The 130424-nt window shown below is 39.6% G+C and overlaps 4 protein-coding genes and 1 long non-coding RNA gene across 8 annotated transcripts; 4 read left to right on the plus strand and 1 right to left on the minus strand.

Annotated features, from left to right (window-relative positions):
• Positions 1-25901: 25901 nt before the first annotated feature.
• Positions 25902-61120, plus strand: RAP1B (RAP1B, member of RAS oncogene family). The gene is made up of 8 exons (XM_039570231.1): positions 25902-25980; positions 44977-45061; positions 46430-46498; positions 49238-49294; positions 50573-50713; positions 52674-52817; positions 54576-54691; positions 56127-61120. Exons 2-7 carry the CDS (start codon positions 45005-45007, stop codon positions 54660-54662), a joined length of 555 nt encoding a protein of 184 aa, XP_039426165.1. The 5' UTR covers positions 25902-25980; positions 44977-45004; the 3' UTR covers positions 54663-54691; positions 56127-61120.
• Positions 50483-63571, minus strand: LOC120411851. Its single transcript, XR_005604403.1, has 2 exons — positions 63268-63571; positions 50483-52366 (listed from the first exon to the last, which is right to left on the minus strand). It is a non-coding gene; the product is annotated as an uncharacterized LOC120411851 (long non-coding RNA).
• A 12-nt stretch (positions 63572-63583) lies between these two features.
• Positions 63584-88334, plus strand: NUP107 (nucleoporin 107). Its single transcript, XM_039570232.1, is given in 29 exon segments — positions 63584-63665; positions 63668-63686; positions 64426-64511; positions 65520-65609; positions 66342-66457; positions 68371-68506; positions 69036-69139; positions 70990-71117; positions 71442-71490; positions 72708-72779; positions 73261-73349; positions 74111-74189; positions 75121-75234; positions 76155-76245; positions 77369-77445; positions 77968-78027; positions 78375-78520; positions 78622-78670; positions 80385-80454; positions 80893-81011; positions 82612-82650; positions 83086-83236; positions 84249-84355; positions 85293-85395; positions 85576-85736; positions 85923-86048; positions 86717-86830; positions 87110-87277; positions 87985-88334. Coding segments are annotated over 29 exon segments (2853 nt in total). The 3' UTR covers positions 88093-88334.
• Positions 88335-89384: 1050 nt separating this feature from the next.
• Positions 89385-95714, plus strand: SLC35E3 (solute carrier family 35 member E3). The gene is made up of 5 exons (XM_010413841.3): positions 89385-89830; positions 89918-90028; positions 91550-91708; positions 92639-92721; positions 93181-95714. The coding sequence occupies exons 1-5, from the start codon at positions 89441-89443 to the stop codon at positions 93365-93367; spliced, it is 930 nt and encodes a 309-aa protein (XP_010412143.2). The 5' UTR covers positions 89385-89440; the 3' UTR covers positions 93368-95714.
• Positions 95715-111400: 15686 nt separating this feature from the next.
• On the plus strand, positions 111401-129481 carry MDM2 (MDM2 proto-oncogene). 4 transcript variants are annotated; one of them, XM_039570931.1, is made up of 11 exons: positions 111401-111496; positions 112016-112088; positions 114728-114802; positions 115175-115308; positions 115468-115517; positions 116768-116835; positions 116983-117076; positions 119592-119752; positions 120741-120896; positions 122259-122336; positions 123854-129481. In XM_039570931.1, the coding sequence occupies exons 2-11, from the start codon at positions 112020-112022 to the stop codon at positions 124421-124423; spliced, it is 1455 nt and encodes a 484-aa protein (XP_039426865.1). In that variant the 5' UTR covers positions 111401-111496; positions 112016-112019; the 3' UTR covers positions 124424-129481. The 4 variants fall into 4 exon arrangements, with proteins under 4 accessions (XP_039426865.1, XP_039426866.1, XP_039426867.1 ...); XM_039570932.1 differs by lacking the exon at positions 111401-111496 and adding an exon at positions 111690-111712; XM_039570933.1 differs by lacking the exon at positions 111401-111496 and adding an exon at positions 111768-111923 and having other exon boundaries at positions 119595-119752.
• Positions 129482-130424: the final 943 nt, after the last annotated feature.

Consider the following 130424-nt stretch of genomic DNA (forward strand, 5'->3'; position numbering starts at 1 on the left):
CTCAGCTCCAGCTGGACTTAGTACCTCAAGCTTAGTGCCAGACTTGCTAAACTGAAGCTGGCTTTGTGCAAAGCTATGCTAGGTCATGGGGTGCTTGGACATACAAGTTGCCTCTGTTCAGAGCAAGCTTCATTCTGGTGGGATTAAGTAGTTCAGTTTATAGAATGTACAAAACTGGCTGAGCTTCTTCAGTGACACACTTACTTTAGATATGGTATAGCTATCTAACCAAACTACTACTGGCACTAACCAAACTACTGAGTCTGGTCAGATCCAAACTGCCTCTGTAATCATAATATGATTTCTCCTGCATGTCAGTAAGCAGTCAATAGCTGCCAGCTAACTCAACTGTTTCCCAAACTTTACGTCTTAGTCCGTGCTACTCTTGAAAACAAGGCTAGAGTTTCCATCCTTACTTTTGCCAATTGAGGGAACAGCGGGGTGAGGAACTCATAACTCATGAAATAGAGCTGAAAAAAATGATGGTTTAGCAGACAAAGAGCAGAAACAACAGGTCTGAGGTAACAGGGACCGAAATATTCAGCTTTCATGACCACACAGGTATACCACAAAAATAATCAAGAAAAGAAAGTTATTTGAAAGTTGGAAAGCAGGGGACAGGTACTCTATTCCTAAACGGATTAACTAAGGCATGACTGACTAGAATTACATGTGCCTTTTTAAATTGCCCATTTAGCAGCACTAGGGAATGGGAGAGAGCAAGAGAGATTGACCACATTGTTTTCTTTTGACTCTAAGGCAGACTGTTTGGACTGGAAGAGGATCAGAACTTGCAACAAGTTCTTCACTTTTCTAAAATTCATCAGGTTACACACAATGTATCCAAAAGTGGCATAGCCTCTCCCCACATCATAAATACGTTATAGAAGGAGAGTGGGAAAGTATGACAATATTTACAAGTTTCTTCTCTTTCAATTTTGTGACCTCTATTCACCTTGCTTTCTGAGTTGTCACTTGATTCCTCTCTTCTTCCCACCTTTCCTGTGAAGAAATGTGAAATAATCCACAGAAATATTTTGAAACATAGAAACAGGGACACCAATTCAAGGAACATCAGTGCAGCCCAGGCTCTAACAGTGGACAGCAGTAAATGCCTAGAAAAGAATTAGGAACAGAGCAAGTGCATCAGGTTGTTCCCAGAATATCTAGTGAGAACACGGCAATTTGTGGTTCAGAGGATTCCTGAACCAGACATGGTGATTTTGCATTTAATAGCCCCCAATGGATTAATCTTTCACTAAGTTGTCTAGTCACTCTGGAACCCATGCTAATTTTACTCATCTACAGCATTCTGGGGGGAGGGGTCACATCTTCAGCATTCTCTCTTCCATATTGTTACTTAAGGTTCTTGGCTTTAATACATGAAGAAGATATTTCAGGAAATATGTCAAGAATTGACAAATGAGGGTTGATCTTTGATCTTGAGGTGGAGACAGATATGACTCCCCTTCAGAAGATCAGACAAATGTACCTCTGCCTTTACACAGACAAAGGAACCCCATCATAACTAAACACAACAGTAGCAAGTCTTTAAACAGTGAAAGTACTTGAATCTGGTTTCAGGTGCAAACTTTTCATCATGAACAGTTGAATCCATTAGAAGAGTTATCAAGAAGTAATCTAAACTTGGCTGCATAGTGGGACTGTGCAGATGTATTGCTTTTTGATAAGTATTGAACTGAATTTATGCTGCAGTGTGGCTAGACAGACTCACTCCCATGGAGTTTCATAGTCAGCATCTTCTGTTTTCCACCATTCCTTCTTTCCAAAGGATACAGTTCCCTGTGCCATTCCTCATAATGTTCAAAGGAATTCACAACAGAAGCATAAATTCTATTGTATACTGAGAAAAACAAATCCTTTGTGCCATAAGGTAATGGAGCATATCTAAAATAATATAGCACAAGCTTTAAGCTCAGCAAGAACAATTCTGTTGCCACTAGCTTATTGACGGAAAATGAAGCTGAAAAATTTGGCGAAGCATACTTCTGTATTTTCTTCATGCCTGATTGTTGTGTTCAAACAAAGGCCTTCTCTTTTCTACTTAATATAAACGCTCCTTGTTTAAATCCAGAGTTCATAACTTAAGATTTTTTCCTAGGGAAATTGTTCTATTGGTGTTACTAATGCTGCTGAGAAGACCAAAAGAAAAAAAGTTTTCTAAAGCATTTAGGATTCTGTACTACATTAATACAGACTGAAACAGGGGAAACACTAAAGCACTGAGCTGGCTTTGGACAGCCTAACTGGCAAAGCCGCTGCACTCTGCTGGCATATCCAGTTTTACCTGACATCACCCAGGAATTGCTACAGAATGAGGTGCTGAGATTTGGACAGAAAGCTCCGGCAAAGAGGTGGAAGTCCAAGATACCCACAGGGATGTCACCTGATTTTATGTAGGTGGATGAGATTATGTTGGGTCAAAGGCAGACAGGAAGAAGGGAAGACCAGGGAGAATTTTCCCATGGAATCTGTACAGTAACCTGGAAGAGGGAAAGGAAGACCTTCAACAAAAATGCTAGAAGAGGAGCTGGAAGGAGCAGAAAGAGAAATTAGTACGATGGCAGACATTCAATATGATATGACCCAGGATGGGACTAGGAACAGAAAGTGGCTGGAAGCAATCCAAAATCCTTTATAAATTCCAAAATTATTTCTCTGAAGATCTGGGTCAATAAATAAAATAATAAATGAAAGGGTCAAGGACTCATACTTTTGACTTTCGACTAATATGTACAAGTATCTTCCCCTATACAAAAGTCCATCTCTCCAGTGTATTGCTGTTTGCTGCAGTGGTTAATAGATTCTGCTTTTGCAGTTCAAGAAGGGCGAGATCTGCTGTTTCCTTCCAAGGAATGAAGGCTTCAGAAGCAGTGGGACGGTGAACAGCACAGGTATAAGCAGGAGAGGGGACAGAATGGCTCCATACATTACTAGCCCAGCAAGCAGGATTTTGCAGAGGGGAAGAATGGGTGACTAGACCATGGGGCTGTTGTTCCGATGACTGACTGCTTCTTGGCAAGATGAGAGGTGGGAGCTGCAAGCAGGCGTGGGGCCACAGCTGTCCAGAGGGAGAACCAGAACATCCCATGTGTCTGTGACGAAGAGAAAATGCCTTCAATTGCCACACCCCCAAGTATCCTGCCTGGGTTCCTGAACCCTCAGATTGAGTGGTTAAAGATTTTGCACTGAACGGACACAGGTTGTTCTTCAGTCACTACGTCATGCTGTGCTGTTTGCTCTAAACTTACATTCAAAACAGAGCTGGACTTTTGAACTGCAGGCCCCCAGGGAGACAGAGCTATGTACCATTACTAAATTTAGACACTTCTGAAGTGGAAAATGGTACAATGTTTTGCAAATAGCAAACTTTTCAGGATGTAACACATAAGAGTTGTTCCATACAGCCTGGCTTTTACAAACAAATGATTGGAAAACAGGCAATCATTAATCTCTTTCTGTAAAGACATATAGATTCTTGAACTGTTCACAGATTACTTCAGATATATCCAGAAAGAAAGGCCTGATTTTTCTTGCTGGCCCCAGTCGCACTGAGTATTTCACACTGGCACTTCTGCCTAGGAATTGCTGTTCCCTGAGGAGGTATTCCAACCCTCTGCAGAAACAGATGAGTCTATGTAAACACTTCTTCATTTATTTACAATATTTTTGAAGGGGTTTCTTACACTATATTATGATCTTTTTTGTTTTTTAAAGCTATATAGGTATCATCAAAATTTATAATCTACTACGTCAGATAATTACGTTATTTATGGCCTTTAACACCTTCAGTTCAGTTCAGAGCATTTAATTATATTTTGAATATTACTTTTCTGTACAATCTTCAAAGTCATCATTCCAACAGCAATATAGTTATTATTTCTTAATATTGGGATACATAGGGTTAATTAGGATACCTTACTACTTTATGTGTCTTGTTGTGGCTTGTTTATAAAGATCTGTAAGAAATCTGACTTTGGATTTCTTGAGTTTTCTGTGAGAGCTCATCGACTGCATTACATCACAACATCTGCTTCATGTAAACTTCGTGAAGGTCACTGGGACCCAGCATAGCAAGCAGTAACTAGGGGTTAGCTTGGCGGGTGGAAGCAAGGTTCCTCTGCAGAAGCTTTCTGACAAGGACTGCAGTCACTACAAGTGATCTGTGTATTTCCATGGATATTCAAAACAGTAAATCCAAATGACTCTTGGGATGTACAAACTGGAATACATAAAGAAGAACAGAAAAAGCCCAGAGCTATGCTTCCTCCTTTCCTTTTCTTTCATTAACAATAGAGAAGTCAGACGCAATGAAATAAAGTGTGTGTACTTAGACCAGATTGCTTTACTATTTAGATAACAGAGTTATTTAATAACAAGAAGTAAAATCCTGTAAAAATTAGCATTTTGCCTCTCTGATGCAGATTGATGTTTCCGAGTAAAACTCAGATAATACAGCTGCATGAATTATGAGACAATATAATTTAAGACAAAATGTAATTATGTTGCAACACCATCTCTTGGTTTAAGTTGCACAGCAGGACAAGGGTTTCCTGAGACAAATTTGATAACCACCTTTTTCTTCTTTTTAGTTGCCTAGTTACAGAGTTTGTAAGTATCTATTACAAGGTTAGCCCATTTGTGAGGTCTCCTAAATATGTTACATCTGAAACTATAGCCTTGGCAATGTACCAGAGGCCCAAAGGTTTCTTACAGGAGTCTCTGATGTGCATCAGGTTCCAACAAAACCTACAGATTAAGGTAATTTTTGGCATACAAAAAGGTCCAGGCTAGGCCCAGACAGACAAAGACCCAGTGTTTCTCCACGAGTTAGCCATTAAGCTTCCTTGTGATTCAATCCCCTTGATATCTGTAATATGCAAAACAAAAGTACATTTCCTTCATTTCTATAAAGAATTTTAAAATCTACAAATAAAAGAGTTGTACAGCAGAGTTAAGTACTATTATCCTAAGTAACTCAACTGCTGTATCTCAGATCTATCTATCTATCTATCTATCTTCTATGATTCATAGATTTGCTCTCTTTTTACTAATACTTTATACAGGCTTCATGCTTTTTGAAAGCATTTTCAATATTTTTTGCTGTCATGCTCCAGAATTTGCAAGGATTCACTTTTGGGGACTTTGGTTTGGAGCCTGAATTGCCCTAATATCTGCTTCTCTCCTGGTGGTCACAAAGGTGACCTTGAAGCTGACGGCATCATCAACAGGTGCAGTAATGTCTTCCTGTGGCTGCAAATAGTCTGTGTTTAGCACAATGACCTGCCTGTTCATACAGGTGACCAGAAAGCCACATGTGCAGGAGACAGAACCAGGCAGACCAAGGGCCATCTGGGAAGCTGAAATCAAACCAGTCCCAGCACAGAGCTGTTGAAGCTGCCTAAAAGCGACCTCTTTCCTTTGAAAAAATTGAAGGGAAAGAAGGTGCTGAATAAACATCAGACAAGCCAAGTCCTGAGGAGCAGATCCTAACCAAACGAGAAGTGTAATGTAATAAACTCTTCCTCTAATATAGCCTTTGTTGAGAAAAATCACCAGTTACTTTCACTGTAAACTTCAGCAAGAGTCAGTTGGCCATCACTAATTATCATTATCCATCCTGTTCTTGGTAATTCCTAAGACAGCTCTGCACAAGCCAAGGTCAGGTCTAGAGGCAGTGTGGGCCCTTCAGGGGGAACTGTGCCCACCCGTAGACATAATGCTAGCTCGCAGTTTTCTCTTATTGTATGCCTTTAAACCATAATTTAGATACCATATTGCTCTTCTGTTTTTTCCTCAAGCCAAGCATTGACCTCTGTCTACCCTGCCTGCATTTTACTAGCTAATTAGCAGCTGCATGAACCATACTGATGGGATGAAGGTGGACATGGAGAACTGGGAGCAAAGATTAAGGCCCCATTCTTTCACCTTAGAAACACAGTTTGTTTCAAAAGGGCCCATAAGAGTTGCCATGGTACTCAGGGATTGGTTTTGTGTGTTGGGTTCTACTGTGTGGCGACTTACATAGAGCTTCTTTTAATTTCCTGACATTTTCAGTGATGGGGCTAAACTATGAATTCTTAGATCCCTGAACTTTGCTCCTATTTTGTGGTTTGAGGTCATTTTATTGACCGATAATGATTTTATAATAAGAGAATTGTTTCTCATTAGCAGTGAAGTGACTGCTGAAGGTCTGTGCCTAGTGTAGATTACTTACTCCAGCCTGGCCAGATACTTAAATCAACCGAACATTTTAGCTGTTTCAAATGAAGGCTGTTTTATTGAACTGGTTTCCATTAATTTCCACTGCTCTCTGACAGCTGCTGCATCAGAGTTTCCTTTCTGTAATTAGTTACTGCAAATTTGTATATATGAGCAGTCTTTAAATATGAAAGGTAGCTGACACTGGTGTCATACCAGTGCTGCCAATGTGATTAGCCCAGTAGGAAAATGAGCAGGGAGGAATATGGAAGACTCCTAGAAGTGAACTCCTGCAATATGAAACACCATTTGATGATTTTGATCAGAGCCATGCAGCAATCACACAGTGTGCAACACCCTGCGGTGAGTAAAGCCACGGTCCACCACAACCAACTGACACTCCTTGAGAGCAGCTCCCTCACACTCTCCTGGCCCCCTCTGCCACAAGGCTAACTTTGCTGCCATACACATAGCAGTCCAGATATACCATTAGTGCAATGAGTAATTGACCTAAAGTGCTAGTTGCAAGGAGTAAGGCCACAGAGAAGTGAGGCTGCCAGGCCAGGCTAGCCATTAGAGCTCTCCCTACTGACACTCCAGTGGATAAGTCACCATGGTCAGCAAGTGGCCAGCTTTTCCACTGGCAGTGACAACTTAACCAGGTCTCACCATTTCTTTTAGGCACTCATTTGTGGCTCCACAAGACTCTCCCGGCAGTTCAGTGAAACTCTGTGTGGCTGCTCTGTGACCACCACATTGAACAACCAACATGGACTAACAAGTTTCCTCCTTGATTTCCCAACATAATTCACTGTGTCCCTCCACAACAGCTTCACCAGCACCAGTCATGTAACAGTGCAGAGGAGGGAGAAGGCAGGAAGACAGAAGAGCTGCAATTTAATTAAAGCCATAGCTGACAGCAAAGAAAACATCTGTGGAGCCACCATGTCCACACTGACTGCAGAACGACTGAACCTCCCCTGGTACTTGTTTCTTTCTGCAAGCTACTGACAGAGCTTAGGAAACCTCCTCAAGCTGAACATTTAACTTTGAGATTGTTAAAGTCAGATTAAAAAACCCAATCCAAAACATCTCTTGAGACTTTGGTGTGAAGATACCACATCCTGGTTTCTTGTTTGGTAACCAGGTTATCAGACGCTTCATTTCTGATCATGCATCTCTCTTGGTGCCCCCTCACTACTTACTTTTTTTTCCTCTATCCTTTCAAATTGTATTTTGACCGTTTCATTTGCTCTTGCTTCTATTGTGCTTGCTTTGTCCTTTCTTTCATGTTTTTTATCTTCTCTTTTTTCCCCTCCCCTGGTTTCAGCTTTACATTTCCGTACTTTGTTTTCAATGTGCTGCTGCCTCGTGGGTTGTCACAGTAACACCTCATAATTAGCTCATGGGGTAGAGGTCTAACTGGCCTCTCAGTTTCCCTGCTACCACTCCATGGCCAGACGTAAGACAAAGCCTTGGCTGTTCTTCCCCTTCATGCTAGCAGTCACCATTGTCCTCCTAAACCTTTCTTCTCCCTTACATCCACATGTCTTCAATGAGGAAGGCTGGAAAGCAGCTGATGTAGCCTCAGAGCAAGCCAGCTTCCTGCTTTAGTAACTCATCAAAAATTTGCATTCCTCAAAACCTAATTTGAAGCTGGCAAGTCTGAAGCCAAGCTTCAGCAGTTGTGTGCGCTTGTGGTTTCATGCTGGTGTTGCTGACTTTGGGGACTTGCACGTACCAGAACCACCTTGGGCCCACAGGACCAAATCCTCTGAAAGATGGAAGTAGAAATAATTCTGAGAAGTGAAACAAGGGGTGGCTGGAAAGGAGGCAGTAGGAGAAACAGACATGCTCCTCAGTGTTTGCCAAGAGACAGCTTGCTGTTCAATCTGGTTTATAATCATTAGCCTATAAAGAGGTACTTCCCAGCTTTGCTATGCAGTAACACTGAGGAGCCAGTGCTCTCCAAGTTGCAAAGGGTCTATGCACAGCCTGTTGTAACCAAACTGTGTGTGGTTGATGATATGTTTCCTCCAGGTACTGCCTCACATAAAAAATACCCCAAATTATTTAGCCCCATTAAAGAAAGCAATTACTGTCTTCATTCAGCTGCATTGGCAGGCCAGAACCACCATAAAGGAAATTCATCTCCAGGATGTCCAAATGACAGAGCTGGCCCCTGTACAATACAGCTTACTGCAGCAGCATTAGCTGCAGCACCTTTCATTACATTCTGCTTACACTGTACAATATTGGGTAACTTGATATTCGTCCAAGTGACATTTAAATTTAAGTCCAGAAGAAAGCTGATTGTCATCTTTTGTGAAAACATTACATGAGAATTTTAGGCCCCTATGTCACTTGATGTAAATCAGCTTTGTATATAAAAATCCACTAAACTACCCTCAGACCTTGTAAGGGCTATGATTTTTGCATCTTTTTGGTGTGATTATTGTTCAGCCACTTATGTGTTCCTATGAAAAAAATACTCCTTTGGAATCAGTCCACTTAAAAACACATTTCCACGATCAGCTTGCCCTTCTTAGCCCTTCTCGACCCCCACTTGGTAATTTCTAAGTTATTTTATTAATGTTTATCATTACAAGGGTTCTTAGTAAAATGGTTTAGCTTTCCCTTCTCACTGCATGAAACACTGCTGCTGGAGTTTGATTTGCATGACCTAAATGATTTCTGCAATCACTGCTCTCCAGTTGTTTGTCCTGGAGGGACAGTGAAGGATTATACTCTTTTAAAAGCATTTCTATTTAGCAAATGCCTCATTTGCAATAAGACATCAGCATTTACCACATTCATAATGCAGATAATAAATTTCATTTCTGCTTCAATTTTTTTGCTTCACAGAGGACCAGAGAAAAAGACTGCATAATTGAGATCCAAGACCAGGTAATAATTCCTTACCATTAGTCCTCAAACTGCAGACCTGTAAGCCTGTTCAAAACAGTCAATCAGCAGCTTGCACTATCCATCCTAGCACAAGGACCCCACATGAGGACCTCCATATCCCTCTGCACAAAAAGGAAGGGAAGACCACTCTACTGAAGCCTTGAACTTCTGTCCCTAATGCTACTGTTCCTTTCTGCCTCTGTTTCCCTTCATTTAAAAATAAAATAAAAATCAAACCCAGGAATTTAGCACCACAAATTCTTTAAATTTGAAGATGATATTTCTTCTATTTGAGGGAGTGATCCAGTCAATAGGAATCCCATAACAGAATTAAATTTCTCCTAGTTCAAGCTCCTATTTTGGGAAAGGGGAACAGAAAAAGTGTGGAGTGAGGTGAAGGGGTGGTGTTCAAGCCTTTTCCAGTTGATCTCCCAGATGGACAATTCTCAGTACCACCAACTAATGGAGGTAATAGTCTCTGGGCCAGGAGCTATTAAGGCGCTGCACAGAGGCACTGAGGAAGAGTTTGCTGAGGGGAAGAAGGGTCTGAAGGTCCCCTGCAGCTATGTAATACAAGAGGCATGATTTTCCTCATAACAGTAAGCTAAACGAGACTTTAAGTTGATTAATGATCATGGCAGAAAAAGAACCAGCAGTGAAAGCATTTATAAGTCACTGTGTACCTTCCAGTCCGGCAAAGGATTCTGAAATAAACTACTTCATGCAGTGGTTGCTGTTAAAGGGAGGCATTCACATCACATTATTGACTGTTTATTCATGCAGGTCTTCACAATGACCACTAATGTCATGTCAAAAGCAGCAGTAATGGATTTCCATCTCTTCTTGAAACAGCCTGTCTTTCTCAAAGCAGAGTATGTCTCTGCCATGTTTCTCTAATACCTAGGACATTGATATTGGACCTATTAGACTTCATCATAGTAATTTTTTATAATCCTTATAAGTACAACTTAACTGTATAAAAATTATTTCCTAATCTCAGCTTCCATATCTAGTGATGCAACAGCATTCAGCTGCACAGTTCTTTCATAAAACAGATCTGTTTCTGGTGAAGAGAAGGAACTTATTCAGGAGAACATTTTTTTTTTCCATCTGTCATTGAATCCAAGAGAACCTCTCCCTCAATACCACCAGCAGTCTAGAATATTGCTCCTTGGAGCACAGCACACTTTCCTCTGCACTGCCAGCCTGCTTTTGTTGTGGATAAAAAAGCAGCTGAGCCAGCAGACACTTGTTGAATTCTGAGCATTCTCTGTCACCCACCACAAGCGGTGAGGGCAGCTTGGCTGCTGGCTGCAGCAGAAGCAACACAGAAGGCCTATTAACAGAACAGGCTGGAAGGTGTCTTATCAGTTACACGCTCACACACAAGTACACACGCACATGGGAAAAGTAATAGTGGCCCAAGAGAGATAAAAGTAATTTATAATGTTTCCACCTTGCAGTGTCACAGCAAATTCAAAGACAGACAGCTCCCTAAAATGTGGCAAATGGCCATAACTGGAAGTGTCACTATTAGCAGACTATTTCTTTGCTAAATTTGTATTAAAAAGGAAATCACAGAATCTGTTGTCGAAAAAAGAAGAATCCCCTACAGAGCCAGCACTCTCAGAGAAGGTGAGGTTCACAGTAAATTGATACAATTCATGCAACATCAGGCAATATGAGGTGTCATTTACAAAAAAAAAAAAAAAAATATATATATATATATATATATGTACATATATATATGTATATATATTTGGCAGATAACTTCAAGTCTGTTGGCTGAAGCAGAAAAAGCAATCAATACATGTTGGCAATATTTACCCACTTAGAGTGCTGCCAAATGTGAATTTGCAAGAATGCATCAGCTGCTTTGAACTGATCTTTGACTTTGTCTCTTCGTAGACAAATGTGAATTGAAACTAGAGTGATCCACATTACAGAGAAAGAGATATGGCAGGAATGCACAGGGTCATCCCTATTATTTGTTCTTGCCGTAAGAGTCACTGCAGAAATAATTAGGTCAGATACAGTTTCTAAAGGGATTAAGTGAGGTAAATCAAATTGATAACAGAATATGAGTCTCAAAAAACTCACTGTGTCAGACTTGTTCACCCTCTACCTGGAATAAAACATAGATTTTTGAAAAATTGGAAAAATTGGAATAGAAATTTTGGATTTTACAAGAAAGAGCCCACATCTGGTACATTATCTCTTTCCAGCTCGCTCACTCTCCCTCCTTCTCCATCAAGCAGTGGCTTTTAGATGCACAGCTCCCTCCCCGAAACACAGACTGAGGCTTCTAAAGTCATTATATGACACGCTGTAAATGAAGAGTAAAGAACACCTACAAGACCACCTACCACATCCTGTGGCAATAAAAACTAAGACAAACATGACTTTTGTTTATTTAGTTTGATTCTTGATTGTTATTACAATCCAAGTGCTATGAAAATTTCACTGAAAAACAATAATTGTTTCAAATATCTGGTCCTAATTAAAAGCAGCAGAAATGTCTCACTAAGTCAAACTAATGATACAACCCATTCAGTATTTTGTCTCCAGTGGAAGACTCCTTCAGTGGAAGATGTTCATGGCGAGCATGTGAGTCTAGACACTTTCTGCATTCCATTCTTCTACATCTCCCAACAAGCAGAATTGCTGTTGTTGTACTTCTGATGGTGCATTGCTACCTAGTGCTGTTAGCATGTTTCCTGACATTTTATCTGCAAATTTGCCTCATCTCTTTCTGTCCGGCTGATATATTCCACCTTCCCAAGCTCTCATACCCCTTGTGTAACACAACAAAGCCTTCCCACTCCATCATCTTTGCAAGGAAGGCCCAGCTGATTCAGAGACTGACCTTGGGCCATGAACGACAGCATGTGGGTCCCTGACTGGAACAATGTCTTCCTTCTTGTTCTGTAACATTTCTTCTTCCAAGGAATAGTTCGAAACTGAAGAACTGGTTTCTGTGGAAGAGCAAAGGCAGGAGAGGAAAATTAGCCATTTGCAAGTTGCCAACAGAAACAGGGCTCTCTTACGGTCATACAGAATTTTTTAAAAATTAGGCAACAAGCTTGAGACATGGAATAAATCAAAGGAAAAATGAACTTGTTCTAGGGCTTTTGCTAGCATTTCTAATTGTGGAAAGAAATGAGAAAACTGTCAAATGGAATCTCTTTGATACGACTGCATTAAAAGATAATTTCCATTCCCCAGATGCATGATCTAACTCCTAATGAAAGGTGTGTCCTGAAGGACAGAATTTGGCCTTATGTGAATCTAATGAACCCAACATCTTTAGTAGGCCTCTCAAATACTCCTTTGTTTTGCGAAGTGTTTTACTGTACTGTTTACATGAAAGAAGCTGTACAAAGAAAATGAGTCAGACTAAATGCTGTAGGGCCAGATTTGATCTGACCTTCCCGTGATACCCTAGTAAAAAATTAAAGGAAGGTCTTGTACAGGGAGTATTTCTTCTTACTGCATGAAGCAGCAGGTCTGCTCCCTCACTGGGGAGGTAACAAGGACTCAGGTCTAACTTCCCTCTGCAATGGAAGAGATACTGAATAGTTGAGACATTGGCATATTTCCCCCACATAGCAACACTAGGAAGAACACTGCCCAAGGTATAGGATTATCTTTCAGTAACATATAGCTTATAAAAGGATTGTGGCTTTCCCTGAAACTGCGCCTGCAGGGCAGAGCTGCTTGCAGAGTGTGGGGCTGAAAGGCTGATATAACTGTTGAAGTTAGAAACAAAATTCAAAATAAAATCAACCTTTTAAAAAATCACAAAGCTCTACTGTCCCATGCATGTGATGAATTCTAAACAATAAACAGCTTCATTTCTCTTACAATGCAGATTTTCTTTTTAATTTTTCCTGTAGTTGTACTGATATCACCTTTCTACTGCATTTACCTCTTAATGGCAAATCTGTTTATGTCCCTGGAACACTAAGTTCAAGACAAACAGAACAACAGGAGAACCTATAGATGTCATGTAGCATTCTGGAAGAACTGCTCCTAGGTATGAGCTCTGTTCAACAGAAGTGCAAAACAGATTGAGAGAATGACAGTAAGACAGACTTCGGAAGTGCTGTATGATCCCTGGGGAACAGAAAGTATTTTGGATGTGATTTTTTATTTGTTGCCAGAACACTTTAAATGTGGATGGTAGAGAAGGAGATATGTTTTCAGCAGCTCAGTAAATAAAATAATAAATAAAATAAAATAATGAAATAATATTAATAATATTAATAAATAATATTAATATTATTTAATATTAACAAAATACGGTTCAAATTTACATGAACATTAATTATGAAGGACTGTTAACCTGTAGATATGGCCAGACTCTACTTAGTGGAAAACCTGACAGAGACGGAAGTCGGAACTCTGTGGCCCCCCTCCTCCTGATCACTAACAGCCAGCTTTAAAGCAGTTTTAAAACTAGTGATTCTATCCCAGCAACAGAGCAGCACAGCCACAAGACCAGGCAGAAGGGACTGCTGTTGCACAGACACTGTAGCTGTTAGATCTGGTCTGGTTGGGCTATCCAAGCTAGCTTGCACCCTTGTGCCTGGCTTTGGGGTCCCGTGCTGGGAAACTCTGCTGTGCTTTTCGCTTCCATGGGCACGGAGGAAGGCAATCAGATGGACCTCACAGCAATGTCTCTGGACACACACTTCACACATTTCCCTGACCCTCCCTGGAGAGGTCCTGGTCTGATTTCTACCAGGACAGCAGGCACAAGGTCCCACAGTGAGCATAACTTTTTTACAAGTGAGGGATGAACAGATGGCACTAATGCTATAAACATACTGAGGGAATTCAGGAAAGCTTCTGTCACGCTTAGGCAAAAGATTTGCAGGATGACCATAACGGGCCATAGTGCCAAGTTGTCTTCTGGTCCAGAGGAATCCTTTCAGCAGATCGACATCTCTGATTTCAAGAGAAAACCTTATGGGCGCAATATAGAATACATGGATTGGAGAAACACAGAAAAGCTATTAGATTACTGTAACATGGCAGGAGAAAGGGATAAAGTTTTCAGTACTTAAAATCCAACAGCCAGTTTCTTGGACCCATTTTGACTGTCATTATAAGTAAGAATATTCCCGCTCTGCTCCAAAGAGTTGCTGGTTAATGTGTATGCAGTTTTCATATAGGGCTTTTTTCCTTAGCATTGCTGAGTATCTGTGATTCTCATACTTTATCAGCCAGTAGGAATGGAGCCAGCACCACTTTACACTTGGCCCACAGGTTCCTGTGAGTAAAGAGTACCCATCATCTGCTACCATTGCACCCAGTAATTATCTTCAGGATAATTAGCGTCTGTATCTTGGAGATCTCCATCAAGACTCTTCCTTCTATTGTAGACTATAACTATTAGGTTGGATCTCTGTCTGGTATGAACTGGCATAGCACCCTTAATTAATATCTTTTCCTCTCCATCTGAGCTGGGAGGAAGACTTAGGAAGACTTATGTTGTTAAGGGATACTCAAGGCAGCTGTGAGCTGTAGAATTGGGTCTCCAAAAATCTGATTATGTATTCCTTGTGCACTCTGAGCTCTGAAAGTTACAGCTTGGTCGTAAATATGTGATCAGACCCTTGACTTGTTTAAATAGAGGACTATGTGTTGCATAGAATGAAGGTATCATTAAACTGCTAAACCTTGCACTGATAGGAACCCTTTTTTAAAGAGAACAAATGATTTTCAAACCTTAAAACTTCACAGATAATATCTATGATGCAAGAGTGCGTGGTCTGCATCCTTCCCATTTTAATCAGTATAATTATAGGGGATTACTTTGTATAATTTAAACAAGTTCATGTATCATCATCTTGCAACCAAAATACCAGCGACACTTCATGGATCTGTGTCAGCTTGAGAACGGATGAGGTCATTATTATTATTATTCCCCTTTCTCTGTTTGTTGTAGCTATGGCCTGTTTTATGCTTGCTGCTGAAACATGACTACAGCCTATTGTAGCAGCAGATCTGTGTGCAGCCGGGGAGCTGGCAGTGGGAACAGGGAAATCAAGTCCCCACTTCCTTTCAGCGATAAAAGCCTCAGGATAAAATGTCTGTAAAGCCGAGTTCTACTGAATGAGCCGTTCGGAGGAGTGGAAGCAGGCTGGGATTGAAGTCTAGCTATTTATCTCTTCCTACAGCAGATTTGTGAGTGTTTGCCATGGAAAGAGGAGAGGCTTCAGAAGCCATCAGTGTTCACAAACTACAGTGTTAGAGCTGAAGTGTTAACGTCTTTCTGTGGTTTTGTGTTTCTTTGTAAAAAGTGCAGTAACTTCTGTCTGCAGATAAATGTTCACTACATGCATCTCTCAACTTGTGGGGAAGCTATTAGTAATAACAAGGAAGTTTCTGTACCTCGTAACATTTCTCTGGATTAAAGTAAGGTATGCCAGTTCCAGGACACCTACTTTTTCAGGCACATGTTTCAACACACTGCAGTTGTTTTAGTTAATTTTCTTCTAAATAAGTACCACTAGTAATAGCTAGTGTGCTGTTACAATCCTCTTATGATCTTTCTCATCACATACAATTTATACACAATTGTAATTATTATTATTACATAGTCCAGTATAATAATTGCAAACGGTATAGGTATGTGTTAGTATGTGTACGATGTTGTTACAATAATGCATTATGTAACAATGTATTAATGTATATAAAGAGTTGTATAAATAGTAAATATTAGTGGATATATATATTATTTGATACATATATGCACAAGGCAGTCATGGGTACTTTGGCACAGAGTATCAGTTTGAGGCACATAGGAATACAAATTTGAGAAACAAGAAAAAGGAGCTATGGTAAAGATATTCTATCAATATCCAAATTCTTAATGATAAAGTATTTTTGAGGACAGGTTAGGATAAAACTGCCCAAAAAAAGAAAATAGTAATCAACAATCAAGCTATATTTTCTTTTCTTTCCCCCTTAGAATGACTTTGATTTTTACTGTATTCAGATAGATTCCAACATATTCAGGAACTGTCATCAGACCACTTGGCACTCATGGGGAAATATAACAGAACTTGTATATCAGTAAATGAAACAGGAACATCTGATATTGCCAGTATAATATCAGCACCTTCTATTTAATTTTGATGCAATTAATCTGGAAGGACAGCAAGGTCCCAAGAAACCAAATTTCCCTAATTTTACACAGCAGAAATAGATGCAATTTATGGGAATAGTGGCCTCATTTATGTGGGCCAGACCTTCCAGTTGGAGTTTCCAAGCACCCCAACACTTTCATTTCACCAAGCTTCCTATAGGGTATATACATCCATTTTCGATGCTGGCAGTTACATGAGCTGCGAACTGCAGGTGTAGTGATACAGGGTGCACAGCCTCTGCACTGGAGCAAGGGGAATTGCGCGACATTTATAAGAAGATTGGGGTAACTGCGGAAGGTATCTTTTCGGCAACATATGGAGGAGGACAAGATGGTGGATGTGTAAAAAGGAACAAACAGACACTGAAGATATGAGAGGCAAAGAAGGACAACTTCAAAACACTGCTTGTCAACAACACAGAGAGGGCAACCACAAGGTCCCCAGCTCCAGTGGAGTTATTGTCCAGTTTTGAATCCATGTGGTGGCTCTGAATGGCTTAAAAGTTCCTCACTCTCTGGATCTGTTCGCTGTAATGACTGCAAGCACAGGGATGGTGTTTTTGAAAAGCTGCTCAACTGGGGAGTGAAGATACCTACTGGGATGCCTCTGCTAAGTGTTGCATCTTCCTAGTGCCACCCTCAGGTGCTGGCAGCTGTTGCTGGCACGAGCCAATACTCAGACATAAATGTGTTTTACTGTCTCTGCATGAGGTATTCAGACACAGAAAAGGGCAGGTAACTCCCTAGCCTATAAAGCTGCTATGAATATATTGACATTTAACTATTGTTACTTAATCAAGATTTGTAAATTCCTTAGAATGAGCAAGTGATAGAGTCAATTAAAACAAGAGGATGACACAGCACTGAGCTAATACTAGCCAAAGATATTTCTTGATGATCTGAGAACCACACCTATCTACTGCTGATGCTTGGGGCACATTATTTCCATAGGCTTGAACAATTAGAGATACCCTTCTGAATGATGTTTATCTAACGCTGCTTTCTTCACAGTAAAGACTGTTAATGCAGCAGTTGAGCAACTCCAGGAAGGCACAGTTATCCTGAGATAATCAGGAGCCTGAGGGCTCAGAGGCAGTCATCTGTGTTCTCTGCCCCAATTTCATCGGTATATTAAATTTAAAAAAACCCTCTATGTTAATACATCATGAAGGTCAAACATTTCATTGCAATGAAGTGTGGAAATTCAAAAATAGGATTCCGAGAGCAATTCTAACTAAATGTTTACATGTATATAGGTAGAGTGCATTATGCCAAATATGATTATATTGTCACTGAAAACCCATTAGACTGTAGAAAAATTATTAGGAAACTGATGTATCAAAATTGTGCATTTGTTTTTTTGTCTGCATGTATATGTTTATGAAGTGTGTAGGTAAGCAAATGACCAAATCGATTTCACTTGGGAGATATATTTAAAAAGATTCTTTGACTAATTTTGTGATTCATTTACATATTATGCTATCACTTATATGGGAGGGCAGAACTAAGGTTCATCTGTCCATCTTACAAATTCCATGTAACTACACGGAATCTGTTTTATGTGATAGTGGTACCAAACCACAGGACACCGAGTATATAATATGTTTTTAATTGTCTTTTAGGGAAATGATAGTTTCTATATAGGTTCAGCTATATAGCATTTTGCCACTGATATACTCTGAAAGAAAATGGGGCTGAGATTTATTAGTGTTTAGGATTCCTATTTATGAACTAAGCTGCCTTGGACGTATACTAGCAAACCTGGAACAAGCTGTAACAAGCTGACAGGAATCTATATGACAGAATGGCTCATGACTCTGTTGTGCACAGGTAACTTATTACAGAGCATTAAAAAATATATCTCCAGAGTGTACCTTGGACGAGTACACACTCAGCTTTTCATCGTGGGTGTCACGTATGTGGCAAGGAGTCATGACTGACTGCCCTTCCTACATTGTCATCTGAGAGAGCCATCTAATCACACTTTGGCTAGATGAGCAAAAATCCTGTGTATGGAAAATTCTGAGAATTACTGGCCCAGTGACTTGTTGACACTCGGTGTTCTCTGTACATTTAATACTGTGGGCAGTTGTGTTCGCTTTCTGGAGTCCACGTGCCTTCATCAACAGCCTAAACCGCACACAGAATGTTTTTGGGAACTAAAATACAATGTTATGCCTGGAACAGGGCAGATACAAGGAGAGTAGGAAATGGGCTAACCTGGGAAAGCCTGAAGCACCTCAGAATTTCTTCTATAAAAGGAAGGATTACCCCCTGAGGACTTTTCCTCCATTACTGAATGCCAGAGACAGAAAAAAAAAATCACTTGAATGATAAAAAGCTATTCGAAAGAAGTGGTTATAAAATGACTGTTATCTACAAGACACTGCTCTTTCTCTGAATCCACCATTATGTATCAGAATTGTTAAATAACAAGGTACTAATCTAAGAGTGTTTTCAGGCAAAAAAAGCTACAGTCCTCTCTTTATAACACTGAAGTAGCATAAGAAAATGCAGTAAGAGTAAATGCTGATCTCTGAGCATAAATTTCAGTATTGTAGTGATGAAAGGAAATTTAAATACCATTTTGAAGTTGATTATATCACACAACTCCACCCTAGAACTAACTTGCAGTCTTTAAACTACCGTGTTAAAGCAAAAAGGGAGAGAAGATAAAAGATAAAGAGAAAAAGGGGGAAGGGAAAAGTTGCTATTTTATAAAATAATGGGATTATGTAGAATAAAGGTTAGACAAAATTATAGGAGTTAGAGAAAGACAGCATGAAACCCATTACTTGAACTCATTGTGGCCTTACTGGGGTCTGAAACTCACATAATTTGATGTTTTTTTAAGGAAGAATGGAAAAGGAAAAAATGTAGAAAACATCAAAAATTAGGAAAAGCAGGGAGGAAAACTAACAATTCAGGTGGCAATACTGTTAAAACAAATTAGAATTTTTTTTTATGTCACATCATTAAAAACATAGCCCTGTGTCTTCTTTCATTTGAATTTAATTTGGAAATGCCACACAGACCACACAAACAGGCTGCACAACTAGCATAGCCCGTGGAGTATCACCTTAGCATGTGAAACACAGCACCAGGGCAACAGGAGTACCATTTTCACGGAAGGAAATGCAACACCAGGGCAACGGCTTCCATTGTGTCCCTATCTTTGGTAGTGATTCACAGGCCTCCTCTTCACCAGCCTTCTTTGAATGCCAAAATCCTGTCTAGAGTTCAAATTTTATGGTGCTTGAGGTTGAAACAGAAGATTCTGTGCAGTGCAGAGGGAATTAAAAGTCTTGGGACTTCTGAATTTCTAAGAAAGGAAGAGGACACCATTTTCATTTCAAATTGATGTTTTTATTGATAAAAAGTAAATATAACAACAAAGATATCTCATGTCAATAGGGTATTATGAAATCTTCAATTTGAAGTTCAACAGAACTGTATAGTACAGCAGAAGTAAAATCAGAGTATTCATAAAATAAATCTATTGCACAAATCATCTATTCATATTTTCAAGACAGTTAAGGAGCAAGAAGGGAATTGACCCCTGAGTCCTTCTAAAGGTGACAGCAGAAAGGGGTGAATAGATTGTAGGCCTACTAGCTGATAAACCCCCCTGAAAAGCAGGCTAAAGCGAAGCAAACAAGCAGCAGAGTATGATGAGAGGGAGTGAGCCAGAGGAGGCAGAGTGGGGCATCACCGAATCTCTGCACAGGTCTGATGCCACTGATCATAGTTGCACCCCTACGACCCAAAAAAACATCCAAACTTTTCCAGATCAGACTGTGAACCATGGCCTGTGCCAGATGTAACATCTTATTTGGAGATGGTTTGATCATATGCACTTACCCAAAATCAGCATTTTCCTGTTTTTACACTGGTTATTTAGAGGATACAAAATTTCACTAAAATATTTTCTTCTAAGTATAGTATATACAGTTGGATTAGTGGTAAACACTTTAACGAAATGACTATTTCAAGTGTTTGCAATTTATGGACTTCTTAAGAAAGAAATAAAAGAAAGAAATTTTTGTCAGCTAAAAAATCCGCAATGCACTCATTTTCCAAAAAAAGAAAAAGAAAAAAATAAGGAAAAAATTAACCTGCTTTTTGGCTAGCTTTAAAAGGCAAGGAATATGTTGAATATGTTTATTTCTCGGTGTAGACTTTAACTATACTCATTAAGACCTTTCTCATGATTGTAGTTTCAGCAACAGCTTCCATGGCCAGAGGAAAGATATAGCAGAACAAGGCCACATCTACAGAGAAAGCTAAGAAGAAAATGATCTAGCAAAGTTATGAAAGAAATTTTCCTTTCTGTGCTGTATATTTTGTTGTTCTAACCAAACTGAATACCAAAACTAATGAACTGCTAATGTAAATAATTATTTTCCTGTGAATGCTTTTGGCCCATTGTGTTAATTAAGGCTTGATTCTGAAGTGGACAGAAACAAAAAAGAAGCAAGGAAAAGTCACTTCCACATCTATATGTCAGTGTAAATTGCAGTATTAACTGGGATATAATTCTGCTGCTAGGCAAAGCAGGAGAAAAATACTGAGTATTTTTAGGCCCGTTGTTCCAGTCTTAATACTGTCATGAACCAGAAATGAATATATATTTTAAACACAAGTATAGCTAAATGTTGCACATCCCTCAAAGGCTGAATTTAGGTCCTAATATAAAGCTCATTAAAATCAACAGGAACCTTTCTTCTGCCTCCAGCAGAGTCACAACCTGGACATAAATGAGTATGCTAAAAACTAGTAACAATGAAAAAAAAATCAAAGAACAAAAGAAGGGTACAATAGTTAAAATGTTGTTACTGACATTCAGTTATAATTGTAAATACACTTTTACCAAGTAAAAATTCTGTACTCTCATGTTTCCATAAAGCAGAGTGAAAAGTACCCACTTTCTCTGTACTTGATAGCACTACCACTATGGACCCAGTGCTGTCTTTGATCAGGCTGTTCTATTTTGCTCAATGCATTATTCTAAAATAACTGGTAATGGAGTGAAGAAGGACATTCTCGAGAATAGTGCAGAATTATAAATGAGGAAATTGTTCGTTTACAACTTTATACTGACACATACAGTCATCATCATCAGTTAACTGCCATTGCACCCAGCCCTTTTATGGAAAACTTTGAAGAACTATCCAGGTATCACAGCAGCTGGTGATTCAGAAAGTAGTAACCTCCTTTCTGCATCATGCACTGCTGAAAGTGTCCTGGAAAAGCAGGGAAGTAAAACTTTTGAAGCTTTGAAACTGTAAAAATATGTGTGGCTTTCCAGTTTTTTTGAGAGAAACAGTCACCCATATCCTGGACAGATTTTCCTCCAGGTAATTACACTCCTTCTCTAGTTTCAAGCAGATACATTATTCTTCATTTACACTTTTAAAGCACTTATGTTGTGACAATCTTGTTCCTTATCTGATGAGCTGGTTGTCCAAAGCAATTTGAAAGATCTTTTCCACAGAGGATAAAATAAAGTAGGCTTTTCCTTTTACCAAATGAATCCTAATTTTTAAGAGTTTAAATTCCAGAGCTCAGGACATTTTCTTGAACCCATCTGCAATTCAGAGTACTCTGCTTTCACAACAGGTATGTTGTGAAACAGCTATTCCTTGCTTTATCTGAAGTAATCACAGTGATATAAAAGTAGTCTCTCAAAGACAGAAGAAAATAGATTAAAACATTAGACCCCTGTAAATAAATGCTGACATTTACAATTTAAATTGCAGTAGTGTCCATTGCCTGTTCTACCCCAGCTTAAAAAAAAACAAAGAGAAATTTTGCTCCTCAAAGCAGTTATCAGAGGGTACGGAAGGAGACAAATCACAAGATAAAGGGAGGACTATATTGTATGAACAAATAGGATTTTGGGCAAAGATAAGGAAAAGGGTTAGTTCAGTAAGAGATTTTGGCAGATAAATTGAAGAGTCATGGAGCATCCCTTAGAGATAAGAAAAAGCATTAATTCAAGATAGTTTGGAGGAGGAAGAGGAGCAAAGTGACAGAATTTTCCTCAACAATGAGGTAAACATATGGAAAGTGAAAAAAAAGTTGAGAAAAAAAATCTTCATGTTAAGTTTCAGTCAAGCTTGTGATTAAACCAATGTTTAAACAACTTTGATTAGCAAATAGCAATACATCAAGAAGATGCAGTGAAGAGATGTTAAGAAGCAGAACTGCATAATGGAAGCTATGTCTGAAGTGAAGACGACAAACGAGAAGAACTGATAATTATCAGGTGAAAAACCTCAGGCTGAAGCTGTATCAACAGATACGAAGACACAGAGAAATTGCACTGAATCTTGAGGGGAAGACGCATCCATGAAACATCTCAAGGTTCTATCCAGACAGACAGCTATTCCCACTCTAAATCTGAGTATGGAGAAATAACAAATGAAAATCATGTTTAAGGATAAAGAATGATAAAAATACCTCACATACCTATGTCTCAAAAATAACATTTTTCCTTAGTGTTGCAGAAGTTTTCTCTTTACTGCTCTCATGATCCAAAGCACATTCTCATCTAGTAACCATTCTCTTGCTGGAATAGCCAAGTCGTCGAGCTAAGAATTGATCCCTTTCAGTCCATTCACCTAAAAAGATGAGAACTTCACTTCCCCTCTGAAAGCAAAGCATCCTCTTAGGATTTACCAAATGGCATTTCTTTTCCCTTCAAGACAAGTTTCTAGAACAGCTCAAAGATAGTTGGCATGCAGCCAGCACTGTATTCCCTGGCACCACATACCCATTTAACTTTAGAGTTTGCTGGCACAAGCCAGCTCTGCATTCTGTCCCAGAGATGGCTGTGTTTCAGCAGTAATGAAACTGCAATATACATAGTGCCACATTCTTCACCCCAACACCCATGCAGTCCCAGTGAAAACAATGCAGGCAAAGTTAGAAAAATTACATGGAGGTGACCAAAGGCTGCCCTGCCAAGCTTTTATTAAAGAATCATTTTTAAAATATTACTTTGTTTTCTCCAAATAATCTGTCAGCCCCCACCTTACTCCCCCACTAATTCCACAGAACTTTTTAACAAGATTTGTCAGTATTTTCCTCCTCATCTTCCATCAGAGGGGATCTTCTATGTTCTCTTGTTCCTCACAAGAGCCATGAAATTATCAGATGGCTCACTGTGTTAGTGATGAGCAGACTGAACTACCTCCAGCTAACCTATGGTCATTGAAATAAAAGGGTTTTGAAGTACATGAAAGCAACTGGTAAATTGGGAGACAGAAATTACAGCTCAAAGGACATGTGCTACAGTGCTTTGGAAAGGTCTACTTGACATTAAGATTTATGTGCATAAGCAGGTCTCTTCTGCTTTTTGTTCAGTAAACAGGCGGCTGAGTATTTGACCACCTTCTTTTAAAAATTCCAGAGCAATGCTGGGCACAGGCAGGCCCACTAAAGCAAGCTGATGTATCTGTGTTGTTCCTATTCAACACAACAGCACTGTGGCCATATCCCCCTCATTTCACCCATATTCCTGGTTCTCTGGGGAGTTGCTCTATCACAGGGAAACCTCAGCACTTGTTCAGCTGCTTGAGTGACCGTCAGCGATTAGGCACCTATGAAACTCTGAGCAAGCTAGGTAGAACAAGCCCTGTGAAGTACCGGGTGAGTATGCTTAACAAGCACACCAGTTGCTATTTGCCAGTCACACTGATATGAATAAAGCTGGTTTAAGAATTGTGCTGAGGATTAGCTAGATGATTCATAGGAAAATCCAAAATTAAGGGCCCAATTTACATTCAACCTATGTGGCTGAGAAAGTTGGGAAAAGAGAACACCTGGGCTCTTGCTAGGATGAATCCTAATTGCCTGTTTCTTCTGGTTACAGTGATCAATCTCCAAACATGTCTATATTAAGCAAACCATATGTGTACATATGTCTATATACACGTCTTTTAAAATACTAAGTTCCAGATACCCCCGTATGAAACTCAAAACACCAGGATCTGCTCACAGAGTTTTACTCAAGATTCCCAAAGGCCACCTCCCTTTTTTCTTCTTGTATAGCAAAGAGGAAGATTTGCCCCATTGCCTATGAAACACAGAACAATTAAAGGCACACTGTAAAATACCATTACATTAATGACACATATCTGTTCCTGGAACACTGCAAGTTACTTGTGATTAGCCTAGTTCACTGAAGAAAGTTGTGACGGTTGAGGATATATATCTTTGTTCGTTCTTTTCCTCTGAATATTTCTGGGTGCTGATAATAATATCTAATGACATAAAAAATAAGAACACAAGTTATTTTTCTGTCTGGTGAGCAAACATGCTACACAGCCAATAATTGCATGAAATGCTCTTCTGATTTTCACTTGAAAGGCTGTATTTCACCTATTTTGACACCTCTCATTAATGATTTTTGTCCTGGATAGGATGCCTTGCTGAGAAAGGACTGGTTTCTATGGACTTGACTTCTCACAACCAGAGCTCTCTTGCATTACCCATCATTTACAGGGACTCATTATCAAAGGACTGCACAAGGGTTTAAGCTGTAAAACACCAAGAGATTTGTCTGGACTTTGGAAGAGATTTTATGACGTTCAGGATTTGGGAGCAACAATGTAGAAGAAAAATAAATTTTTAAGTGCGTCGCTTTCTAGATGCCCTGTATCTCGATGAAGTTCATTTCACTGGTCATCCTTTGACCCTGCTCTGAGCTCCAGCATCTCCTACAGATTCGCTCGAAGTCATATGATCTCTGTTTTCTATCTGCCCTACAAACAGACAGCCTCTGCTTCCTCCACACCCACTCGCCTCGCCAGAAGCCTCACTGCAACTTCCTGTCAGTTTTATATACTCTTGTGTAAGTGTGGAAGTGCCGTGGACTTCCTCAGAGCACAAGTTCTATCTGAAAGGACCACGTTAACCATTTGCTTACCAAGTGTTTCCTAGAAACATAAATGCTCATTTATTTTTAACTTTCATCAGCTAAACCCTTTGTAACTGGAAAGTATGAGTGACACTTGGGAGGAAAAAAAAGAGATTAACGTATTTTAGGACTAAAATAACAGAAAAGCTGGAAAATATCGTAATTATTTGCAGGCTTTGGGAATCCTGCTTTGTATCAGCACGACTAATGACAGACTGTTCACATCCAGAGGCATAATGATCCACATAAAACCAGTAGTATGCAGCATCTCTGAAACACCCTTCACCAGTGGATCTCAACACCCCATTAGAAACGCAGGAAATACTGCACTGGCATTTATATTTCCAGCTCTTTATGGTCTTCATTAACTTTAAGCAACCATAGTGTGCTTTTGGCGCACCTCTGAGCCGTAACCAAGCCACGGCTCCCACCCGGAGCGTACAAGAACTCGGGGACAGGGCCGGCGCTAAGCCAAGGCGCACTCGGCCCCCGGCGTCCCCGCGCCGCCGCCACACGCCCAGGGGCGGGGCGGCCGCGCGCGTGCGCAGGGGGCGGCGCGGAGGGGTCACCCCTCCCTGCGCCCGCCCCTCCCTCCGCCCCCGCCGCGCCAGAGCGAGGCTGGGCGTGCGGCGTCACGGCGACGGCCCCGAGCCGCGCCCCGGCACAGGCGGCGAGCGGAGCCGAGCGGAGCGTAGCGGGCGCAGCGCAGCGGGATCGGCCGGCGAGGCGGCGGCGGCGGCGCGCGGTCGGCGGGGAGCGGAGGCGCTGTCCGGTGGGTAGCGGCCGGCAGGGCGGGCCGGGCCGGGCCGCCGTGGCGGGGAGCGGCGCGGCGTCTCTGGTACAGGTGGCGGGGCGGGGTGGGGGCGGCGGCGAGAGGGGGGGCGGCGGCGGCGGCGGCGGCGGCGAGCGGCGCGCTCTGAGGGAAGGGGCACCAGCCTGGAACATGGCGGAAGAGGAACGGGGAGCCGCCGCCTCGTCCGGCCTCAGGCGTGGTGGGACCCCGAGGGGGTGGGGGGAGCGGGGCGCTGAGGGGCAGCCGTCGCGGCCGGGCCCAGGGCCCGGCCCTGCCCTTCGCCGCCGCCCCCCGCCCGCCGGTCCCCGGCGCAGAAGTTGGAGCGGAAGCGGAAAGTTGTAACCCCGCCGGTCGGGGCCGCGACGTGGGGCCCGGACGGCCGCGGGGAGGGGCGGGTGACGCCCGGCTCGGCCCCGCCGCGGGCGGGGAAGGCGACGGTGCCCGGCGGCCGCCGGCGTTGTCAGCGGGAAGTCCGAGCCGAGCCCCACCTAGTCCGGCCGCGGGAGAGGAGCCGCTCGCTCTTTCCGGCCGGTGTGTGGGGGCGAGGCGGGCGGGTCAGGCCGGGCGCGGCCGGCCGGGGCAGCCCGTCGGGGCTTGTGCCTGGGGTGGCCACGGAGTGGGACAAGTAGACAGCGCCGTGGCCTGTGAGTTCCCGTCCTGCTTACCACAGAATGAAATGGAAATGACAGGGATGTTCGTCTCGTCTAAACACCCCACCATCACCCGTGTCAAAGCAAATGGAAGAATTTGACTGACACTTCCTGCGCCAAACCCGTCTAATGAGCCTGAGATCCTTGTACCCTTCTGCGTGTGTTGATGAAGAAGCGGTTTAAGGAAAACAAAATTTGCAGAGGAGAAAATAAACCCAAATCTGACTGTTCTCGCATTGGCCCTAGATTACAAAAGAGAATGAGAAACCAAGGTTTTCTACGAAAAAAGAATAACGTGCTTTTACTCCAGTTTCCATCTTAAAAGCATGGGTTGTGTTGCTCAGGGTAAACGAAACAAAAAAAAAAGGAAAATCTTTTTCTATACTGTTTTGGGGTATGAGAGTAAGGTAGTACAGTTCCAAGGGAGAGGGTACGTCAGAGATGCCCAGCTTGAAAATAATACATGTTGTGTGTTCTTGCATTTACATGTTTTGATTAGTGTAGTTGTAATTTTCCGCATACAACGGCTACATCTTACCCCAGGATGAGATGTGTAGACAGTGTATGACAAAGACTTTTCAGTACTCCTTCACAGTGAAGTATATATTGAAATTACTGTTACAAGAAAAGGAGACAAGAAACACTCTTCCATGAATTATAATTAAAAGGCAATGGTGCAATTACATTGCCTTAAAGAATAACCATTCAAAAACAAGTGTATTTCCCTTTGGAAAGAATATCTTATCTCTATGAAAAACTTTGAACATTAAGCAAGTTACTACCTTTTGGATGACTTGCCTCTATATTAAAATCACAAGCTTTTGGGAGGAAAAAAACCCAACCAAACTTGGTACAGTTGAGTATTTTCATTTTTTTAATTCATTGCATCTTTTTTTACTCTTGCTCAAAGTCTATCCTGTAGACTTCATTCTAGGTAAAAATGAACTGAGTGAATAGTGGGGGTACTTGGACTATTCACATTAAAGGCTTTGCAAAAATAAACTTTTAACTAAGTAGATGTGGTGTTTTATTCCTTTGGTACCTGTATGTTTTCAGGGATGCTTGTTGTAGTGATATGGACTACTTCAGGTTTATCTTAGAGCTGTAGTCTAAAACTGTATTGTTATCTGTACCCAAGTAACTGAGTTTGGAATTACACTGTGCAATATAAGTGCTATGTGTCTTTTTTGCAGCCGATATCTTACTTGGAGCACCCGTCTGCCTGGGGGTGAAATAATCTGCAAAACAGAGTTGAAAGACCAAAAAAAAAAAAGTAAAATCAGAACTTTTATATGGGGGGGAAAACCCAGTAGTCTTTTTACTGTCTGTACCTGTGCTTTTATTACTATATATGTGCACCAGTTAAGTTTTCTGAGTGGAATTAAAATTGTGCTTTTTTGTTCCAAAGCTCTGCTGTAGGACAGTTCATCAGAAATAAATCTGAAGTGAGCCATGACAGTTCTTTTTGTGCTGTGCCAGTTTTGCAGAGTAAAACTGACTGTCTTTTTAATTGAGAGTCTTTCTGGAACAGAGGCAAACAGATGGGAATCTAGGTGAGGGCCTACAAAAGGAGAGAGAAATTGCTCGTATAGCTGAGGAAGGAAGTGTGTTGAAGGCTAGCTACACTGTAGCTTGTGATCTCACAGTTAGTAAATGTGACAGGGAACTAAAATAAACAGTTGTCCACCTATCATCTGGGATGTGGGAAGTGCAAGAGTCACAGAAGTACTTGAGTACTTGATGCTTACTGCTGCAGTGCCAATCCTGTCATCCACAGAGCTCTGCTAGCTGCTCAGGGTTAGGTACAAAGGGGTGCTCTTAAGGACAAGAATATCTTACCGATAAAAACAGGCACTCTTGTCCTTGGGTGTATGCTGAGAGGGTAGGCGGATCCTTTATGAATTGGCCTTTCCAAGTAATGCTGAGATGACTTTCGGATACCCAACTGACATTTGAGTGTTCGTCAGGTTAGGTTCAAGTTGTGAATTTTAATCAAAATTGCTCTCTTAGTAAAACAGATCACTCAGCATACGCTGTGCAACAGAAGTTCGTGTTTAGCTTGTGGTTGCAAATGCTGCCACTCCTTTACCTCAGAACAAATCCAAAAGCAGACCAAAGTGCACTGTGTGGTGTCAGTGTGCTGAATCCCAGCTGAGTTGGGGCAGGCTTCTGCTGTGTTCTGTTGCATCTAGGTCAGGTAGAGGGATATTTTAGACAGCCTCCTTGTTCAGAGAGATGAAAGAAGTATCTACAGTAACTACACTTTCATATTTCAAGACAAACTTTGTTTTCCTGCTCAGCCGTGGTTAAGATGGTCTGTTTCTATTCTTCTTGCATAAAGCAGGGGAAGAAAGAAGTGGTTTTGTACTTGAATGCCATTAATAGACCTGTTTTCAAGTTGACTGAATTTTCAAAGTTGTTTAACAGTTGAGTGTAGTAGATCTTTAGTACCTTAGAGCACCTAATGTATGGCTTTTTCCTTAAGGGCTGTCATCCATGAGGCAACTGGGTGAGACAGACATAGTAGAAGTAATATTTTGATGAAGTTATGGCAGTTTGCTTGTAGTAGGCAAATGCTATTTGGAGAAAGTCAAACACCTTGTCTGCTGGTACAAACTGTTTCTTCATGAAGCAGTTGAATGAGGTTACCTTCAAAAGCAGCAGTAGGTTTTGGCTTGAAACTCTCATCTCTCAAGCTTTAGAATGTGTAAAGAAACACTGGACAGCTAAAAGTGAAAAAGTTTTTTATTTTTGTGTGTGCCTGCTCATGCATGCTGTTGTGAGCTCCTGACATACTGCATGTTCCTCTCTTCTAGCAGCAAGAAAAGGGTGGAAGGCTGTAAACAGCAGGTTGGAAATCTGCCTACTAGGCAACTTTTGAAATATAAAATGATTTGGGGGCCCTCTAGCTACTCAGGATGCTTTATTTTCAAGAACAGTGATTTTAATGGTGATTTTTACTACTAAAGCAGTAAAGGCACTATTAAGACCATAGGGGAATGTGTGTTGTGGAATTACCAAAACTTTTTAGAAGTGAACCAGGAAGAAGAGGAGGCATTTGACAATATCTTGTACACTGTCCCAGTCAGCTCTCTATAGTTATTAATCTAAGGACTTGATATAATTTGAAGTAAATCCCTGCTATGCAGCTATGAAAAGAGACTGCCAAGTAAGTCCACAAGGTTAGTTGATTCCTGACCAAGGGAGGAAGGCTATACAGACCATAGTGCAGGAGCAGGACAGCCTAGCCCTTCTGATGGATTGGTGTTTGCATCCTGTGGCAGACAAGCAACATCTCATGTTTCTCCCCAGCTTGAAATTCTCTTCAGGAAATCTGTACTTTCTTAGATCACTTGGTATCATTCCTGCAGCTGTTGCAACACAGGAAGCTGGCCTAGATCTGAATGACTTGACCAGGTCTTCTGCAAAAAGGATATTGTGTGCCACTGTTACTCATTGATGAAATAATTTGCAGTGTAACCCTAATTGTAGAGCTGTGAGAAACCTTACATCATTAATTTTTTGGGCACTATTGAAGACCTGAAACAGTTTATTTTCATAACTGAAGACGAAGCAAGGCTCTATAGTTAAAACTCTTTTTCACAGAAACTCAGGAAAATGTGTTCTTTGCATCAAGATTTGACATTGAAGTGACTCTTACTTGCATTAATTATAGTGGTTATTACTACCTAATTTCAGTAGGTAATCTGGATTAAAGGAAAATAAGTACTTCAGCATGTCCATTAGTATGGCTTACTCTATAACTTTTTGTGACATTAGATGATGCAAGTTTTTTCTTAAATTAACTTATCTATTGCCCAGATAACGTATGCCTGTCTAACCTCGTCTTCAGTTAATCTGAAATGATTTGTGAACACAGATAGTCCCTGCAACTTTCTTTTTCTCTGCATTAGTTAGCTTTTGAAGTCTTGTCCTATTTTTCCCACTCATAGTCTGAACACTCTGTTTCTGAAAGCTAACAAATTGTGCCCTCACTTTGTTTTATGTCTGCAGTGAAGAAAAGTTTCTTAAAAGCATGCTTCATATATCAGGAAGAAGCAAAAAAAACAGTACCACCACGTCTCTGTCAAGGATGAGCTGCAGACATTTGTGTTATCTATGTGGAGTTCCAGAGAGGAGGTACAGGAGGACCTGTTACTGGGAGTGGCACTTCAGCACTACAGAAGTGAAAGTGGTTTTGGTAGTTGCAGAGTCAGACCAGCTACTTTGATTTTTTTTTTTTTTTTTTTTTTTTTTAAGTTTTCATGTATGGTCAGTATTTTTTTATTTGAGATTAAGCTATCATGCTGAACAGTAGTTGGATTGCATCAAAACCCAGATAAGGGTGATAGTTAAGTTGTGAAACTGTACAATCCTTGCTTGCAGTTAATCAAACTTCTATAACATCTGGTCTAATACTTCCCCTAGATTTGTTAGAAGACTAGTGGAAAGTTGCTAAGTGTTTCAGAAGGGTAAACTGGAATGTGGAGTGGAAGTAATCTCCATTGAAGTGGAAGTTACCTAAAAATCTTATTCTCTGCAGTACAGTGTTTAGGACTGGATTGATTTATTTATCAGGTGAGATTTACTGTTGATACTGAGTTGTGGATGTCTGATCACTGGAAATGTTCAAAGCCAGGCTGGATGGGGCCCTGAGCAACCTGATGTAGGGGGTGGTATCCCTGTCCGTGTCTGGTGGAACTACATCATCTTCTAGGTCCCTTCCTACCCAAGCTGTTCTGTGTGTGTGACTGTGTGTCCAGGTGTGTGGAGGGGCAGCCCAATGACATACTGTGCAGGAACCTGTTTTATTAATCTTTTAAATGTGAAGCAGTTATGGGGGATTGTTAGAGGTTGTAAGATGTTGTCAATAACCCTCCTGTGATCTTTCATTCTGAAGGTACCTGCAAGGTAACATTTTGAAAGCTTGATGTACCAGTTGACCCATAAACGTAGCCTACTTGTCTTCATGTGATTGCTTTTTGCATAAAATATTACTGAAAGGTTTTCTTTGGGTTGGGTAAGTGTATAAATTAACACAGCTTGCAAAATCTTGACTCTTGCACTTCTGGAGTTATATTTATATCATTAGTAAGAATAAGGATATATCATACTGTCTTTTTGTGGCTTCTGACTTGTTTAAAAATGGAGATTTGATGGGCAGTAGATAGTCCGTGAGTGTGGTGGTTTTATTCCCATTCAGGGAATGGTCCTTTTGTTATTTATTATCTGTATTGGTAGAAGCATACAGAAGATGGAATGTGTTTTCATGGGTTTTATGATGAGGAGCATCAAAAATAAGTTTGTGGCAAGTGTGAACTCACCTTCAGAATTCTTAAAAATATAATACCAATCCATAGATGAATTTCCAAGGTAGTTTTATATCAACAAGTATACAGTTCAAGATGCCTTGGACTTTTGTTCTTTGTGAGGTGTGAAATGTTACATTCAAAAATCCAACCTCTACCAAGATAAGTTCTTGAATGTGCCATACTTCTAGAAACTGATGCCAAATTGTCATCAAATTGTCACTTGGTGGAATCAAAGAGACTGTAGTAGTCCTGTGGCATTGAGGAGGACTGAAGAGGCAAGAATAGCTGACTGTCATGCTGGAGAGTATCAATCTTCTATTTTTCTGATACTTTTTTTTTTTTACTTAGTAGCAGGTTAGGTGGGATTTCACCAAAGAAGAGACACCCTGGCACTTAATCTCTGTGGGCACTGAGTAAGTTTGGAGACCAGTAGAGAGAATTTGTAATACTATAATAAGCAGACACTCATAACTAGTTTTTTATCTGGATGCTTGGTCTTCAAATGTTCTTACTTTTGGTGTACAATTTTCTACTTCCTTTTTGTATCTGAATATTAGAGAAGAAAGGAAGCATTTCTGAATTATAGCTATGTATACCTCTACTTATTGTATGTTCTTATTTTATTGTTACCTTTTCACCTTTCTTTATATTTGAACTTAAATTTTTATATTTGCTTATATTTTTAATGATCCTCTGGGTTTTTTTCCGATCTCCCTAAATCTTTTATTTCAGAAATTGCCCAAAGCCAATTTGAGGTTCAGCCAGAGATCTTGCATAGAAAACTTAAATGTGGTAGCTGAAACTCTGCAAAGACTGAGGAGTTGAAAATGAGGTTTTACAATTAAGTGCTTTAGGCCACTGTGTGAGCTTGTGTTTGGCATCCTTTTGATGTGTGTAGTATTCTGAAGAAGAGTGCTGTATTACTGTGAGTATGAATTAGAGTGAGAAAATAAGAATATTTCACGTGAAGCCTGGAAGAGAAAGATCTAGTAGGTTGTACAGTTTTATGCTTGAAGAACAAAGAAGTCCTGAAGTCCTCCTTTTCTGCTAGAAATCTGGGTGCTGTTTAGCCAGGAAACCAGTGAAGAAGCAACATTAAGTGCATGTTAGTTTGAACATAGTTTAACTGCAGTGACCAATATTTTGAACATATGCAGTCTTGCTAACTAGTTCTGCTTCTAGACAGAGGCAAGATCTTAAGATGCAGTTTGCAAAAACTTTTTTGGAAGACAAATAGATGAATTTGAAAATATTTGTATTTACGGGTAATGCAATTCTTTCATTACTTAATCTTATTGTGAGACTACTTTTTAAATGGAATTTGGTGCTATAAGTTTCACAGAGGAAAGCTGAAGCCTCTTTTCTGAGCTGAATGCGGAATCTGCTGTGGTAGTAGAAGTGAAAATAAGGAACCGTTCACAGACTTGCCTACAGAAGGTTGAAGTCACAGATCACAAGGACCTAAACAAAGTAAGCATTTGGTAAACTGCAGGCACCCCAAGCAATGTAGAAATAAAGGACTGGTTTCCTGAAGGATAAACTTGCTGTACTGGGTCAGTCAAGGTAGACTGAAAAGTCATTCTTCTGCTTGGGCTGTGCCTAAAATACAGATTGTTTTGAGATGCTTGTATTTAATTTGCTGAAAGTAAAACTCTTCAGTGAAAGATTAAGGATGTAATGATAATGCTCATTTAAATGCTGTAGTGATTGTGATTGTCATAGCCTAAATAATAGATGACTCTTAGATTGTGGATTTTATTTAGAGAGGTCTTTCCGAGCAAACCCTTAGAGTTGACTTTAAATTTCAGTAACCTTTGGACATCTTCTGTTTCCTTATCAGTGTGTTTGATCTGTTGTGGGTTGACCCTGGGTGGACATCAGGTGCCCACCAAAGCTGCTCTATCACTCCTCTCCTCAACTGTACGGGGTAGGGTATTGGGTTTGCATGGCCAAGCTTTGGTAGTGTGTAGGCTATAGGGGTGGCTTCTGTGAGAAACTGTTAGAAGCTTCTTCCATGTCTGGCAGAGCTAATCCTTGGTGGTTCCAAAGATGAACATGACACAGATCAGAGCTGGGCCAATTAGAAATGGTAGTAATGCCTCTGTGATAACAGATTCAGGAAGAAGAAGAAGAAGGAAAAAAGAAGTTATTGCGCAGTCATAATTGCAGCCAGAGAAGAGCAGGGTGAGAACGTGAGAGGAACAACCCTGCAGACACCAAGGTCAGTGGAGAAGGAGGGGTAGGAGGTGTTCCAAGTGCTGGAGCAGATTCCCCTGCAGCCCGTGGTGCAGACCATGGTGATACAGTTGTGCCCCAGCAGCCCATGGAGGACCATGAGGATGCAGAGATCCACCTGCAGCCTGTGGAGGAGACCCACACCAGAGCAGGATGCCTGAGAGGAGGCTGTGACCCCGTGGGAGGCCTTCACAGGAGCAGGCTCCTGGTAGGGACTTGCAGACTGATGGAGAGAGGAGCCCATGCTGGAGCGGTGTCCTTGTAGGACCTTTGACCCTGAGGGGGACCAATGCTGGAGCAGCCTGTCCTCGAAGGATTGAGGGGTTCTGTTGCCTGTGGGATGGACTCATATTGCAGCCATTCATGGAGAACTGTTGTTTGTGAAATGGACTGGGGAAGGACTCCTCTCCCTGAGCAATGGGAGAAACAGCATGTGATGAACTGACCGTAACCCCCATTCCCTACTCCCTGTGCTTCTGGGAAAGAGGTAGAACTTGGGAAGGAGGGATAGGTGGGGGGAAGGTGTTTTTAAGGTCTTTCTTTATTTCTCATTATCCTGCTCTGATTTTGTTAGTAATAAATTCAGTTAATATCTCTCATTCCAGCCTGTTTTGCCTCTGATTGGATTTGGTGAGTGATCTCCCCCAGTCCTTACCTCAACTCATGAACCTTCCATTATATTTTCTCTCCCTTATCCTGCTGTGGAGGGGAGTGATAAAGAGTCTTTGGTGGGTGCTTGGCATCCAGCCAGGGTTACTCACTACAGATAGAAAATATACAGCACAAGGCTTGTGGGTCAAGATAAGGATGGGGAAGAGCACTTGCTAGTTGTTGTCATGGGAATAAAATAGACTCAGTTTGGGGAAATCAGTTTAATTTATTGCAAGTCATATCTGAGTAGGATAATGAGAAATAAACCCAAATCTTAATAACACCTTCTTCCCAGGCTTAACTTTGCTCCTACATTCTCTACCACCTCTCCCTTAGCGGCACAGTGGGGTGGGGAATGGGTGCTACAGTCAGTAGCATGTACATGTTGTCTCTGCTGCTCCTTCTTCCTCAGTAGTAGGACTCCACACACTCTTCCCCTGCTCCAGTGCGGGGTCTCTTCCATAGAGATAGTCCACACAAACTTCTCCAGTGTGAGTCCCTTCTGGGGGTGCAGTCCTTCAGGAACAAACTGCTCCAGCATGTCATTACCATAATGTTACAGCCTCCTTTGGGCATTCATCTGCTCTGGCCTGGGGTCCTGCAAGGGCTACCAGTGGGTCTCTGCTTCGCTGTGCGCCTCCATGGGCTGCAGTGGGACAGCCTGTCTCACCATGGGCTGCAGGGGAATCTCTGCACTGGCACCTGCAGCACCTCCTCCCCCTCCTTCTTCACTCAAGTCGGTGTCTGCAGAGTTGTTGCTCTTGCATATTCTCACTCCTCTCTCTGCTGCTGTTGTTCTCCCAGCAGTTGACCCCTCTAACCCCCTTCTTAAATACCATTGTCCCAGAGGTGCTACTGTTGCTGATGGACTCAGCCTTGGCCTGCAGTGGGTCTGTCCTGGAGCCCATCTGGCAGGGGCTCTGTTGGACATGGGGGAAGCTTCTGCCAGCTTCTCACAGAAGCCACCTAGCTACCAAAATGTTGCCATGCAAACCCAATAAAATTTGACTTCTAGCAAAGTGAGTCTTGAGGTATGACAGGTTTCTCCAGAAAGTGACAAGCTTTGAAGATGCAGAGGAAACAAGAATTATGGTCTAAACATGAACTAGAGTGATCTTCTTAAGAAGATTCAAATAGAATCTTGTGAAGACTTGATTAAACAAGTTTAACCCTCATTAATTTGATAACTCTGTACTAAAGATCTAGTCCATATAATAGAAAGTGGTGTGGGGATGAGTGTGATTCAAATTCATTTGGTTAAAATTATTCCACTTTTTGCGTAGGTGTCCTCATGTCTATGAGCTCAGGCTTGCAAGTGTGAATTGCTTATCTTTGGAGTTGTGTTCCTAACTCGTAGGTTTTTCACCTCTTGGAAATTTGTGACCCATTAAATGAGAGTTCTGTGGGGGCTAAGGTGCATCAGCTGCTCACAGAGCAGATGCAGAGCTATGGCAGTTCACAGCTTTGCATGCAAATACTAGCTAGAATTTGTTTTTATGGGGATTGTTGGTTTGGGTTTTGGATTGGGGATTTTTTGTTGGTTGTTTTTTGGGGGGGGGCGGGGACATGGGGATGGGGAGCCATTTTAGTGGGTGGGATTTTTCTGTGAGGTTGAGTTTGTTTTGTGTTTGGGGTTTTCTTAAATACTGTCTTCTGAAGCTTGTGGCAACTTAACAGTTTCCTAAGGAACAACCAAGTTGTCTGTGCATCTCCATATGGGCAGAGGTGTGAAGATCAACTCCTGCAGTTGTCATCTTCTAGTTGAAGTTTGCTTGTGGGTTGGATATTGTCTGTGGAGCAGCCATCCCTAGGTTCAAAGTGCTACTGCCTTGCTGCCAGAAACAGAACAGGATGTTTTGCCCAAGTTTCACCCACTTCAGTTAAGCACGTCAGACCTTATAGAAACTCATGTTTATCAGTGGATTCAGCTAATGAAGTTAATTGTGAAAAGAAGCAGTTAAGGTTGCACCTCCATTATTGCACAAGTAGCAAAACCAAGTGGCAGAAAATAGTAGTTGTTGCTGGGTGTTAGTGTATGCCTTTTTCAGCTTGCTCTCAGGACAGATGTCTGAAGCTGTAACAAAAGAACTGTTAGGTAAAATTTGGGTGACTTTTAGTGAGGTTTGTTGCTCATGTTCAAATACCATGTTTCTATTAGGGAAGTATCGATTGAGAGGTCAAAACAGACATGAGTTACAATTACTTGGGACTTTGCTGGAATGGTTCTGTTATCATGAAAGAGCTAATTTTATTCCTGTTAATAAATGCTAGTAGTGAGTATTCTCAATTTGCATAGAATCAGTGTCTTTTCAACAGATAAAACTTCTAATCTTAATTAAAATGAGGTATGGGAATTTGTAAGACTTCTCTCTGGCTACCAACCTGATTTGTAATAGAATTACTGTAAATTGTACTATGGAAGGATACTTTGTACATAAAGGGCCTACACTAGCTGGGTTTAAATGGCCAATAACAAAAAATCATATAATTATGAAAGAAGTCTTTCTATCTGTGCCTTGGTGATGTGTTAGTAATCTAAACAAACCTGAATAAAACCCAAACTTCTTACAATGAAGACAGTACAAGTAATGATACCTTGGCATGCAAGCTCTGGTGTTGCCAGGGGTGTATATGATGTGTAGGTTATGGGGAAAAATGGAGACACAAAAGGTGATCCTGGAATTGCAGTTGAACCCAGCATTGGCTTCTGTCTGTAGAAGGAAACCCGATACAAGGCTTTACCAGTTCAGCAGCCAGTGTCACAATCAAAGTAGAGCTAGGTTTGCCAGATATTAAGCAAATACCAGATGGAATTTGAGGCTAGGTCTTTCTTCTGAAAGAGAAATTAAGATGCCTTTTTCCAAAGAAGAGTGTCTTAAGCCAACTGGCAAGCTTGTTCTTAAAGTAACTTTCAAACTGCCTGAGTGCATTTTACAGAAGGAGTATCTTAACTCAGAAAACTTCCATGCCTTACTTGTAGTCTTGCTGGGTTTTACCTTGTTTCATAGCTTGAAAGAGAAAATTTAGTGTAACAATTATGGGGACAAACAAATGCTTACATCTGCTTTTAATCAGAAGGATGTGTATCAGGTAAAGCATGTTGTGTATACTATGATGTGGCAATCCATTAACTTTTAGAAGTTGTAGAGCTAAGTACTGATCCTTCGCTGCAATGACAATAGAGCCAAATTCACAGCATCAAATTGCTGGCGCAGTTCTCAGAAGTGGCTTTATGGTTGAATATCTAGCTTATGCATAGCAAGATATTGTAACATGGTAATTATGCATTCTCTGAATTTAATGTACTTGTAATATTTTTTTAAATCTGTGTGTTTCTGTTTATTGCTTGCCTGGATTTTCTTTGCAAGCATAAAAACTATTTGCAATTCAGTTTCTTCAGGAATTCTGAGGTCATAATTTTAACTGTAAGTCTGACTGGTAGACATTCACAAACAACTTTCCTGGGGGATGGTGACTATTTAACAGAAATAATGCCAAATCATGGCAAACAGTCACCAAAAATGAGAATATATCTGAAAAGTGTTACAAATGCCATTTGGAGCTTAAATAGATTCTATAGGATAGGCTTTATAAGGTACTCCACATTTGAATTGACACTTTAGACTTTTTGCACAAAGTTGAAACTTGAACTCAGTAAGTGTTGAAGCATAGCATATTCTTAGCATAAGAATGTTCATTACATCACTTGCTTTGAAAATGCTTTTTATATTTTGTGTGAATCTACTGCAAGTTGCACGTGATTGTTAGTCTCTCACATCAGGAAGCTTTCATCTTGAGATATCAGTGACTTGAAGCAGGCAGTTTTTACCCTTAAAACATCCACTAAATTTGTGTTCAAATATAAGATCTAGCTGGGAGTTAACTTTGACTTAAGAAAAAAAAATCATATTTTATTCAGCTATACTAATTATAGACAGTAGAACTAGTCTCACAAGGTCAGATGCTGTTAGCTGCTTTGCAGAAATGGTCCCTGTGTGCAGTATTAATCAAGGAAGCTCCCTTCAATGGAAGGAAGAAAACTTGGTTACGCTTTCTCTGTGTAAGTGTCCCGGTGGGCTGTTCAAGGAGCAGCTTAAACCTTGGTGCCATGTTTGTGCTGCAGTAGCTTGTTCTCAGGTCTCTGGCTGTTTCTCAGGTGGTTAGTATGATTTCATGTCACTGAATAAGCTTAACCACCCAGACAGCTTTTTGAAAATCCTCTGAAGATTGTCTGACATCAGTTAAAATATTTGAACATAATTGAAGAGCTATTTTTGTCCAAGAAAAATGACAGTATTAGTGCCCAGAAGAACTAGCTGTTCAGCTGACGAAATACATGTTTGTCAAGACCAGAAACTATCAAAAGCAGGTAAAAACTAGAAATAAAAATTGCTTCTAGCTTTGTTTACTGAACAGTTGATTTGCTTCCAGAGAGTCTGCATTAGTAATGAAATACCTGTACTTCCAGGAGTCTTGAGTATGAAAGTCTTTAATTAGACCCCGATCAGCTTTTCAGAATTTATTTCTGAATAATGTTTTTTATAAATTTTTATAAATGTGTGAAAGTCAGCTCTGGAGTATTTTAATTTCTCTTTTATAAGAGGTACACTTACCCTGTTGAGTAAGGGTTATTGGAATTGCTTTAGTTCCTAAAGTCTCTAAAAGTTGGTGAAAATGAATGGGCTTTCACTTTGGGCTATGTTGTCAAAGTTCTGCTTATGCGCTGAAATTATTTGGAGGGGGGACTCTCCTTGGAGTTGAGAGATAAGAATTTAGGACTTTTCACATGTAAGGATTTGGGGAATATTAAGAACAGCACACATCATCTCCTAATTAGTTGTTTATCTAAAGAGGAGGTTCTAAACCAGGAGATTCCAAACTTAGTGGAGTCTGATGGTTTGGCCGTCTGAGGCTGCTCCAGTATCAGAAATGGGAAACATCTCTGGAAAGACATAATCCTCTGAGCTTGGCTGGTCCCGTGACTGAACTAGTGCTAGTCTTTCAAATGTCTGACCATTGTCATCTTGTTTCATCTCAGGGCTGGTATCCCCTTTCTGGGAAAAAAATTGGATTTTTTCCCTTGGTCTTTTTTCCCCTCTGCTGCTAAATGTAACCACCTAAACCGGTCAGTTCATTTGTTTCATCTGTCAATCTAGTGTTTGAATCTTTTTTTTCTCATGCAAATAGTTGAGATTAATTTAGGAGTGCTATTCTCAAGGTTGTTCTAACAAAGTCTCTCTTCCAGAGAGGTCAATGTTCTGAGGCAAAAGTGTTAGGAAAATTTTAGTGAATACGATGCAACCAAAATGTTAGGGTCTGGATAAGAATCATGATGTCTATGAAGTACTAAATAATTATGATCCCTTCTGAAAATGATAAGGCTTCTGGGAGGGCCAATTTATTTAATTCCATACCTGAACAACTAGTTCATATAAGCAAGCCTTGCAAATACCTTCAAGTAAGGGACTATACTTAGTTCATGTCTTCGGCCTGGGACTGAGCTCCAGTTACAGCTTCATATGGCTTAATATCACTTGAAAAAATTGGATTATTACCTTTCCCATCCCTCAGATAACAAAGTTCAATCAGAACCCAAAATTTGAAGCTGAAGGAATTGAAAGAAAACTAAATTAAAAAAACCCATCCCACTTTCACAACTATGACGTCAAGCCCAATTACCAATGGTATATGAACTTCCTTGAATTCTGCATTGCATGGTTGCTTTTTAGAAAAGCTTTACAAGCAGTAAGTGTGCGGTTTCTTCATTCACTTTTAAAGTAAGGTTACTTATTCCTCAACTTCCTTAGCATCATCTTTGGTTTGCATTTTTCTGGAGACGTGCTTTAAGAAACTATTGAAGAAAATGTCCAGGAAGCACGTTTTCCCGATTCATCTGAGGACAGAAGCAGAAAGCAAGTCCCATGTTCACAGTCCTTGTCAGATCTGAAGCTTTTGAAATGCTGTGTTTTCAGTGACTTGTCCTGGTTAACCTTTCTTTTTTCTGTTCAAGTGGGTTTATTCAAAGATGTGCTGCTCATCCTTCAGAGAGAATCTTTATTGGGAAAAGTGTCTGTGTGCATATAAAGTGTGTGCATGTGCTCTTCTAGTTTATCAAGTACTTAAATTTTAAGTGTGTCATGAAGAAGTAGAATTAGCAGTTAGATTAATACACTACACTAATACACTAAGTACAAAAAGTAATATGAACACACGAGAGAGAGAGGCTGCACAGACACGGTGGTTTTATGGACAGTTGCATCTCGGGAAGCGTGCAAGGCAGTTCCTGGGGTGTTGCTGGCAGTTGATGGAGGCAATCTGGAATTGAGCTCTGTACTTTCGAGGGATTCTATACTTGAGACTGCATTAGAATCAAGTTTGTGATAGTGCTGTTTCTTGAAGAGTAGCTTCCCTCATTTTTTCTAGCAAAATCTTACACATTAGGCATCTCCACAGGTCACTTATGTCAGATATATCTGTGCATATAAATACTCAACTCAGCTGTTCAAAGGCAGTACCTGCTCCAATTAAATGAAAAAAAAAGTTTTTGCATGCTTCCTATCTTCCTGCTCTTTAGCTCCTGCATAGGGGCCATAGTTGACCCCATAGTATTTTCCTGCCTAAAGTTAGGGGAATGGAAAAATGAAAAACCAAAGGAAAGTTGGCATTACCCTCATTTCTTGCAGGTCAGTCACCTTATAGATAGCCAGCCCTTAAAGCAAAATTTCTCCCTTAAAATTAACTCCATTAAATGAAGAGGGGGATTCAAACAATTTACTTGGTATATTTGCTAGGAATAAGTTTAAACTTGTATCTAATTGTTGTGTGGTTAGGTAGGTATTTCTGAAGTGTTTGGGAAGGTCTTGTTTATCTGTTGCACACATATCTTAGTATCTTTATTTCTGTTGTGCCTCTTTGAGTATATTCATTTTGCATCCCAGAGGTGATCTGGGGTCTACCGACAGATATTGTTGTTGTACTTGACCCTAACTTGTTCTAGAAATGCCAGCCAGATACGGTGTTTTGTGGCTTAAACCTCCTCTTTTAGACTTTGTCTTCTTCCTTTTCCCCCAGTCATTTGTCACTAATGAGTCAAAAGGAAATCCTGTTGGCACTAGATGAATCTGAATACTTTATTAGTTCCAGAGTCAAGCATTGTGTCAACTGAAAAATAAAGTAAGAGCATGATTGAGATTTAGGATGCCAGCACTTTCTACAAGATCTGATCTGGAAAAATGGGTTTGATCAAGAGCAGAGCCGGGTCAGGTTAGCTGGGAATCACTGGAAAGTCAAGTTCAGGAAGGATCAGAGCCCAAGCTCAGTCTTGGGCATGCTTGCAGCCATCAGGCATAGTGGTCAGTGAAAAAGTTTGTGCTAGTCTTTAACAACATCAAATAGTGTGGCAGACTGCAGCGTCCTACATGAGTCAGTGGTTTCTTGGATGAGGAGGCAAAGACCTTCAAGCAGGAAAGTTTTCTTAGGAAAGCTCTTCTAGCCAGGAGTTGAGGTTTTCTTATCTGTTAGAAAACATGAGGAGAGAGGTGAAGTGACATCAGTACTGTTGCTCAAAGGCAGTGGGGTGGTAGATGTAAGTGGCAGCAGTCTATAGATGGTGCTTCTGCTTTATGCTGTGTTAGGGATGTCCAGGGTAGCTTTCTTAAAGTGTTTTAGAGAATACATTTGTTTGTGTTCCATTCCAGGGTATAATGGCCAGATGATAACACCAGTGCAGGGATACCAGGCTGCATCTGTGCTTATATGGGTGTGTGCATATATAAAGCATTACTATGTTCTCTCAATGAGTTAAAGAGTAACTGTACAAATTTCAAAAAAGTTGTCATGGTGAAAGGAGTTAGTACTTGTATTGTCCATTGCCTGAGTTTGGAGGGAAGGTCAGAGAAATGTTTAACCTCTACTGCAGTCTGGCTTTGTCCTCAAAGATCTTAAAAAGCTTCTTGCATAGGTGTTCATTGATTAAGAAGATTGCCTAACCAAGCTGTAATACTATGTATATATGCTTTAATTATGTGCCACCACTTAAAGTAGAGAAATCAGCTCCAGAATGTTATACAGTGATTGGATATTTAGAGTTGAACTTTCAAATCTGGATGCTGAAAGAAGCTTCAGCTTGCATTTAATTCCTGAATTGCTGAATTCCTGAATTTCTGAGCCAAAAATGAAACTGGCAGTCTCTCACTAAAACCAAGCTAGTTTATTTCAGCATTTGGAATTTTCTTTGGAATTACAGATCATTGAGTAAGAAAAAGTCAGAAATAACTTAAAACAGATACGTGATACCTGTTGCTTAAGTTCTGTTACTCTAAAACTACTGTCAGCCTTCATTACTGATATCTCCATATTTAGTTGCTAACTTCAGGCTGAAGACTGAAAAATTCAGCTTAAACTTTTCTTTCAAAGACAGTAAAATTGCTTGCAGTTCACCCAGATTACTGTACTGGGATTTCCAGTATACCCACTGTGTTTGTCATTCTAGTGACACCCTTCTAAAAAGAAAGGGATAACTGAATGTTTGTTTTAAAGAAATGACAGGTATTGTAGTTATAAGCTTAACTTGTCATGAATTTGAGAGGTGCCTTTCAGTACAGTTAGAAACAATCCTGTTTATAGAAAGGCTGGACAATTGATGGACTTGTAGATCTAACAGCATTTACCGTGGTGCCAAATAGATGAAACTTGTGGTGTGAATGGTTCTCATGGTCTGTGTTTGCAAAAAATTATGTAGGGAGGGAAACAGTTTTTTAAATCAGGAGTGAAAAGATGTCCTATTAGGTATGAAAATCACCAGAGTCACAAAATGTATTGGTAATGGAAGCCTGTGGAGACACCTCCTTTGTTGGACATCAGGTCAATTATTTCCTCAAGGCTTTCTCCTTGTGTTCCTTTTGCGAATGACAGCTTAGATAAATTGAAAGATTTTGCATTTGCAAGAAGAAATAGGACCTGGTCTCTTGATTTCTCAGTCTTCTGACAATCAGTAGATTTAATCAGTGATGGCAGAGGCAGGACTCTGCCATAGTGGTTTAAGTTCTGTGTAAATCGTCTTAGCATTTTGTGCTAAACACCTAACAGATGTTGTGATTTCAGTGATACTGTCAAATTACTGCTGATGAGAACGGTCTTTTTTACCTTACTTTCCTCCCTGCTTACCTTTTGCACACACTTGTGTTGGATCCCTGCACTTTCCCTTTTCCCCAGCCCACAGATTATTCATTGCTTGGGGAGGGTTTCATCTTTCTTTGGCGGTGGAGAGGGGAGAAAATGGGTAACTCAATCTGATAAGTGCTAGAGTCCCTGCAGGAAAGGAACTGAGACCTTCCTCTCGGAGAAGCAGTAACAGTCCTGCTAGCTCAGTTGCCAGCAGGACTGTAAGAGGTGGTCTGGGTTTTTGAGCAGTATGACCCAAAGACATGTCCCAAAATCTGTGGCCTTGTTTTGGTTTGACAGGTTAGTTTCCAACAAAGATGAGCAAGCAGATCTCATAGTTTGCTGTAGATAGCCACACCAGCTAGTGTGGAACATGGCAGCAGATCTAGCTTGTAGAAGAGGTATAGTCTCAAAATACTATTTTAGTTGCTTCCACTTACTCATGAAATGAGTCATTATAATTGCAGTTAGAGATCTAGTGGAACATTAAATGGTTTTCAGACTAGGGAAGGGATTTTTTTTTTGAAAAATGATTTCTGGGATCCTGCTGTTCTTTTTAAGAAGTGTTCGTTTGCTGGGAAGGGGAGGTTTTAATTTTCTTGTACAAGTCTTTCTCTGTGATTCTTTGTTCAGTGCTTAAGTGTTTCAGAATGATAAAATTCATGCTATCTCCTCTTGGATAATTATTTCTTACGAATAGTAACTGTTAGCTTTAGTATCATAGGGTTTATTCGATATTCATGGGAGAACCAGCAATGAGGTAGAGGAAATATTATATCTGATGGTTTGCAGCATTTTATTGTAGCTGCATTGAGTGTTGATAGTTTGAAAATATCTGCTGTATTAAAGAAGTTAACTAAGGAATTTTTATCAAACCTTGCTTAGTGAACTGGATTGTGGTGTCATGATTGTACTTCCTGCATATAGATTAAGTTTTAATCAGACTGGTGTTTTGTGTGTTCTAGGTACTGAAGGTGATTTATCTCTTGCATCATGCGTGAATACAAGCTAGTGGTTCTTGGTTCTGGAGGTGTTGGAAAGTCTGCTCTGGTAAGTGCGAGGCAGTTCAAGTATGGTTTTTTAGGCTTATTGTATTTCTTCTCTGATACGCTCTCTACTAAAGTATATTTCTTTATGTAAGTGTGCACAAATAAATATAAATGTTAGTAATGAGGCATCATGGCTAGAATAGGTAGATCCTTTACTGGGTGCATCTGCATCCATTGGTGCATTCTCACATGCTGCTGTTTCTGAATGGGTTTGGTTGATGGTGCTTGATCAGTCTCATGCAGTGAGGTGCCGAGCCACAGCATTATGAGGATGTCTGGCTTCAACAGATAAACCAGCCATCAGTCTGTGGGAAATCAAGCTCCTTTGTGAATCTCTCAAGGGATATGAACTAGCTTGCCCCTGTAAGTCCTGTCTCTAGGTCTTCAGGGTGCTGTTTGCTTAATGTTCAATAGCAGTCTCTTCAGTGCTAATATTTTTAATGCAGACAGAAATATAGATTTGCATGTTGGTAGGAAGTTTAATGTGTTTCTTGCATCCTTTCTGTGCAAGTAGGTATATAGCTGTGGCAGGTAGATGATTAAAATTCATGAGCTCTTTTATTTACAATTAAATGATTACCGAACGGTCTACTCTGACCTAGACCAGAATTGAAAAAGTTCACAAAACATGATGCTCTCAGCCTACCTAAGAACTTTGCATCTTTCCATTTAATTGTGCACCTTACCATAAAGTAGGTTCCAGAGCTTACTCACTTTCCTTGGATAAGAAGTATTCTCTTGTGCAGCAGTTCATTAAAAACTTCAATGACAAATCGTGTTAGATTGTGAAAGAACATTTTCGTTCACCTCTGAATTCTTTATCTCACTGCTGCATTTCTGGATTTGAATGTGCCTGCTCTGACTTGGCCACTGAGTCTTAAGTTCCATTTGACTTGTGCTAAAAACATCCTTCGGTACACAGGAACAGCCTACTGAGTCTAGTTAAGACTAGTAAAAGCTGGCAGTTGTTTTTTGACTAAGTCTTGTGCTGGCAGATAAGTAGCAGAAGATGAAGTAGTTCTAAATGCAAACGTCAAAGCTGTGCAGCCGTATGGTATCCTGGTCAACTAGAAACTCATACTGATTCTAAGAGTTAGGCGAACCTTAAATCAATGCGTGCTTTAATTCTTACCCTCCAAGTGACGGTGGATAAAGGAAAGTGTAGCATTGCTTCATCTAACAGTTAAATAGTTAAATAGGCATACACATCTAACTTTCTGTTGTTTCTTAAAATTATAGTTATGGCAATAATTTAATTTGCTTTAAAAATGTTATGGATAAGAGTATACACCTAGAACAGTGATTTGTGTACAATGTTTACAAACTTGTCACTAAGCAAGAGAATCCTACAAGAAGTTTTGTATTGCAGACTGTACAGTTTGTTCAAGGAATATTTGTTGAAAAATACGATCCTACGATAGAAGACTCCTACAGAAAGGTATGTGCAAAAGACCTCTCTAGTGTTACAGAAAATTAAAGCTGTAGTACATATTGTCAAATATTTTAGTCACTGCTTGAAAATGGGTATGCCTCATAATGCAGTATTAAACCAGATAACAAGTTTGAAATATCAGTGTTCTCCTAAAGTTTGTTTAAAAGGAATAATTCAAGACTAGCTTTTTAATGTTTAAGCAAATACCTTGCTGGCTAGTCAGTAATAATGGTTATTTCATTGTCAGAGTTGGGAACATGGATTGAAAAAAAAATGTAAAAACACTACCACTTTTCAATTTTATAATATTTATTACTAGTTTGTTTTTGCATTAGTATTTGCAGGTAGATTAGGACTTGGAGGTACTAAGCTCCTTTGCTACTAGAAAAATAGTTAAGAACAAATTCATACCCTTAGAACACTGGAGGCATCTATCATACTGTACTCATAACAATTTAAATGATAGCTAGATATGCTTCCATTAGATGGGTTGTTGTTTTATTAATAAGTTAACACAAACCTATCATAAATGAACAAGCATTTACAGCAAGTGGCCTGTTAGTTTCTCTCTTCCTATCTTCAGCATGACAGGCTAAAAGGTCTAATTCTGCTTGCATCATCTTGAATCTCCATATTGCTCACTCTTCAGTTTCACCTAAGACCACAATTAAGATTCCAGACTACGATAATTTATATTCAGCCTGCTACCGTTAACCATTTGGTGCAAGAGAGAAATTTTCGGCTGTGTCAGTTTCTTTATCTATCTGTCTTTTTTAGCTGAATTACTTTTCATATGCATTGATACCCTTATCACATGGCCACAAAAATGTTGGTATCTGTACAAGGGAGGCAAGATGCACAAACCCTAGCTGGGAGTGGGCAAACTGCAAGACCTTCTTTTTCAGCACTGAAGTACATTTATATTGGAACAAAGGTGATGCATTAAGAACTGTTACAGCCCACAGTCACCAGAATCTCTTCTGACTAGAAGAGGAATTAGTGAGAGCAAAATAATAACTTCATACCTCTTTTCTTTGACCTCATATAAACTGTAGGTTGGAAAAACTTGAGTCTGTCTTAAGTACATGGGCTTCCAGCCAAAGTTAGAACTCTTACTAAAGAGACAATAGCAGAACCAAATTCTGTGTTGACACTTTTTCTGTATTAGAGAAGCAGGAATTTTTAACCATATACCAGTGTTTGGTGCAGGACTTTGCTGGGTCAGGCCCAGTAGATGATTCCAAAAAACATTCACAGGCTGATCTTAAGTGAAATGTTTCCTTTGTTACATATTTACATTCTTTAGGTCATACTAGAGTCATGATGTTTGCTGGGTCAATTTTTCCAAAGACTGTTTCCATGGAGCCTAAAAAAGTGAAGCCATCTTAAGGGATTTTGCCTTTTGCTAACTACATTTTTTTGTCGTTGCTGCTAATAAAGATCTTACAATATTCCTTTCAGGTTTGTTCCTGAAATAACTAGTAATAGCTCTGGGCATTCTTCTTTTCAAATCAGCCAGATTGTTGAGTCTTGCTGAAGTTACTTTATGTAGTCATTTTCACCTTCTTACTGTTAGTTGCAATTCTAACTTGCTTCTTGACTTCAAAATGTATTGGTTTGGCAGCTGAAATTCTATGTTATTTATTTTAAATGTAATTTTATAATATTTAAAGTTGAAAGGATGTGACTTGTTTGTCTAAATAATTGAGCTTGAAGTCTTAGAACTTTATGGTCTTGGTTTACTCCCCAAATATTTCTTCATAAAGTGAATAAATCCTGCTTAATTAGCTGAATAACTTCGACAAAAATACCTGTTAAAACAGTGTTTATTTTTAAGGAATTGCAATCCATAGGAGACATGAGGGAGGTGTAAGAGGAGGGGAAATACTCCCCTTCCCTGTCCCAAGCTCAAATCTAGTTACAGAAGAAAAGCTGCAAATTAAACAAGTGACAGTGCATAAGTGGGGAAGAGGTGACACAAAGTTCTTTGAGTGCTGATTTGTTAACTAGGAATTTTACATGCAAAAGGAAACAAGGGAAGTTTACCAGTAGCTTGAAAGGAAAAAAAATTTTTAATGTGGGTAGTCTGCTTGAAACAGCTTGAGGGCACTTCCATGTCCTTTGCTTCCCTCAGGGCCATTTCTTTGAGGTATTTCCACTAGATAAAGGAACTCTGGAATGGATACAGAAATTGTTCTGTCTTCTTAAACCTGCCATTTTTTTGCAAACTTTTCTAAGCTGGATAAATTTTCTAATTAGTGTTCCTAAAGGCTTATTTAGGGGACACCACTTCTAGTGGTTGTTTACTTGTTTGCTGTGTATTACTTACTCTCTTGTTGATGTACATTACAATTAAATGAGCCTTAGTATGCCAATCCAGTTTTCTGGCTTTACTTGTACTTTTCTTTCAATCTCTGATGATCCCCGAAACAAGGGAAAATTAGTTGTGCTAGTTGCTGATAACCATCATTACAAATTTAGCAGCCTCCTTTTAAATAATCAAAAATCCCTAATCATTTTGCAAAGTGGTACTTGGCTGCTGACACTGCATTTGAAAATGTCACTGGGGCTCTTTGAAAGGCTTCTTCCTGCTGTTTTCAAAGTGTATATCCATACAAACTTCTTAAGCCATTATGTTGCTTTATGCATTATGAATTTGCTTATAAAAATTACACAATTTGTGATGTCTTTGGAGGAGAGAGTTGCAAGGGGAAAAGTTACAACCACATCTTTCTCTCTTGACAGCAAGTCGAAGTAGATGCACAACAGTGTATGCTTGAAATCTTAGATACTGCAGGAACGGTACGTAAAAAACAACTTTCCTAAATACTGATGTACAATGTATTTTAAAAAAACTTGAGTATTGCAGCAGAAAATTAATTGCAGGTTTTCCCATGAGCTCATATTCTGTAACAGGGGAAAGAAATAGAACATTTGAAAAGAGATTGTGCTCTTGTTTTAAGTTTGTTGCCCAGAAAAAAATTAAGGCCCACTGGCTACTGAGATTTGATTTCTGTTGCTGTAGAGAATGTGCTTTCTTCTGATGTCCTTTTTCTTTTGTGTGTGAGATGTACTGTGACATTGGGATAAAAATAGTATTGCTTCAGTCAGCTTATAGGAGCTCAAAGCACAAAGGTTATGCTGACCCTTTGCATATTGGTCAGGTTTTTCTCTGACTAGTTCCAAAATTATTGAAATCAGTAATTTCCTTTATTGATTCCAGTGAGTTTAAGCTCAAGACTCTTGGGAGTTCAACATGTGTTCTCTGAACTGTGGTAGTAATATGGTCCAATAATAACTTATTTCAATTCCCTATTAGATTAATACTCTGTAAATATACAGTAAGATGGAGCAGCTGTTTTCTAGAAATAAATTGCACTTTTCATCTGACATACAGCAAGGGACAGGGAGTGATTGATCAGGCACCAGATAGCCAAGTCACCAAGCTGAAAGAGGCAAATGCTGTTCTACAGTCATATTGGTAAGAGTGCACCAGCAAGTCTTTATATGCAATATCATAGTTGTCACTGAAGTCAAGGAAATGTGACAAGTCTATTGAGTGTCTTCATCCTCTAGTCCATCTCCTTGAAAATTAATGTAGAATTTAACATAGGAAATTGCCTAGACTACAAAATTGAATCTGAAAAGGGATGCATTTACTTTATGATCCATTTAAAGGAACTATCAAGATACGGAGAAAATGCTGCTATGTTAGGAGATATTCAGGAGGAGTTTTAACTTCTGTGATCTACAGATTACAGTGTACCTTCTGCTGTACTTCTCTCCAGTGAAATTACTCTAGTTTCTCTGACCTTTTTTCCCCAGGATTTGTGGCTGTTGGCAATATCTAGATGTTGCTCAGCCACACCAGATAGTGTTCCAAACCTGAGGTTTCTTTATTAGCAGGTCTGTTTGCTGTAGTGCTTATAGTCAAATAACAAAACACTAGTCAGTTTAACAGGAAAGGGAGGCAATACAAATGCATTGTACTTGTGATCCATTTGTGACCTGAAGTTTATAGCAGTTTGTGCAAGGAAAATGCAAATTGAATGCAACATCTGTTTCATTTTTTAATTACAGGAACAGTTTACAGCGATGAGAGATCTATACATGAAAAATGGACAAGGTTTTGCATTAGTATATTCCATCACAGCTCAGTCCACATTTAATGATTTACAGGATCTAAGAGAACAGATTCTTCGAGTCAAAGACACTGATGATGTAAGATCTCTAAAAATTCTTAATACTTAGAGTTTTCATTAGCATGTTGTGGTGTATACACTGTGGTCAGGTGGCCTCCAAGTTTTAAGTTGAAACGTATGAACCAGAAGATGCATAGTACAGAAATGCAACTCTTAAGGTAAACTGGAGAAATTGTAACGTGTCATGTGTTATATAGAGAATTCTCTTTCTTTAAAATACTTTAATTGACACTGGAAATAACTTTATTCATTAGACTGCAGCAAACGTTTCTAAAGCAACTATTGTTGCCTTAATCACTATCAGTGAAGTTTTAAAATCACTTAGAGTTTAATTTTCTCCTCAATATCCCTACTGTTTATGGTATTTTAAAAGCATAAAATTTTAAGTTGTAACCTTTAAACTTTGTGTTATGTAGCTTTTATATTTTGTCTTGTCTGCTTGCAGTTAAGTTCGGTCATCCTATTTCCACACAATTTCTATTATTATGCATCTCTTAGCATTATTAAAGCTATAAAGTGAGGCTAAAACATTGTATTTTATAAATGATGAAAAAAACCTTACAACAGTTGGAGGAAGTGAATGCTTGGTCCCCTAATAAAGGAAAGAGGTATTTCAACTGTGAAAATAGCAGTGAGTTTTTAACAGCAACACCTTGTAGCCTTCAGGCAGGAAAAACTCCCTTCTTGAAGAAAAAAATAAGTTATGAACAGTTTTTAAGCATGATCATCTCATTTAAACTGTTTATGCAAACTTTGATACCTTCCTTACTGCATGTATATATATGTGCTTCTGCTGTCAGCAGACACAGAATATATAAACCATTTCAGTTCCAGGGAAGTGCATTAAGACTTTTTTAAAACAAATCACCTTGACCATAAGCATTTGCAAGTCTTGCCTATGTTCAGCAGATTTCTTCTTGGAACAATTTATTACCCATTATCACAAAGGTATCTCAAAAGGTTAGTATTTAAGTTACATGGACCTTTCCCATCCACAACCTACCAAGTTATAGCCTTGTTTACTGTGAAATTAGTTTTGTACAATAAAATCAAGGTAAATGTGATATTTAAAATCTTACTTTATGTGGTCTATTTATGCTGATTAGTATCATTTTGGTAATATTTCCTTATAACGTTATTTTTTTAGAAGACACCCCTCAGACTTGGAAGGCATTTCATAGTATCAGGAAAAAGATAAGCTTCCAGTTGCAACTTTAGTTTCCATCAGAATTCACAGAAAAAGTTTCTCTTACGCCAAAGCTTAGGCATGACTTGCTTTCTTGGTGGGGGAAAATTAAATGGTCTAAATATTGTAAACCTTTTTTCAACACTTGAATACATGAAGAGTTTAGCTATGTCACATTAGTAAAAGAAAAGAAGGAGAAAAAAGAATAGATGATGGCATTTTCTTGCTGCAAAGGTCAATTCAGCGTTTTCTGTAGTTGGGAATGCTGGTAAGGTAGCATGTTTCTTTTCTCTGTGTGCTGTAGCTTGCTAATAAGAAGTGTGTGCACTGAGTGCTCTTGAAAGGTGTACTGATATGCTGAGAGTAGAGGAATGGTGAGAGGAGCTTTAGCGTCCTTCATCATGCTACCCAGTACAGGACACTGTTTCCAGGATTTCGGAATTTGTAAGAATCATTTGGTAGACTCTTCAGTAGACTTCTTGATGCCTTAAACATATAAAAATGAAATCTCATTAAGTCATCTAAAAAAACATGAAATTTGCTCAATTGGCGGTATACTGAATCCTCAGACCATTCCCCCTATTGCCCTGCCAAAAGCTGGCCAAAATGCAGTCACTTTCATTTGAAGATTGAAATATCACAGAGCTGTAAACTTAAATTACAGTTATACTAGAGCTTGATTATTCTGAAAATCAGGATCCTCTAAGGATTCAGATGGCTTTTAGGTGTGCATTTACATTGTGCCATTCTAAAATGTTAATTGTTTCTTTGCTGTCATTGAATGGTTTTTTAGGTGCCTATGATTCTGGTTGGCAATAAGTGTGACTTGGAAGATGAAAGAGTTGTGGGAAAGGAACAAGGTCAGAACCTAGCAAGGCAATGGAATAACTGTGCGTTCTTAGAGTCTTCTGCAAAATCAAAGATAAATGTTAATGAGGTAAGGCATTTTACCTTTGGTGGGGAGAGGTGTCAGGGGGAGAAGAAAGAGACACTGTTCTGATAACCAAACATTTACTGTTTGTCAAGGAAAAAACTAATCATGAATAATATTCACTATAATGGGCAAAACTGTTCCTGCTGTTGTGAGATGGTTATGTTAAGGGATGTATTTATCTTTGATGTGGGATTTTTTTCCAAGTTATACTGATTTTATTGTAATTAATGTAATTTTCAAATTATCTTCGTATGAATTTGGGATAAATATTTCTCTTATGGTCCATTCCCTAGTTGATACAATCTCTATCAATTGAGATTGTACTGCTAGACTTACTTTTTTAAAGACCTTTAAGAAAGTTAAGTCATTAAAACTGTTTATTTGGTGTTAACACTATTTGAGATGATAAGTTGAAAAACTATAAGTTTTGTTAGAATTAGCTGCTAAAATTACTGTGAAGTAAAAGGGATGCAAAAGCCTCTCTACTATATATCTACTTGTTTATTTAACAGGAGCTAGACAATTGATCAAATGCATGCATTTTGGGGACTTGCCATAATGCATGCCTTTTTTTCCAGTGGGGGGTGCCAGCATAAAGAAAGGGATACAAAAATTTTAGAAAAAGAACCTGTGTTAGTATTTACATTTCTGGAACAGCTTGAATTTTATGATAAATCCTACAGTTCATTAGGTCATCTGGAAAACATTGTTGGCAACATCAGTCAAGTTGAAAGGGCCTCTGTGCAAGACTTGCAAATAATGAAAACAGTATGGGGGTTTTAGCACAGCTGATTTTTAAAATAAGTAATATGTGTTTAATTAGTTGGGAATTTCTGGAAGCCATTGACTTTTTTTAAAATTCAAATTAATCACCATAACTGTATAAAAGTCATACGTTCAATAAACTAGAACTTCCAGCAAATACTATAAGCCCTTGTTGGAACATTTGCTGCTTTGCAGCCAGTGCTTAGGAAGGTGCCAGGATGGCTCTGGTATGAGGGCTTCCTTAGTTTAGGAGATGCAGAAGTAATTGGAGCAATGTCAATTATGAATGAAACAGATGCTGTTGAACTGTAGTATGTTGATTTGTTTTAAATTAGCCTTTCAAAAAAATCATGTTCTCTTTAGAATTCTATGAGACTTAGTGTGAGAGCCTCATAAATGAGTTACTTTTCTGGGAAATTTTATGCTTCTATCATGCTGTAGGTTTAGAGAGGCAGAATTAATTCTTTATACTTCAGTATTTTGAAAGTATCTTGAAAAGCATGATCTCACTCAAATACAAGAGACTATTACTGAGTATGTAGTGAGTTACCATGAAAAATGTGTAGTAAAAACTTACTAGAACTTTCTTGAAAAGAATATCCTAAGAGTGATTTGAATTAGAAGAAAGCTGTGACCTGTTTCTTGACCTCAGTGCTAAGTAACTGCAAAGTAATACCATAGAGTAGTTGATCACTGTGGCATTTTTCATGTGAGTTCAGATGAGTTTGACCCAGAGATTAAATAGCTGCGGGTTATAGATGCCTTTCCAGTTTGCTTCACTGAAAGTGTAGAACTCTTGGCAGACAATTATCTTAAGCAAGAAAAAAAAACCACCAGTTATTAACTAAGTATACAATTGAACTTAATAGCTTTGTGGTAACTAAGTATTTTCAGGGGTTCTTGAGTATGTGAGTGCATTATGTGTGAAGATTCAAGGCTTAAGGTTATAAGAGATGCCTCCTAAAATCCATAATCAACTGATTTTTATATTTTCAGATCTTTTATGACCTTGTGCGACAAATTAACAGAAAAACTCCAGTGCCTGGAAAAGCACGCAAAAAGTCATCATGTCAGCTACTTTAATGCATAGCTGTACTGTAGCTCTGAGCCAGGTAAATGTTTTAAATTTTTCTGTGCATTATGGCTTTGAAAAACAAACAAAACAACAACTAAAAAAACCCTAAACAGCTGTGGTAGCTGTTGATGCAGAACAGCATTGAAAATTATTGATTTTCATTATCATATAAATGTTTTTGGTCTTTATTTTGCTGTTTCAAAGTCAGAACTATAAACATGTGCAAGATACACTGTTAACACTAGTCTGGGGGTTTTTTTCAAGCTTTAAGGTGTTGATAGAGCTCAAATTAACAGTGTTTCCTCCTATACTTCAAAGCTTTTGGAAACACGTTTTTGTCTTTTAAAGCCTGATAGAATAGACTGCAAGAGCTCAGTTATCTGGAATGCACACAGTACAATATTGTAGTTTGCATGCTGGTGTCTCTTTCTGCTTTGAACTCCTGCATATGCTTTTGTGATGTCATAGGAATTTAGCTTCTGTCCTTGAGACTGTGTGGATATTTTGAATTGAATTGTGATTAGTATATTTGGATGAGAAAGGCAAAGTGATCATTGTAACACTCCAAATATTTGACCTGGAGCTATTGGTCACTGGATCAATTTCTTACTTGTTTGCAGTTGGCTAAATTTCTACATGACTTAATCTGTGCTCAAAGAATGCTGCTGAAAGATCAAGCAAGCTCCAGCCTGCTCTTAAAGCAAGCCTTTCCAGAAGTTAGTCAGGAGGCATGGATTTTTTTCTGCTTTTTTTTTTTTTTTTTCTGAGTAGGTTGTTTCCCTCTTTCCATCTCCAAGCCTTAGTATGGGCAGAGGTCTGTCGTGATTGACCTGACTTCATCAAAGTTGCCTGTTACCTCCCTTCAGTTTTATTGAACATACAGTGGTGCAGTTACTTCAGTACTATGATCCATTATTTTGTCATCAGTAGACCTATCTGATATACTGAAGGGTCCTAGTAGGACATCTCACTGTCAGAAATCATAAGCTTTTATTAATAATCAGGTAGCGCCATATGTAACTCTTTTTTTGGTATATTCAAACTTCCTCAAATTGAACTACTTAGATCAGTTAAAAGTAAAACTAAGATGGTTCCAAAAGCATTAGCTGAGGGTGGCAGAAATGGTTGTTCCGTTTCCTTAACAGGGCTTTTGATTCAGGAGCTTTGATCCTTCAACTGTGTGTGTTGTTAAAGCCATGGCAACTGTCATGCTGTAAGCAAAACTAGTCCCACCAATCAAATACTACTTCCACAGTGCAGCCTGGATTCCTCTATGTATCCTAATCCAGTTAGGATAATAATTGAGATAGTCTGTTATTTGTATGTACACAGTAGAAAGTGTATTATTAGAGAAGTGTTAAGGTTGTTTTCTGTTTGTCAAGAACTTTGCTAGTTCCTGCTGTAGCTGTTTTAAGTAAAGAGCAAGGATAAATAGTTGTTACTAATACTAACCCCTTGTTTTGTTGCTACAGGTCTGAAGAACTGTTGCCCAATTCAACAGTGCCAGCATTCCAACTTTATTAAACCTACCAACATCTTAAATGGACTTTCCTGTGGTGGTACCCTTTAAGAAATGGATGAAAGCTACATCAGTTTGCACATTCTATCACTTTCCAGTGTCATGAGAGATTTTTACTTCTAAATATTCTATGTATGCAACTGGTAAAACCAGAGCCTACATCCAGTATTACTGATAAGAGACATTGTTCATCCACCAATGTTGTACATGTATGAAAACTGTGTACTGTATACTTCAACAATCCCCACTTTCTATTGGAGAGTACAATAATGTAAATCCTAAAAGCACCACTATTTTAGCATAATAAAAGAAAGTCCAAAGAGCTCCTATATAGACTACTCCAGATAACTTTGCTTCATCGGTATTTGTAGCTTATTGTAACTTTTTTAAAGAAATACAGGATCATCATCATCGTATTGTACAAAAGCGCTTTGATTAACACAACGGCTATATAGTTTTTTAATTTTAGGAAAAACCTGTGGAGACAGTGAACTAGTCTTTAAGAGTCCTTTCAGTATAACGTCTGACTAAAGACATGGCCTTTAATATCTGTTGGGAAGGAAATGTCCAGACTTTTCAACCTTTTATTGTATGTTTCCTTTTCCTTGTTTACATAGGGAACAATGTTTATAGTTGTGTGTACAGTGGGGGTCTACAACAAGAAGTGTATATTTTAAAACAATTTTTTAATGATTTAACAATTTTTTGTAAATCATTTTCGGGCTTCTGCAGCTGTAGATTCTCACTGTGAATTCCCTTGCTTGCTCATGCATAAGTGTATTTGCAATACCAAATATACAGGTTTAGTACTTTTGCCTGTTAGTGATTGTTTTACATGTGTAACGTTTTGGTTGAGATGTTAAATGGTGGAAGAGTACTGTGGATGTGAATGTGGGAAGTAATTTTAATCATGTGTAATTGGTCACAGGGCCTAAGTTGCAGTAATTAACTTTCGCTGATTTATTTAACAATGCCTTGTTGCTTTGTATGCATTAACGTTTGGGTGTAAAGATTGTGTGTATATCCAACAGGGAGCCACAGTATTTAAATTGACCAACCTAATGTTACAACTGCTTTGAGGTGGCCAAATGTAAACTAAAAGCCTTAATTAAAGTGGTGCAATTTTGTATGACTTAGCATCAGTAGTTCAATAAATTTGGATTGCCATGCAAGGGCTTGCATTACAGTTATACTACTTGAATGTTTTGTGTTTTAGTAGTGCTAGTAAATACTGATTTTTAAATCTCTTGCACAGTGCAGATTCATACATCTTAGGATGAAGAGGAACACTTATGACTTTTTCTGACAAATACACGCCACAGATATTTTTTCTAATAGAATACCATGTGTTAGTGTGAATGAATTTCTGACTGAATGAAATTCCACTTATTTCTGGACTTGGAATATTCCAAGATCTAACAAAACGAAAAGTCTAACAGAAAAATACCTGTCTTCAAAGGTTAGACTATCAGTGGCTGTTTTGGAAACCTGAAAATATGTTGCCTGCTATTTTCTTTCTTTCCAGGGAGAATTAATTGTTAAAATTTACTTAGTCTAGCAAAAAAAAATTATCTTGGGAGACAATATGATTTTTCTGCATGATTCTTCTGCATGATTTCTGCATGACCAAGCCTTATTTGGTTGGTTTTAAGGAAATCTGCAGAAAAGCATTCTTGCAGTATTGAGTGTAGAGTTTTTCAGACTTGAAATACCTGTTAATAGTGTTGGACTGAGAAGTGGAATGCATGGACTGTAGATGATTTCCTGATCGTGGCTGTGCTGCTGAAAATTAATGTCACACCCAAATACTTGGTACCTCCTGTTTCTCTGGCACAGAGTTATCAGAGAGCTTGTTCTCTAATTCATTCTCGCAAGTTCAATCAGGCTAGGTTAGCTAATACTGGTAAGCTTTGAAATAGTTTATGTTGCCCACAGTGAAGTAAGATCCTTCCTGCTGGTAGTTTCATCAGTCCAACACCATTGTTTAATGGAGGTAATATACTTCTACTGTGCAGAGCTAGATTTAAGACTGAAATTCCTTTTCATTTATCATTAGAAACCATAAGATATGATGATCCCCATCCTGCTTGGTCCCCAGAGTAGAGGAGACTGGAGCACTAGGTGTCCTAGTTCTTATCTCACTAGGTACCTGCCTTCTTTGGTGAGCTAATCTGAATTTTTCTTCCCTTCATTTCCAACCTCTCATTATTCAGGTCTTGTAACACATTTATGTCCTGGTTGTCCTTTTACTGGTTTTTTTAATATGTTTCTTTTCCAGGCAGCTGTACAGATGGCATTGGGTGGGAGTGAGAGAAAATTCTTTGACAACATCAGAGAAGGGGCTTTGGTCTGGGGTCTTGGTGTCCAGTCAAAGAGTACTATTGACAGAGAAGGTCAGGCTTTGTCCTGAAAAGCTCTGTACTGAAGCATTCTTGGCTGTTCTGTTCCTCAGCATTAGAGGTACTCAGTTGGATCAAACCCTGAGGAAGTAAAATTTTCAGAATCTCTAGGCTTTAGCATATGAAGATTATTCTAAAGAAGGGAAGTATGTTTCCCCCTCCCCCATCTTTAGAACTAATGTCAGAATTGTAAAGCCAGCACATTGTAACCCACGTAACACCCAAACTCCGGTATTCTTGAAAATTTAGGCAAGCTTCAAGGGAGCAGTGTCCCAGTTGTAAAGGGAAGATGCTTGACAAAATGTTGCTAATTAAATGATGAAGTGCAAAGAAAAACACATAAGAATTCTTTTCGTGTCTAAATAATTGTGGTGTAAAAAGCTGTTACCACTGAGGAACTGAACATCCAGTTCCCCATGGGAATTGGAATTATGTAAGCAGTTACCAATTCTAGAAAAGAATCCTGTCTGCTGAGATTTTTGAACAAACTTTTACGTATCTTCAAGACAATTTCGTTATGTACCAATGTTTAAGAAGTTCATGCTTGAACTACTTGTACAGAAACAGAACACTTCTCCTAAAGCTTTGGATGAAAACATGCATAACTCACATTTTGAGAATTAATACAGGCATTTTTGCAAATTTGGTGTTAATGCACATGTATTACTGCTTGTAAAGTTAGCTTATGCTTGCAGTGCACACTGCTTTATTTCCTCTCTAATCTGAAACTGGTATATGTCAGTATTTAAAGTCTGAGCCTTCTATGGAAAAAGTAGTATTTATATCCTGAAATACACAAGTATTATTTAATGGAATTGCACTCTTCATATTAGGACTCTTTCCTTGCAGTATAAATTTCTCTTATACCTTACCTTATCCTAGTGCTCTTTTTCCTTCTCAAATTATTCTGTGAAATGAATGTTACTTGCCTAACTTGGAAGACTATTTTGAGACATTGCAAGATGTTTTCAGATGTCCAAATGAACTAAGTGTATGCTCAAACTACTGCTGCTCTCCTGCATAAGAGACTTAAATTCTGGAAAAGTATCATGGAGTTAGATATTACATTTCTTTCATAAGATGTACTGATTCTGTGATGCTAGAAATTAAAGGTGGCAGGAGTTTGAAATTGGGATTAAACTGTTGTAAGTAGAATTGCAGTTTTCTTACAGGTGAACAGTAAAGATGAGAATTTTTCTTCTTTTAAAATGCTGTAAACAAACTGGATGAATCAAACTTCATGAGTTTTTTTTCCCTGAGTTTTCTAATCTTTGCCAGTTTTGAAAATAGCTTAGTTGGAGAGAAATTTGGCCACAATACTGTACTAGTTCTAAATAGACTTCAGTTTAAGACATATCAACAGTAGAAAGTTACACTAGATGTGAATGGTCAAAAATAGTCTATGTACAGCTATGTAGCACTTTTTAAACTGTAATCTGATGATGCAGCCAAGTGTAGACAGAAAGCTTTTTGTTCAATTTTCAACTGCTGTCCCAACAGCATTAGGCTATATTTCAATTTACTGCTTTTATTTTGCCTGTGTGTGGGGACGAGAATAAAGACAAATAAAAAGTTGATTAATTATAGCGAAATGCAGTTGTAAGTTGTTCTCTAAGGTAGTATTAGAGTACCAGAGTTATTAAATTAGTTATTAAATTTTTTTCTGGATCTCAAGCACATTATGCTTTTCTTTCAAAGGCTTATGAACAACTTGAAGACTTCTAAAACCTCATCTACCTTTTCCATTTTATAAAGTAAACTTGGAATGATACTTACATTTGTGGAAAACTTTACATTCTGAGTCTCGAACTTATTATAAGCAAAGTCATTTCATAGTCTTGATTTTGTTCACAGTGTTTCAATATCTGGGCTTCAAACAACATATAAATGTGGATTTTGCTGTGTTTTCTGTGTTTTGGGGGGTTGGTTTGTTTGTTTGTTTGTTTTAAATAACCTCCAAAGCCATTTATTTTCAGAAGTTTGAATCATCAAGCAGAGAGTGGCTTCCTGTTTTCAAAGAGCTGTTCTTTAGGAAGAGATTTGTGAATGGATAAAAGAATGTCTTTGTAATTCCATCGTACTCACTTCAGTCTCAAGAGATCCTAGTTCTGCCAAACAACAGGCTCTACAGCTTCATTGTTTTAAGAAAGTTTACTACCACCAGGATTTTTTTCTTTGAAGTTGTGACTGGGGTGAACTTCATTTGAGAATCATTGTCATTTCTAATTAATTCATGTAATATCTTTTGTTTAGCATAAACTTGGAGGCATGGGGCATTTCTGCAATCTTGAATACTGAGTGAAATCATAGTGGATGTTACAGTTCCTTCTTTTGTCAGTATACTTTACCTTTGTGGCGTTTTAGCCTTCCCAATCTAGTAGGGAGGACTCAGTAGCTTCGCTCCCATTCTAAGTACAAAAAATCTCTACATGTGAAATCCCAGCTCTCATCAAGTGGGTTTACTGCTTGTAATGCACCCAATAGCAACAAAGACCCTTGGCAGTACTGTCATGATTTTCAGACACAAATAAAATGAGTTACAAATTTGTCTCTTTCTTTTTCCTGTTTAATAATAAAAACTGGTTTTAGCTGAGCTGCCTCAGTAGAAGTAGCATGAGAATCAATTTGTTCTGGTAAGAACCTGAGCAAACATTTTGAGAGTCAACATGTATTTAAATACTAAGCAATCACATGAACACTTTACTTAAATTCTTGAGATTGGTTTTTAAAAAGTTTCCATGCATTCAAATGAAAAAGTAAAAATTTATACACTTCCAGGAATGTGTTTCAGCTAAGAAAAGATGAGCTAAAAAACTTTGCTTCTCTTACAAAAAGGCAAGGTATAGTGTAGTTTCCAGTTTCCTTTGTACTAAATGCAGCTGCTGTCACACACTGCACATGAACTTTGTTGAGCTCTTGGTTTTGGTAATTCTGAATTAAAAGTAACAATTTTGTATATGTAAATGGCATGTATGCAGCTTTGCAGGGCATTAAGGAAATTTATTTAAGTCATGAGCTGTCTTAAAATGTATTTTGTAAAGGGTAATTGGAGTTTTCAGTTAGTTTACTTGTTTAAAGTTCAGGATATACTAGATTAAAATTAACATAGTACATCCTGTAGGCCCTGTTACCTTTGCAGAAAGGTAGTAGGGAACAGAGGAACCTTAGGCATTGGCAATAAACATGCCAGGTTTCTGTGTTAGTTGGCTGGGGGTCATTTAGTTAGCTGGCTGCAGAGTCATTTTTGGGTGTCCTGCCTCTAAGTAAGGAGCATTGCTACCTCCCCTGATATTCTGGTAACAACTGGAGTTAAGACCAGTGATCTGATGCAAATATGTGAAACTTCAGATGGATTTAGAAATTTTAATTGTAAATTTGGAGTCCTTTATATAACTGACTCGGAAAAAAAGTTGTGTTCCCTTCTGCTTCTTGCTTTCATGAGATTTTCAGTTATTTTTTCATTTTTTCCCCTATTTCCATCTCAGTAGATAAATATGAAATGGGATGCCAGTCAAAAAGTACTGAAACACACTTCCAGGTTTTTACCCAGTTCCCCCTGCCTTGCCCCCTCACTGGAGCCTCTAAGGTGCTTCCCCAATCGGCACTTAAGAGAGGCTGTACATACTAAGACAAGTTCTCTCAAAAGCCTCAATCTTTCGTATACTTTTACAGGTTTGTTGGGTTTGGGTTTTTTTAAAAGCATGCATCCTGCCCTCTTAATTTCTCCTCAGACTTATTTCCTTTGCTTTGTTCTCATCTGTCATTGCTTTGAATGAATTTGAGACAGCACACAAGGGAAGCATCTTCTCTGTCATCCATGTATTTCTCACTTGTTTACTCTCTGCCCTGAGGCAGGGCTAGCCTGAGGGTGTGAGCTGTTAGCAAACGATTGAACCAGATACTAATTTGTGCATTACTCTGTTTGAATTTCCCACTGCACTAGAGACGATAATGCTACACTGTTTCAGGAGGATCTGTTGAGAGGTAAATTCTATTAAATATGTAGTACTAAACTAGAATGTAATAATTCCTTTAACACTCTTCTGGTTTTCTGTTATCAAGAAGGTTGTTGCCTTTACTTGTGATTTCTTGATAGTCTACAAGATAGGGCTTTTTTTTTTTTTTGTTTAAATCCAAAATTACTAAGTGACTAATCTACTCTCTACAGGTCCTCTGCTTGCTTGTGTTTCTGCAAGCCCAGTCTTCTCAGCTTTCTTCTTGTGGAGCCTTCTGACGTTAGGCTCCCTGGTAGCTTCTGTGAGACCCTATGCTTGGGAACTGTGGCATTTTGTCAGTATCTTAAGCAAGTTGGAGGACTTCAGACCATGTCTTGCACTTCTGCTGCCTTCTGCAGCTGTTGTCAGGTGTATCCTTCTGACGAATGTGAACGTCTAATTTGAAGTACCCCATTGTAGCTGTAGCCCTAAAAATACCCAAATACTTACAAGTATTTTTCAGAACTTGCCGGTCTACATGAAAAGATTCGGTTTCGACAGTTTTCCTTGTCCTAGAGCGCAACTAAACGAACCACGGTCAGTTGCGCAGTCGTTTGTACTTATAAAGTAGTAACAATGTTTTTTCTCTAGTTAAAGAGTAGGCTAAATTCATTTGGGGAAGGAAAGGGAGAGGTAATTTCATAATTCTGTTAAATTTGTCCAGCCTTGTAGGGATTGAGTGATCCTGCACGTTGCTTACCCTTTACCGTTGGTGCCAGTAGTGAGTTACACTGGGAGAAACGCGGAAGAAACAGACGCGCGTTTGCAACTCGGGGAGAACAAAACTCCTCATTGCAAAGGCCGGTACGGAGGCCGCTCCAGCTGAACGTGTGAAACACTTTGCGCGTCCGATTAGCCTTTCTCTGTGAGGCGGGATAACCCCAACAGCACCTGACACTTTTAAACTACGGGGGTTTTTTTAAGCTGTGACCCTCAACGCGGGGTCCCGGGCACCAGCAGAGGAGAGCAGCCTTGAGCCGGGCCCCAGCGCGGCCTCCCCGGGGCGGGCGGGGCGCATGGGCGGCGCGGGCGGAAGGCGCCCGTGTCCTTCCGGGCCGCGGGCCGGCGCTGGCGGCGGCGGGAAGGCTGAGCCTGGGCCGGGGCCGCCGCCATGGACAGGTGAGGGATGGCGGCGGCCGGAGCCCCGAGCCGGGGCCGCGCCTGCTGTGAGCCGTGCCCGGCGGCGGGGAGCGGGTGCGCACGGTGCGGGCTGCGGAACGCAGCGGGCCTGCAGCGGCTTCTGAGCGGACCGGAGATTTTTTTGTCTCCCGGGAGCTTTAAGTCTGGCTGTTGCTTCTTGAATATGTCTTTGGATTAACCAGGAGCTGTGAGTTGCTCAGGGGTCGCGGGGCCGGGCCTTTGCCAGGCCTGCTGAGGCCGTGCTGCCTCCACAGCCCACCGGGAGCGGGTCCTCTGCTCGGAGTAACTGGGAATGGGTACTTTCCCTTTGCAAGACACGCGAACTTTCCCAATCTGCGGTGATTGCGTCTGTCCGACGGAAAAAATCATGTAGTGAAATCATGCCATTCTTTCAATTTAATTTTTCAGTTCAGAATAGAATTTCCTACTCTTGCATCTTTTACTAGCTTTTTTTTTTTTTTTTTTTTTTTTTTTTTTAATAATAGAAGGTTAGTTATGGTGTAGGAGGAACAAAGTCTGGTGTTTCAGGCAAGCTCGTTTCCCTGAGCTAATAAGCAATGCCACATTTCCACAGAAGAAGCTGGACATCAGTAGTAAGATTGGAGATGACTTAACACTTTTAAGTTTCCTGGTTGTGGAGTTACTTTGGCACGACAATAAGATCTTGGATGTCCTGCTTGAATTCACCTGCTTTTCTGTCTGTGTTGCTGTTTCATAGAAATGGTTTTGAAGACATGCCATCCCCCCACGACACAGAGATGGCCAGACCTGGACGAAAGCAAGGCTCTCAGAAAAGGGTTTCTAGTATCCTTTTTCTGTAAAGAATTTTTGTCTTTAACTGCTGTGTTCACCAGGTGTGTATATTTTTAATACTGCTTTGATTTTCCTGGGTTATGAACTCCAGGTGGTTGTCCACCCAGAGAACTACATGAGCTATAGCTGGCTCCATTTCTGAGCTTTTGGAAAAGAAAAATAAGTTTTCTTCATTATATCTTAATTTTATGGTTTTATGCTTATTTGTAGGTATTGTAGTATGAGAGTATTATGATGATCTAGTGTATCTTAACTTTCCATCCACTGTAACAGCAAGAGTAGTGCACAGATTTAAATTTCCATAGAAATTTTCCCCGCTGCTTTTTTACAATAAGGAAACCACCCCCCATGTAGTTTGACAGGTAAAATAATGGTATTTTCATGGTTATGATAGCAAAGGAATGCAGTACATTTGCTTGTTCTTCTGGGTTTTGCATTTAAAATAAAGCTAGTGAGATATTTGCCCTGATGATATTGTGCCTAAGAATCAAGATGTTTCTGAACACTAATAACACAAGCTACTGAAACTTTTATACAACTACTTCTTAGTAAACCATACCTAGAGCACTGAACATGGTTGCTGACAGGAAGGAGGACAATAGAGCAACAGACCACCTGGAATCAAGAACGAGACCGTTTTTGAAAATGCATCCAGACTCAGCTTTTCTTGTTTTGGTTAATGTAGCATAAAGCAGCTCCTCGTGGGGCAGGAGGATTCTCTTCGATCTGAGCCGTTGTGAGGAGTCCCAGGCCTGTTGTGTTCTGTATTTCTGAACTTCACTTTGTGGTGTCCCTTTTAACCCTCCAGCTTTTAAGGTTCTGATGAAACATTTTATGACCTAACTCACGCCCATGAACAGGACTTGAAAGACAAGATGTGTAATTTTCATAACATCTGAGTTATGGCAAAATATTTTTCCTTTCCACGCAGTCACAGTCATTTAGAATAGATCCAAAAGTATGTTTAGGAGAGTGTTTCTTAACTTGTTTATTAACCAGTACTTACAACCCTGGATGATGCTATTGGAAACATGACGCCCAAAAGCCAGTTTCTCCCCCGAACCCCTAATTCATTGCTTCACCAGCCAGGTAAGACTGCGTGCTTGCTTACTATTTAGTAAAAGGATTTATGTGCTTGGACTTAATAACAATCCATAAGAAGGACATGGATGTGCTGTAATCCAGTGAAGGCCCACAGAGTTGATTAGTGGGTTAAGTGTCTGACATACAAGGAAAGATTGAGAAGAGCTGGGATTGTTTATCCTGGGAAAGAGGTTGGGGGATCTTGTAAATATATATGAATACTTGATGGGAGGGAGTAAAAAGAGAGCCGAGTTTTTCTCAGTGCCCAGTGAAAAGTCAAGAGGCAATAGGCACAGCAACATATACAAGGAACTCTGTTTAAACACAAAAAACCACCCCCTTTTTTATTGTAATGGTGGTTGAATGCTAGAACTGGTTGCCCACATGGTCTATGGAGTCTCTATCCTTGGACATAACTAAAGCTGGACAAGGTCCTGAGCAACCTTTTCAAAAGATGTTAACACATCTTTGGGCTGCCTTTTGCTTTAAGGGTTTGGGGACCAATTTCCAAGAAAGAGTGAGTGGAGACGTACTGCTCTTTATGCTCGTGTGTGTTTACAATGACCTCTAGTAACTGAGGATATGTTGCCTATTTGGTGTATATATACAACCTGCTTTCAGGCTTCTCTCTCCACTTCATAAGTATTTCAGTCTGTTAAAAAATTCTTTTGGAGTTTCTGGATAGAGCACAGTATATTAAATACTTTTTCTTTTCAGAAAAGCCTCTTTCTCTTTCAGGTACTGCATTACATCGGAGCTCCATGAAGCCATCAGATATGTCTGCTATCCTGGGAACAGGAGGGAAATCTCCTCTGATTCTGCCAACTTCTGGACTTTTTGGCAATCTGTCAATGGTAAGATGCTTAGAGAATCTTTTTCTCTTTCATCCCTGTGAAACATAAGAAAGTTTAGTGTTTCTCTGTTGTTTGCTCCAAAGACAAGCCGTGGGTGCTACAAGCTTGCTAGTACTGCTGTTGCTGTTTACTGATGGTGTTATTTATTACTGTGTTGTTCTTTGAGATGGTGCAGTGAGGAATAATAGAGGTTTTTAAGGACTTTCCAAATATACCATGCGTGTTAGGCTAGTGTTCATAACATCGGCTTGTGACTACAAAAATCCTGACTTTGCTTGTTTACAAATTCTTCAAAGATAATTGTTTTGTGTCAGCAAGTTAAAACTTCAGGTTTTCTCTTATTTTAGCATTCTGCAGTATTAGGCTTCCCTAGGGTGTTGAACTTTAGACTTCAAAGAACAAGCTCTTCTGATGACTTCTTAGAGACATTGATTATCTTCTACTGCAATGTCTTTGGAAAAACACTGATTGGAGAAATTATCAGTAGGAACGTCTGAAGTATCTTATCTCCATTTGTTTTTAAGCTAACTGAAAAGAAGCTTTTCTGTATGTGCATTTTAATTCATTCTCCTTTTTAGTTGTTTCTGTAGTTTGATACAGGTCATTTGTTTCTTTATAAATTATCAGCTTCTGAGGCCTAGTTGATCAGCATGTATACAGAGCTCTTAGTATTGGTAACTTTTTCTCTCTTTTAGAGCCTCCTGTAACTAATGTTTTGTGAGTGGACTGCATTTTAGGTTAGAGTTTAGTGTTCTGCCTTGAATCCAGTTTAGATTAGCAGGGGAAACCTGTGACTAGACACAGGCTTTCAGAGGTGGGTGACAGAATAAAGGACTTTTGCTTGTGGAAATTTGCTTGCTTGTTGATAGGAACACACATTGGCCCTTTTTGTACTTCCCACAGCAACTCAATGTGATTGTGCTGAAACTGTGGTATTTTTGCTCTGCAGTGGGAGGGCTATGGCATTGGGTTCTGGTTGGCTAAAGGGCAGTAATGGCAGAGGCAAGAGGAATACTTTGAGTAGAAACTGGGCCATAAAAGGGAGAACAACAGGTATATGTGTACAGTTTTTAGATATGCTTAAGAGACTACTAGTGCAATGTTATCTGGTTCTGTGTTTTTGTACTTGTATGGGTAGGATTATTTTAAGAATCCAGAAAAAAGAATCAGCCAATGGCACATCTGTAAGTCTTTGTATAGTATTAACTGCTGCTGAGAAGGCAATTGCTGGCATGGAAACACATCTAGGAAGCTGTCCTGTCAGTGCAGTATATGTACAGTCAGTCTCCTCTTTTGGTCATTCTGCTGCTCTGTTGTCGGATATGTTATCAAATACCTCCTCTGAAATGCTCCCCACAAAATAGAGGTTATGTCTTTATTTCCTCCTTTAATATTCTCATACTTCCTATTATTTTAAGCATATTGCTGCATTTGTCAAATGGTTTTGAGCAATTCACCAAGAAGGTTGATGACACCTAATGGTTGATTTATATTTTTGGTATTTTGCTTAACTTTTCACAGCTGTTTACAGCTTAGTCAATTTTATTATCCTTTTACTTTGAAAGATAAGCATATAGCATAATAGAATATGAAAATTTTGAGAGATTTATTTGTTTTAAGATGAAAAGTGATGCGTGTTCTAAAGTAAATGGTTTTACTCCTATTTGTTTTAGCTTCTGTTTTAGTTATTTTCAGAAAAAAATGGGTATTTTCTTTTTCCAGGTTAAAATTTAACTTCTCAGAGCTGTTCGTTAAAGGCATAGCTGCACTTTATCTAAAGGCAGTTATTTCACTATTAATTTTTTAGGATTCTCTGTTTATATACCATTCGTATAGAAGGAAGAAAGGCATAGCTAGACTTGTAATGTCTGAGATTACAATTTACTTCCTTTATGTTCTTGTTGTGGTTTTAGCTGGATGAAAGTAGCTGGACAATGGCACTCTCACCTCAGCAGACAGGAATGTTTGTAAATGCAGACATGTCCAATATGACAGAAGATGTCACTATGAGTGCTGTATTGTTGCGTGAGGATGATCCTGGGGAAGCTGGTGAGACAATCTGAAGTTTTACTAACAATTGACCCCAGTTCTGATTTGCAGGGTATAAATACATGTTTCCTTTTTTTGTGTATTTTCTGAATTATTTTGCCGATATTTCTCAGTCAAAAGCAGTCTAGTTTAAAAAGTTCAGAAAATTACGCTGTTCCAGTTTATTGGAGTTTTGTGAGTTGGTGCTTTCTATGGAACTTTTTCTGATGGAACAAATGGGATGCTCTAGTGATGTGGGTCGCAAACTGGATTAGTTTTGTGGAGATACACAAAGGAATTTGCTGTTGAAACTCTTGCAGGTGGCATTTTAACCCCAAAAGTTGTATAACTGACACAGCTCAGAGTTTCTGTATATCTTACTATCTTAGCTGATAAATTCTTCTGACTTCGTGAGATAGTTCATATCATCATTTAAATTTGCAAAAATGAGATGTCTTGTCATCAGAAGGATGTTTTTGTAGTCCGGTGGGGATTTTTTTACTGAGTTGTGCCTGACTAATATGGCTGTTTCTTCTTATATCTGTCCTAGCTACTATGAGCATGTACTCAGACTTTCTGCATTCCTTCCTGAAGCATACATCAACTACCATTTTTGGTCTTGTGGATGAGTATGAAAATATTTGTAACAATCAGGTAAGTAGTTTACTTGTTTTTTTATTTACTTTATTTTACATTCTCTTCCCAAAGCAGCATTGCTGCCAAGTCACAGTGCTTAACACACATACTTTAAATTTTCCATCTTACGAGTCATTGAACACTAGCATTGAGTAGCATCTCACTTTCCTCAGACACTACTTTGGCATAGCAATACCCATGGTGTAGTTTGCTGAATAATAAAATTGTCATCTGGCTGCCATGCCACTGACAGTGTCAAGTGGCAATAAACATTAGCAGATGTATAAATGTTTTTGCTAATGTTAATAAGATGGATTAAAATGTACTTATTTCTCTCAGATATAAATAAATGAAATCATTGTATTATGATGCTTTAAGCTTTCTGATACATTGCTAACAAGCTGGGAGTAGAGGGCTCAGCATTAGCTTTAAGATGTCTGCTTTTAGACACTTTTTGAGTTCTTTATATGACTGGTTGTTGACTAACAGTTCAGGATTAGCAGGATTGATAGTTTGAAAGTAAGAAATTATGATTCTTCTGTCAATAAGTGTTGATCACAAGGGAGATGTACAGATAAGTTTTCTAAGAGATTTCTTACCTGTGTCTATGTTAAGAAAATGTCTTCTTGGTAGAAGGTTGCTAGCCCTCTTTTGTGCAATTTTATTGTGGGGGCTGAGTTGGAAAATGCTGAGATCTTTAATGAGGTTGTACCACATTATGTGCAGACAAGAGAAGGAAAATAAATGTGAACTTAAGTTTTATGAGATGATGGAACCCCTGTTTGAGAATATGGATACCATCTACAAGGTCAGGGCAGAACTGAGTGTTTGTTTTAAGCAACGAGGGCAGTATGTTACCAAGGATGTACAAGAGTACAGTGGAGGATGCTGCTCTAAGGTGTGGCTTGGATGCTGCTGCTGGGGTTTGGGGTGGAGGGGCAGCCCTGAGCTATCATGCAGTCCCTCAGGTGTACCCTGAGATTCTGCCCGGTAATTCCTAGCAGCCGTAAACTCATCATGTTTTCTGAGGGGTAACAGAAAGGAACAGAAGACTGTGCTCCTCTCTTGCATCATGATGGTACACCTCTTTCTTTTCTCCAAATCTGTTGTTCACCTCCCATTTGAAAATGGATGAATATATTGATGCCTGACAAATTGGGTACACCTAAAATGTAAGAGTTTGGGGCTCTTTTTGGAAGTAGTAAGAGCTGTAGAACTAGTTACCAATGGAAAAGGCTTTATTGTCTAAGTTTTCTTTATAATAAATAAAGGAAAAGATAGTAGAATTTCTTTGGGGTGCTACTGTAAATTATGTGGTAATCAGCAGATTGGGTTCCCTCATTTAACAGAGCTAGAAAGAAGTGTCTTTCAGGCATGAATAAATGCATAAATGCTACCACAAATACCAGCAGGGCTAACTTTGTGTTTGATATTGATGTATGTAGGAAAAAAAGTTGGGGATTTTGGCAGCTTGTTAGTGGGTTTGTGTGTGGTTTTGGTGGGTGGGTGGGGGGAAGGGAGCTTCCCCACAATGGTTGCCCTCTCCCTACCAGTCTTTTGGTGCTTTTCAATTGTGCGATGTAAGCTGGTTTTATCCTGGGTTTGTACAATGTGTTGCAAAACAAAGCCAGTTTGTTTGTCTATATCTTCTAGTTTATGTTAATGTTATTTTTATTACTAATTCAGGAAATTTATGATAGGGAGTATTGTCTACCTATTTCAAGAGATGGTAATCAAACCCATTTGTTGGAAACATTCAGGATAATGAAAAGATTGCTGTAATGGCTTAGGAAAAAAAATACACTGGGCATATCAATTCTGTATTAATTATGGGCTATATTAACTCTGTATAAATTTATTTCCATCAGGTGAATATATTAGGGAAGATAGTTTATCGGGCAACTCCTGGACAACAGAAGTTTTCCAAAACTGCCAGTGTCTTGTGGCTTCTCAAGCAGGAGATGGTAACTTGGAGACTGCTGTCCTCACTTTATAGGTAATTCCTTTGAAAAGCACACTACTACATTTTTGTAGTGAGATGACTTTCTTGGATATATTTTTTATGAGTTTATAAATAGGAAGTTAAGAAAATAAGTACCTATTAATAAGATGTTTATAGAACTAGGTTCTAATATATATGTCTATTCATTATCTATTTACAAAAATGAAAGTTGTAAATAGGACTATTCTTATTACCTTTGCAACTTCTAGTATTTTAAGAACATTTTTGTAAAGTTTTTTTAAGCATTTTTACTTAGGCATTTTGCTAAATTTTCTCAGCTTTGTTTTAATCTTTAACATTTTGCACTTTTATTTCTAGAGACAGAATACAGTCTGCACTGGAAGATGAAACTGCATTTGATGTCACAGTAAGCATGAACTCCTCTGAGGTTTTTTATAAGTGATATAAGAAGCTAAATAAGCAAAATATAGGTTAAATGCTTGTATTTTACAGTCTCAAAGTGGCAGCCACTCAAAATTCAAAAGTGAAAAATGAGACTGATTTTTATCAATACAGTTATAAATTATTTCATCTATTGTGAAGAGTAAATCTAAATATTCGGTTCTAAAGAGAGAATGCTAGTGTGAAAATTACTGTAAACTATTCTTTGTTGTATTTCTTCAAATATCCTGAGTTGGAAGGGATGCATAAGGGTCGTTGAGTCCTACTCCTGGCTCTGCACAAGACAACCCTAAATTCACTAGAAATAACTATATATTTATTTTTAAAAGCTGCATCAATATTTGTGATGTTTCCATAGGTCAGAGATAATTTTGCTTTGCATAAAAGAAGTACATGTGGTCTCAGGCTGTCTAGCCTTTGGAATCCTGATTCCAATTTATCTCAAGAGAAATCCAAATTTTTTATCATTCCTGTTCAAGCTGTAGTCATCTTGGCTATGTCAATAGTGTGCTTCCAGCCTTTGCTGCCAGAATATGCTTAGGAACACGAAACAATAAGTAAAGTAACTCTGCCTTTGTAAAATTTATGGATTGCAGATCTTTTTTCTCAGTCACTGAATAGCTTCCTCTAGGATTCCCACTGCTAAGTTGTCAGTGTTAAACACTGTTGTGCCAAAAATACCCAGTTTCCCACTACTTGTGTTTTTTAGGAAAATGCATCTTCTGTTCTCTTTTTATTGCAAGTATAATGAAAGATAAATTAATGCAGGAGATCAGATAGCAGGATCAGGGCTCTGGGGTTGGTATTTTGTTTGTTTGTTTTTCACACTTTTTAATGTTAAATGCATGTATGACCTTGAAAAATGTCACCTTTTTAATTTAAAGTAACAAATGGGTTTAGGCTAATATGCAGGCAGTCAAGGAATCAATCTACTGTGTAGAATCTTTCTGTGGTCATATATTGGTAAGTTATATTCCAAGTCTCATTTTTACAGTTTTTAGTGTAACTGGATGTAAAAGATCAAATAAAACAACGTATAAGGCATTTATTTTTTTTAAATAGGGAGGGGAGAGATAGCATATCAAACTTGTAGCAGGCTTCTGAATTAGTATGTGCTTGGTTTGGTATTTCTGGGTTTGTGGTAGTTTTCCATGAAGTAATAATCAGCTTTTTCTTCAATAGGTTTTAACTGCTAGTGAAAAAACTACTGTAGACAACTTGTTTCAGAAAGATTCACTTGTTCGACAAAGTCAGGTATGATGGAAAGTTTATAATAGGAGAATGAAAATAGATTAAATGTTTATAACAGTAATGCTCTATGCACCTTTTGGGGTTTTTTCCAATACTTTTTTTTTAATATCCACTCAAGTGTGTATTAATTGTGTGCATAAAAATGATGCTCTTTAGTTGCTAAAGATCAGAAAGGGTTTTCAGGCTGTTTCGGAAAGGATGGAAGGCTGAGAGCTGTTCCCATTTTCAGCATCCGTTACTGTTGATGGTGATTGATAAGCTGTTAAGTAGCACTGTAGTAAACTGCAGTATCCAATGAGAAATAGAGATCAAGTGCCAACCACATTCATATTGGATACTTAAAATGCAAGTGGAATAGTCTTCTGGATCTGTCAGCTTTTTGGTTGCCACGTAGATAACAAGTGGATCCAGAGATGAGAGGAAGGCAGTAAAAGTACTATTTGTTACATGGTTGTTTTAAAAACACAATTTAATTTTATTCCAGCTGGTGGTAGATTGGCTAGAGAGCATTGCTAAGGATGAAATTGGGGACTTCTCCGATAATATTGAGTTTTATGCAAAAACAGTATACTGGTGAGTTCAGACTTTCTTTGATTATACACATTTTCCCATCAAGTGTAAGATTCACAGTCACAGAATCACTCTTGAAGTTTTTTAAGTTGTTCACTTCATTCACTTCTTTTCTTTAAATTCATACATGTAAAAATTGAGATTTCTTACCCATCCACTGAAGTAAATCTCAGAAATTAGTTAGTGCCTTTTGGGAGGCAAGGATGAAAGGAAAAACCATCAAACCAACTTAATTTAATCTTTGTCTGGCTTTAATTTTTGCCTGTTTAAGTTCTTATCACTTTGTGTCATTGACCCTTCACCAGAAGCCATTACTGTCACCTTTATTATCACTGATGGGTTTTATGGCAGAAAGGACCAAAGACTACCTTTCATGCTAGATGCCTAGAATAAACCTGCTTTTAATGGCTTTTGGAATTATGTGTTTATTCTAAGTTAAAGTTCTATCCTAGACTGACTTTATAGTGAATGCTAATGGGAAAATTTGCTTATGCAGAAATCAGTTCATAGTTGAATACATGAATGATTGAAATAACGGATGCTTTTGAAAAAAATCAAATTTATGTGCATTAATTCTACTATTGTACTTGTTGTGAAATGCTGCGTTTTCACAATACTGGCAGAGTCCATTGCTATATCAACCAAAGCAATTGTCTGTTCTGTTAACATATTCCATGTAACAAAATATATCTTTCAATATTTGTCTTATTAAAAGGTGCTTGCTAAAAAAGCCATTTTTCTGTAAAACATTTCACTGCTTTCAGGGATAACACACTGCACACTCTGATGCAGCGACGGTCAAGTACATACATAGGAAGTTCTCGTCCTCTGGTAACAGAGTTGGTAAGTATTATATAAAAATAAGGCTTGGCTTCAAAATGGGCTAGAAAGAGTATACATGCTATCCTCACAGATTCTCACCAAATCTTACATAGTTATGCTATTTAAAAGTAGTTGTAGTACTTAAAAATTGGTACAGAAATTGTGAGACAGAACACCTCAAAAATTATTTTCAGGATCACTGTGGACTTGTGTTTTCTTTCAGCGATTGCTTCCATACTCCCACCCCCCCTCACAAGTACTTGTGATCTATTTGGTGAAGTAAATGGCTTTATTATGCCTTTTTACATCTGAAACAAACTCATGTTCCTAACCAGAAAAGCTTATAAAAGTATTAGGGTGTCCTTGCAGATAAAGGAATGCTGTCTTTATGCAGTAACTAGTACAATGAAACCAAGTCCTGATGCAATACTTTGGGAGCTCTATAATGAAATAATAGGAGAGAAGTCAAGGAAAGAAAGTCCATTAGAAGAAGGTGATGAGCTGCCTTAGTGACAGCAAAGCACCCGTACAAGATTAATTCAACTGGGGAGTGATCTGAGGTATTGATTGGCTTTAGAAAATCTCTTTGGATTAAATGGAAGCAAGTGTAGCTGTTGTGAAAAACCTTCTCAGATAGAAGGTGGAGGAGGAGAAAGTCTGGTAGGCAGATAGATGGAATGGCTGAGAAGAGCTGGAAGATGAGAAATTGGGGGGAAATAACAAGGCAGTGGAGTAAATGAATTGCCTTGAGTCCTTCTGATAGGGGCAGTGACAGAAGAGGAATAAAAGAAATGAGAGGAAAAACAGAGAAGTATCATGCTCAATATTACATGGGTTGTACAGATTGTTGTGCCAACAGGAAAAAGTGACTCCAGATTATAAAACAGGGAAGGACGTTAATGGAAGAGACGTATAGGCATTGTGTAGATGAGTGATGACTTTTTCCTTGCAGGATCCTGATGCTCCTATTCGACAGAAACTGCCACTTGATGATTTGGACCAAGAAGACGATGCAAGGTTGTTGAAGTATCTCTTCACACTCATCAGAGCGGGAATGACAGATGAGGTAGTGTAACTTTTAATTAAGCATAAGTATCTTACTGTTAAAGCCAGTGAAAAGCTGTATACTAAAATGTCTGTTTAAATTCGGCTTGTAGTGATTCAGTTTTCAATTTGTTGTGTCAATACTGACTGCCAAATTAGCATTTTAACAAAACTTGCTTTTAGTTAAGTAATTTTGGGTGTACAATAGATTTTATGGAAAAAATGTAGTTTTGGGGTTTTGGGTTGTTTGACAATATTTTTTCACTATTGTGGTTTGATACTAAGTACTGCCAGAAAAACACACAGAATGCTTTAAAAAGCTTCCTAATTGTGTCTCTAATCATCAGTGGATTATCCAACATGTATATATAATGACATTTGAGTAACGGGGAGGAAAGGGGATTTGAGATTCTCGTGCTGAAGACCTTAACTGAGGAATATGGTTACTCGCTCATACTCTGTTCCAATATGGTGCACATCAGTTCATTTTCTGATGGTATGGGAACACGAGCATGAGCATATTGCTGCAGGACAATGTGAGTACAAATTTGCAGCTTCAGTTGGGGTTGGGAAGGCTAAGTGAACTGGGAAAGTAGATGACTGCATAAAGACATGGATTAAACATCTAAGCAAAAGGACTACACTTTACACTAAACTTACCAGAATGATGCATAACAGCTGTTTAGGTAACAAAGATGAGCCTGTAGCACATTTCTCATGTTGCTGTAAATACTGACTGAGAAACTAAAAATTTCAGTGAAAAAAATTTGATGACGTTTACTTTGAAGTCTTCGAGGTGTTTGAAGATCCTCTGTGCTTATTTTTCACATAGCAGAATCTCTGCATAAATTAACTATTTTAATAATAATCACATTATTAAAGAAGAAGCTGGAGGTTTTCCTGCCTTGAAGTGTGTTGCTGAGAAAATGCATTATTTTTCAGGCACAGCGCTTATGCAAACGATGTGGTCAGGCCTGGAGGGCTGCAACTTTGGAAGGCTGGAAATTGTATCATGATCCTAACATAAATGGAGGTATCTTCTCCAAAGTGCATTTGAGACTCACATAAAAATTCTAAGATCTCATAGTATCTGTTTGTGGCAAAGAGAAATAGCTCTTTCTTTTCACCGTATGAGCCTTTTTTGGTATCTAAAATATTTTACCGTGTCTGTTGAACATGTAAAAACTAACATGAAATTTTAGTTGAAGGTATGAGTTCATTGAATCCATCTAAACATACTAAAGCCACTTTCTTTTTTAGACATAATCATTAGGAAATAGATGTCTCAAAGTTCTGTACAGATCTTCTTCACCTCCATATAATACTTGGGTCTTTATTTTCTTAACATCTGACTTATGCCACCTAGCACACATTTTGTTGCTTACAAACTCAAACTGGACTATATATCCAGCTTCAGAAAGGTGTACAAGGACTTGAATTCAGCAAATGTAAATGCAGGAAAAATAGATGCTTTTAAAATATTTGAAAATTGTTAAACTATCTTTCTCCTTGGTTCCTTGCACACAGTTCCCCATTTATAACACAGTACCTCACTTTTCTCTGTGTTCAGCACATGGCAGGATTTAGCAAGGACAAGTCTAAGTGTTTATAGCTGGGTGTGGAAGGCTTAATGCTTTCCTTCTTTTCAAATGCTGATAGCCTGTCGATTTTATCTTCGTGCCACACCACTGTCATAGCTTTTCTTGAGTCTACATACCTAACCTGTTGTTACAAAGGTTTGAATGCCCATGCAGATGCATGCAAAATGGCAGCACTGAAGCAGTGACATTTTTAAGAAGCCTTGATTAAGATATAAATTTTTTTTCCCTTAGCTTCGTTTTTTATCCAAATGTAGACACTGTAGATATATTACAGTCCAAAGAATTATTTTTTTAAAAGCTAGATAGCAGCCAAGTTTTTAAATTACTGTAACTTATAGATGCAAATTCACCAAACTAGCAGAAAAGCCACTTTGCAGTCCAGTCAAAAGCATCAAAATGCTTTAGGAAGAGTTCCAAAGGGATTGAAATTGGGTTATGGAAAGTGGAAAGAAAATAGGCTTTACCTGTTACTGGATTCTCTTTTCTTTATAATACTTTTTCTCTTTTTCCTTTCCTCCCCCTTTTTTTTTTTTTTAAATTATTCTTTGCACGTAGGAAAAGAGCTGGAGCCTGTTGAAGGCAATCCATACAGGTGCATTTGGAAAATAAGTTGTTGGCGCATGGCTGAAGAGGTAAGATAATGCTGGTTTGCTTTATTTTAGTACATAAATTTGAACTTCTCTGAACTCTGAAATGGGATTTTAAGTTAACATACCCACTCTGTGTTTGCTGCTTAGAGGATTTGCAATTAATGTTTCTAAGAGGACTTCTGAAATACCATGTTTATGTACTGTGAGAAATCTACGTAATCAGCACCACTTTTTCAGGAAATATCTGCCTTTTTTTTCTGTTTGAAAGTAAAACCACTGACACTGACTTTCATCTTGACTTAATTGAATGGGAAAGAGAAAACATTGCTTTCTTTCCAGGTCAGTGTAAATTTTTCAGATAAATTACAAGGGGATGCTAATGAAGAGAAAGTCACTTGCTATTCTTATTTTGACTCCTTGTGTATCCTGTGATTTTCCAGCTTTTCTTGGAATCTCTTAGATGGAATATTTTGCAATGAATTAATCTCTAATAAAATGTGAAGTGACTAGAAAACTTAAATGCTTCGCAATTAAAAGTTTGGCTGTTTTTACTGTTTATTTTAGGAGCAGTTTAATAGATATGAAAGAGCAATTTATGCAGCCCTGAGTGGAAACCTCAAACAGGTAAGTCAAACCCCCTAGGTAAGCAGTGTTCGGTAGCTGTGCATTCCTTTCTCATACGTGACAATGATATCATCAGAAATATTGCAGTTACTGGTTACTGTACTTTTAAAGATCTAGTAAACAGAGCAGTACCAAACATTGCTGCTTTAGTAGACATGCTTTTGTAGTACTGACATGTCTTAATTAAAGATATGATAGAATTTTTGTTCAAGGAAAGGCTGCTGTTTAAGGCGGCGACTACTCTGCTTTGGTGCCTGAAAATCTAATCCAAAATTATAGTTGCTCTGTTTGGGTTCTGATGTTTCTTCATCTCTTGATAATTTTTGCTCTGTTTTTTTGATATGTAGCTTCTTCCAGTTTGTGATACCTGGGAAGATACTGTTTGGGCGTATTTCAGGGTCATGGTGGACACTCTAGTTGAGCAGGAAATACGAACCTCAGTAGTAACTGCAGAGGAGATGGAAGAGCTCCCTAGAGATTATTTAGAAACAAAGTAAGTTTCAAGTAAAATTATGCTCCTACACTCTACAGAGCATCCTGTATGATCTGTCTGGAATATTCAACGTTTTTTGTCTTTTCTTTCCTCCTTTGAAGCTGGACTTCAGAAAAAGTTTTTGAAGAACTTCAGGCAACAGACAAAAGGGTACGTAATAATCGCAGTGTTTCTCCTCACTGCTTACCATTTTTAATTAAGGTTCTGCTTTTTACTGCACTATTTAATGAAATGCTCAAATATGCACAGTGACTAATTTGTTTCGTATTTTCTACCTCTATGATGTGTGACTTCTCAATTCGAATAGATTTTTCTATATGCTGCTACCTCTTAACAGTGAAAGTGATACAGGTTTTGTGTTGCCCTGTATCTGCAAAACTAGCTGGGTGTGCTAAAGAAACAGATGACTGACAAAGTCTCAGTTTGAGACAAATTTAGGAGGAAGATGCTCTGGAATGAACGTCCCCTCTAGAAGCTAGGTTTCGGCACTCCCTCCCCCGCCGATACAAAAGGAGTTTCTTGGAGGAAAGTGAAAAAAACTATTTAACAAACAAAGTGCTGTCAGGGCACAGGAAAAATGTGTAACTGTTAAAGTAATAAACCTTCCTGATGAAGAGAAAGCTGGTGGATTTAGAGTTCCCTCTGTAGCTGGCTCAGCTCTGATGTCCAAGGCCGGGATGCCATGTCCCCACAGCCTCCCTGCAAGTCCACGGGGTCCAATGACCTGGTTCTCGGATCACAGCTAGGGCGAACAGTTCCAGAAGAAGTAGTAGTAGTTCTGGAGGATTTTGGTATGCTGGTATGGGAAAATTTCTTGCCTCAGCTAACAGGCTGGCTAAAAGCAGGAAGGTGCTCCCTCAGCTCTGCAGTGGTGAGAACGTGGGGGAGTGTGTGGGAGTCCTCAAACACAAACTGCGCTGAAGAATATGCCTGGCTTCTCTCCCCCTCTCCTGGACCCAGCTTAAAGCTGCAGGATCCATTTCTGGGCATAAACAGACGATAGGGAAATACAGTATTATCATAAAATCACCCCAAGACAGAAATGTTGTCAGACATACAAAGCAGACAGAGTAAATCAACTGTTTAATAGTTCAATAAAATGTTCAAGATCGATTACATTCCATTTTCTTCATAGGAGGTTTGTGTGCATATTTCACAACAAGCCTTTCTAAATTTAAAAGCATATTTGCTTAGACTGTAATTCTTTGTTACTTTTAGTACCCAAAATACTCAGTTCATGTAAGATGGGGATATATAACTTACAGGTTAATTTTGCAGTGATTAAATTGAAACTACACTTCTGTTTGATGGAATGGACACATAGCATTTATCATATTGCTAAGACAAAGACATGCCGTCAGCCACAGATACACCCAGCTGCATTTGCCATTGCAACATAGCGCAATCCACACCATAAAGCAAATTTACAGGTGTGTTTGGATTGCATTTCATGCATTAATGCATTCATTCCTGTGGGGAGACTGGAATTTCTTCCTGAAGCAACTTTCACAGGCCTTTTCTTTAAGGATTTATGCACGTTGTTGCTTCTTCTGTGATTTTGTAAATCTTATCTGTAACATCATTGTTTATTCTCCCCTTCAGAGCAAAAAGCCCTTAGTTTTGGATGTCTTCCATGACAGTATTAACTGTACAGGTCTATATTTCAGTTCTTTCTTTCAGTTTGTCAATGTTCTTGTAATTTTACATGGAGATAGCAAGTGCTTTTTCTCTTGCTCTTTATGCCCTTTGAAATAGGATAGCTTTCTTCCCCTGAGGAGCCTTTGCTTTATTTATAAGTTTGTTTTCTTCATACATTATGCTTGAAGATTCATTCAGAGTTTGAATTTTCTTTTTTTGTCTCCAGAGGGTTATAGAGGAGAATCAAGAACACTATCATGTGATTCAGAAATACATTATACTTGGAGATGTGGATGGTAAGCATTTCTCTCTAAGTGATTTTTTTTTTTATTGTCAACTGACTACATTATTTTGAGTGACCTTTCCAGAAACTTCTGTATGAATGGATTTCTAGAAGCACACAGTAGGAGAACTGAGTTAAAGCTATGCTCTAGTCAAGGACTGGAGGGACAGTTTGGCCTACAAGATAGTTTTCAAAGAAGTAATGAAATCATGTGAATATGTCAGGATACATGCCAGACTATAGCTATAACTTCTGAGAAATGATAGAATACATACAGTACATTTTTAAGCCAAACATCTACATCTTTCCAAAATTGTTGCTGTTCTGTTTTGTTGGACTTCGGAGGCTAAATTACATTTATTGAATAAATGCATAATTTTGAAATATTTCTTAGGGATTTTTTTTTTTCTCCATGCTATGGCTAATGCAGACATTTCCTTGGTGGTTATAGGTTTGATGGAAGAAGTCAGCAGGTGGCTTTCCAAAGACCGAAGTGTGCTCCCAGGACACCTGCTTCGTTTCATGACACATCTTATTCTCTTTTTCCGCACTTTGGGTATGCAGACTAAGGTCAGTTCACTTGTCCTAGATTTGTTGTCATAGCAGTAGCCAGTCTTTGAAGTAGAAATGCCTGTGTGCAAATACATAGACAACATAGAGTGATGGTAAATTACTACCAGGCTGATGAGGAAGCTGCATGCTTAAATAGAGTATTTGTTGATCTTGGAGCCTAAGGGAGAAAGGAGCATCCTTCTCCCTCCCAGCTGAGCTTAAAAATTGGAGTTTGAGGATGGTGGATTCTACTCAGAAGCCCTGTGGTGAGGAGGTCTTGAATCAAACTTCAGCATTAGGCTGATTCATGGTAGCCAAGATGTTTTGAATATAACCTATTCTTACAGACAGTTACTGGAACTGTGCCTGTTGCTGCTGTAAGCTCATGAACGCTTTTGCTTGAGGTAATCAGTACTAGCTGAAATTTTCTTGTTATCTCCAAGTATAAACTAAGTATAGCCTACTACCTACCTGACCTATTTATGCTAAATATGCAGATGTGTCACATAGCTGTAACTAACTCGTTTCTGACAATATCACAAGTAATTTGGGGCTCTCCTTTTCTACTGTTTTAAAATTTAGAAAGACCTTATGTATAAGTTTTTGAATGTAACCTCTTTTGGCAAAAGACAAATGCATGTTTTCATTAGATGATTTAAATACAGCTCTGAGTTATTGTTTATTCAGACTTCCAATCACTGCTTGATTCCCTTGTGGAAATTTGTTTTGAAGTTAGTTTACCTTTAGCTAAATAAGAGGAACGTGTGTGTGTGTATGTATGCATACTGATTTTTTAGCCAGATAGAGTAGGTCTTTATGCTAAAGTGCAGTAGAACTAGCCATTAGCATATGTTTGACAGAGGGGACAAAAAAGGTGCAATTTCCTACATGAATTCCCTTGTGGGAATTTAACTGTTGATTCTGCCTTTACAGTTTTGGAGTAGGTGAATTTATTGTATGATTACTCGATCAACCCTAAGTAGACTTCAGGGGGAAGAGGCAGATATGCAAGCTTTTATGATGTTTATTATTTGTTGATTGTATAGAGTTCATATAGGTATATGCTTAGATGAAGGTCTTCAGTTTACACATATAAAACTAAAATGATAATTCTTGACAGCAACAAACACTTGAGTCTTGGCTAAAGCAGTTTCAGGTGCTCGGGCTATACTAGTTGTTTAGCATAGGCTATTACAGATGAGTCAGATGATATTTATACCCTGTTACATTATCATTTTCTATAATAAAACAGGGCATGTAGTACACTGCAGTAGTAATCTATATGCCTGACATTTTGTTTATTAATTAAAAAAATACGGTAAAATGGAAAGTTTTAAAAATCATGTAAAAAGTAACATTCCGGTTAGACCAAAGACTATGTTATCCAGTTGCTGAAAAAGAAAATCCTTGGAACACTAAAGCTTTGAAACAGAAGACATACTTTTTTAATCATGCTCCAAGAGAAACAGTTCTTCCAGTTGAGTCTGTGTAGATTACTGAAGCAGGAATAAGCAAATAACCTTGTGTCTGTTTTAATAGTGATAGCCTGTAAAGTATCTTTTATTTTATTTTCCACATTGTCTGATTTAAAATTGAATTTGTATTTGTTTGCAATAAGGAGGAAGTTTCTGTTGAAGTCCTAAAGACGTACATTCAGGTAAGCTTTCAGAAGTATAGTTTGTTTTCTCTAATGTAATTTATATGTAAAGGAGGAAGAAAAGGAGACCTAAGGTTTCAGGATGAAAAGAGCTGTGATGCAGCTAAAGTTTTCTTCTCAAGAGATACATGGAAGCTTGCATAATACGCAAAGTATCTGTCAGCAGTTCTTAAATAAGAGACAGTTTTAGTGATCCTTGTTTAGAAGCTGAGCGGAATCTTCCTGTGTCAGAATAAATTAATCAGAAATTTGTTACACATTTTTGGGTTTGCCTAGTATATGTTTTTACTTAAGTGTAAACGCACTTAGGTGTTTACACTAAGGAATACAGTATGCATATCTATTACATATATTTATATATTAGTGGATATCTTCTATATATTTGCTTCTTAAATATTTGCTTCTCATTCTGTATGTTTGCTTCCTTCTGCGCAGCGGTTGGTGTCTGAGAAGCACACAGATTTAATAGCATTTTATGTCAGCCACCTGCCCCCAGAGCTTGCTGTTGCTCAGTACGCTTTATTTCTTGAAGATGTCACTGAGAGCGATCAACGCCACCACTGCCTTGAATTAGCAAAAGAAGCAGGTGAGAGACCCTGATAGTCCAATTACCGTTTTATATCCTGGGTTATTTTGTCTTTCAGTATTTGCTCCAAAACCTAGCTATGAATACGGTATTCTTTCCTTCCTGTGTCTCTCTACTTTTCAGTTAAATAAAATTAATTTGCTGATCACTTCTTCAAGTAGGTATATTAGGTGTGTTTTCATTAACCTGGAATTGATTAAACTAAATATCGCTGCTTCTGGGTTATGTCCAAACACACCAGGAAGTAAATGCCAGCTGCCTGTCTCAAATACATGTTCTGAAGCTTGACATGACCATATTATTTCAGATAACTACTTGTAAAAATACATACCTCTTTGTGGATTTAGGAAGGTTATGAGAATCTTAAATTTCATGGTGGGTTGCTTGCATTAATTGTAAACTTCCTTCCAGGCCTGTACATGAAACTAGAAAGGATTACAATGAAGCAAAGGATTACAATGAAGCAGCACACTGTCCATTGCTTGACAACACCTCTGTGCCACTCAGAATACTCAAAGAAATAGATTTCCTGCAGATTTCAGTGTCTTAACTTCTCTTCAGTCATTTTTAAGTCATTTTCTTTTAAACTGGGCTAAGGTTTCAAAAATAAAACATCCTGCTTAAGCATCTGTAAAAGAACTATTCTGAGCTTTTCCTGGTACATTCCTGTCAAATCATAGTCTTGCTGTCAGAATTGTAGGAATCAGTGATCTTAGCAGATATATCTGTATGCTATCTTCAGCACAGACTGAAAAACTTATTGGTTGTCTTGTTCTCATATTTGATGTTCTCTGTTATATCAAATTTCATTCTTGTAGAATACCTGCAAAAGCTTATAAGCTTTATAAGCTTATAAGCACAAAAGCTTATAATTTATTCTGGCAATGTGTATGTGAACAGACTGATAAGAATCACCAGCAATAAGCAATAAGATCAACAACAGGAGTCTGAAATTCAATTTGTGTCAAGTTTGAATTCATGGTAGTTCTTACACAGTTCTCTTTTAACCCAGGTCTGGACGTTGCCACCATAACAAAAACTGTTGTTGAAAACATCCGCAAGAAGGATGCTGGGGAATTCAGTCACCATGACCACGTGCTGGACACAGGCACAACAGAGGTGAGTGCTTCACAGAGCAGTTACTCCAGTTTGCAATCAACTACGGAGTCTTTGACCATGTATGAGCCATATTTTTCTTCCAACGGTGGTGAAAATTGCTTTGAAAAAGCCTGTGAGGGAAATGTGCTTTTCATGTGACCAAGTGAGGACATTGCACTAATCTGTAACTCTGTTTCTACTTCTCCTTGCTCTTTGGGTGTGTGCTTATCAGCAGCCATGCGTGTATACAAACACTGAGTGACGATAAGGCCCATGAAATGACTGCAGCACCCTATGTTGTAGCTGGGAGTAGTATGTTGTTGTAGCCAGTATGATTTATGAGGATTAGTACTTTAGATCTCAGATGTACCTTTTAAGATGCTGAAGTGGCATTTCTAGCTGCAGCAGACACTGCCTTTGCTGACAGTTTCCTTGTCACTGCTATTGAGCATTGATTGGAGCCAACTCAGTGCTTTAGGGACAGCAAGGTAATGTTAATAGCCTCTATTCAAAATAGTGTTTAGAAAGCAACTGGTCATTTGCAAATTTGTGGCAATGTTTTTGCTGTTCAGTACAAAGTTTAAGCTCCCTAAGATAAAAAGGTAGTTTATCTAACACAAGAGTTGGAAAGCTGTGGTTACAGGCTGATGGCACCCCTGAAGATTATAGCAAGAGCTCCATAAAACATGTTGGTACAGTGTATTCATACTAAAATTTGAGGAAAATGCATCATAATCCATAAACAATTTTGAGAGGTGATGCTCTGAATATCTTGGGAACACTTAGAAATTTTTTTTTTCCCCAGGTGGCAGAGATTTTATAAGCTTTTGAAAAAAGCAATCCTTGTTACTATGTTGTAATGCTTTCCAAACTTGTGTATTTCCCTGACCAGATTTAATGTATGTTGCATCAGCTGTGTGCTTGAAATGGTGGTGAGTCTTTGTGTTGGTTTTTACAGGCGGATCAGCTGAAAATAGATGTAATTGACTGGCTCGTATTCGATCCTGCACAGAGGGCAGAAGCACTTAAGCAAAGCAATGCAATCATGAGGAAGTTCTTGGGTACTAAGCTTCACAAATATTGTAGACTTATTTTTAAATGTTGGCTTTGTTCTCATTAACTCTTGGCACGACATTTGATATAACTTTGAATCTAGTCTATTAAAAAGCATGGGTTTGCCAACTTAAGAAGATATGGTATGGAAATTGCAAAGCTCTGATACCCGGTTCACGTTCTCATAGCATCCAAGAAACATGAAGCTGCAAAAGATGTGTTTGTGAAGATTCCCCAAGACTCTATAGCAGAAATATATAACCAGTGGGAAGAACAGGGAATGGATACTCCGCTTCCAGCTGAGGATGACAATGCTATCCGGGAACATTTATGTATTCGTGCATATTTGGTGAGTTTCAAATATGCAATATTCCAAGTTATTGTTTAGAAATACTGGTGGCTTTGCCTTGGTGGTGAAAGCTTTGTCCATTTGATTTAACGTCTGATTCTTTGATGCATTAAAACTGTATGTATAATGACATTGTGGTTATTAGATGAATCAAAAATACCAAACACTGTTTCCAATGCAATCCAGGAAGCTCACGAAACCTTTAATGAATGGTTCAAACACATGAACTCAGCTCCACAGAAGCCTTCTTTGTTACCCCAAGCAAGTTTCACTGAGACAGTGGCCCATGAACATAAAGAAAAGAAGTATGAGGTAGGTAGAAGTCCATCTTACTGACTGTAAACTTCTATATTCTTGCTTTAGACACAGTCTAGTTTAATGAAACAGAGTAGAAGACGGTATCTCATATTATTTTAGGACTCCTGTAAACTATTTATAGGTTGAGAGAGTATGAGAGAGTAGAATAATAAGGCCACTGCACAATAAATTCTGGTTTTTTAATGACTCAGCTTTACATGAAATATTGTAATGTAGTAGTAAATATTCATTATAATGTGTTGTCAGTGTTATTAATAAATCTGAGCACTTCATTTTGCTATTAACTCTTTATTCTTGTATTATCACCTTTTGTTTTCTAAAAGATGCTGCAGTTTTGTTTTGACTGAAGTTCTTTTTGCATGTCTGGCCAGTACAAATATACCATATTCAGTTAATACAAACATTTGTTTTCTAAGCATGGCAGAATAAGTTGTTTAGAATTATCTTCCTCTAGTGGCTTTGCTTCTGAACAACCTGTCTGATTCTCTGGACAGGGCATTAAGCAAAGATGGAAATAGCTGTTAGCAGCAGGCTTTTAAGTTTCAGCCACTGGCTGAAGACTCTAATTTGAATTGGAGCTGCGTTGTCTGTTGCAGTCTGTTTTAAAATAGCCTTGGAAATTATCCTGTTCTGCAGTAGTTTATTTTTTGTTTCTTTGCCAGATGGATTATGGCATTTGGAAAGGCCTCTTGGATGCTCTTACAGCTGATGTTAAGGAGAAAATGTACAATGTGTTGCTATTTGTTGATGGAGGATGGATGGTTGACGTTAGAGAGGTAAAATGAATTTTTGTATCACAATGCAGACCACAAAGCACAGATCAGATGCAGTTGTATCTTTGTGACATTTAGTTTGATGTGTTCCTGTTTAATTGGTTCTGGCCTTGCTGTGAGCATTTAGAGCTTGCTCCCCTTAGTTACCATACAGATCATGTCTGACAGTCCACTCCAGGCTGCTTAGGCCAGTTTTCTGCCTCTGACAGGACTAATTATGTGGTTATGCTGAGTTGCCTGTTAGATTTTCTTAACACTAGTATGTTATTTTTCTCTGGTAAGGATGCTGAGGACGACCCTGAGCGAACACACCAGATGATCTTGCTGCGAAAGCTGTGTCTGCCAATGATGTGCTTTTTGCTGCACACGGTGCTCCACAGCACGGGGCAGCACCAGGAGTGCCTGCGCCTCGCTGACATGGTCGCCTCAGAGCGCCACAAGCTGTACACGGTGAGTTAGGGCGGGCTGCAGGCAGCCGAGCTTACATTAAAAGCTCTGTGGGTTGGCTGTGGAAAAAGCTTCTATATAGAGAGGAAGACACCATATGTTCCTTAACATCGTACATTTCTTTATTGCTTCCCGTTCACTGCAGTAGTAAAAGGTTTCCTTGTGTTATGACTTAAGGAATCAAAGAGTTAACTTTGAAACATTGAGGATGATGACCAGTGTTAGGACAAGCAGTTCTTCTGATTACTGCAGTTATTAGTTTTTGGATGGGGGCTGTTGAATTTTAACTTCTTGATCTTAAAGGTTTCTTTACCAGCCTAAATGATTCTATGATTCTAAGTTTAGCTGTAGAATTGTAATTGATTTCTTTACTTCCATTACATTGCAAACACTGTATAAGCAGGTTTTGTTTTAGAGCATTTGGTTTACCCATAATCATCTTTGCCTCCAAAAGCCTGAGAAACACAACCGCAAAATGAGACAGAGCTATCTTGAGCCTACCTTCAGGTTTTGGATGCTGCTGCTAACTTCCTGTGCCTTACTAAATGTCCTTCTGAAATGCCTGATGATCACACTATCTTCAATAGAAATAAATAATCAAACAGAAAAATAGTAACTTAATTAACCACCACTTACTTTTTTATATCAGTGTTATTCATTGCAAATAAATGTAACTTTATTATGTTTGGGTTTTTATTATTTATTCTTAGGTATTTTCAAAAGAAGAACTCCGAAAGCTTCTACAGAAGCTGAGGGAATCCTCTCTGATACTTCTGGACCAGGATCTTGATCCTTTGGGATATGAAATTCAGTCATAAGTTTTCATGTAGATACTTGCAGAAACTTCTGAGCATGGACATTCTGGTTATTAACAAAACAAAACAAAAGACCCCAGCAAAATCATTACTTGGGCAAAGCATTCTCTTTGTGTGGGGTAAAAACCCCAAACCTTCAGATTTCAGTTTAAACTTGAAAAAGTATGACCAACTTCAGAGATGTTATTTGTTATACAACCTTTTTCATATTTTTTTCCTAATAAAAGTGCTTGAAAAAGAGAAAATGTCATTGTATAAATTTGGTGATTGTGTGAACCTCCTAAAGCTATTTGCTACATGCCAAAAAGAGCTACCCATAGACTGGAAACATTACTTGGCAGTAAAATGTGCATTAATACAGTGGGGAGAAAGTGAGACTGCTGGAAGGTGTATGGAGAAAGCAGGGGAGAAGAAAACACACACTGGAGGAAAGGAAAACCAAAAAGCAAAATTGAGGGGTTACTTCCAGCCCTTCAGAAGAGAAGGCAGCCTTGTTTCATGGCTTTGTACTCTTCTCCTGTACATTAAGAAGTTGCTAAAATGCTGATGAAATCCTGAACCACAGGAAAGATGATCATACTTTGAAACCCCCGTTCAAGATTTTGTAGTTTATATTGAAAGCTTGTCCTTTACACGTGTAAACACACGTTTAGCTGCCTCTCCCTTAACAAGACGCAGTGCAGAGGACACGTAGTGCAGTTAGGCAAGGACCTTGGCTCCTTTGCCCAAGTCGGTGTCTTTTGACACCCGACAGAGAATGTACTTCGTGCTGTACATCTGTACATACAATTACGTGTTTGTGTTTACGAAAATGCCCTGTCCGGTTGTGGAGAGGTACTTGTGGCTTGGAGCTGAGGTGCGTTTCTGCCCAGCGGGGGCTGTCGGGCAGGAGCTGGGGGCACACACAGACACACAGACACACACACAGAGACACAGAGACACACACACAGAGAGACACACACACAGACACATACACAGACACACACACACACACACACAGACACACACACACAGACACACACAGACGCACACACACAGACACACAGACACACAGAGACACACACAGACACACAGAGACACACACACAGACACATACACAGACACAGACACACACACAGACACACACACACAGACACACACAGACGCACACACACAGACACACAGAGACACACACAGACACACACAGACACACACACACGCTGTCCCCCCAGCCCTCGCTGCCGCCCGGGCCGGGCGGAGCCGTTCGGGGCGGGCGGGGCCACCGGAAGGCGCGAGCCCACGTGTCCCGGCGGGGCGGGGAGGCGGCGGCGGGCCCGGCGGGTGCGCGGGCGGCCGCCGCGCTGCCTCAGCCATGGGCTGGCTGCCGGCGCAGGGCCGGCTGGCGGCTGGGCTGCTGGTCAATCTGGCCGCCTCCATCTGCATCGTCTTCCTGAACAAGTGGCTGTACGTGCGGCTGGGCTTCCCCAACCTCAGCCTCACCCTGGTGCACTTCGCCATCACCTGGCTCGGCCTCTACTTGTGCCAGGCACTCGGCGCCTTCTCCCCCAAGAGCCTCCAGCCCGCGCAGGTGCTGCCGCTGGCGCTCAGCTTCTGCGGCTTCGTCGTCTTCACCAACCTCTCCCTGCAGAGCAACACCATCGGTACCTACCAGCTGGCCAAGGCCATGACCACGCCGGTCATCGTGGTCATCCAGAGCGTGGCTTACGGCAAGACCTTCCCTCTGCGGATCAAGCTGACCCTGGTGAGGAGGCGGCGGGCTATGGGGAGCGGGGAGGGGCGACGCTGAGGGCAACGACCCTGCCTAAAACGGCCCTGTCCACCTCCACAGGTCCCTATCACACTGGGTGTTTTCCTCAACTCCTACTACGACGTGAAGTTCAGCGTCCTGGGGATGGCGTTCGCCACCCTGGGCGTCCTGGTGACCTCCCTGTACCAAGTGGTAGGTATCGGCGCGGGAGCGTTGGGGTGGTTGGGCTTCAGGATGCTGCCCCTCGGTTTGATCGCCTTTAAGGAGCGCCCAGCCTCCCAGGAAACGCTCCGTGCTCCGGTATTTGTTTTTTAAAACCCCACCAAATTATGATAATCCACCATAACCCCTGATAAATTAAGGAATTGATCGTCCTTGCTGCTAAAAATTGGGGTGTCATCTTTAACGTGAGCATTACTTTCAAGGGGTGAAGATTGCTTTAGCGGTAAAACTCCTTTTTTCCTAGAGGGAACAGATGTTCTCCTTGCTGAAGCAAGTGCCTTGCGTTTGAGCTTTTTCCCTAGAAAGGATGTTTTCCAGTCCTTCAATCCCATGGTTTATCCTTGAGCTATTTACATTTTATCAGTATCCTTCTTCAGTTTCGACTATACACGTTCTAAGATGGTTTTGTAGAGGGTGGATTAATACATAAACACCATACAACCTTTCTGGATGATTACGGTTGAAAAAATTGTTATGTCCGAGGACTGTCTCAGCCCTTTCTGCTGTAACATTGTACTAATAGCTCACCCGATTTGTTATTGACCATGACTGTAAGAGCCTCCTAAATTAGAAACCCCTGTCATGTTGATGTGGTAGATTTAAACGTGAATTTCTTTGTACGAGGTGTACTGTGCCTCCAAAAAAAGTGAGGCTCTTTGACCCATAGGCTGTAAGATGATAAATAATGGTCTCTTGTCCTGTTTTGGGGCAGGGGGAGGAAAGGTGCTGCATAATAACATTAAGTGATGATGTGTGTACTGGAGAAATAATGGTACTTGGGCAAAATTATATAGATAAAAAAACCTGAACAAGTTTATATGTTGGAATCCATGTCACCAGTTATTGTGATTTAAGAAGTATTAAACGTCATTCTTCAGCACAACATAAAGATGTGTCTTTTTGGCTGTAACATCTTCATAGCCATAGATAAGTAATATTTGTGAAAGCATGCAACCTTGAAAATTGAAGTGAGAGTCAATTATAATCAATATTGAAATGAAATCTATTAAATCTGGAATAAACTGATAAAAGAAGGACAAATGTGTACCGGTTTTGTTAGCTTGTATGTACAGGAAAATGAGAAGAAAGGAACAGAATCCAGCCCCTGCTTAGGCAAGGATACTCAGCTCCAACACAGACAGGGTCTGGAATTTGTGTTGAGAAGGGGAGCTGGTATTTTCTTCCCAGGTCTGCTACCTTTTTGTTCTTCCTCTAGTACGATGCTTTACCCGCAGGCTATGGGAAAAGGAAAGTTTAGGCACTCTTTTCACTGCCCCTGCATACGATTTTCTCCTCTCATGGCTTTTTCACTTGAAAGAGACAGACACATGGGACCTCCAGTGAGGCAAAGTTGAGGCTCAACACCCTGTTTAAATAGTATTGTCCACGTGAGACTCCCTCTGTGTTAGTAGCCAGTTTGCTTTTGCTGAGATTTTTCAATTTATGGGGGTTTTTTTCCTCATGTTTAACAGTTTTCTCTTTTGGTTTTAGTGGGTAGGCGCTAAGCAGCATGAGTTGCAGGTAAACTCTATGCAGTTGTTGTACTATCAGGCACCAATGTCCTCAGCTATGTTGTTGTTCATCATACCCTTCTTCGAGCCAGTCTTTGGAGAAGGGGGAATATTTGGGCCCTGGACGCTTTCTGCTGTGGTAAGGCTTTTGACTTTATTTAAATAATTATCACCGAGGTAGTTAAATTTGATAGTAAGACCTGTTTCTTTGTGAAACAGATTTTTGTACAGCTGTTGGCTAGGGTGAGATGACAGGGGCATGTGCAGGACAAATAGCCCCTTGTTGAGTCTGCCCCACTTTCTCTGAGAGGAATGAGTCTGTCAATTGATTTATCTCCTTATTCTTGTTTCTATTTAAAGGGCATCTGAACAACAGGAAAATCTATCAAAATCCAGAAGCTTCCCCTGGTGTATTAAGTTCTCTAGTTCTAGCTCTGACTGTCCACTCAGAGAAAGACAGTCACAGCTTCTCTTCTGTGCAAGGATGACAACATTGTTTGTTGTTGGCTGAACCATTGAATTGGTTGTTCTCTAGAATTAGTAGTTTATTTTCACCAAGACTGTAACTTCTCTCCGTATCCTTCTGTCCAAAAAAGAGCCAGTGGCATATTCTTTCTACTGCTGATTGTGCCCCTCAGTGATGGGTCATTTCTTGTAGCACTGCAGTTTATGAATGGGATAGCAAGTATTGACAGTAATAAAATCAGATATTTTGCTAAAATAGTTTTTGTTGTGACCATAAATAAGACTTTATCTCAAAGTTGAAGAGTACAACCTCTGTGTGAATGAGTATCCAGATTGTCCAAATCACTTTTAAATGTTCACCAAGAGTAAAGGAGAAAAGGCCTGTGGCTCTGTCAGTGTATTTATGGACACCATACCCTGAACTGCTTATACACATCACCAGTGTCTGTACTGATTTGAAGCTATTGCTATTTTTGTTCTCCATATGTTTTTCCTGCCTGATATTTTGCATTTGAAAGTAAATGAAACTAAATAAATAACTTGGAATGTATCTACAAATAGCCAAAAGCGAGTCAGATTACTGACTGTGTCCATTAATCCACAGATAATGGTACTGCTGTCTGGAATAATAGCCTTTATGGTAAACTTGTCCATTTACTGGATCATTGGAAATACGTCACCTGTCACGTATCCTTTGTAACATTAGTCATTTCTCCTGTTTCCAGATTAATTATGTTGGAATTCATTTGGGCTGATTTATGTGGGAAAATTGTTTGATAACCTTCCTGGTTTATTTTAAATGAAGAAGCTGGAAAAGCATGTTCATGTTTAGTGTATTTTTTCCTTTGTTTGGGGTTTGTATAGGTAATGGTTGTTAACTTGCTGACCTTCATACCTGCAAGGAATATTATCTCATGCTTTGGCTGCCTTGAGGAAGTGTTGGCATGTCCATCAGACTGGAGTATACAGTGAGTGAAAGGCTTTAGGTGGAGGTTAATACAGCCACAAAGATCGGGGAAAACTATATGAGTTGGAGTCAGCACTGTGTACCATTGCATGCTTTGTGTGGAACTAAAGAAAATTCCAAGTGTTTCTTTTTACAAAAAATAATACTGGTGTTGGCTGTTATCCTTAACAGATGTCTAGGTATAACATGTTTGGACATTTCAAGTTCTGCATCACCCTCCTGGGAGGGTGCCTCTTATTTAAGGATCCATTGTCTGTTAACCAAGGCCTTGGGATTCTGTGCACACTGTTTGGCATTTTAGCCTACACCCACTTCAAGCTTAGTGAGCAGGAAAGCAATAAGAGTAAATTGGTCCAGCGTCCATAGAGCAAGAGTTTCTGAAGACTGTTGTGAAGGAAAATAAGTATTTAAATATGCATTGATTTTAGAATGCACAAAATTGCCTCATCCATTTAGATCTATGGTTTTAGTTTAACTGCCAGGATTGTTTTCCTGTAACTAAACCAAACGAACTAAAGGATGTAAAATACTGGGGGTTTGCCATCTCAGTCTGTCCTATCGTTTTCATTAAATTAAAACAGTAACTTAAAAGAGAAAAAGGCACACTTCAAATTGCTGTGGAAATTGTACTGAAGTAATTATATTTTTTTGCATACCAAATGAGATCATGATGGCTACAGTTACAATACAGAGAGAGAGAAAGAAAAAGAATCCTGTCTCTGTGATCAAGCCAGTATTGCTGTTGTGAAGAAACTTGGAGGCACTTTTATGCAGATGTATGTTATTCTGGTATGTAGTGATGCTTCCTCATTTTTGTCTGATGAACAATGAAGAGGGAAACATACTTTGTCCGTCATTTTAAAAAAAGGCTGCCAGACTCATTTCTATTTCTTGTATATGCTTCCTTACCTATGTTTGGCTTCAGCAGAGGGATAGATTTTTAGATGGAGAAAGTAGATAAAATTACAGGTGAAGAGGAAAGCAGAAAACTTGAAGCCACAGGCCAAGCTGTGGAAAAGTAAGAAATCTGATGTAAACAGCTCATCTTAATTTTTACTTTTAATTTTTCAGGACATTAATGAAGTAATTAACGCTTTGAAAAATTTTGTTACTGTTTTATAATTTTCTCTGTGCCAAAACCAAGACTTTACACAAGATCTTGTAAATACTTGTAAGCCTAATAAAATCTCTGGCTTTGTGGTAGTAACCTAATGTTTTGCAGCTCTTGCACACAGACACCCATGCTAAAAACATATTTCAGAGAATGCTTCAGAAAGGTCACCATCTTTAATGGGAGTGAAGGTTGCCCAGTTCTCTCTCTTGCCTTCAGCACCACCTCCCTTGCTCCCATGCCTTTCCCCAAGAGTTACCTTGGGTGGGATCTGCAGGTTTGTCTGTTTTCATTGTTTCAGGGGAGAGGCCATGGGGCTGTCTGGACAATGCTGAGTGTGAGGCAGCATTTCCTCAACAGACAGTCATGGGCAATGTATCTGAATGACTAAAGAGTGCAAGGTGGGACCTGCTTCTGCTCTAATTTAAAAAATGCTTTGAAATGATTTTATGACAGTATCAGGCACTTATTTTGACAACGTGGACGGAAAAAGTTCAGTGCTGTTCTAGTTAAAAAAAGGAAAGAAAAAATAACTGCTTTCTGTAAATCTGGTGAGAACATATGTTCACTAGATTTGCAGGGTTAGAATTTAATTGCAGTATCTTAATCCTTACATGTTGGGGTTTGTTTTGTCTTCATCTACCTCTATCAGATTTAAAGAGGGGAATTCTGTGGACAAAACCAAGTATTTTAAGTTTTGCAGCCACTGACAGAAATAATATTTAGTTCCTCTAAGCTTTTTACAATAGAAGTAAGAAGTCTTTATGATGGAAACAATGCAACTTTTCTCAAGTTTGTAAATTATTTATTCTGTTACAGAGTTCTTGATTTAAGAAAAAGTTATTCCTCTGTGTAACCTAAGTTTACACTGTAACACTCTATATCATTTCAAAGTTACAAATACCTGAATAATTTTTCATCTTTACCAACAGTTTCTTGGACATTGTACTGGTCCAAGGATAATTTTTTAAATACATTTTTACAGATCTGTATAATTAGTTTAAAAATACAGCCTGGACTACTGGAAGATGTGTTCAGATGGTCAAGCTCTGGATGCATATCCTTCAGTATGTACACTGAGAAAGCCATTTGCATTAATTTGTGCTGTGCACAAGTCCTTTTGAGATGTAGATAGACTGCAGAAAAACAGCTAGAAAACAACTGAATTATATGCCTGTATGACAAAAATATTTGAGATGAGATGGATGTAAATATATATATATAAAGTGGTAGAATGAACTAAACAACCAAGTCTGGAAATACAAAAAACTCCTTAAGGAGAGGAGCAGATCTGCAAGAGAAAGTTAACAGCATCATTAAAAAAGTACATTATAAGTATCTGGTGCTGGAAGGTGTGTGTGTGGGAGTCACTTAAGTGATGTGATTTTTTTTCATGCATTCAAGAACTCTCTCTTGAGATTTACTTGTTGTATCTAATAAATAAAGTATCTTGAACTTTGTCATATGGTTCAAAATATTAAATCCAGGAGGCTTGTGTAATTGTGGGATAAATAGATCTTTGTATGTATTGGTTTTTTGGATACCACATGTAGGGTGGGAATAAATTTTTAATTATTTGTCTGATGCCTGCTTATTGCAGAAGAGAGGAGTTGTTCTTGTCTTTTTTCATCTTCTGTTTGAATTGCATAACTTTGGGGTCTAGGTGTGTATAAGACAAAATGGTAGCACATGGATTTCTTCCATATGAATGTGGCAGGGCATTTGAACATTTTGGAATCATGGCACAAATGAGGGAAACTTTAAATCCTGAGGTAAAACTGGAGTCATAAAAATTACTGATAATTACTTGTTTATTCTAGTTTTTACTACATCACTTGAATGTGTTTTCCTGCTAACTATGTGTATTTCAATCAGTTTTGTCTTTCCTGAAAGAGAAATCAGAGAGTTGCCATCTTCAGCAATGTGTAGTCATCACCCTGTGTGAGCTGTTGCAATTGGAGCTGTACCATACATGCCCTGGTGTTTGCTTTCTGCTTTTCATTTTACTTTATATTCTATATATGACTAAACTGTGGTAGCAGGATAGGCTTTGGTCCTTTTCTGCCATGTAGTGCTTTGCTGCTATATTAGCATTCTTTTCTTTAAAAAGCTACCGTTCATGTAGTTCGAATGGAACTGTAGATATCAAGATGAATTTAAAAATGAGAGCAGATGATTCTGATTAAAATGTGAGTGACTGGCAGTAAATTATCTAGCCTTGTCCCCAAAAATGCTTTAGAACAACATGCACAAGATTTTCCCATTTTACCCAAAGCAATAGGAAGTATATCTTCATTTAAGAGATGTAAAGCTCTGTTACCTTTAACTTTGGTAACTCTGCGCTTGTTTGACAGCTTTTGCATCAGGTTTTGTACAACTTGTTAAGTTCTTGCAGGCTCTGGGGCAGAGTGCCAGAGGAGTTTTCCTGTTGATGCGTGAACAGCTGCTCTCTCAGGCTTGAGGTTGGAGAGTGGTTTGCTGCTGTTACACGTATGAAAAGGAGGTTTGTCTTGCAGGAAGTCTACAACGTTCAGGACAGAACTGCAATTCAGCAGGACTGTATCCTCTCTGTCTCATTTAATGAAATGAATGGACAGTGATGGCCTGGGGCTAAAGCAACATTAAAACTTTGTTTAGGCTACCCATATTTTTTAATAAACTTTTTAAAAATCTTTAGTGGTAGTTGATGCTGGTTAAATTTTAAGGTAAAAGTCTCATTTTTATGATGTCTTGTTATATAAGAGTTTCAAAAAAGGGTTTTATAACATTTTGGAGTTCAGCTAATGTCTAACCCACGTCTGGTTTGTCAAGTCTGCAAAATCTATCAAAAGATGCTGGATTTCATAGCTGGCTGTATATATCGATACAGTTGGGCTGCTGAGGAGGGGCCTGCTCTTGAGCAATGCTGGACACTGGCACACTGTTAAGGTATTTAGCAGTGACTAAGAAACATCTGGCCTGAAATTCACCAGCATTCTTGGTAAAGGAAAAAGGCTCACTGACTGGTGAGAGCTTTTTAACTTCCTGCTTTTAACCTTGCAGGGGAATTTGGAGAGCAGGCCTTAGTCCCTCATATCACCTTTTGCATTTCTCCCAAGATGTCCATTTTGCTCCCAGTTACATAGTTATGTCTTACCTAGATTTTAAAAGAAACAGAGTTTGGATTAAAGACTTGCAGGTGTTTATGTTACAGGTTTTTTTCCCTCTTAAAATTTTATTTTAGCCTTTCAAAACTCAACTTCCCTGTTTAATGAGAAAACAAAAAATGGAGTATTATTTTTAATAAATGAAAGGCAACTATATATATATATAGTGAAGATATGTTTTGTTTAGCAAAGGAATTCCACTCTTCTAATTTTGAAGATGCAGTTCTTTGTTTTTCTACTGTTACAATCTGGCAGATGTAAAGAAGCACCAGCTTTTCTGCTTCATACAAATTCACTCTCTTCCTACAGGTGCTCTCCCTCTGATCGAAGTCTCAGCCTTCCATTTGACAGCTCAGTTGTTGCAAACATGATTGGGATGTCAGCTGCAGAGGGTTAAGAACACAAAGAAAGAAACTATCAGCAGGAGCTGATACAATCTTGGGTAATGAGAAATCCTCCTGTAAGACACAGAGACATCTTACCAAACAGGCCTGTGCTAAGCAGTAGGGAGAGGTGTGGGTTCATCTCTAGGCAGGTATTGCAAAGAATGCAAGAGCTAAATTGTTTGCATTCTTACTGTGCTGTAGTAGTTGACAAATGTAGTATAAAGTAGTTTTTAATAATATAAAATTTAAAATACAAAGGCCATGCAAAAAAAAATAGCTGGATTCAGAGAGTATAAAATCTTTGCCAGGCTTGTTCCACAGCAGTGATTAACCTTCCTTGAGAGAAGGGAGCTATTGTTCCTCCCCTGCTCCAATGATACTGGGCCTGGTGAAGGAGGGTTTGTGTTCCAGAAAGCTGCTCTGCTTTTTTTCAGCTGTATCATTTGGTCCAATGAAAACGTATCAGCTCTCCCCTATGGGACTTCTCTCACTGACGTAGCTGTTTCTGCTTTTATCTGACTGGCTCGCATTGTTCTCCTGTCTTCCTTGTGTGTGTAAAACAACCTGAAAGGTCTAATGGAGCTAACGATTCTGTTCTGTGATGCTGTGACCCTGGGGAGTAGAACATACTCCATTGCCTTGTGTATCTGCAGTGTCCAGTCAGCAGTAGGGAATCCAGCCCAGCCCAAGAGGTCATGGTTAAAATCTGCAGTACAAGGACTAAAGAAAGGGGAAATGTGATCCCTTTTCATTGGTTTAGCTGCCACGTAGATTCTAATACTTTGCAATTTTAGTTTTGTCATTTCCCTTTTGTAGGTGCATAAGAAAGCTACCTTTCCTGTTCCAGTCTGTCCTTTCTGTATAATTATGACATAGTTTATGGAATTCTGGAATTGAGATAGAAATTGTATCACTGCTCACATAAATACATTGACCTCACCCACTGCTGCTGGTTTTTTTCACATAGGGGCCCTTGTCTGCCTTCCAATCCAGAAAAAATTATTTGCTTAAAATACAGGAGGAGTCAGGTTAACCTGAATTAAGGGGTAATTAGTCAGCTTTGGAGTTGCACGTGCCTTCCCAGCTGTACTCACTCAGTATCTAACAGGAACAATGTGCTGCCTTTATAATGGATAGGAAGGAACAGACATGGGCAGATTAAAAATAACGTAATTAAAGTAAGTTATGTATTTAGAAGCAAGTAGTGGGAATAACCCAAAGGCTGCTTGGAGGATTGGCATTGCAAAGATACTTTCTGATCTGTTTGTGGCTTCACTGGAACATGAATACAAGCCATTCATTTGAAGGCACATGTTTGTATTCAAGGAGCTCCAAGAAGTCCAGCATGGCTGTGTGGGTAACACACACATGCACGATGCACATGCAGGCTAAGCAGTGTGTCAGAGCAGGATTATTTTTAGAATCATAGATGGCTGTGTCTCATCCAGGAAGTGCAGGGAGGAGATCTTTGGTTGAAGAAGAGCATAAGAATGTAATTTTTAATGACCTTGGCAGAAAAAATTGTGGTTTTTTACTTTCTTACTAAGCAGAGATCGAGAAGCAAACTTGTTTAAAAGAACTGTGTTCTGAAGCACAGGGAATATTCATGGTTACTGAGACCATAGAATAGAAGTGGTTGTGACTAAAGAAAAAAAAGTGAGACAATGGATTAAGAAACAACTGAGAAGAGTAAACAGCACATACACGTCTAGGCAGGTTTTTAAATATAAGGTCTAAATTTAGATGCTTAACTCCACCATTAGGCAGCTCAATAACAGGGACAGATTTGTCAGTGTGAATTTCTTCTCTTTCAATAGAACTTAATAGAGAATGGCATTGGTTCAGCATTTCCAGAAAGGAAGCTGCAAAATTGACAAGTTTGACATTTTTGTCTTCAACTTAATTAGGTGTGCTACTTGACCAAGAAACTGATTCCTTGTTCTGTTTCCTTACTCTGCCCATAATGTTTTTAATCCTCCTTACTCTCTGGGGAAAACAAACCATTTGTGCACTTTATTTTCTAACTAGAGTGACTGAATCAGTTTTGTTTTGCAATATAACTAAGTTGAGTATTAAAAACTTGGATTAAGATCTTCTTAATCGGGTTTCTGTCTTTGAGCTGAATGGAAAAAGCCTCTCCAGCTCCTATTATACAGCATCAGCTGTTGTGAAAGAGATGCTTCTCTCCAGGGAGTCCAGAGTAATGTTAAGGTCTTCTGGGATCCAAGGTGGTTACTTGTTAAGCGCATTTCTTGTGGTGGTTAGTCAGAAAATGTTTTTTTATTTGTTAACGCAGTTGAGACAAGAAACTGACAGTGGTGATCACACACCCTCCAGGAAATTATGATACATTTCTGAAAACACACAATCTTGCTTTTCTGAGTGTTAAGGTGGTTCTTCTGATCAGGACTAACAATGTACCAATGGTTTTCAGCTAGTATTCCCCAGAGACCCACTTCTTCAACTTTTCTTCAGGCACAGTTTGCGTATGACTTTAGCGTATAAGTAAAAAAAGAGAAAAATATCATATAGATGTAGTAGATTTTTTTCCCAAACAAAGCCTGAGCAAAACTTTTCCACAAAACATATTCCAGTTCATTAATAGCTTTGTCTCTATTGGGATGGACACGTAAACCTTAATTCTATAGCCCTAAACCTAGAGTCTCAAAGAGTTCCAGCTGACAGCAGTGTGAATGGACCACATGGGAGGTTGGCACTGAGCTGGGATTGCTGAGCACCTGAACCTAGCTGGTTTTACAGAAATAGATGCAAGGTTACAGAACCAGCTGTATTTGGGTGTCATTCAGACCTTATCTTGGATGCAAGACAGAAATTTAAATTCAGAAACTTTGGGAAGTTAGCAGATGTAGTTGAAGACATGCTCCTAGCACACATCATATGAGACGGCAGCATCACTGGAATGTCATGTTCCTGCTTAAAGGCACAAGTCCCGTTTCTCCCATGGACCCAGCCTGGGCATTTGCTTCTGCCCTTGATCTTGTCTGAACTGGGAAGTTTATATGGCCCTCTGCTGGCAGAATAGCCACGACTGGCTACCGAGCAAGTCGATGCCTTCTTGCGCAGGCAGGCAAGTTTCCGTGCTGGGACAAGGGGGAAGAGTGACACCCCACGGCTGGAAACAGGATCGAGGGAAGCGGGGCAGGGCGGGAGGCGCCCCGCTCCATGGGCCGGATGTAACGTCAACGCGCCCAGACTCAGAAGGCAGGTTTTGAAGGAGAAAGTGTCACACATAAGCGAAGTGGTGAGAAAACACTGTTTTTATATACAGGTACCAGCCGCTCAGACAGAAGCCCTCAAAGAGCTTCTTATAAGCACTCAACATATTTATGAGCCTGTAAGTGATCTTGAAGTGTTTGGGAGACTGGCCCTGAGCCTCAGTGGCTTGCTTCCTGCCTCTGCAGCCTCCTGTGGACTGGCAGTTCTCTATTCCCCTTGTTCCCTGTATAAAGGGAAGATCTTTGGAAATTAAATTGTATGTTGGTCCTATTTTTCAGTGTGCTTTATTTAGCTGAACCAGTCTGTGCTACATCATCTGTTTCTGCTTCTTTGATAGCCTGTAGTAATTCACTGGTGTCACACAAATCACAAATCACTGGGATATTATTTTTAAAGGCTGGTTAATTTTCTAATCAGTTACTTGTCCCTAAGCAAGCCAGGATTTAAATGCCTTCAAGTTAAGTATTCTCAGTGTTTTCATTGAGTGTAAAAGTAAGAAAAGCAAGTCCCCCTGTCTTCAGAGTTTCCTTTTAAAAATGAATGTAAATCAGCATATGCAAAGATGTCTGAGGAAATTATTTTATGATGTGATGTCCTTATTGTCTAATGAGATTTAAATTCGGGATGCTAGGAATAATCGAGATGAAGAAAAACTTATGTAAAAACTCCGGTACAAAAGTGGTTTGGCGGGATTGGATTGTAGTAGAGGAAGCCAGAGACACTGGGCTCAAAAGAGGGCTTGCTTGCATTGGAAACTGGAACCAGGATCTAGTAAAAATGGAGAGCTGATATGCATATAAAATGTAGATAAAACCATACAGTTGTCTTAGTTTTAGTGCAGTCATCATTTTGGTCATGCATGAAATAATTGTATGGCTGCATGAACCAAAAAGACTCAGTCTATATGCAGAGGTGGTGTGTGACAGTACTTCTCCCCAGCTACTTCAGGCTTCTGCTTTTCCAGAGACTATTGCCCTTTTCCTGTCCGTGTCAGCAAAGAGGAATGTGTGCCCATGCTGTGGTCTCCCTTGGATACAATCCTTTGAGTATCAGTTTAACATGCCAGACTGAGAACTGAGATGTGGGTAGTGATCCTGTCACCGAGGCTGTGGGAAAAACACAAACTCCCCAACAACATCTTTTCATTGTTAGAGAATCAAGGCAGTACTTTATTCTGGCAACAATGTTATTTCGGCCAGGATGTCCAATAGAAATTATTTCGTCCACACATGCCCGGGTTGTGCAGTGAAAATCATTCCATCCAAAATGGTTCTTCACCAGACTTTTCACATATTTATACAGACAAATCCCAAAGAAATGCACGTTCATTGGTCTTAAATTACACAATTCTTAGTATTCGATTTCCTATTGGTTATTGATCCCTTCGCCTTCGATGCTAATTTGGTCCTCATTCTTCGGTTCTCTTAGCGATCTTTTCTCTGACCAGGTGTCTCCGACGGCACCGGGGGAGGGAAGGGAAAGGGGGGGTAATGTTCGTTAATGTTCGCTCGTCTCCTGTGTATCTTCTGGCTACTCCCAGTCTGTAGAGGTTAAGCTCATCAGACTTCACCCGGTGAACAGCATCTTTTGAAGAGAAGCTTCAATTCCCCTCCCCCTGGGCAAAGGCGAACAAGCCCCTGACTAAAGTTACATAAAAAATGTTAGAAGTTGTATCATTTCCAACAATCCCTCCAACTTAAGTTGTGTTGCAAAGGCAGTAGCTTTTGCTCACAAAGTCCCAACAACAGCAGAAGGGAGTGATAACTTAAGCTGGAGCAACTTGCTAGAGCTGCTTGATATCTGCCCAAATGGAATGCAAAATACGCAGCTGAGACATGCTTTCTACAGATTTCAAGATGTATATTTTCAAATCAGCTTTCACAGTAAAGAACACGTTCAGTTTGAAGTACAGAGAAAATGAGTTATAAAACACAACGGCCTGCAAATTACCATCAGAAGTGTCTTCTTTTGTAGTATCAACACAACCCATCCTGCAACCTTTGGGCTCCTTTGCAACACAGGAAAAGCTGGCTTGGAGTAGCTGAAGTAATTATCAGTGCTAACATGCACACTTTGCTTCTCCCTAAGTAACTGGGAATATGGTCCCAGTTCTAACTGGTTTATCAACCCAGGTGACTGATACAGGAGATAACATTCAAGGTGTGGTTAGATGATAAGGAAAAGACCACTGAATGGCTCCCTGCCTTCAGAAGGAGTTATTTCCCCATTTCCATCTCCAATCTCTGCTTCCAGCTGTGTGTTCCTGCTGCTTTCTTTACGATGTCTTATGTAGTATTGATAAAGCAAGTTGACATACTAGCAGCAAATGCAAGTAAATATCCTGCTGTTGAATCAGCTAAATCTGTGGTCAAATGAACCAAAGCCAGTTCAAAGAAATACTTGGCTTCGAATGCACAGCTCCTGGCAAGGCCATTGTTTCACCAGGGCATTAGATGAGCTCAGGACATTCTTAAGGTGAGCCCATTCAAATGATGGGCTCAGCTGCATCATCAAACACTACAAGGAGGCTGAGGCAATCCAACACCACACTTCTTCCAAAAAAGTTCTCACCATCAGCTTGCAACCATAAGTGAGGAGAACAGAACATCCCTCTCGAAGTGGTGTGCTCTGAAATCAGCCAAGCTTAATGTAATCTTCCTCCCCAGTAATGCTGCTAAGATAGCTGAAGCAGATCCCACCTTTTCCCTGCCTGTCTGCTGCCATTCCAGTGATGTCCTGGGCCAGCTACTCTGTAGCTGTTCGGGACTATCTCAGGGAACTGATCTACAGAAAAAAAAAAGCATTATTTCTCAGGTGTGCCAGGTCACTTTATTCTCTTTATACCATAAGTGCATAAATAACAGAGGGGGCAGCAAGAGGATGGAAGAAATGGATGGGAACTGATCTCTCTGAAGTAACATGCCACCAAACCCTTTACAAAGGGATGCATGCTGAGTCTTCATTATCTTGCCATTAAACACAACCATTTTAGTGTGGCCATGCAGCTGAGTAAGCCCCACAACTGCTACATTTCTTGAGCAGAGAAGGTAATGTGGCTGATTAAGGATCAGAGAGAGGGTAAGACAGACCCAAGTCAATGACTCTCTGCAGGTCTACCTATACCCCATCCAATAAGAAAGAGGAAATTAGATATTGTGGTATCCCCTGCATTGAATGAGTTAAAGATCAGGATTGGCAGTTATCTGCCAAAAAGGATGGTCTGTATTCTAACAGACTCTCTTCACTAGATATGGAGGAAAACAAGTGGTTTTGAGAATCTTTTTGAAACTGTATTTTGGCATGAAAACCAGATCTGTGTTCTCAAATGTCTCACTGCAGTGCATTTCAGGGTCTGTTTGTGTGAGGTTTGTTTTGCTTATGTGAGGAAACTGCAGCCTGTCCTCTGACAGCAAAGGCACGATGCAGCAATATCTTGCAGTCCCACAACAGTGGATTTGGGATTTTTCCCTTGTGAGAGTAGCACTACACGGTATATTTCTCTCAAGGTGTCCTACCCTCTGGCCTTGGCTCATGTTGTTACATGGACAACATGTTGTTAAGATAAATAAGGTAGGTCAGAAGTCAAAGCCCAGCGCCTGCATATCTCTCCAAGTACACAAACAAACACAGAAGGAATGGCCAAATTATTTTTAAATTACAAAGGTGATTTAAACTAAGATGCTAGGATGGATATTACAAAACCAGCTGAATGAAGGAATACCAAAAGTCCGTGCACTCGCTTTTTGTGGAGGCAAGAGATAACTGAAATACTAATGCTTCAACGGAACCAAACAAAGCACAGAACAGTATTTTGCATGGCTTCATCATCTGCAGTCAGAGCTTAGTTTGTGTCCTGCTTTTCCAGGGGTATCAATGGGTTTGTGCGACTTTATGCATTAATTCCAAGAACCTTTTTCTGCATGCTGTAGGTGGAAAAAAAAACCTTTTCTGCACCAGATGGCGCAACCACCAGCGAACCTCCCCTGACAAACCTCCTGCCGGGGTCAGCAGGGCGGGGGCTCCTAGTCCCGAGGCTCTGAAACTGCACTGGTGACTGTAAGGAAACTGCATTGGTGACTGTAAGACCGGCTAATGGAATCAGGGCAGGTGGCAGAAAAACAAGTTCAGTGGCACACACAGCCTTCAAAATTAATATATCATTTGGCTTATTATTTCCTCTCCCTCTCATCAAATACTACCTTCCTGATAAAGGCTCTGGATGTTATCCCGATCTGTACTGCCTACTGGTACTTAGAAAGAAGTTTCAATTTGTAAGGCAGCTGGGGTGGGGGATTTCCCTTAATTTTCCTGTTTCATATTTAGTTAAAAAAAAAAAAATTATTCTGGTAACAAAACCAAGTCATGGACTTGGACAAGAACTACCTGTTACTTCTTCAAATGTCTCTAGTGCAGCTAGCCCCATCACAGTCCTCCTTAGGCTAATGCATGCCACATATTGGAAACCACTACCAGCTGGCTTTCAGGTGGAAGTTATGAAGAATTAAAACTCTACAATAAAAGAAGAAAAGCAGAGTGTGAAATATATGGATATTAAAACACTTTTTTAAAAGGAGCAAACCCTCTTGCTATATGCTTCTTTATTGATTAAATTCTACAAACATTTTCACCTATAACTACCAAAAATCAGGACACATAAAAGTAATTGCAGAATAGTTTGTGAGCTCTTTGTATGAAACTACTTTTTATATCTCTAGAGAGTGTATGTGTGTATATATAAAATATACTGTGGAAATAATAACAAAATCTGAAAAGCGGAAATGACATGGAAGACAGAAAGATACACAGAATATGCAAGTACTGGGAAGAAAACACCGTTGAAGGTGTTCAGGAAATTCAAAGGTGAATGTGAAAAAGAAGCTCAAGACAGTGCTGGTCATCCCAACCAGTGTCAGGCACCTGAACTGCAGGATGCCCAAGTTCTACTTTCTTAGTGTTTCTTACTGCAGATGTGAGAATGTAAAACACGTGTGAGAGCTTTTTCTTTGACCCAGGGGGAAAACATGGCATTTTCCCTTGATTTCTGTGACTGTCACGTTCCAGGGCCTTGGAACCCAGCTTGGAACAAGCAGGTAAACCATCAATGCTGTTGCAGTTGAACTGTGCTGCATCTCTGTGGGTCACCAAACTCCTCCCAGGAACACCCAGTTCTACACCAGTTCTCTCCTGAGTGCAGTGCTGAACTTGCTATTCCCTTGCTCCACAGAGAAACTGTTTCTGTTTCAGTGTCATGAATGTGCTCCTTACTTACATGCCATTGTTTCATGTTTGTGTTTAAACAAGTACTACCTCACAGGCAGGCAACTGTGCACTGTAAAAAACTTCCCTTGCTTGGCAACAAGTTATTGCATAGCAGCTACTGGGTGCTGAGGTGACTTATGATCAGGATCCATCTGAATGAAGAGAGAGCATATGCACAAAAGAAAAAAGACAGACTGGGTAAGAAATGTGTTTTTTCAGAACAACGACTTAGCAAGACGAATCAGTTTATTTCAGGAGGTATATGGATCTATGCCTCATTTGAGGGGACATTTAACCTCAAGGAAACTCTTCTCAGCAAATCTACTTCCAAAGTGGGCTTCAGAATATACATCCAAGGTTGATAATTTAGCCCTGTTTGTGATGGCAACAAACTCTTGGAAACTACTCAAATTAACCTTGAGGGTTTCATGTTGAGGCTACCCCAGACACTATTGCCTCTAGTAAATGCTCCAAACTACTTGTCCGGACACTTGCACTGTTGTTTAACTGCATGGGCTACAGGCTGTATGCTGAAAGTTGTACTGTCGAAGCTGTGCTCTCAAACATAGAGAGCCAGCAGAAAGGTGACTTTGTAATTCATCAGTAAATCAATTCTATTAGGACAAGAAGAGGGCTGAGGCTGTTGTCAGGAATGGGTGGTTCATTCTGTGTCAAGTAAAATCATACACCAGTCAGTAAGACTGCATCATCCAAACATTAAATTGTGGAGTGGACCACAAGAAGGTCTGCAAGGAAGGATGTTACAGACCCTGTGATCCAAAGCAAAGCATATATTCTTTGTATAACAAGGAGCTAGAAGGCAAGTATGGAATCATGCAGAGGAGATGTGGGCAAGTGGGTCGGCAAGACTGGGAGAATTCTGGGAGATAAATGACCAGGTACATAGAATGGGTCTGAGTTAAGAAGCTAGCTGTGTAATAAAATCCTTTCTGGGTTTTGTTGTTAGAAACAAACAGTTCAAGTAACAGCCGGACACTTAATTTATTGTCTTTTCCTCCTCTAACCTAGACTGCAGGCTGACTTGAATAGTACTTCAGGCCTGACCTCATCATCAGCTGTAGTTCTGTCCATGCATAGCATCCCAAACAGACTGGATTTGGATTGCACGCTGTATTTGCTCTCAGCTTCTCCTAGATCTAGGTTGTCCCTGAATACATTTCAGTTTCAGACTGAAAGATGCCTCAGTCTTTCACATGAGTCCTTTTAGCATGTGCACACCCCAGACACCCTTCTGGGCCACTCCCTTGAAAAGAAATGTGTTTTGTGCTGGACTGAACAGCACATTTGAATGACAAATGAGCACTGAATTAAAAGAACAATTCTAAACTGAACTGGCATCATCCTAGTTTGATTAAATAAGGCAGATGATCGTGATTATCCTGGGGCTTTTCTGATCTAATTACATACAATCAAGTATATCTAGGAAAGGAGAGATCACTGGATTGTTTAATTTTCACAGTTTAGTAAAGCAGGATATGGTGACAACCTAGCCACATACTTCACCCTGCTTAAGAAGAAAAGCGTGTTTCTTCACTCGGTGATGTGCCCATAACAAAAACTATTTGAGAGTAAAAAGAATCTTTTCCTGAGGTTTCTTCCTTTCAGTTCTTTAGAATTGTTCCATGAGCTTCTTTCAGAAGTGATGACTAAACAGAAAACTAGGAGAAAGAAAACACCCAACCCTTTCATTCTGTGTTAGATATTTAGCAGAAGTTCAAAATAATTGGTTTATATTTTTGCCAGTTGGCTTCCCTTCAGAAGGCATACATTATTGTTTTGTTTAATTGTGCTTGTGGCTGACTGCGCTGCTACTAAATAGGAATCAGATTTGGGCAGACAGATTACCAATGCCTCCCAGATGGATGAAGGAATAAATACACCAACTAAACAAAAGCAAAAGAGCTGTTGTTTTCTGATGTGGGGTTATTCCAGCTCCGGGTGGTTTTGAAGCAGCTGTAGTTAATGTGCTCGAGAGCAGACACACCTGAACTGCGTGCCTATGGGAGGGAGGTAAGAGTTCATGAACAGCTGCTAGAAAAACATTTTGTTTGAGACTCTATTTTCCAGTACACCTGAAGTAATTTTACATTTTTCAAAATGTACATCTGAAGTTACAGAAATGTACAAAAGTGCCGATCTCATATCCAAAGCACCCACATGGCACATGGTGTGATTCTTGGAGATGTCCTGTGCAGGGCCAGGAGTTGGACTTTGATGATCCTTTTGGGTCCCTTCCAAATCAGAATATTCTGTGATTCTGTGGTAACACCACAGCCCAGGGTGTGCACCCAGGTGAAGCTGCAGAATGCCTACCATGCCACCCAGCCTGCAGAGTAGCCAGGGTTGTTGGGAAGGGCAGTGCAGCCCTGGGCAGCTCAAAGACACGGCTCCTGCACACGAGGAAAACACAAGTTGAGTTCAGTGTTCCTTGTTAAACAGCTGCAATAGCATTGCATGTGGTATTTGGGTTCCCACTGCTGCTATGAGCTGTGCTCTTGATTCCTGCCTCTCTGTTCAAACTTGCTCCCAGGAAGGCTGCATCTGCTTTTCACTTAGTAGAATCTGAGTGTCATTTCTAGTAAGAAGTTTCTGGTGGAGGTGCTGACAGACCTCTCCATTGGGATAGGTACTAGCATGAAGATTTCTTATCACTGTGTTTTTTGTTACACAACAGGAGTGTCAAGAAAACAACAAAATTCTTTCCCCTGTATTTGTACAGAATTGAATTGACCCACTGTCTGGAACATGGGGTCACAGCTGCAGCAGGCAGGCCTGACAGAAAGCCACATTAAGCAACACATGCCCCAGCTGCTTTTCAGCATCCTTCTTCCTTTGTCCTTTTACCTTGAGGTGCCTGACAATCTTTAGCACACAACAGATCCCAGCTTTATGTCACAGTAACAGAGATGCAGTCTAAGGCTTCAGAAAGGATACATCAGCACAGTGCAAAACCCCGGAGGCTTGCTTTGAATTTATTTGGTTTTTGTCTGGGAGCAGTTCATAGTCAGTACATGAGATTAGTCTATCTGATTAGGAGCAGCAAATGGCTTGGACATGAGACCGGACAAACCCTGGCCACCTATGCCTCTGATCAGCATCTGGCAAGGACCATTTTGTGTATGTGCTGGATGCTGAATAGGCAGCTGCCAGGAAAGGGTAGGCAGGATATATTCAGGGGAAAAAGATTACAGTGAGGAACAAAAATCAGAAATTGGAGTGTTTAATGCTCCATCCATTCACTTCAGTTGGGCACTCCTGCAGCACAGGGTCCCACCTTTCCTCTGACACAAGATGCCTATAGGTAGACCAGATCCATCTCAGGAAATAATTTAGTGTGTAAGCATTAAACAGTGAAATGTCTACAGTTAGAATCTGAATTTATATTAAAAAGGGTCTCATATCATGTTAGTTAACCACAATGTAAAGTGAGTATCTCCTGTTAAGGCAGCTGGGCCTTAACTGCTCCAGATATTTTCTGTAGCATTATAAGTAAAACACACAGCTGTAGTGAGGTCTCCTTTTCCATTTACAACCCTCAAATAGTGGAGAAGTCAGCTCTCATAACTATACAAGCTTATTACTCACCCTTCAAGTAAAACTTTTTAATTATACTTGTCCTGAATTGTTAAGCACAAGAAAATAATTACGTACGTTGATGACATAGCAATACTAACTGTTATTAGTGACAAACAAATGTTGCAGCACTGCATATCAGAAAGTATCCCCCTCTTTTCCTAAGCTAGCACAGACAGCATATTTTACCTACTTACAACCTCCCTTAACTCAAGATTAGCCTGTTGGAGAAAAGAGATAAGATTGTCCTTGAAGACTGATAAAAATTCTAGACAGAAACTGTTGGGGTTTTTTATCCTTAGCAGTTAATGAATCAGTAAGGGAAATTATTATTTAAATAATCTCAGTCTCTGAGTCATTGGTCACAAGATGCTTATTGGTAGAGAAGTGGAAAAAGAAAGTCATAGTTACAAGTTTGGTAAATCTTGGACTGCAGAAAATTTATTGCTAATTTAAAAAAGCTCTTTAATTTCCACACATCCATAGCAAAATGATACTGTTCTTAAGACAAGGATCAATAATGTGATACCTTGGGGAGAACTACATAAACAGTTTGGTTTGGTTTCAGTTCAGTAAAATACATTTTGCATTGGAATTAAATAGTTCTCATGTTGTCTGCATGAGGACAAGATTGAGAATCAGTGGTACAGCTATTCAGTAGCCATTTGCTTCCGTCCTCTTGCATTTTTGTGTAGATGGAGTTTTCTCCTAACAATGATATTAGCTAGCTAAGGATCCCAGGAATTGGGGTGCTGGGTGGAAAAGAGCAGATATCTGACTTTGCCTGCTGCAGGACATTCTTTACTCCACTTGAAAACAGATTTCTGTTTGCCTTGAAATCCCAGCACTAAAAGGAGGTGAGCAGGCTTTGCAAAATTCTGGCAGCTTCTTGCTTGTCCCTCACTAGACCTTGAGCCTTATGCTTTTAGAGAGATAACAAGGTCATCTTGAAAATCCATCATCACACAAATATCTAGATTTAAACCGTTGCTGGAATTTTTACAAGGTGCCATGGTTGCTGAGGAGCTGTATTTGGCCAACAGACAAGTCCAGGCAGTTATCCACTGCTTGTTTGGACAAGTCAGTTGTCATGGGAAATTACCATTACGCTCCCTCTGCTCTTTAACTGTCTGCAGCACTCATGTTCTCTGACAAAGCTTTTCATCATTCAAAAATAATTTTAAAATGTCACCATGGGCAAAGAAAAAACCTGAGAATTAGAAAAGGCAGTCAGACTAAAACCTAACCAGTTCCAGTTGAAGTGCAGCAACTAGTAAGTACCTATGAAAGTAACATACTTCCAAATGCCCTCCATTTAAAAAACACAGAAAATTACAGAGTGGGAGTTGACAAAAACATAGGACGACAACATCCAATTCTCTTTGGATGTAAAGTTTTCTCCTAGTTCCATCTCTTAAATATCAGTGAAAAAAACAACTCAGAGGGCACGAAGGACGGCTGGAAGCGCAGCCGGTATCCCGCGGCGTCGTTCCGGGCCGGCGGGCAGCCGAGCCGCCCTGGCGCGGCGGATCCGGGCGCGGCGGGCGCAGGAGCCGCTGTCCCCGCGGCCCTCCCCGCCAGGGCTCTGCGCCCGCCGGGCCCGCCCCGCCCCTCGGCGCGCCAGGGGGCGCTGCGGCCACCAACATGGCGGCGGGCGGCGCGCGCGGCGCGGCGGGGCCGCGGTAGAGGGTCCGGGCAGGGCTCCGGCGGTCCCGGCGCCCCGCCCGCCGCGGGCCGGGCAGCGGAGCGGGCGTGGTTGGCGGTGCGTGGGGATCAATCGTGGCTCGTTCGGGGGCTGGGGCGGCGCCGGGGGGTCTCGCTTGTCGCTCGTGCGGCCCTCGGTGCTGGGGGAGGGCCTCCCGCTGGGGGAGCGGGGCCGGGCCGCGCCGGGCCGGGCGGGCGGGGGTGCGTGGACGCCGCCGTTTCTCCACGTCGCCGTCCTTCCACACCGCCGGACCCCCCCCGTTCGGCGGCCGCGGTGAGTCAGCGCCGGGCCCGTCACGCCCGCCCCCCCCCCGCGGTGACTCGGCGGCGGCGCTGCGGGTCATGCTCAGGCATGTCGGGCCGGGCCGGCGCGGGAGCTAAGCCCTGACTTGCCTCCTGGCAGCGCTATATAAGGCCCGGCCCGGCCCGACTCGGCCCAGACACCGCCGCTGGAGTCCGGCGTGTGGGCTGGACGAGGCACCGAGGTGAGTGGGCTCCGCCGGGGTGGCGGCTGCCGCCCGCCCGCGTTGTGTCGCTTGAGTGCCGCGTTCTGAGGTTGTTCTCCCCTTAACTGCAGGCAAATGTGCAATACCAAGATGTCCTCCCTTGCGGATGCCTCCTCTGTCACCTCTTCGGAGCAAGAGGCGCTGGTCAGTAACTCTGTTGGATGCGGGGTTTTTTTGCATGCTTTTTGCAGAGTTTTTAGCGGCTAATTCAGAAGAATCACTGTGCTTAGCGAGCGATGGTTGGAGAAAAGCCAGGAAGTCCAGCTAGTGAAGGTGGTCTCTCTTTGGTTCTGTAGTAAGCGAATCTTATTCATAGTTGAGAGTAGAGGGTGATGGTTTAGATCTAGACTGCTTCCTTCTGAAAACATCCTTTGATGTTTTTTGTTCTCTTTTAATAAAGAGGATCTTATGAGCCGATATGATCGTGGTAAGTATTTTGTGGTGAAAATTGTTAACAGATCATAATTGAAGAGCTGTGGACAATCTCCGTACAAACCATACTGTTGGTGAAATAATCTGAAGGTTTTCGACCTTCTCATGTGTTGGGATGCCTAAGCAGGTTGTAAGAGTCTGCATTTGTGTTTACAGCTTTGCATTTCCAGGCTTTCCATGATACGGTGGCAGTTCTGCTGTCTTGTGCTTAAGTTTTCCTGAGGATGGAAGCCTTTTACTCCTGAAAAGCGAGTTAAAAATGGCCTATGTACGATGATGGTTGAACTGGATTAGTTTGTGTAGAAGGGTAAAGCTTAAAAGTGTACAACTGACAGTAGAACTTCAAAAAAGTGAAATAGCAGAACAGCAGACTGTTCGAAATTTTTTTTTTTCATTTGTGTCTTTTTTTTTTTTACGTCATCAAATTGTGATATTACTGTCTGCTGTCAGATCTGCAAGGCTGAAGAACTTCATACTTGGAGGAGTCAGGAAGAGAGGGCTGGGACGGAAAAGTGGGCTTAGTTGTGGATTCAGAGTTCTGAAACTGCCTTCCTACTGTCAGCTGTCAGTAGTACTTGAATAAGTTATTGTTTGCTTCCTTTATGAAGCTCTAGTATATGCTGCATGTTCTAAATAGTTCAGTTCTTAGGAAGAGGTGAATAGACAGCTAATGTTGTCCACAAATTTATCTTTTTTTTGATTATCTGTAATTCTTGCAACTAATCTCTTGTTAACTCACTAAAACTTAACGTTGGTTTTAGCAGATCTTTGGAATGGAATGTAGGGAAGTTCCCATCCGCCACCCTTCCTTTAAACATTTATTCCTTGTCTCATGATACTTTATTCACACTTCTCCGGTTTTTGGGGGGTTTTTTCCCTTCTGTGTTTATTTTTTACATTTTATTTTATGTAATATATCAGGATAGCTAAATATTACCTTGGGTTTAGAATGGTTATGCTAGTGTTAAAGAGGTGGCAGTAGAATATACTGCGCTGGGAGCATCAGTGGCTCCACAGGCTTTGCTGTCGTGGCAGCCCCTGCAGCTTGTTCTCATCTGCTGCACTGGTGCTGTATGGGGGAAGTGATTTTTCTTGTTTAACTTTTCCTTCCTCTATCTCGGAAATTGTCATAGACTGGCTGTAGATTAAACTGCTGGCATGGTGAGTGGGTGGGAGGCCATTGCAGAGGTAGGAGTGAGTGAAGTACAACTGAAAAGGCAGGGTGTGCTTGTCCCAGCTAAGAATAGTCTTCAGAGGTAAAGCAGCCCAGCTGGCAAATGCAAAACCAAAACCCCAGAAACTGTCACAGAAAAAGAATAAGAAAGAGGTGGACCAGTGTTTTTCTTTATGACTTGCACTCTGGACCTGACAGTCACAGAGGTCTGTTTCCATCCTCCCTCCCCTTTGGGAGTCATCTTAAGGGTTAAAGGAGTGAAGCGAAATTCCCCAGGATGCAGCCCTAGACTCGGAACTAATAAACAAATCCTGTAGCTCCAGTTAAGGAATCTGTATTTCCCAGTGTGTTGAGGTTTAACCCCAGCTGGCACCTAAGTAGTATGGAGCCGCTTGTTCCCCGGCCCCCACCCCCCACTGTGGTGGGATGGGGGAAGTAGAAAAAAAGGTAAAACCTGTGGGTTTCGTAACTGAAATAGAGTATAATAATAATAGTAAAGAAAATTAATAATATTAATATTAGTAAATAAATAATAGTAAAGAAAAAAAAGGAGAGCAGTTAAATCCAAGGAAGACAAGTGTTGCACAGTGCAATTGCTTACCACCTGCTGATGGATGCCCAGCCCATCCCCAAGCATCAGTCAGCACCTCCTGGCCAGCTCCCCTGTTTTTAACTAGGCCTGACATTCTGTGGTATGGAATATTCCTTTGGCCAGTTTGGGTCAGCTGTACTGGCCATGCTCCCTCATGGCTTGTGCACCTCCTCACTGGCAGAGCATAGGACACTGAAAAGTCCTTGATTTAGTGTAGTAGCAACAACAAAAACATCAGTGTGTTGTCAACATTATTCTCCTGCTAAATCGAAAACATAGCATTGTACCAGCTACTAGGAAGAAAATTTAACTATCCCAGCTGAAGCCAGGGGACAATGAAAGACTGGGATTTGAGCTAAGATGTACAGTGTATGAGAAGTTTAGTATGGTTGGTTCATATTTGCTTTTATTTTGTATTTGCTTTTAAATTTTAACTTTGCAAAATTAAAAACTTGAATGTAGCTAGGTTTAAATGCAGTTGTATGTTTGCCTATCCGATTAATACAGAAGGAGGAAGGCAACCTGTAAAAATAACTTTTTTTGGTGAATAGTTAGTACATTCTGTTTTTCTACTTCCACACACAGGTTAAACCAAAGCCACTATTGTTGAAGTTGTTAAAGTTAGCTGGTGCTGAAAAGGACACTTTTACTATGAAGGAGGTGAGAACTTTTAACCACTAAAGGTAAACTACAGTGAGTACAGATAAATTGTTCTGTTTTGGGTGAATGGGGGGGCAGTGTTGTTCATAGCCTCTCTAGAAGTTATTGAGGTAAGATACTGTGTTTATTCTGCCGCTGACTTGTAACTGGGTATTTGGCAAGTTTCTCATAAATCTGAGCAAAAGTTCCTGGTGGTCAGTAGGATAGCAGCATTCTTCTGGAGTAATACATGAAAATCTCTCAGCTCAGAGATAGTTTTGGGTGTTTAGAGTTTGAAGAGCACATTTCAGTGTATTTAATGTACTTTGTCTTTTACACTTAAACTTGAAGCAACAACCAATATTTAATATCTGTATTTTATTTATTTCACAGGTAATATTCTATATTGGACAATATATTATGTCTAAACAATTATATGATGAAAAACAACAGCATATTGTACACTGTGCAAATGATCTCCTGGGGGATTTATTTGGAGTTACAAGCTTTTCAGTAAAAGAACACAGGTAAAATGGGATTCCTTTCTGAGAGTCTGGTTGGGAAATAATGAAGAACGTAATGCATATGTCCCTTTTTTAACTCTTTTCGTCTTCAAAGATGGTAAGCTCTCTTTTATGATTACATGTACCTAACTTGTACCATCTCTTTCTTTATCCCTGTTTAAGGAGACTATATTCAATGATTTCCAGAAATCTGATAGCAATCAATCAACAAGGTAAGCTAGTTTAGGAGGATGATTTGTTTTGAGAAACAGCAGGAGGGAAAACATAATTTATATAATGCATCTTGCAGGTAGTGATCAGATAACAGTGAGTTCTCCATCATTAGCTATTTGGCTTTACTCACTACGGTCCAGAACAATCACAAATAGTGAATCAGAGCAAACACTGTTTCTTCAGGAGAAGAAAAAAATTCTTCTTTTATTGCACTAGAACCAGAAGAAACAGCTGAACAAAATGAGTACTAAAAAACTTAAGTCATTTGCTTGTATTTGGTATGGATTAAGCCCTCAACAACATAAAAATTTTTACTATGAAAAATTAGCTTCTTGAACTTAGGCCAGCAGTGAAATAAGGGCAGATGGTCTTTTTTTTTTTCTTTTCTGTTAAAGGTCTATTTTAATTTTCACAACTGAATGTGAAGTACCTTTAGAATTGATCATTCTTAGCTACACTCAGCCCTGTTTTAAAAGGTCTGTATACCTTAAAAAAGTAGCTTTGTGGTGAGTGTGGGTAGCCACTCCTTGAATGGAGAATTGTTACATACAGTCCTGCAGTATAAAAATGCTCAATATAGCTGTAATTTTTGCCTAATACACAGGGTATGAAACAGAAGTTAAACAATGGAAGCCATTTTGTAAATTGGCCTCTAAATCTGTATAAAGACATCCTTTGTTTCTAATTTTTCCCAAAGGCAAGTGTTCAGCTGCTGAAGATGGGAAACTTGCTCTCTTTGTCGTCCTCATTGTTAAGCTTACAAACTTAAATTTATCTTTCAATTCTTTTTTCATGAAAGAGTCTTTAGTAATTCAGGATCTGTCTGTTAGTAAGCATATATCATTAACAACAGCTAATTTTTCTTCTATTTTATGTCTTTTTAACTCAGTGTTCCCATAAGATGATAAGTAGTAAAAAGCAGTTTGGAGAGGAGGAAGTAATTACATTTTGTGCATATATTCTTTCATATCTGCAGACTCACAACTTATGTATAGCCTTCATTTGAAGCCATTTATAATAAAATTCTGAGCTGCATTCAGTTGACATTTATTCTTTCTCCCCACATTCCCACTTCAGTAATGTTTCAGGAAATGTGCTGCACACAGCTGAGAAGCAAAGGAGTAGTGTGGTTTTTTCCATTGTTGCGAGATGTCTGGATTTTAAGTTTTATTTAGAATTTACTCTTTGAGCCTGAAATTGACTTTTTCTGCTATGTTGTATTATGGGATTTATTTTGGTTTGCTTTCAGACTCTGCCCTTCGTGACACACCTGAGGATGATGCCACATCTCAGCTTGAAGAAGAAAATGTTATTAAGGTGCTATTTTTATTTTATTTGAATAAATTTCTGAGTTGTAATTCTATTTAGTTTTGCATGACAGTGTCAATGGCTTAATGCAGTAAGTTGATTCTAGTACTTTACCTCATATTCATGCTCAGGCTTACTCAGTATTTCTGTTACCAGGAGTCTGTGCAAGAGTTAGAAGAGAAGCAGACTTCATCAAACGTGACTTCCCAAGCAACTACGTCTTCTAGGAGGAGGACACACAGTGAATCTGGTATCTGCAGATTTATGATGCAGAGCTTTCAGTAGCATAGCCACTTAGGGGGAAAAGCCACATTCTCTTGCCTTGCTGACAAATACTACTCATGTTTCTCTGCTTATCTAAAACAAAATGTTCAGTCTGAAAGAAAAACACAACTCCTTGCATTGCTCCAGTGTCATGTTACAGTTTGGATCTCTAGAATTGTTAGTAAGATGATGGATAACTTGCTCCACAGCTCTGTTAAACTTCTTCACATCAGCAGGACTTTATCAGTTATCTTCATGATGAGAGCACTTTTGTTTGTAATCGACTGATACCATCAAATTCATTTTAATTCCCTCTTTAGACAGCCACAAAATTTGACTTTTTTTTTGTTCACTAAAGCCAGTTTTCTTTGGATTTCAGTTGGTGGGAGGCACCAAAGGTGTGGTAGTAACACAGGATGATTTTGGATATATTCAGGTATCTCACCATTCATTAAGCACTTGCTAAAACATCTGGTGACCTAAGCATCATATTTGCCTCCCCTTTGTCTTTACAGTGGTTATTCAATAATCACTGGCAAATACATTTTCAGAATACAAATTGTTTCTTCTGATAAGTAGCAGTAACAAGCTGGTCAGCATAAGCCTGAAAAAGTTTCTCAATGGAAGTGTTCTCTACAGTTCTACTTAAGTACTATTCTGTGGAATTTCTTATGTTAGTTTGTTCCATCACTTACTTTCTTACCTCGTGACTAGGTGGTTGTAATTACCTGGGCAGTGATAACCTTCTGTCGCTGGGTAGAACTTCTTTTCTTCACTTGCTCCGGAACATTTTTCAGTTCCTCAGCTTTCAAGTAGTATTTTTTGTGTCCCTCATAGTCCCTGTTACGTTAAGTCCGTCCAAAACCAGTGCTGCGTTGCTGAGCGGTTTGCACTACATTAAAAGAATGTTTTAATGTTGTAACTAAAACTGATGAAAGGATGGAAAGTCTTGGTTAAACATCACAACCTGTAATACTTAGGCACGACCCAGAGCACATAGGTCCTGTGTTGTGCTTACTTATTGCAGGTTTGATTATTAACTCTTGTCTTTGCATCCATTTATTAGTTTGTTACAACCTTAAAAGTTCTTTTAATATAGTGTTTTTATATACACTTTTTTTCTAATTTATAGGAAATCTTCCCTTTAAACCACTATTCTTGTTAAATTGGGATGGTAGCGGCTCCTTTGGAGCCACTTAAATAGTGTATAGAGACCTTGTGGTGATACAGTATCAGTACGGCATGGAGCCATGACAACTAAATGAGGACAACGATGGACAGGAGCAGCCCTTGGGCCTGGGGGCACCAAGTTTGGTGGGGCTCTCAGGGCGGAAAAAAGAAAAGAGAGGGGCTGAGCCAAGAAGCACCAAGGGAAAATAAGAGAAGTCTCAAAGTATGTACAAGTGTTCTGTTCTCTTTTTTTTTTTTTTTTTTTTTACAATGAAAGATTCAAGACTTGAAGACTTGTGGATTGTCACAGTGTGTTTTGCAAGGCGAGGGAGAAGCTGGGCAACAGAGGGTGGGTGCAGAAGGCACCTGTGGGGGGGGCAGCAGACTCATCCTGAGGTCTGTTGAACCAAAACTTGTTGTCATCTTGGGAGGTTTTCGCTCCGCTGCACTGACATTCTGAATTTACAACACGTTTTTTACCAAACGCTCTAAAAGTCAATGGAGCTGAATTTTGACTTACCTACCCCTAAAATGCTGTACCCTTACTCCTTTCATTGCTGTAGGTGGTTGTTCCAAAACACAGTGTACTTAAAAAGCATTGTCTTTTTGCCTTCAAACGAAGCATGCTTAGTAAGCAGAGCTTAAAGCAATGCTTTCAGAGTTCAGCTTTTGCATAGTATGTCTTGAAGATTTTCTTGCTAGGGTGTGATGAAAGTTCTAATGGTTTGTTACAAAAATCTTGTTGAGTAAATACAATTACATATAGTGCAACTATTCACTGATAAATTTGTTGAGGTGTCTGAAACTTGCACCTGAACTTACCTTGTTTAGCACAAGGTGTTCTGTATGCGTGTGACCTGGGAGCTAATTGCTCTGTCTCCCTGCAAATTCCGGGATGAACTTAGAAGCCCTCTGAAAGTGCCTTTCTCTCTATTGCCTGTAGAGGGAGTGAGGACAAGTAAAATTCTAATAGTATTTCTTAAAATTAGGAAGAGTTTAACGTGTCATGTGTGGAGTAAAAATTCTTTCAAATTTGCAATTGTTTTGCATGTGGATACTGCCATTCATAAGCTGTACTGATGGGACAAGTGGGGAAAGCCAGCCCCTGAAATCCTGGTTTCAGAAATTTTTCACGCTATATGGGTATAAGTGTTATTATGTCTTTTAAAATAAGTCTCAGTGCCTTTCTGCCACATTAAAAAATACTGAAATAGTTTATTTTATTAGATTTCTTTATAGTAAATTATATGTTAAGCTTCTGTTTAGAATATTCATAACTTCACAGTGCATAGGCGTTTTTTGAGTAATAAAAAATTCTTGACTGTGCCCAGAAGAAAATTCGTCAGATGAACTGCATAGTGACAGAAGAAAGCGACACAAGTCAGACAGCATTTCGTTGACGTTTGATGAAAGTCTCTCGTGGTGTGTAGTCAGTGGTCTGTGCCGTGAAAGAAGCAACAGCAGTGATTCAACAGATTCTCTTTCCATTCCTGTAAGTCAAAATAGAAATGTAAAATATTTTTGCGGTACGAATTTTGCAGATGCCACAAGTGCAAGCATGCATCTGAAAACATAATGTTCTTAATTAAAAGCAGCAGTGCCTTCAGTGGTGTCTGAGGAAGGAGAAGAGGTTGAAAGAAAAGTTGGTGTGTGAGTGGAGTAAGGTCTTGCACGGATCTGCTGGCAAAGCTGAAGTGAAATTTTTTAAAATATTAACGTGGAATATTCTTTAAAAACCAAGATCCTCACTGCTTGGCACAGCATGGAAAAATGTCAGATGTATTTTGTGCTTTAAAATAAGTATTTCTTAGAATAGTAAGAGAGGAAAAGAGTCGTAGACATTCCGTAATTCAGAATTAGTTTGTAGTTGTGGTACAGCTTTGGTAACTGTATCCAGTAGAATGTATGCTGATGGCCCGTCGTATTCATTTGCCATGCTACTGCTTGGAAGTTTTGTATTGTTTTTAGCAAACACCAAGGCAAATTATTTGTGGTTAGATTAAGTCATGAAGAGCTAAACAATTCCTAGTCACATACTGTGTTCTAAATTGACAGAACTAATACTGTATCTTTAGTCTTCCTATTTTGTAATTGTTTAGCCACAGTCTCAGATTAAGCAAAGTTGAATAGAGTAGAGAATTTAATGACAAACAGCCAAAAGATACCATCTTCTTGCATCTGTTCTTCCACTTCTTAGGAGGGACTTTCTGAAATAATAATGGCAGCCTTTCAGCTGGCCATAGGCTGAGTGCAGTTTCTTATTACAGAGCCAACAAAAGGCTTTCAGACCTAGCTTTTTTTTTACCAACCTGTAATTTGTTTATCTCATAAAAAGTACTCTACCAGCAGCTGGACCTTTTTCTTCCATAGCTAATTATACTGAGTAGTGCAGTTTTATTCTAAGAGTTGTTTTAAAAGTAATGTTGTGTGTATGGACTGGTGAGGTTGAATGTGTGCTTTGTTTTTTTGGTTCTTTTTAGGATCTTGATGCTAGTTCATTAAGTGAAAACTCTGATTGGTTTGACCACAGTTCTGTATCAGACCAGTTCAGTGTCGAGTTTGAAGTTGAGTCTGTTTATTCAGAAGATTATAGTCATAATGAAGAAGGGCAGGAGCTCACAGATGAAGATGATGAGGTACTATCTGCTTTCCTTGTTTGACCCTGGGGGGAGGGGATAAGGAGGAAAAGGCATCTCAGCCTGAAATATTCCTGTAAGTTTCCAAGGAGAACTCTTCAGATATATTTTCTGACTGCATGGGCTGTATCAAAATCTGCACCCAGTTGTTCATTAAATCAGATCACGTCAGTGCAGTTGGGTCACCCTTATACACCCACCAGGCAGTGACTGAAACAGTGCTGAGGCTTTCTGCAGGCTCTGAAATGGGCTGGATAGGAAAGTCTGGGTGCTTAACTTCACTCACCAGCTGTTGGAGTCTGTGGCAGCATGTGTACTTTAGTTTTTCTGCATTTAGTTCTAAGAGTATGTGTTGAGCTTTGACAACACTTGATACCAAAGGAAACATTTCTGAATAACTTTTTACAAAGGGGTATTTCCAAGTTTTTTGCCTCTGAATGTAAATGTTTCATAGAGATGCTGAACCAAAGTTTTAGAAATTCTTATTAGTAGGCAAGAAGACAGAAAAATTGTGATTACCATAATTTTCAAGAGATTTCTGGAATGTCAGGAATGAAGTGAGAATGTATATGGGGTTTTCTTTCTGGGTTAGTTATCTGTTACTTCAAAGAGGTTGATCAGCTCATGGCAAGATTGGGTAAGTACCGGAGGCAGAATTCACCAGGGACATACATGATGGTGGTATTTGAGAGGCTGAATGGGACCAACTGTACTGATGAACACCAAGTTGTAGTGTAGTGCACAGTTGCACCCTGAGATAGGATTTGGAGGAAAAAAGGATTGAGGTGTGCCCCTGCTCCAGACAGTAGTTTTGAGAATTGCAGAATAACTGGTGTTGGAAGGGGCCTTTGGAGGTCATCTTATCCATCTGCCCTGGCTCAGGCAGAGCTGATTCCCCAGGTCCATGTCCAGATGTCTTTTGAATATCTTCAAGGATGGAGGCTTCATACGTGCTCAGGGCAACCTGTGCCAGTGCTCCTTCACCCTCACAGTACAGAGTGTCTCCTGACAGTCAGAGGGAACCTCCTGTGTTTAATTTGTGCTGGTTGCCTCTTGTCCTGCCACTGGACACCACTGAAAAGAGCATGGCTCTGTGTTCTTGGTGCCATGCTTTCAGGTATTTATCCACATTGATCAGGCACCTCCTGCCCTGAGTCTTCTCCAGGCTTAACGGTCCCAGCTCTTTTCAGCCTTTCCTCACATGAGAGCTCCTCTAATCCATTAATAATCTTAATAGTCCATCCCTGGAGACTCTCCAGTAGCTCCCTATCTGAAAATCCTATCAAGTTTAAAATATCTTGGGTTTTTAATGAAATGCCAAAATCCAGTTATATATATTTTTTTTTTTTAAATTTTAATCAGGTTTATCAGCTGACTATTTACCAGGATGAAGATAGTGATGCTGATTCATTTGATGAAGATCCAGAGATTTCTCTAGCTGTGAGTAAAAACTTGTCTAGTGAAGCATCATAAGTTGGGTAAACTGACAGAGTAGATCAAGAAGTATAGATGAATTCTATTGCTACCAGTGATTTTTTAATAATTAAATTGACTTTTTCTTCTACACGTGAAGGTTCCAATACAATATTTTAATCATTGAACATGTGATTATTAAGGAATCTTGATTTTTTTTTTTTTTTAAATAATTAATAAGCTTCCTAATCCATTTAAAAAACCCCAGTCCCGCACTAATTTACCATTTCATTGACTTAATGGAAGGAAATTATTTGGAGCATAAATCTGACTTTCTGCACAAAATGGAAAAAAATTAAAATCTTAGTAATGCACATTTAAAAAACTCTCACTATAAGTCAGAATACCTAGTTTTATTTTCCAACTTGAATTAAGGCATCTGTAAGATACAGATGTGAAGGCTAGCCTTTTTTCAGAACAGTACTGTAAAATTAAAAGATGTTTTTACTACGTTCTATGAGAACATTCTTGAAGAGTGGGAAGAAATTTACAGTCTTGAGGCAAAGTGTGGAGATTTATGTGAAAAAACACTGCATTTTAGTGTGCGCTCTTTCCTTATTTGCTTCTCACAACTGAAGCTTGAATTAAAGCTGTTTTGTGGAACTGTCTGAAGTGTTCCAGTCCCTTGATAGTCTGTAGGACTGAGGGGACTTTGTGAAAGACAGGGCTGACCACCTTCTGAAAACATAGCAGTGCTTATGTTTGGAAAAAGAGGGCTGCCTGTACATTATTTTTAGGATTTAAAATTGGTCTTTTAAGCTTTTGATGTTACTGATGTTATTCAGGACTCGTGTAAATAAGTTGTGGATTGGTTTTTTTGTTTTGATTCCCCCCACAGCTTGCATTATTTCTAAGAAGGGTCTCTCTCCTTAAAAAAGAAATGTATTTTTAACAAAATAGTGGTTGATTTTCATTGTAGTGTATGGAGTAACCTTTGAGAGGCTGAAAAACCACGGTTTTTTTCCCCTTTTATTTTTTTTTCTTTTCCCTCCTTCTTCCCGTCTCTTTTTCCATTGGCCGAGGTTTTCTCTCATGCGGCTGTGTTGGAGTGCCCTCCCCCGGCCGTTTTGTGCACCAACAGCTCAGCAAACCGCAGGGGAAAGGCCCTCAGGCTTGAACAGTTCCCATTGCAGAAGTCCATAGTCGAAAAGAAGGGAAATTATGACCTTTTTAACAAGTTTTCCGTGAGGTGCCCTGAAGAATTTTGCGGTCTGGTTTCTTCAGTTTTGCATAAGAAGTAATAAATTGTTCTATTCGCAAACCTATTGCAAAAAGAAGGAAAGCCAGAGTCATTTTAAAATAAGAACCATTTTAATCTAGAACTGTGAAATGGGGCCAAAGCCACTGAATGGAATTTTAAAATTATAAACAAGTTGATAGCTCAATAATTATTTTGGTGGTAATAAATTGTTTATAATCTCTGAATACTTCAGTTGTAAGTGTTCCAAGTAGCTTAAGCTGTTCCAACCTTTGATTCACTAAAGGATTATTGGAAGTGTCCCGAATGTAATGAAATGAATCCTCCGCTTCCACGACATTGCCACAGATGCTGGGCCCTTCGTGAGGATTGGCTTCCAGATGAAAAGAATGTGAAATTGGAAAAGAGCAAATTAGAAGGCTCCTTCCTTTCAGAGTCTGGAGAAGGTTTTGATGTTCCTGACTGCAAGAAAACAAGAATGACTGAAGATAAAGAACCAGCTGTGGATGAGAATGAGGATAAAGCAGTACAGATTTCTGAGTCCCAGGAAAGTGAAGGTTATTCCCAGCCATCAACGTCAAGCAGCATGTTTGGTAGCAGTCAGGAGGACTTCAAGGAACCTGAGAAGAGAGAAACACAAGACAAAGAGGAAAGCATGGAATCCAGTCTGCCTGTTACCAGCATAGAGCCATGTGTCATATGTCAGAGTAGACCTAAAAATGGCTGCATAGTACATGGCAAAACGGGACACCTCATGTCATGTTTTACGTGTGCAAAAAAGCTGAAGAAGAGGAACAAACCCTGCCCGGTGTGCAGGCAGCCCATACAAATGATTGTATTAACTTATTTTAGTTAGACACGTATTGACTGGAAAGCTGCAAAAGAAACTTCATAAACTGGTTAAGAGAGTAAGAAATTATTTTTGTATGCATATTGGAAAATTAATATTTTGTGTCCCTTGGCATTCTGTGTGAAAAATAATTGCTGACATAAATGCACTGGAGTTATTAAGAGGTTTGCCTAATACTCATAAGTCAACTTGGAGATTTTAAATCCCTCTCAGTAGAAATAACCAGGTGCTCTAAACCACCTGCCTCTCCAAGTGTTTAATGTTCCATACAAGTTAGTGATATTTGTTTTATTGAATTAAATACACACGTTAAAACCCCAAATTCAGTGACTGTTGGAGAAGAGACATGTTGAAGTGTTTATTTCTGCAAGTTCCTCTTTTTAAGAAAATAGATGATGATTCAGGTTCCGGTTTGTGTTGCCTGGTGAAGACATAAAGCTCAATCAGACCCTTCTGAATAAGTCAATAAAATGAATAAATAGAATCTTGTATTAAATTCCTCCAAGTAACCAAAATCTGTGGGAGATCCTACCAGGAAGTGGGGAAAGATGTGATAGAAAATAATTATTACTTTAGAAACAGAAAAGGGTATTGCGTGTCTTATATTTTTATAGTGTACGTTGTAAACTTAAGGGCTGCATGTCTCCTGAGAAGTCATTGATCCAAGCTCAGTCATACAGTTCTCTCTCAAACGTCCTGAGAAACTGACATTTGTGGGTTTGGAGGTCTGTACTGGTTATGGTGGTGATTATTACTAATTTAGCAGCATGAAAACAGTCTCAGGCAGACAAGATGAATGAAGGATATGCTATGAACTGTCATGTCAGGCAGTATTAGGGGACAGTTGTTTTTTTTCTGCACTTGTTCTGACTTCAGCAGAATAAATGCAGCTGCATTGCTACATTCACTGGAATAAAAATAGAAGAAAGTCCACCTTCATCTGCAGAAATAAGTAAGCTGTGCAGTTCTAGGTCACATTCTTTAAGTGCGGTATTCTTTCCCACTCACTGTTCTTACCTGTAGCACAAGAATTCTGAAAATCTGTTGCAAGGTGTTTGGCCACCTCAAAATTGGTCTTGTTGGACCTCTCTTTTACTGCTTTAAGCTCTTGCCTCCTTACTGTACTTTGTCAAAAACTTTGTGAAACTTACCAGTTCTGTGCCCAGGGAGTCTGCTGCCTGCCTCAGTTCTGGGGGCCTTCAGGCAAGGTGGTGGAAGTAGGGAAACCAGGATGCGGTAAAGATCACTCAGCTGCTTTTCACATGGTGAGTTTCTGTACCAGCGAGTGATATTTTACAAGAAGAGTTGTATATTTTTAGCACCTTTTATTTTTACAGGTAGTTGCTGACTATCTGCCCAATAGGGAATGGCAAATAAACAGACAGGGGAGTGCCAGGAGTGGAGATGTAGTCTTAAGTGCAGGAATTTGCTTTGTTACCCTCTTACAGGCCAAGGTTCAACATCTTCCCTAACACCAGCAGTTTAAAATTCCTGATGCCTGTGTGCTGGAACAGCGACTTCTACTGCTCTCCTTAACTGCAGGGCTATAAATGCCTGGAAGTACCTAGGAAAAGGACATAAAGATCTACAGGAGAGACTCAGTGAATCCTTGGTTGTGACTTGCTTGAAAAGTAGTAAAGGTAAAGACTGAATTATTTGCATCATTCACATTTTGTTCATACATTTGAGCTATTTCTTTAAAAATACCACTAAAAGATGCTGGTGTACCTGAAGTTCTAATATAGTTCATTTTGACTAAACAAAATATAAACCCCAGTTGTATACATTCAAGTTCTTCCTTGCAAGTTTCTTGCCTCCTGCAGTTTGTAAAGTGACAGCAGGTAGCTGGAACTTCTTGGAAGTTTTTTGATCAGCAGAAACCTTTCATGGGTTTTATAGGATTTGATAATCCTTCAGTTTGAGATTGGGAAGGCCTTTGGGCAGATAAATAATTTTTTCAAGTAAGGATACTAATAGAGAGCTACCTGCCTTAATTTGCACTTCCTATTAATTTTTTTTTAATTTTTGATTTGATAAACTTAGGTGCATTGAGGCTTGCAGAGGTTCTTCATTGCACCTGCAGGTGAGAGAGAACTGTAGATGTGTATATGCAGAAGCATCAGTAACATGGGGACGGTCCTTAAAAGGCTTCATCTCTAAGAAGCTTTGTCCATTGCATGGTCACCCATGTCTTCCCCTCTTTTAGCGTAATACCTTCTCTGCAGTCACTGCCATGGCTGTGTAACTGCAGTGCTGGGGGAGCAGCTGTCCTTACCTAGTTCCTGTTGGGACAAATTGTACCATCCCACTCTAGGCATTCTTTTCCAGTCACATGCCTTCTCTTGCAGAGAATAGCCCTGGAACTACCCTCCACTCTCTGCAAGTGAGGAAGTGGGGAATTTTGATTTCTACATCTACAAATCACTCTCAAAATGTTTGAGTTACATTTTATGGCTTAATATTCTTAATGAATTCTTTATTTTGTTTGGTGTGGGTTCATGCCTTCTGAATGGAAGTGATGGGTGTTGATGCCTGTGCCTGTTCCTGTTGGGGGCGCTGGCAGGCGAGTGCAAGTGCAGGCCTGGTGCCCAGGGGCTGTGTCACAGTGACTCCTGTGGTGACTCCCGGCTGTGACCCGGAGCCCTTGGCTGTGCCTCCACCCCATCTCCCAGCCTGGCTGTACTCTGTGTGTGGGCAAGAGCAGTGAGCACCCTGCTTATTCTGGCCCTTAAACATTTCTGGCCTTGGGTAGTGGCACAGAAGTCAGTAAAGTTTTGGTACAAAAGTTGTTCCTCCTTGGTGATGTGTTTGAGATGCTTATTTAATGTCACACACATTTTAATCTTTAATTTATTGCTGTTTGTAAATATCCGTGTGCTCACAGTTGAATATTTTGAGCTCTAATTTATTGAATTAGTCTACTGGTACATGTGTAGTTATATAAATATGCTTATTTAGTAAATCACAGGCACAAGAAAAATATTTTAAGAAATGTAGCATTAAAACACAGAGAAATACTCATATTCAGATTAAGAAGGGCAGAGGAAGATTTATGGCTATGTTTCCTTTTTTCCTTCCCTTAAAACAACTTCTGCATTGAACCTGAACAGGATTTATTAAATAGAGATGGTGCTGGTGCAGCATTAGCATAGTGAAAATATTTTGGTGGTGTTTTGCTTTCCTTTGGAATGCTTTTGTATCCCTGAGTGCAGGCAAGAAGCTGACTGACTGCTTCCGGGTGCTGGTAGCATTGGGAGTGATGGTCTAGGAGATGCAGGACAGTGATGAGAGGCTTTAAGGTTAATTTGCAAAGGTGGTAATGGCTTTTGCCTTTGGACACGTGACCAAGAAGGTTGCAGGGGAGGCCAGATGCCAACAGGATGCGACTGTACATGATTTTCAGTAATTTTCTTAGTCTCTTCCTTCTTGCACATCAGGCAGACAATAGTTACGTACAAATGGTGCAAGAACTTGCATTTATTCTTTATCATAAAGTACAATAAACCTACTTGCTATTTAAATACAACTCTTTAACTATTTACCTATTTGTTGATACTGAATTTATATTAGTATTGAAATTCACCCCACACTGGCAGGATTGTGGGCTGTGCTGTCCTGTGCTGTTCCTGTTAGCAGATGATTTAGAAGGGGTAAAAGTGCTTCAGAATGCTCACTGGTGAAAAGCTTACGTCTCTTCTAAGAGCATGGTACGATTTTTATCACTGAGTTCTGTTTGCCATAAATTTGTTCAAATGTTGTCTCTGAAGTGTCTGGGGATATGAAGATGCTTGCAGGACTTCAGGCAGATTTTTTTTTCTCTTCTATGACTAATATGAGGAAAAGAAAATTCCTCGTTCTTACAGGAAGTGTCAACAAGAATAATTGTTCAGAAAATTGTGTCTTACAAAAGAGAAATTAGAAAATTATTAGGAGCCCAATGAAACTGAGTACACCGAATAAATAGGACGAATACAGGGGTGAAGATTTTTTTCTTCCCCATCTTAATCTAAATCTGCTGTTGTGTTAGGGCGTAACTTTAGGTAGAGTTTATAATTTTAAAGCAGGTAATTTATTCAGCATATATTAACTTGTCACACACACGGTGGAGCAGCAGCTATCCCTTATCCCAGGAAGATACAGCATTTTGTTGTGCAACATTTGGCCTGAAAAGGGGCATTTGCTGTTGTGGGGCTTCCCTGTGGGAAGGAGCATTGGACACATTCACGGCACTTGTGGACCAGCAGCGTGGTTGTGGAGGGGCTGTAGGCTGGCCTTGGTTCCACAGCAGAGCAGAGCCTTGCTAGAGCGTCAGTCCTCTGGCTCTTTGGGGGATTACCTGCCCTGCCTTTCCAGCTCCTCCATACCGGAGTCCAAGGTGTGCTGTGCTGTTTAAAGGTTGCACAAGCAAAGCACAAAACCCAGCTTAAGGTTTTAACAATGGATTGCACTTACTGAACATGAAAAATGGTTGCTTTTAACTAAAGTGTGGGTGTTTTGTTAGGGGTGTTTTTAGCACAGATGCACTGAAAGCTTCAAGTGAATGCTTCTCTAGTGTACCTATAGCTATATTATAAATGTGCAATTTGTCAGTGATACTTAAAAAGATGGTGGCTCCCCTTTAGCGCAGATGTTGTTTTAGCTTAACAGCCCACTTTTAAAGCCAGTTCTTGGTCTTGAGCCACAGTAGTGGCTGTCAGGATGATGATTACTTAACACCTGAAGTACCAATAGCTTTTCTAAAACCAGAATCTTTGTTGTCTGACTACACATAGCTGGGATGACGATAAACAGAGTAGTTCATAGTGAATTTAAATAACTATGCAACACGCTTTCAAGAGCTTGACCTGGTGCATTACTTTCCAGCTACCCAGTGCATGTATGACCACAGTCAGTAACCATTAAAATGCAAGTATCCACTCCAATTGCACACAGTATAGAGCCATTTATGAGAAGTTTCACGTGTGTTGCGGTTATCTTTCAGTTTTCAGTTTTCCCTTTTCTGAAGGAAATTGAGTACTGTGCTCCATTTAAAAGCTTTAAATAAAGATTTGTTTATATACTCCATGGTGCTCTTCTTTTCCTGTCAATTACTTGATTGTTAGAAGTTCTGGTACTTTGTTTTTACACAGATTCTTATTTTTTGTGAGCGAGCACACAGGCTCTTTCTGCCCCCACTCAGCTGCTGGACTGCTGACTTCTGTCAGATTTCTTTGATCTGGGAGATTTTAACTTAAGGAATCTCTCGTTCTTCTTGCTACAAGTGGCAGGATCAGTAATGGGATTTAGTGGATAATTAATTCTCTGTGTGCTAAACAACTCACAGCAGATCAGAGGGTGAGAAAAGGTAGAAAATGCAAATCGACATGAGGAAGACATTAAAAAACCAGTATCTTGCACACACAGCCCTCAATGCTATTGGCATTGCTGTTTCAAGTTCTGAAGTGTATTTGTACACTGATTGTGGCCATCTGGCAGACAAGTGGCTGATGCCCAAGCTCCACAGCCCAGCTGGTAGGGCTTGGTGTGACAGGCAGCAGTGCCTCAGGAAAGATTTTAAAAGGCATTAAAGGATTAACTGCATTCCTGCATTTTTTATTTACTGTATACAGGAAAAGATTGATGTTACCAAAGATAATCTTTGCTGGTTTACTTTTGAAATTGCTTAAGAAAATTACTGGCAGAAAAAGCTTTAAAATAAACACAGGAGATGGTACTAACTGGCTTTTCTTGATAAATTCTTGTGTTTATTGGGCAGCTTCAAAGGGCCCTGAAAATGACTAGCAACTGGCCAAGCAAAAGGAATCTGCTAATCCTGCCTGCAGTACAGCCCAGGCGGGGAACACTGAAACAACCCTCTGTAACTGGAGCTGGCTTGTGCCTTGCTGAGTGTGCCTGCCAGCTCCTGCCATGGGTGTTAAACAGTCCCAACAGTGTAGTAGCAGGGCTGTGAAATCGTTTAAGCAGTATAAAGCCATTGCCAAAACTATTCAAAGAATTCTGAATTGTA

The sequence above is a fragment of the Corvus cornix genome, chromosome 1A, assembly GCF_000738735.6.
Source record: "Corvus cornix cornix isolate S_Up_H32 chromosome 1A, ASM73873v5, whole genome shotgun sequence".
Taxonomy (NCBI): domain Eukaryota; kingdom Metazoa; phylum Chordata; class Aves; order Passeriformes; family Corvidae; genus Corvus; species Corvus cornix.

What these genes read in the sequence shown, in the direction of transcription:
- RAP1B (XM_039570231.1), top strand. Translation starts at nt 45,005, where the DNA reads ATGCGTGAATACAAGCTAGTGGTTCTTGGTTCTGGAGGTGTTGGAAAG. An exon ending in TCTTAGATACTGCAGGAACG is followed by an intron (nt 49,295 to 50,572) that starts GTACGTAAAAAA and finishes TTTTAATTACAG; the next exon opens with GAACAGTTTACAGCGATGAG. An exon ending in CAAAGATAAATGTTAATGAG is followed by an intron (nt 52,818 to 54,575) that starts GTAAGGCATTTT and finishes TTATATTTTCAG; the next exon opens with ATCTTTTATGACCTTGTGCG.
- SLC35E3 (XM_010413841.3), top strand. Translation starts at nt 89,441, where the DNA reads ATGGGCTGGCTGCCGGCGCAGGGCCGGCTGGCGGCTGGGCTGCTGGTC. An exon ending in TGACCTCCCTGTACCAAGTG is followed by an intron (nt 90,029 to 91,549) that starts GTAGGTATCGGC and finishes TTTTGGTTTTAG; the next exon opens with TGGGTAGGCGCTAAGCAGCA. An exon ending in GGAAATACGTCACCTGTCAC is followed by an intron (nt 92,722 to 93,180) that starts GTATCCTTTGTA and finishes ACAGATGTCTAG; the next exon opens with GTATAACATGTTTGGACATT.
- MDM2 (XM_039570931.1), top strand. Translation starts at nt 112,020, where the DNA reads ATGTGCAATACCAAGATGTCCTCCCTTGCGGATGCCTCCTCTGTCACC. An exon ending in GATAGCAATCAATCAACAAG is followed by an intron (nt 115,518 to 116,767) that starts GTAAGCTAGTTT and finishes GTTTGCTTTCAG; the next exon opens with ACTCTGCCCTTCGTGACACA. An exon ending in TCACAGATGAAGATGATGAG is followed by an intron (nt 120,897 to 122,258) that starts GTACTATCTGCT and finishes AATTTTAATCAG; the next exon opens with GTTTATCAGCTGACTATTTA.